We start from the raw sequence: 134,018 nt of genomic DNA on the forward strand, positions 1-134,018 counted from the left end.
TGATAGGTGGAAGGAGGTCAAGGTGAGGGTGATAGGCCAGAGTGGGGTGGGGGCGGAGAGGTCAGGAAGAGGATTGCAGGTTAGGAGGGCGGTGCTGATCTGTGCAGAGGAGATGACTCAGCACCGCCCTCCTAACCTGCAATCCTCTTCCTGACCTCCCCGCCCCCACCCCACTCCGGCCTATCACCCTCACCTTGACCTCCTTCCACCTATCACATCTCCATCGCCCCTCCCCCAAGTCCCTCCTCCCTACCTTTTATTTTAGCCTGCCTGGCACCCTCTCCTCATTCCTGATGAAGGGCGCTGGCCCGAAACGTCGAATTTCCTGTTCCTTGGATGCTGCCTGACCTGCTGTGCTTTAACCAGCAACACATTTTCAGCTCTTGTACTCAATTCCCCAGTCAATAAAGGCAAGCATGCCATACACCTTCTGTACCGCCCTAGCTACTCAAGCTGCCACTTCAGGGAGTAGGCCTATTGCTCCCTGGAGTGGAGAGGAATGAGAAATGCTCTCACCCACACAAATGGGACTTCTAATGGGGCTTTGACTGGATAAATGGTAAGAAACTGTTTCCCCCAGCTGGTAAACTCTTGATCACAGCAACAGCAACATTTAGTTGTACATCAGCTTGACAGTGTGAAAGGCCCAAAGGTGCTTGGGAACTTTGTGGAGATATTTGCCAGGGAGAGAGTGCAGCAGATGTGCCCAGACTGACTGCTGGGATTCTTAGACTGTCTAATGTGTCCTCTAGAATTTCAAAGCATGAAAGCTGATTGTGTATAAAATTACAAACCTTTTACAGGTTAGATATAGATCGGGAGTTTCAACTAGCTGGGAGTTTCGAACCAGGGGACACAGCCTCAGGGTTGAAAAGTGTGGCAGTGGAAAAGCACAGCAGGTCAGACAGCATCCGAGGAACAGGAGAGTCGACATTTCAGGAATATCATCATTATTATCATCATTACATAAGAAACCCCATCATTCCTGATGAAGGACCCATGCCCGAAACATTGATTCTTCTGCACCTCGGATGCTGCCTGACCTGTTGTGCTTTTCCAGCATCACACTCTCGACTCTGATCTCAAGCATCCCCACTTTCTCCTCGAACAGCCTCAGGTTAAAGGGTTGAATATTTAAGAGTGTGATGAGGAAGCATTTCTTTATGCAAAGTGTGGTGAATCTTTGGAACTCTCTGCCTGAGAGCTGTGGAAACTCAACCGTATGTTCAAGCCTGAGATTGATAAATTACTAAACATTACTTATATCAAGGCATTCTTTTTCATTTATTCTTTCAGGGATGTCAGTGTCACTGGTAAGGCCATCCTTTGCTGCCCATCTCTGATTACATTTGAACTGAGTGTCTCACTCGGCCACTTCAGATGACAATTAAGAATCAACCATATTGCTGTGGATCTGGAGTCACATGTAGGCCAGACCAAGTAAGGACGACAGATTTCCTTTCCTTGAGAATCAGATGGGTTTTTACAACAATTGGTGACAGTTTCATGGTCTCAATTACTAAGACTATTTTTCAATTCTAGATTTTATGAATTGAGTAGAAATATCTCTACTTGCTGTCGCAAGATTTGAACCCACATTACCAGAGGATTACAGAAATTGCTGGCAAAATCCCTCAGGTCTGGCAATATCTGCGAGGAGAAAGCAAAGTTAATGTCTTAAGTAAAAAATGAGGTCTGCAGATGCTGGAGATCACAGCTGCAAATGTGTTGCTGGTCAAAGCACAGCAGGCCAGGCAGCATCTCAGGAATAGGGAATTCGACGTTTCGAGCATAAGCCCTTCATCAGGAATAAGAGAGAGAGAGCCAAGCAGGCTAAGTTTTAAGTCCAGTGACTCTTCATTCTGATGATTTGAGTTTCATCAGCAATTTCTGGCTTTGTCTGAGATCTCCTGCATTGGCTATTCTTTGTTTGATACAGCAGACAATCTGCTGTGTGTCTGGATCACTGACCAAGTGAAGGTTCGCACTCGGTCATCACCTCCACTGGAATTAGGGGAGAAGAGGCAGTGGAGGGATTGAACAGAAAGATGCCAACGTAGATGTTCCTGATTAGGAGCCAGAGTGGGTTAGTGAGCGAGGGAGACAGGAATTTGCTGTGAGGGAAAATACAGGCGACAGAGTTTTTTGGATGACGTCAAGATTATGAAATGTGGGAGACCAGTCGGGAATGCATTGGAATTGTTGATTTCGGAGTTAATAATGGCACGGATGAAAGTTTCAGCAGCAAGTGAACAGCAACCGGTTTCAGGCTGGGGTAACGTTCCAGAGGTGGAAACAGGCAAACGTTGTGTCGTCATGAATATGAAATTCACCTCGGAGTCAAACACAAGACCAACCTTGCCAGCAGACTGGTTTAATCTCCGATTGGTGCAAAGGAGAGGGGCATGAAAATTTACACTGTTCTCGGGTGATGCGCTGAGGAGTTGCAATTAGCTCGGGAAAAGCAGGGATCCAAGGACCTACCGTTATGTTTCACAGAGGTAGCAGCGTGGGAGCAGGAAGAAAAGGTGACTCTCAGTTTAATGGACAAGAATGGAAATTGAGGACAGCAGTCACCCATTGCTGGACAACAGTGGAGATGATTCCAGAGGGCATGGAAAATTGGGGAGGTGCAGGAATGTCGAACTGAGGTTAAGATTAGATTAGCCATAATCTTATTGAATGACAGAGCACGCTTGAAGAGCCAAGCGGCCTACTCCTGTTCCTTGCTTTGTTTGTAGAGGTGCTGGAAGTGGAGGGGGAGTCAGCGTGTCATAGACTATAGGTGGGTCAAGGAGGACATGGAACGGAAAAGTGACATTTATTACAGTCAACTTGGATGTCATCAGTGACTTTGACAGAACCGTTTGAGGACATGGACAGAAATCTGCTTGAAAAGCCTGGAACAGAATTCGGTGGCAAGCTCCATTTAGCAAATTTGAAAAGGAAATGTAGGAATGTAATATAATGTAGAAATGTATGCAGGAAATGGGATGATAGTTCACTAGGACAATAAGGTTAAAGATTGTTTTTTGAGAAGAGGCATAATGATGACAGATTTAAAAGAAAAAAGCAGACATTTGAAAAAAAGAGAACAGTGAAGCACAGAAAATAGGTGCAGGAGTAGGCCATTCAGCCCTTCAAGCCTGCACCATCATTCAATATGATCATGGCTGACCATGCAATGTCAGTATGCTACTCCCGCCCCAGTACCCCTTGATCCCTTTAGCAGCAAGGACCACATCCAGCTCCCTCTTGAACAAGTCTCATGAACTGGCCCCAACAGCTTCCTGTGGGAGAGAATTCCACAGTTTCACAACTCTCCGAGTGAATAACGTTTTCCTCATCTCAGTCCTGAATGGCTTATCCCTTATTCTTAGACTGTGACTCCTGGTTCTGGACATCCCCCAATATCAAGAATATTCTTCCTCCATTTAGCCTGTCCAGTCCCACAAGGATTTTATATGTTTCTATGAGATTCCCCCTCATTCTTCAAAATTCCAGTGGGTACAAGCCCAGTCAATCCAGTCTTTCCTCATATGTCATCCCGGGAATCAATCTGGTGAACCTTCACTGGACTCCCTCAATAGCAACAATGTCCTTCCTCAGACTAGGAGATCAAAACTGCACATAGTACTCAAGGTGCGGCCTCACCAAGGCCCTGTATAACTGCAGAACCATTTACATTATCCCACGGAATAAAGGGGGAATACAATTTGGGTGGGAGGTTGAGGGAAAGTCTCTTCATTCTGAGGGTCATAATTCTCTGGAACTCTCTAACTCAGTGAAACTTTGATGCTCAGTTGCTGAGTGCATTGAATACAGAGATGGATCGATTCTAAAGGCTAATGCAAGGACAGGAACAGTGTGGGGATTGGTCAAGGCTCTGTCATGAGCTTGTTGAATGGTGGAACCACCTCGAGAGGATTAAAGGAATGCCACTTGGTCCAATTTCTTAGTTTCTTATGTTCCTTGCCAAACCATCAAGAAAGATATCAGCCAACAAGCCACTCACCAAGAGCTCTTTATTGCCTCTGCAAAATCACAACATTGTGAGTACAAGCAATTAATAGATATCAATAGATGTGCTCAGAATTAACCAGTATCATCAAATCACAAAATAAATGGACAGATTTACTGTACTCAACTATATAAGGTCATGCAGGCATTTCAATGCATTATTGTCAATTAACATTAATGAGCATTGAATAACAATTATACCACTGATCACAGTTTAATATTCTTATAACTGATGAGGTAGGGTGAAATCTCTAAATGGATGACAAGTTAATGACATTCCATAATCAGTACACCATACAAGTAAGGATCTACATACGGGAAGACAAATATTTCCATTGACTTCATACCCTTGCCCTAATGACTGGGAGTCAATGTTAGAGTCAACAGCGTTCCTGCTCTGGGATGCAATTGTTAGTGTCTGGAGCTTTAGCCGTGAGGTTATCTGCTCTACCCGGGTCTCTGACGATGGCCATAACCAGCTTGCACACTGACAGTTCTGTCTGAGTCAAGTGGAGAGCTCTCACCTTCTCTCATCTCAGCCATCTGCATAACAAAGTGACAGTTCACTCTGTCTGACAACTATTATCTGACAGAGAAGTTCAGTGGACTTGGCTGAGTGATTTATCTTAGAATCATAGAACAATTACAGCTCTTCACCCAATTGTAATCTTTATCCATCGGCACCTTATCTTCCCATCTACCTATAACCCTGCCACCCGCACCCCCCCCACCTCACTTAACGTGCAAGTTCTCTCAGCTGCCATGAAAAGTGGCGACGGGACCTTTAGATGGCAGAATACTGCAGCTAACACTGCAAACGGGGGTGTACGTTCAGCAGTAATCCTCTTTGCTGCTGACTGCAAGGTTCTTCCACACTGCGAATGCTCCCAGGCCAGAGGTTCACCTGAGGAACTTCACAAAAGATAAGCTGCACATTTTTAATCTGATTGGGGTCGAAGCGGGGATTGTGACCCAATACATTGGCCGACTCGGACCAGAAGATATGGACCAGGATGATGTGGGATTTGGAGGGGAATCCTCAGGGAGGTGATGGTCTTCCCATGCATTTACTGCTCTTGACCTTCTAGCTGGTAGAGGCTGTGGGTTTGGAAAGTTGGAGGAATCTGTGTGAATTGGTGTGATGCATCTTTCTGTTTCTGAGCATCAGTGGGAAAGGGAGTGAACATTGAATGTTGAAAAGAGGATGCCAATCAATCAGGCAAATTTGCACTGAGAGGTGCTGAAATTCTTGAATATTTTTGGAGCGGCACTTGTCTCCATAAGTGGGGAATATTCCATCTCACTCCTGACTTGTGCCTTGCCGATGGTGGACAGACTTTGGGGAGTCAGGAAGTGAGTTACTCGCCGCAGTATTCCCAGCTGCTGACCTGGTCTTATAGCCACTGTATTTATACAGCTGGTCCAACAGAGGACTAACAAGAGAGGTTTTATACCATCATCTCTCACTGAGTCATTAACTTAAAATGTTCAGAATGAGTTGAGATTAAAATCTTTAAGTATTAATGTTTCACTACCAGAGCTTCAGTTCAATACTTGATCAATCTTTGAGCTAAAAGCCCATTTCAAACATATACAAGGTAGCTCAGCACCATCTTCTCCAGGGCAGTGAGAGGTAGGCAATACCAATGGGTGCAGTTCCTCCTTGTTAAGATCCACATGTGGATGTTAAATGGGGCAAGTTCCTCTCCAGCCGCTCCCATTATAGAGAATCTGTACCTCTCGCTGTTTAGTATTGAGATTGGACAAATGAACTCTTTCCCCTTTCCCTTTAGATCAATGAGTTAGAATTTCCATAGATTAATTTTCTTCCCATTGTGCAGAATTCCAATGATCTAGCTCATTTCCACGTTCAGCCAAATTCTATGGGATAAATGGACAATTCCATTTGGTTTTGTGAAGTGGATTCAACACCATGTTTGAACAGCATCATCTGATTAGTTGTGAATCCTCATTTGACTCTACAGGATGTACTTTCTTCTCAACTTCACCTTGAAGTGAGTGGACTATTTGTGTGTTGAATCACACTGTGGTGAGTTGTATATGATGCTTGTTCACCATCTGTTCTTCCTGCCTCCACCGAATGCCTGAATGAATTCTTAAAGAATTGCAGGAAGAGGGTTTGTAAACTCGCCACAGTTTTCTGAAACAGAAATACAGGCCACAGGTGGAATGCTGTGTGCAGTTCTTCTCTCCACACTATTAAAATTGCATGATTGCACTGGAGAGGATACAGAGGAGTTTCACTGTGATTTTGCCTGGGATGAAGAGACTCAGTTACTGGACAGGCAGGGTTTGTTATCAGCAGAGGAGGCTGGAAGGCGGGCACTGATTGAGGGATAGAAAATGATGAGAAACATAAATTGGTTAGACCGCGAGAATCGTTTCCCCATGGCAGATGTGTTTGAGACGAGATGGCATAAGTTTAAGGTGAGGAGCAAATGGTTCAGAGGAGATACGAGAAAGGATTCTTTTACCCAGAGGATGGTAGAAATATGGAATGAGCTGCCTGAGATGGTGGTGGAGGCAGGTATTCTCATGACATTTGAAAAAAATTACCTCTGAGCACTTAAAATGCTAGGGCACAGCAGGCGCAGGCTTTATCAAATGCAGGTAAATGGGATTAATGTAGTTTGGGGTTTGTTCGTCAGTATAGACATGGTGGGCCAATAGGCCTACTTCTATGCTACATGACTCTATTTTCACCTAAATCAGAAGTAGGAAAGGCCATTTGGCCCTTTGAGCTTAGTCTGCCATTCAATATGATCATGGTTGACCCTCTACCTCAATGTCACATTCTGTCCAAACTCCTTGATGCCTTTAAATCTAGTAATGTATCTCCATTCTGTGACCTGGCCTCCACGGATTTTGATGCTTGAGAATTCCACAGGTTCATGACCCTTTAAGTGAAGAAATGTTTCCTCATTTCAGTCCTAAAGGATCCACCTTAATTCTGAGACTGTTACCCCCTGGTTCCAGACTCCCCCAAAACCAGGGGAAAACATAAAACAAAGCAGCAATTACTGGAGAAATTCAGCAGGTCTGAAAACATCTATAGAGAGGAAAAAAAACCCAGAGTTTACATTTCGAGCCCAGTGTCCTTTCATGATAGAACTCGAAATGTTAACTCTGCTTTTATCTCTCCACAGATGCTGCCAGACCAGCTGAGACTCTCCAGCAACTTGCTTCAGATTTCCAGCATCAGGAGTTCTTAGTTTTTATTTCAAAGGAAACATCCTCCCTGCATCTAGACTGCCAACCCTGTTAGAATTTTATGCAATTCAAGTCTTGGCAATGTAGGTCAAAGTTGGGTATTTATTTGAACACTGTTATAGAGTCCTAGAGTATGGAAACAGACCCGCTGGTCCAACTCGTCTATGCTGACCAGGTTTCCCAAGGGTTAATAGTGTTTTCACACATCAATATATGTGCTGATCTAAACTCTGACAGTCACAATCTCATTGCAATGAATGAATACCAGAATTACAACAGCCAATTGCTACCGAGAGCCTGTTAGAGCCAACCTCAATCAATCTGAACCCTTAGACCATCAACAATACTGGGGGATTTCTAGTCACTGTTGTTCCTCGCCTCACACATGGTGACTCTGAAATGAACATCATTATTACAGTGGTAAGTCTACAAAGATCGGGGACTTACTCATTACTGGTATATTAACTCGGAAGAAATGTAAATGTAATAGGAATAAACCTACTTAACCTTCAGGGATAGATTCACAATATCAATCTAGGAAAGAACGTACATTGCAGTAATAACTGGGGAGAGATTCATTACAAGATAGTAGTATGAAGAAACAATGATATTACACTCATAAATCTGTTCCAGCATCAGTAGGAAGTCGTGCTGGTTCTAGGAGTGTTTAATATTTCCTGGGGTGTGGGCGTCACTGGAAAGGCCAGCATTTGTTGCCCATCCCTTGGACTGGCCTTGATCTGTGGGTCTCGCTCAGCCATCTCAAGGGGCATTGCCGTGGGTTTGGAGTCACATGTAGGCCAGACCAAGTGAGGGCAGCAGATTTTCTTTTCTAAAGATGGGCTTTTACACCGATTGATAATTGTTGATGATTAGTCACCATGACTGAGAGTAGCTTTATAATTCAGTAATTAACTGAATCAAATTTTAACCAGCTGCTAGGCCTCAGAGAGGCACCTCTGGATTTCTAGGCCAGGGACATTACTGCTTCATTATCATCAAGCAAACTTATATTTGTCTCACACCCATACTGTACATTAATGAAGAGCAAACTATGGACCGAGCAGACATTTATTTTCTATTTAACCCTATACTTATCCCTGTCCTAGAAGCTTTTAATGTGGACAGTGTAGACGGACCTTCATATTTAACCCTATGCTGGATCTGTCCTGTGAGTGTTTGTTGAGGACAGTGTAGAGGGAGCTTTACTCTGTATGAAACCCCTTGCTGTCCTTGTCCTGGGTGTATTTGATGAGGACAGTGTAGAGAAAGCTTTACTCTGTATGAAACCCCATGCTGTTCCTGTCCTGGGAATACTTGATGGGGACAATAGAAAGAGAGCTTTACTCTGTAACTGACCCTGTGCTTTAACTAGGAGAAAGTGAGGACTGCAGATGCTGGAGATCAGAGCTGAAAAATGTGTTGCTGGAAAAGCGCAGCAGGTCAGGCAGCATCCAAGGAGCAGGAGAACTGACGTTTCGGGCATAAGCCCTTCTTCAGGAATTCAGGAAACGTCGATTCTCCTGCTCCTTGGATGCTGCCTGACCTGCTGCGCTTTTCCAGCAACACATTTTTCAGCCCTGTGCTTTAACTGTCCTGCGAGTGTTTGATGGGGATAGGGTACTGAGATTTCTACTCCGTATCTAACCCTGTGCTGTATCTGAACTGAGAATGAGTAATGGTCAATGGAGAGGAAGTCTGACTGCAATGTAACCTCTTTGTGATGAATGCTGGGGCTGATTTCTGACTTTAATCGCAATCCTTCATTTCCAAGCCTTGACATTTCTAGTTTTGAGAAGCTGCTAACTGTGAAAGGGAATGGAAGCGGCATTGACTGAATGGTCTAGCTTTCTCCTCAGTCCTAGTGATGAAATACACAGCATTATAGTGAAACACAAGTGGAATGCAGCTCATCAATTACCTACACTTCCTCCAGGATTTTTAATCAGTCTGTTAGCTTGTACAATAAGCCTGCTTTATGTGCTCCTCTTCCCATTAGTTTCACAGTAAGGCCTGAGGAGCTCCATGCTGCTTGATAATTGGTGGTTGTGACTTCCTACACTGTGCACCAATATCTCTAACATGTTGCCATTGCAGAGGCTGTAGGAATTGCCCCAGTTTTGGGTAACGGTTAGTGACGGTTCCCTGGCAACATTCCTCTCCTTGCCGCAATGTAGGCCATTCAGCCCTTCCAGCCTGTGCAATTGAGCTGTGGTCCTAACACCATCAAAGGAAAACTGATTCAACCCTTCCTGGTCGCTGAAGATGGGATAATGGACTCAAAACTCTGTTTCTCTCCCGACAGACCTGCTGGGTTTCTCCAACATTTTCTGTTTCTGTGCTATCCACTCCTGGTGCTGCCCTTTCCTCCTGATCCTCAGCCCCCACCCCACCCCAAGCTTCTCAGGTAGAGAAAGTTTTAGATTTCCATTTTATGGTCTGTTGTTTGTGATAAACTGGCTGTACTTCAGGATGATGACATCAGCTTGTACGGGGTGGGGGGGGGGGGGCATAGCTACAAATTGAGGGGTGATAGATTTAAGGCAGATATCAGAGGCAGGTTCTTTACCCAGAGAGTGGTTAAGGGTGTTGAATGCCCTGCCTGCCAATGTAGTTAACTCAGCCACATTGGGGAGATTTAAACAATCCTTGGACAAGCACATGGATGATGATGGGATAGTGTAGGGGGATGGGCTTAGATTAGTTCACAGGTCAGCCCAACATCAAGGGCCGAGGGTCTATGCTGTATTGTTCTATGTTCTATGTACCCCCCATTGTAAGCTCCAGCCAAGGGTTGGTATCCCTATCACTGCTCCAGAGTCGAGGGTAGAGTTGTCGTCCGGTGCTCATGATTTTGTGTTGAGCCTTTGGAAACAAAGACAGTGGGTCAGATCACGACTGGTAGAGCTCTAATGAAGAGTCATTGTAACTCGAAACATTAGCTTGCTCTCTTTCTCTCTCTCTCTCTCTCTGTGGACACTTCCTGACCTGCTAGGATCTCCAGCACTTTTTTTTTTGTTTTCAGCCCAGATTCCAGCATCTGCAGTCATTTGCTCCTCCAGGATTCTAAGGGGACTTGATAGGGTGGATGTGGAAAGGTTGTTCCTCCTGATGTGCAGGAGTCTATGAGCAGAGGGAATCATCTCAGAATACGGGGCTGCCCATTCGAGTAGAAATGAGGAGGAATTTCTACCCTTTACTATAGAGGGCTATCAATGCTGGATCATTAAGCAATTACAAACCTGAGATAGATTTTTAATCAGTAAGGGAATCAAGAATTATGGAGAAAATGCAGGAAGGTTAAGCTGAAGATTATCCAGTCAAATTATCAAGGATCTCATTGAATGGCAGGACAGTCTTGATGGGTTCAATGGCTTACTTCTGTTTCTACATGTTATAGTCTTGTTTCTTCGTTCGAGAAGTATTTTATATCTTTGCCCTTTTCACTTGATCATTTTACGAATGGGAACAGTTTCTCCCAATCCGCTCTGAGCTTTTGAAAGCTTTTATCAAACGTCCCAGTAATAAAAATAAAATCATCCATGGTGATTATGGTAATTTAACCCCTGACCCAACACAGGGGTCATGACTATCAGAATACAAACGCGCTTGACAATATTTATCTCGGGTTGGTGACAGAAAAGTAACTGAAGAGAGAACACTGCACCACAAACTCAGGTGGAGACTATAACAGCCTGTTGGAAATGTGAGCACTACCAAAATGTCAATTGTTGATTCAATTTGAGGAGATGGAAAGATTTATTATTTGTTGAGGAATGAGCAATTATAGGTTTAAATTCTATCGAATAAAAACTCATTTTGGACAGTGTACAAATCCAAAGGAGCAATTAAGCATTTTTCTCATTTGAGATTATGTTAGGTTCACGTCATCACTTGTGGGTCTAATTCCAGCCACACATCATAAAACTAGAATTCATTTCTGCTCTTTTGTTCTCCAGAATCAACAACAGCGCTACCACTCACAGCAACAGCAAGTGGCTCCCCAGAGAACAAAGCAGAGGCATTGTATTCATCTGGTCAAATATTAGTCATTGAGCAGCCGGACATAACTGTCAGTTATTGTGCACACAAGTGGCACTAATCAGTTACTGAAGCAGTCAAGGACAACTCCTTTGTGGTAACAGTTAATTAGGATTTTTCACAATGTGATGATCGCTCTATCATTTCACAATCGCTGGAATCCGAGGAGGAGATGGTTGAATTCAGCTGCATTTGAAAGATTGGTTGCTCTCTTCCTCAGGCCACCTCCAATCCAAATACAAACTCATTCAGACCATTAGACCTAGGATCCAAAGTAGGCCATTCAGCCCATTGAGTCTGCTCCACCATTCAATGGGATAATGTCTGATCTGATAATCCTCAATTCCACTTTCCTGCTTTTTCTCCATAATCCTTGATCACTGATTAAAAAGCCTTGAATATACTTAATGACCCAGCCTCAATAGCCCTCTGTGGTAAAGAATGTCACAGATTCACTCCCTTCTCAGAGAAGAAATCCCTCCTGATCTCTTTCTTAAATACGTGATCCCTTATTCTGGGATTATCCCCGCTGGTCCTAGACTCTCCCACAAGGGGAAAAGTGCACTTTTGAAGTGTAGATGCTGTTGCAATGTAGGATAAAGAGGTGCAATAACATTTAAAAAAAAAGCAATAACCAGATAAATATAAGAAAAGATGAAATATATTAGGCCATTCGGCCCTTCAGGTGTCTTTGTCATTCATCAGAGTGACAGCTGATCCAATTGTGGCCTCAATTCCACTTTCCAACAACCTTCCCCCTCCATCCCCCAACCTCCACATCACCCCAAAACATTTGGGTCCCTTGTTGTCCAAAATCCCATCTACCTCAGCCTTGGTAAGATTTTTAATGAGCCAGACATTGCTGTTCTGTCTGTCAGAGAACTCCAAAGACTAACAGCTCTTTGTGAAAAGAAATACCTCTTCATCTCTGTCTGGATGAGGAGCACTTTCCTTTGCAATTGTGTCACTGAGATAATCACCATATGACCAATTTTGGGAAGATAGTCCATTCTGGTAATGTTGATGGAGTGGGATTTACTGATGCTGGGGGGAATCTCCCAGCTGCACAGTGAAATAATAACCAATGCCATAAGACTATAAGCAAGAGGAACAGAAGTAGGCCCCTCAAGTCTGCTCTGCCATTCAATAGGATCCTGGCTAATTCAACATTCCTCACGTGCACTTTCCTGCCACTTTCCTTTAACCCTTGAATCTCTGATTACTCAAGTATCTATCTGTCTCAGCCTTAAATATACACAAGGACTTTGCCCCATAGCTCTCTGTGGCAAAGAGTTCCAAAAACTCTCAACCCTCTGAGAGAAAAAAATTCTTCCTCATCTCTGTCCTCAATTGGCGCCCGTTTAATCTGAAGTTATGCCCTCTGGTCTTAGACTCTCCTATGAGGGGAAACACACTCTCAGCATTTACCCTGTCCAGCCCCTTAAGAATCCAACACATCTTAATGAGATCGCCTCTCATTCTTCTAAACTCCAATGAATAGAGTCCCAACCTGTTTAGGCTTTCCTCATAAGACAACCCTTCAATACTGGGAATCATCAAGTAAACTATCTCTTCTCTGAACTGTCATTGTCTACAAGTTTAGTACCAGAGGACTGGAGGATTGTAAATGTTGTGCCCTTGTTCAAGAAGGGCTGTAGAAATGACCCAGGTAATTATAGACCAGTGAAAGATTTATAAGAGATAGGATTTATAATCATCTAGCAAGCAACAATTTGATTTCAGATAGTCAACATGGTTTCATCAAGGTAAAAACAATGACTGCAGATGCTGGAAACCAGATTCTGGATCAGTGGTGCTGGAAGAGCACAGCAGTTCAGGCAGCATCCAAGGAGCAGCGAAATCGACGTTTCGGGCAAAAGCCTTTCATCAGGAATAAAAGCAGAGAGCCTGAAGCGTGGAGAGATAAGCTTGGGGAGGGTGGGGGTGGGGACAGAGTAGCATAGAGTACATGGGTGAGTGGGGGAGAAGATGAAGGTGATAGGTCAGGAAGGAAAGGCTGGAGTGGATAGGTGGAAAAGGAGCTAGGCAGGTCGGACAAGTCCGGACAAGTCATGGGGACAGTGCTGAGCTGGAAGTTTGAAACTAGGATGAGGTCGGGGAAGGGGAAATAAGGAAACTGTTGAAGTCCACATTGATGCCTTGGTGTTGAAGTGTTGGGCGGAAGATGAGGCGTTCTTCCTCCAGGCATCTGGTGGTGAGGGAGCGGTGGTGAAGGAGGCCCAGGATCTCCATGTCCTCGGCAGAGTGGGAGGGGGAGTTGAAATGTTGGGCCCCGAGGCGGTGTGGTTGATTGGTGCGGGTGTTTCGGAGATGTTCCCTAAATCGCTCTGCTAGGAGGCGTCCAGTCTCCCCAATGTAGAGGAGACCGCACAGGGAGCAACGGATACAATAAATGATATTGGTGGATGTGCAGGTAAAACATTGATGGATGTGGAAGGCTCCTTTAGGGCCTTGGATAGAGGTGAGGGAGGAGGTGTGGGCACAGGTTTTACAGTTCCTGCAGTGGCAGGGGAAAGTGCCAGGATGGGAGGGTGGGTCGTAGGGAGGCGTGGACCTGACCAGGTAGTCACGGAGGGAACGGTCTTTGTGGAAGGCAGAAAGGGGTGGGGAGGGAAATATATCCCTGGTGATGGGGTCTTTTTGGAGGTGGATGAAATGTCGGCGGATGATTTGGTTTCATCAAGGACAGGTCGTGTCTCACAAACCTCATTGAGTTTTTTGAGAATGTGATCAAGCATTTGGATGAGGGTAAGGCAGTTGACGTGGTCTATATGGACTTTAGTAAAGCCTTTGATAAGATTCCACATGGTTGGCTGTTGGAGAAAATGTGGAGGCGTGGGATCGAGGGTGATTTAGCAGTTTGGATGAGGAACTGGCTTTCTAAAAGAAGGCAGCAAGTGGTAGTTGATGGAAAATATTCAGCCTGGAGTCCAGCTACCAGTGGTGTGCCACAAGGATCTGCTGTTCGTCATTTTTATAAATGACATAGACACGGGCACAGGTGGATGGGTTAGTAAGTTTGCAGATGACACTAAAGTCGGTGGAGTGGTGGACAGTGTGGAAGAATTGCAGGTTGCAGGGGGACTTGGATAACTGCAGAATTGGGCTGAGAGGTGGCAAATGGAGTTCAATGCAGATAAATGTGAGGTGATTCACTTTGGGAAGAATAACAGGAAAGTAGAATACTGGGTCAATGGAAAGATTCTAGGTAGTGTGGATGTGCAGAGGGATCTTGGTGTCCATGTACATAGATCGCTGAAAGTTGCCACCCAGGTTGATAGTGCCGTTTACAAAGCATACGGTGTGTAAGGTTTTATTGGTAGAGGGATTTTGGAGCTGTGATGTCATGCTGCAACTGTACAAAATGCTAGTGCGGCCACACTTGGAATATTGTGAACAGTTCTGGTCGCCCCATTACAGGAAGGATGTGGAAGCATTGGAAAAGGTACAGAGGAGATTTACCAGGATGTTGCCTGGTCTGGAGGGAAGGCCTTATGAGGAAAGGCTGAGGGACTTGGGTCTGTTCTCATTGGAGAGAAGAAGACTAAGAGGGGATTTAATAGAGACATACAAGATGATCAGAAGATTAAATAGGGTGGACAGTGAGAGTCTTTTTCTTAGGATGATGACGTCAACTTGTATGAGGGGGAATAGCTGTAAATGGAGGGATGATAGATTTAAGACAGATGTCAGAGGCAGCTTCTTTACTCAGAGAGTGGTAAGAGCTTGGCATGCACTACCTGCCAAAGTAGTTAACTCAGCCACATTAGGGAGATTTAAACAATCCTTGGATAAACACATGGATGATGATGCGATAGTGGGTGGGTGGGGGAGGGGCTGTGATTGGTTCACAGATCAGCACAACATCGAGGGCTGAAGGGCCTGTTCTCCACTGTATTGTTCTATGTTCTACATTCTAACTGCCTCCACAGAAATGATAGATTTCCTTAAATAAGGGGATCAAAGCTCCTGACAGTACTCTAGGTGTGGGCTCACCAGTGTCCTGTACAGTAAGATGTCCCTACTTTTATATTCCAACCCCCTTGAACTAACAGCTAACATTCCATTAGTCTTCCTGGTGACCTGTGTACTAGCTTTCTGTGTTTCATATACACGTAACTCCCGAGTCCCTTTATGCTGCAGTTTTCTGTAGTTTTTCTCTAAGCAGATGGGTCCTTGGCTTAATGACTGGGCTGAACACAATGACAGGATATCCTGTGAATTCTTTAGCCCCTCAAGTTGGATACTTGAATCAGAGAGATGAGTGCTCATTAAAAGAGCTGAATTCCAGAGGTGAGGGGAGAGCAATAGCCCTTGAGGTCAAGGCTGCGTTCGACACAGTGTGGCATCAAGAAGGTAGACTGGAGTTAATGAGCATCGGAGTTCTCTGCTGAAGAGGAACAGCAATGTCTGGGTCATTAAATTGTATCAAGGGTGAGGTAGATGGGATGTTGATCCATAAGGGAGTCAAAGGTTTTGGGGAGATGTGGGGTTTGGGGAGCGGAAGGGGGAGGGGTATGGGAAAGTTGAATTGAGGCCACAATCCACCCCCCCCTCCTGCCCAATATTTCATCTGTTCTTACAATTATCTGGAGTTGGAGTCAGACCTGATACGTAGGAAGGTGGTTATGACTGTTGGAGGTCAAACAACGTGCAAATCTTCAGGACTACCTCCGTCCTCTGAAGCAAAACTACCTCAATTTAATTTCACCAAGACAAAAGTCCTTTAAGAGAACTGGCAGCTTTCCTGAGCATCCAGTGCTGTTGATGCAATAATAGATTGTAATGGTTTGCATGATGTTTATCATTTGAGAGTTAAGAGCTCTAACAGGAGAAAATGATTACCTGCAACAGGCTGCAATTACAGCTGGGTTTGGGGATATGTTTCATATCCCATTGTTATGTAAGTTGTGAGAGTGAATCAATCAAATCAACGAAGTGGAAGAGCTTGTGTTCCAATTCTCACACACCCCCCTTAGAGGAAAGAGTCTCAAAGTAAAGGGTAATTTTCCAGGTCCTACTCAGAATTATTCTCCTCTCACAGTTTATTAAATGGCTCATCTCCGCCAGTTTCTGCATATAACCATCAGGGGTTTTCAAATCAAAGCTCAGCGGTGAGGACTCACTTCTTACTCATGAATAAGGTTCTAAGAGGATTAATTTCCTAATACCACCCTGAACGGACTCACTCTAATTTTCGGATTACTGTGGGCTGTCTTGCCCATTGTCCATATCCTGCTATTCTGAGGAAGGGTCACTCGACCCGAAATGTTAATTCTGATTTCTCCCCGCAGATGCTGGCAGAACTTCAGCAATTTCTGATCTTGTTCCTGCTATTCTTCTCCATTGAAAGCCAATCCCAATTCCCCAGCTCACATCCTCCAAATCCCAAGCTTTGGATTTTGAGGGCGGGTTACAGAAATTTGACCTGTGTCCCCAAATTCTTTTGTCTTTCATTGAATGTGGCTGGCAATTTGCTGCCCATCCTCAACTGGCCCCTGAATTGAGTGTCTCACTTGGCCATTTCAGAGGGCAGTTAAGATTTGGCCACATTGCTGGGGGCCTGGAGTCACATGTAGGCCAGAGTGACTGATTTCTCTTTCCTGAAGAAAGTTTGTGAAGAGGATGGGGCTTTTACAACATGGAAGCTGCTTTCCTGGGCCCCTTTACTGTGAATAGTTTTCAGTTTATGAATTGAATTTACATTCCACCAGCTCTTATGCTGGGATTCAAACCCGGGCCCTTCGGAAGCCTCAGGATTGCTGATCCAGTGACATTGCCAGCAGAAGGTTGAGGCGTGATTCTACAGAAGTCTTGAAGCTAAGGAAGCAGAGCTGAAAAAGTATATAGAGACAAAGTCTTTCCTGTGCTGGGACAGTCCACAATAACCAGAAAATTAGAGTGAGCCCATTTGGGGTGATATCAGGAGATAAAATCCTCTTAGAATCTTACATGATTCAATAAGGACAGCTCTCATTCTTCTAAACTCCAATGAGTACAGGCCCAACCTCCACAACCCCTCCTCATAAAACAGTCCTCCATACTGGGTACCAATTGAGTGAACTTTCTCTGGATGCCTCTAATGCAGTACATCTTTCCTTAGATAAAGGGTTTCAAACTGTTCACAGTTTCCCAGTCGTGGTTTGACTGGTGGCTTGTATAGATTTAGCTAACCTCGACTCATTGACTCCTTACCCTGCCTCTCCTACCCCTTCCCACCACTTGCTGTACGTGGCACAACTCGCTGCTGTCAGATACCCTGGAATATACCAGCATCCCGGCGCCATCTTTAGTTAGCCATTGTACTCCTGTGTGATTTGATTTATTATTGTCACATGTGACTGAGGTAAAGTGAAAAGTATTGTTTTGTGCTAACCAAACAAATCACATCTTACATAAGTACATCAGGTTAATTGAACAGAATGCAGAATACCGTGTTACGGCTACAGAGGAGGCTTCAGAGAAAAATCAGCTCTAATATATGAGAAATCTGATAAAACATGGGAAGAAGCTGTTCTTAATTCAGTTGGTATGTATTTTCAAGCATTTGTATCTCCTGCCTGACAGAAGAGGATGGAAGAGATTATAACTGTGGTCTTTCATTATGTTGGCTGCTTTCCTGAGGCAGTGAAAAATGTAGATATAGAATGGAAGGAAGTTTAGTTTTCCTGATGGGCTGGCTGCGTTCACAACTCTCTGTAATTTCTTGCGGCCTTGCCGTACCAAGCTGTGATGCAAGCAGATAGGATGCTTTCTAAGTGTATCTTGAAACATTGGTCAGAATTACTGTGGACAGGCCAGAGTTCTTTAGCCTTCTGAGGAAGTAGACACATTGCTGAGCCCATGGCCACACCTTGGACTTTAAGAAAGTGAAAGGAGTTAAAGGAGCAGTTATTCAAAGTGAGGACAAGCTAGGCTTGGCGGAGAAGGGTGGTGGTGGATCCTGATGGTTCAGGCATTTTTTTTGAGGAAGAAGTGGAGACCCCTGATAGAAGATGGGTGTCTAAAGGGATTGGTAAAGAGAAGGTGGCTGGAGTCCGCAAACTGGAAATTCTGAAACTGGCGTAAAGTGTCAGAGGAATCGCAGATTAAGTGTGGAGAGGAGCAAAATACCAAGTCAAGATTAAGAAGGGCTGAGTCCCTTGGGACAGGAACATACAGAATCCATGGATCAGCTCAGACAGTCCTGTTTGTGGATTTTGGGAAGGAGGTAGAAATGAGTTGTGTGGGCTTGGGAGTTCACCAGAAGTTGTCATTGTAATGCTGCAGCAAGGACACACACCCAGCTCATGAACTGCACCAGGCTGTATCTCCAGGCTCCTCTCGCTCACTGTAATAGCACTCACCTCATTCTGAGTCCGTCTGGAAGCCTGCACGGGCTTTTTACCCCTTGTCCCTCGACCAGAGATACCAGTCTCATATTACTGCGGCCTCGCTGTTGGACATAGTCACAAAATCAGGAAGCTTGTTCTGTTTGGCATCTGGTTTCACTCAAGACAAGGGGGAGAGTCTTTGCAAAGGGCATCCTGACACAATGTATCGGGAGCAGCCTCAGACACCAGATCAGGGGCTTGAACATAGGCAGGCAGCCACTCGCAGTGCTTAAGAGGCCGGATCCTCTCGACTTTACAGGTGAGGAGCGATTGTCGGTCAACATATCCCTGACCTTGATGCTTCCTGCCCCACTGGGAGCTGTTTCCTCCTGGAAGGAGAGAGAGGCAGGTTTTAAGGGAGGTGAAAATAGGGGCTGGGGTGGAGGGGCGCACAACTCATACTGTCAGTGTAGGAACCACTTCCCTCTGTTGCACAGATTTGGAAAATTGATCAATTTCTCTTCCAATTTCACCCCAGCTCACCTTCGCCTGGCCCATCGTTGCCCATCGTTGACTCCTCCCCTCCCTTCCACATCGTCTCTATTTCCATTTCTGGGGAAACACTGGCCACCAATATCCACTACAAACCCACAGTTACCTTGACTACCCATCCTCACATCCTGTTTCCTGTAAAGACGCCATTCCATTTTCCCAGTTCCTCCGTCTCTGTCATATCTGTGCCAATTATGCCAACGTCAACAAGGGGATCTCCAAACTGTCCGCCTTCTTCCTCAACCGAGGATTTCCCAGCACCGTTGTAGACAGGGCCCTCAGTCGGGTCTGATCCAGCTCCCACACTTCAACCCTTACCCCCTCTATTCCCTCCCAAAACAACAATAGGTCCCCCTGATCCTTACCTACGATCCTTCAGCCCCACAGCACCTTCCCCTGCAACCGCCGAAGGGGTGTAACACCTTTCCGTTTACTTCCTCCCTCCTCAGTGTCGAATGGCCCAAGCACACCTTTCAGGGTAAGCAGCATTACACATGCACTTCACTCAATCTAGTCCACTGCATTCGCTGTTCACAATGTAGTCTTTTTTACACAGGGGAAACGAAATGTAGATTGGGTATCCACTTCATCCATGGAGCAGGAGAATCAGCGTTTCAGGCATAAGCCCTTCAATGGGAATGGGCACATGACCCTCATTCCTAATGAAGGGCTTATGCCTGATGCTCCTGCTCCTCGGATGATGCCTGACCTGCTGGGCTTTTCCAGCACCACACTCTTGACTCTGAGCTCCAGCATCTGCAGTCCTCACTTTCTCCTGAGTGTTCACTTCACAGAACATCGACATTCTGCCACAAAAGATCCCAAGCTTCCTGTGGCCACTTTAACACACCACCCTGTTCCCTGGCCAACATCTCTGGGTTTGCTGCCATGCTCCAGTGAGGGTCAACACAAGCTGGAAGAACAGCATCTCATTTTCCACATGGGAAAGCTAAAACCTTCTTAACTCAATATTGAGTTCAACAATTTCAGGGCTTGAGTAGCTTTCCCACGCTTCCCTGACCCCCACACATCAAGTCTTGTTATCACATGGTCTGCTATTATACATAATCCATTGTTAGCCATTAATAGTCTTCATTGGATCGTAGACCAATGAAGACTATTGGTCTACAACACGGAATACCTGTTGTACAACACGGAAACAGACCATTTGGTCCAACTTGTCCATCTAATCTAATCCCATTTTTCAGCATTTGGTCCATATCCCTCAAACCTCTTCCTGTTCATATACCGACCCAGATGCCTTTTAAATGTTGTAATTATAGTAGCCTCCAGCATTTCCTTTGGCAGCTCATTTCATCCACCACCCTCTGTGTGAAACAGTTGCTGCTTGGGTCCTTTTTATATCTTTCCCCCCTTCACCTTGAACCCATGCTCTCCAGTTTTGGTCTTTGCTTTCCTGGGGAAAAGACCTTAGCTTCTCATCCTATCCATGTCAGTCATGATTTGGTAAACCCCTGTAAGGTCACCCTTCAGCCTCCAACGCTCCAGGGGAAATAATCCCAGGACACTTTACAAGGTATCGTTATTTGTTTCTCCAAGTTCTCTAGCATCCACTGATGCATAATACCTGTTCATTATCTCACCCGTGTCCTGCGGTTCCACACTTAGATGATCTTGTTGATCTTTAAAAGGCTCTGTTCTCTCTGTAATTACTCTTTTGCCCTTAATGTAATTGTGCAATCTCTTTGGATTCTCCTTAACCCTATTTGCCAAAGCTATCTCATGTCCCCTTTTTGCCTTCCTGATTTCACTCTTGAGTATTAGCAGCTCTTCATTCTCCATTATCTACTCCTTTTTCTGTCTGTTTAACTGTTTTTTTTTCTCCATGGGCTCTATCCCCACCTATTGTTTACTCCTTATCCTTCCCCCCATCCTTTCTTCTGCATTAATAAAAACAACCTTTTTCTAGCTACCATCAGTTCTGAAGGAGGGTCACTGGACCTGAAATGTTCATTCTCCGCAGATACTGTTGAGTTTTTTCCAGCAATTTCTGTTTTTGTTTCAGAATATCTTCCCTGGTTGAGGAGTCTAGAACTAAGGGTCACAGCCTCAGGATAAACCATTTAGGAGTGAGATGTTGAAACGCGTCTTCACTCAAAAGGTAGTGAACTTGTGGAACTCTCTATCCAGAAGGTAGTGGTGGTCATGACATTGAATATGTTCAAGAGATACATCAATTTTTAACTTTGAACTGGACTGGAAACAGCAAATCTGCTTTCTCCCTCCACAGATGCTGTTAGACGTGTTCAGTTTCTTCAGCATTTTCTATTTTGTTCCTGTCTCTCTATGTTTCTTTCCTAAAGTAAGAAGTGGGAATGTTTGCTGGTGATTGCACAATGTTCACCATTATTCGTGACCCCTCAGATTCTTTACAGCTGATGACCGAATGATGCCCCAAGAAGTGACGGAAGATATGTCAGAGGGAGAAATTGAAGCAAATCTGCATATTAGGAAAGGAATTGTGTGAGAGAAATTGGTAGGATTGAAAGCAGATAATTCCCAAGTGCCTCATTATCGACATGGCAGAGAACTTCAGCAGGTTGGCCTGAGAAATCGTGGGTGCATTGGTGATTCGTTTTCAAGATCTTTAAATTTTGAAACATTACCTACAGATTAGAGATTAGCTAATGTAATCCCATTAGTTAAAAAGGGAGGTAGACAAAAAAAAGGGAATTATAGACTTGTGAGTGTAAGTCAAATGTAGGGAAAATGTTTGAGTCCATTGCTTTCTGCATCAGAGAGCGGCGGGAGCTGGGCGGAAGTGAAGGTAGAGCACAAAGCCGGTCGGGAAGGTAAGTGATTGTTATTAGAGTGGGTGTGTTCTAGACCCCAGGTCCCACAAAGTAGGGCCTCCCTCCCTCCTCCTCTAACCTAAATTAAAAGTCCACAGACTTGCCCCAAAAAGAGGGTCCAAGGAAGTTCCTGTGGATTGAAGACTGAGGCTTTAGCTCAGGAGTCTTTGACAAGGAGGTTGAGTGAAGTGATTACGCCACAGTTGAAGAGGGTGAAGACATGACTGCCAAGCTGGTTCAGTGTGCTACGTGCTTGATGTGGGAGGTCAACGACTCTGATGTGTCTGGCTCGTATATGTGTGGAAAGTGTGTGCACATTCAACTATTGACAGAGCAGATTGCAGCGCTGATGAAAGAACTCGAAGACCTTAGGCTCATCCGAGAGAACGAGATCTTTCTGGACAAGACCTTCAGCGAGGTTATTACACCGACCATACCAGAAGAGAGCAGAAGCGAGCAGACGATGAGGAAGGCAGAGAGGAGACAGGTGCAAGAGACCCTGGGAGAAGTACCTGTCAGGAACAAGTTGGATCCTTTGGAAAGAGTAGAGACTGATGACACTGCCAGTCCATGAGGCGGCCAGGTCTGTCAATCAAAAGTTGGCGTGGAGGCAGATCGGAAGAGTTGGACATCGCACAGAGTCGTGGTAATAGGGGACTCCATAGTGAGAGGAACTGACTGGGGTATTTGTGGCAGCAGACGGGATTTAAGGATGGTGTGTTGCCTTCCTGGTGCCAGGGTGAAAGACATCACAGACAGAGTGAAGGAAATCCTCAAGGACGAAGGTGAAGAGCCAGAGGTGGTGGTACATGTTGGCACAAATGATGTCAGGAAGAAGAAGAGGAACATACTACAGCGGGACTTCAGAGAACAAGGAAGAAGGCTGAAATGCAGGACGTCCAAGGTGGTTATCTCCGGTTTGCTTCCAGTTCCTCAGGCTGGAGAGGCTAGGAACAGAGAGATAATGGACTTGAACGTGTGGCTGGGGAACTGGTGCAGGAAACAAGGATTTAAATTCTTGGATCACTGGGGTATGTTTTGTGGTAAGCATAAATTCTACAAGAGAGACGGTTTGCAACTTAATAGGTTAGGGACCAACATACTGGCAGGCAGGTTTGCTACTGCAACACAGCTGCGTTTAAATTAAGTAGTGGGGGGGAGGGGACAAACTGGAAGTTTAAGAAGGAAATTGGAGGGAAAGTTAGAACAAGGGAAGTCAAGAAAGACGACTGTATCAATGAGGCAGTAAACTCAGAAAGGGATCATGCTGAAAGGTTGAGTGAAATAGGAGTTGATGGGAAGGGTGAGGGCAGTAACAAATTAAAAACACTATACATGAATTCACGTTGCATTAGAAATAAGATGGACGAGCTTGAGGCTCTTTTGGAAATTGGCAGATACGATATTGTGGGGATAACTGAGACGGGGTTTCAAGTGGACAGGGCCTGGGAAATGAATATTCAAGGCTACACGTGCTATCGTAAGGACAGACTGACGGGAAGAGGGGGTGGGGTGGCTATGTTAGTAAAGGATAATATCCAGTCCCTTGCGCGGGGGGACCTAGAATCAGGGGATGTAGTGTCAGTGTGGATCGAGCTGAGAAATACTAAGGGTAAAAAGACCCTCTTGGGAGTTATCTACAGGCCCTCAAACAGTAGTCTGGATGTCGGATGTAAGTTAAATCAGGAGCTGAAATTGGCCTGTCGCAAAGGTGTTACTACAGTTGTTATGGGGAATTTCAACATGCAGGTAGACTGGGAGAATCAGGATGGTATTGGACCTCAAGAAAGAGATTTTGTGGAGTGCCTCAGAGATGGATTCTTAGAACAGCTGGTGCTGGAGCCGACCAGGGAGAAGGCAATTCTGGATCTGGTATTGTGCAACGAACCAGAATTGGTCAGGGACCTCGAAGTGAAGGAGCCATTGGGAAGTAGTGACCATAATACAATAAGCTTCAATCTGCAATGAGAGGGAGAGGGTACAATCAGAAGTGACAATATTTCTGTTGAATAAAGGGAACTATGGAACTATGAGGGAGGAGCTGGCCAAAGTTCAATGGTGCAATATCTTAGCAGGGATGACAATGGAGGAACAATGGCAGATATTTCTGTGTATAATGCAGAAGATGCAGGATCAGTTTATTCCAAGAAGGAAGAAAGATCCTAGGAGGAAGCATGGATGGCCGTGGCTGACGTGGAAAGTTAAAAGAGAAAAGTATAAAATAGCAAAGATAAGTGGGAAAACAGAAGACTGGAAAGCTTTTAAAGAACAACAGAGGATTACTTAGAAGGAAATACGCAGAGCAAAAAATGAGGTACAAAGGTAAACTTGCCAAAAATATAAAGGAGGATAGTAAAAGCTTTTTTAGGTATGTGAAAGGGAAAAAAACAGTTAAGACTAAAATTGGGCCCTTGAAGACAGAAACAGGGAAATATATTACGGGGAACAAAGAAATGGCAGAAGAATTGAATTGGTACTTCAGATCTGTGTTCACTGGGGAAGACACAAGCAATCTCCCTGAGGTAACAGTGGCTGAAGGACCTGAACTGAAGGGAATTTATATTTGCCAGAAATTGGTACTGGAGAGACTGTTAGGTCTGAAGGTTGATAAGTCCCCGGAGCCTGATGGTCTACATCCCAGGGTACTGAAGGAGATGGCTCGAGAAAGCATGGATACGTTGGTGATTATTTTCCAGAGTTCGATAGATTCGGGATCAGTTCCTGCGGATTGGAGGGTGGCTAATGTTATTCCACTTTATAAGAAAGGTGGGAGAGAAAAAGCAGGAAATTATAGACTAGTTAGTCTGATATCAGTGGTGGGAAAGATGCTGGAGTCTATTATAAAGGATGAAATTACGACACATCTGGATAGTAGTAACAGGATAGGTCAGAGTCAACATGGATTTATGAAGGGGAAATCATGCTTGACTAATCTTCTGGAATTTTTTGAGGATGTAACTCTGAAGATGGATGAGGGAGATCCAGTAGATGTAGTATACCTGGACTTTCAGAAAGCTTTTGATAAAGTCCCACATAAAAGGTTAGTGAGCAAAATTAGGGCACATGGTATTGGGGGAAAAGTACTAACTTGGATTAAAAGTTGGTTGGCTGATAGGGAACAAAGAGTAGTGATAAACAGCTCCATTTCGGAATGGCAGGCAGTGACCAGTGGGGTACCGCAGGGATCAATATTGGGACCGCAGCTTTTTACAATATATATTAATGATATAGAAGATGGTATTAGTAATAACATTAGCAAATCTGCTGATGATACTAAGCTGGGTGGCAGGGTGAAATGTGAAGAGGATGTTAGGAGATTACAGGGTGACCTGGACAAGTTAGGTGAGTGGTCAGATGCATGGCAGATGCAGTTTAATGTGGATAAATGTATGGTTATCCACTTTGGTGGCAAGAACAGGAAAGCAGATTACTATTTAACTGGAATCAATTTAGGTAAAGGGGCAGTACAGAGAGATCTGGGTGTTCTTGTACACCAGTCAATGAAGATAAGCATGCAGGTACAGCAGGTAGTGAAGAAGGCTAATAGCATGCTGGCCTTCATAACAAGAGGGATTGAGTATAGAAGCAAAGAGGTTCTTCTGCAGCTGTACAGGGCCCTGGTGAGACCACACCTGGAGTACTGTGTGCAGTTCTGGTCTCCAAATTTGAGGAAAGACATTCTGGCTATTGAGAGAATGCAGCGTAGGTTCACGAGATCAATTCCTGGAATGGTGGGATTGCCTTACGCTGAAAGACTGGAGCAACTGGGCTTGTATACCCTTGAGTTTAGAAGATTGAGAGGGGATAAGATTGAGACATATAAGATTATTAAAGGATTGGACACTCTGGAGGCAGGAAATATGTTTCCGCTGATGGGTGAGTGCCGGACCAGAGGACACAGCTTAAAAATATGGGGTAGACCATTTAGGACAGAGATGAGGAGAAACCTTTTCACCCAGAGAGTAGTGGCTGTGTGGAATGCTCTGCCCCAAAGGGCAGTGGATGTCCAGTCTCTGGATTCATTTAAGAAAGAGTTGGATAGAGCTCTCAAGGATTGTGGAATCAAGGGTTATGGAGATAAGGCAGGAACAGGATACTGATTAAGGATGATCAGCCATGATCATATTGAATGGTGGTGCAGGCTCGAAGGGCAGAATGGCCTACTCCTGCACCTATTGTCTATTGTCTATTATCAAGAATTTTATAGCAGAGCACTTAAAAAACAGTGGTAGAGTCAAACAGTCAGCACGGATTTACAAAAGGGAAAAAATTCTTGACAAATCCACTGGCATTCTTCAAGGATATAATAGCAGAGTTAATTGGGAAATATGTGGATATGGTTTATGTGGACTTTCAGAAGGCTTTCAACAAACACCCACATAAGAGATTGATGTTTAAAATTAACACATATGGGATTGGGGATAGAGCTTTGAGATGGATAGAGAATTGGTTAGCAGACGGGAAACTAAGAATAGGATTAAGTGGGTTTATTTCTCAAAGGCAGGCAGTGACTAATCAGGTACCACAGGGATCGTACTAGAATCCAACTCTTCACAATGTAGATTAATGATTCAGCTGAGAGACTGAAACACAATATCTCACAATTTGCGAATGTCACTGAAATAACTGCTCAGAGGCCTGTATCCATTCACCAAGTCACCCTTTATTTACATGTAGGCAATCCATGACACTGATCCAGCTCCCTCTGGGCATCTCTCAGAGTGAGCAGAACCTCCAACCCTCCTGTTTATATCCGTCAGCCAGGGCTCACTGATTGGTCCAGGTTAATGGCCTCAATCAGGGGGCTCATATTCTATGAGGTTCACCTGGCTGACCTTGTTAAAATCACTACAGTCACACAGCTGGATGGAAGGGCAAGGCTTGAGAAGGATGCAGAGATGTTGCAGTGTGATTTGGATAGGCTGAGTCAGTGAATAGTTGCAGAACAATGTGGATAAATGTGAGGATATCCACTTTGAAGCATCAATGGGAATGCAGATTATTATTTGAATGTCTGTAAACTGAGAAGGGGGGGGGGGGGGGGGGATGTTCAACAAGATCTGGGTGTCCTTGTGCACCAGTCACTGAAAGTAAATGTGAAGGTGCAGCAGACAGTAAAGGAGGCAAACTGCATGTTGACCTTCACAGTGAGAGTATTTGAGTACAGAAACAAGGATATCTTTCAGCAATTACACAGGGCATTGGTGAGGCTACACCTAGAATACTGTGTGCTGTTTGGTCTCCTTATCTGAGGACAGATGTTCTTGCTACAGAGGGAGTACAGTGAAGGTTTGCTATGCTGATGCCTGGGATGGCAGCACTGATATATGAGGAGAGATTGAGTCTTGTTAGCATTATATTCTGGACTGGTGTTTAGAAGAATGAGGGTGGGAATTTCATAGAGACCTGTAAAATTCTTACAGGACTAGACAGGTTAGATGTAAGCAGGCTACTCTTGATGGTGAGGGTCATAGTTTAAGGATACTGGAAACATTTTAGGACTGAGATGAGGAGTGGTGAGCTTGTGGAAGTCACTGGCATAGAAAGTAGTTGAGGCTAAAACATTACGTTTTCAAGAAAGAGGTAGACATAACTCTGCGGCTAAAGATGTCAAGGGACATCCCTCAAAATTGCCACCCAAGTGGACAGGGTTGTTAAGAAAGCATATGGTGTTTTGGCTTTCATTAACAAGGGTATTGAGTTTAGGAGCTGCGAGGTTTTGCTGCAACTCTATAAGTCCCTAGTGAGACCCACTTGGAATATTGCATCCAGTTCTGGTCACCCAACTATAGGGAAGATACAAAGCTTTGGAGAGGGTGCAAAGAAGGTTTACCAGGATGCTGCTTGGATTGGAGGGCTTGCTTTATGAAGAAAGGTTGAATAAGCTTGGATTTTTCTCTCTGGAGAGAAGGAGGAAGGGAGGAGACCTGATCGAGGTGTACAAAATAATGAGAGGAATGGATAGAGTCATTCGCCAGAGACTTTTCCCCAGGGCAGGTTTAACTGGTACGAGGAGTCATAGTTTGAAGATATTAGGAGGAAGGTATAAAGGAGATGTCAGAGATAGGTTCTTTACACAGAGAGTTGTGAATATATGGAATGCGTTGTCAGTGGTGGTGGTGGAAGCAGAGTCATTGGGGACATTTAAGCGACTGCTGGACATGCACATGGATAGCAATAAATTGAGGGTTGCATAGGTTAAATTACTATATTTTACATTAGGATTAAATCTCGGCACAACATCGTGGGCCAAAGGGCTGTTCTGTGCTGTACCTTTCTATGTTCTATGTTCTATGATACTGGGGGGAGGTTGAGTCATGTCCTTACTCTTCAAAGTCTGTCCACTATCTACAATGCATAAGTCAGGAGTGTGATGGAATACTTCACATGTGCCTGGATGGGGGCAGCCCCAACCACACTCAAGAAGCTTGACACCAGCCCCTTTGATTGGCACCACATCCACAAACATCCACTCCGTCCACCACCAATGCTTAGTAGCAGCAGTGTATATTATCTCCAAGATGCACTGCAGAAATTTGCCAAGCCCACAACCACTTCCAACTAGAAGGGCAAGGGCAGCAGATACATGGAAACACCACCTTCTGCAAGTTTCCCTCCAAGCCATTCACCATCCTGACATGGAAATGTATCACCATTCCTTCAGTATCGCTGAGTCACAGCCACAATAAAATTGGAATGGCAGATAAAGGAAATATGAATGCTGCTTGCTTGTCATGAATCCCATCAGGTTCACAAATATCTTTAGGGAAGAGAATGTACTGCACCTATTCAGTCTGAGTATACAAGTGACCCCAACCTTATACCACTTGGTGAAACCATGATGCTCTCTGTGTTTTTGGCGCAAGCAGAAATTGAAGTTTAAGTGTGTCACTGAGAGTCTGACAACTAATGGAACAAAAAGTTGATGTGGGAACAAATTAATTATCTCACTCACTGGGTTCTGGTGAGGGCTATGTTTGGAAAGTAATATTCTACAGCTGCTATAGTAAGGTGAGAGCTGAAATGCATTTTCATGCTGTTCTCAGAGTCATAGAGTCATAGAGTCATAGAGATGTACAGCACGGAAACAGGCCCTTCAGTCCAACTCATTCATGCTGACCAGATATCCTAACCTAATCTAATCCCATTTGTCAGCAGTTGGCCCATATCCCTCTAAACTCTTCCTTTTCATACACCCATATGCCTTTCAAATGCTGTACGTGTACCAGTCTGTCAATTCCTCTGGCAGTCCATTCCAAGCACCATCCACTGTGTGACAAAGTTGCCCCTTAGATCTCTTTTATATCTTTCCCCTCTCACCCTAAACCTATGCCCTCTAGTTCTGAACTCCCCCACCACAGGAAAAAGACTTTGTCTATTTATCCTATCCATTTTTCGTCATGATTTTATAAACCTCTGTAAGATCACCCCTCAGCCTCTGATATTCCAGGGAAAACAGCCCCAGCTTATTCAACCGCTCCCTGTTGCTCAAATCCTCCAACCTTGGCAACATCCTTGTAAATCCTTTCTGAACTCATTCAAATTTCACAACATCTTTCCAATAGGAAGGAGACCAGAATTTCATGCAATATTCCAAGAGTGGCCTAACCAATATCCTGTACAGCTGTAACATGATCTCCCAACTCCTACACTCAATGCACTGACCAATGAAGGAGAGCATAACAAATGCCTTCTTCATTATCCTATCAACCTGCCACTCTACTTTCAAGAAACTATGAACTTGCACTCCATGGTCTCTTTGTTCAGTAACACTCCCTAGGACCTTACCAATATGTGTAGAAGTCCTACTTCGATTTGATGTCCCAAAACACAGCAAGTCATATTAATCTAAATTAAACTCCATCTATCACTCCTCAGCCCATTGGCCCATCTGATCAAGATCCCGTTGTAATCTGAGGTAACCTTCTTCGTTGTCTACTCCACCTCCAATTTTGGTGTCATCCACAAGCTTTGTAATAATGTTTCCGACATTTTTGGAACCTGGCATTGGTGTGGAAGGGAGCAATGCTGACCTGTTAAAGATTGATTCCCCAACACTAACATCCTTCATCTTGATCAGCACAGAACTCGTGTCAATTTGTCAGAAGTTGGCCATACGACAAGAAAGGGAAAGACTTGAAATCTCCAAAAAGAAATCAACCAACTTACATCTTTAGTGAGAAATCTCACCAAACAGTTAAACCATTGATAAGTGTTGTGTCTGGTTTACGTTAGAAAGAGAAATCTGCCATCCTTACTCAGGCTGGCCTATATGTGACTACAGACCCCACTGTAATGTGGCTGATTCTCAATCACTTTTGGAAATGGCGCTGTTCAGTTCAAGCAAATAACTAAGAATAGGCAATAAATTCTGGCCCAGCCAGAGACACCAATATCTTGCTCTTTAATGAAAGTAAAAACTTGGTCAGACTCCGGTTTCCTCCCACAGTCCAAAGATGTGCAGGTTAGGTGAATTGGCAATGGGAAATTGCCTGTAGTGTTCATGGATGTGTAGTTAAATGCATTGTTCAGAGGAAATGTAGAGTAATAGGGTAAGGGAAAGGGGCTGGATGGGATACTCTTTGGAGGGTCAGTGTGGAAGTGTTGGGCCAAATGGCCCATTCCACACTGTAGGAAGTCTATGATTCTATGAAGTCACATGACACCAGGTTATAGTCCAAAAGGATCATAAGCTTTCACAGTACTGCCCCTTTGTCAGATGGAGTTCACTTCACCTGATGAAGGGGCAGTGCTCCAAAAGCTTGTGATTTCAAATAAACCTATTGGACTATAATCTGGTGTCGTGTGACTTCTGACCTTGTCCACTCCAATCCAACACCGGCACCTCCACATCAATAAAAACTTGCGCAGTGAATGTGGAACCTATCAGCTTTTTTTTTGTGTGTGTGTGTCAGTGTGTGTGTGTGGTTGGGGGGGGGGGGGGGGGGGGGGAGCAGTGGGGATACTGAGGTTAAATCAAAAGGCAAGGATGAGTCCAGACCCTGAAGGGATGAAGATCCAAGTGCGAACAGCGAACTCGAGAAGCCTGCAGCGCCAATCCTTTGGCTGGATTGCACTTTGTCAATCAAACATCTCCTCCCCCCATTTCAATGCTCCTTGCATTTCAATGACAGAAGTGGTGTGTTGTCAATGTCCCATTGATTCCATTATGCCCAGTGAATGCAGGAATAAGGACAGGCTGTTGAGCTCTGTCCAATTTATATTGAATTTGTTTTGTGCTCAGATTGTTCTCCTTCCTCCTAAAAAGCTGAAGTGCATGATTTACCTCAGGGTGTGTGCCAGCTGCTGTGACTGAGAGATTATAAATATCCGCAAAGCGTGAATAATGGCCACCTCAGGGTTTATACTGACAAATTACACACTTCAAAATGGAGGCAATACTTAAAGGGGCACTGTCAAGACAGGAGGACAAAATGCCTGTTAGCACATATGCAGTGCCTAATGTCCTGTCACATTTTGTACATACAATGTACAGAAATATATTAGTTCTGTGAATACAGAGGATGTCACAAATAATGTGGCTTAAAAAGTTAGGGAATGCAGGGTGAAGTGAGAGGGGCGATCTGAAGAAACCAGTTATCACAGAAATGGTGTTGGGAGTTTGATGGGATTAAAGGGTGGTAAATCCCCAGGGTCCAGTAATCTACTTCCCAGAGTGCTTAAGGAAATGGCCTAAGAAATAATGGATGCAATGGGAGTCATCTTTCAAGATTCGATAGACCCTGGAACACCTCTCACAGATCAGACAGTAGCTAATGTAACCCCATTATTTAAAAAAAAAGGAGGGAAAAAACAGGGAAATATAGATTGGGTAGCCTGACTTTGGGATTTGGGAAAATGTGAGAGTCTATTATGAAAGATTTAACAGCAAAGCACTTTGAAAACAGTGACAAGATTGGACAGAGTCAGCATAAATTTACAAAAGGAATTCATGCTTGACAAATCTACTGGAGGTCTTGGAGGATGTAACCCATAGAGTCAATGAAGGGCAGTCGGAGTATGTGGTTTACTTAGACTTTCAGAAGGTGTGATGACCCCTACAGGGTTCATGAGAAATCACTTATTAATATCCCCATTGAGCTTCGACGAGTTCCCTTGGTAATAGGCAATGGCCCACCCAACGTGGACTCACCACCCGAGCTCATTAATCCAGGAATTCAGCTAATATTCTGGAGATCCAGGTTCGAATCCCATAGTAGATGGAGGAATTCAAATGCAAGTTCTAAAAAAAACATACCCAGCTCAATGCAATTTTGATTTAGCCCCTTGCCAATCTGCTTACCTCTCCTTCACTGCTGACAGCTTGCTTTGCTTTGCAATAGACTTGCCTGTAAATATCTAATTAGCTACACCCTGTCCATGTTCTCATTTAACATCACTGATCTATTCACCAGTGTAACACTCAAGGAAGCTGTAAGGATCCGCACTGCAGCACTATATGATGGTAAGCTCAAACTCCATCACCATTGTGTAAAGCAGGACTCATTGCAGTAATAATCTTGGTATCTTGGGGGCCAGGTTTGTTTTAAAATCACCCGATTGGTTATCGTTGGTGGTGTTGCCATGGGATCCCTGTTAGGCTCAGCTCTTGCAAATGTCTTTGTTTGATTCCATGAAAAACGTGCCTTTGACAGTATAGAAACATAGAAACCAGGAGCTGGAGTAGGCCATTCAGCCCTTTGAATCTGCTTACCATTCAACACGATCATGAATGATCTTCTAATACAAAGCCATATTTCTGCATTTTTCCTATACCCTTCAATGCCTTTAATATGCAAAGGTATATCAATTGCTTACTTCAATATACAGTGAACCAGTCTCCAAAGATTTCTGTGATCAAGAATCCTACAAGTTGATGGAAATGTTTCCTTATCTCATTCCTAAATGGTTAGTTCTGTATCTGGCACTCTGTCCTCGGTTCTAGATCCAATCCGCCACTGTTTGGGGCATATGCTGACATGCCAGGCATTACACTGGCACTGAAAACCATATAACATAAAAATACAACACCTAACCTTGTGGCTTTTGCAGATTTCCAAAGTGATGATGATGCATTTGCTATGTTTGAATTTGTAGCTTCATGTAAGAATTGCCTGACCAGTCTTAATCAGTTTTAACTTTTGCTCAAGTTTATGTTTGAAATGGAACAATTGAATAAACAGTTAATGTCTTGCTTGAGAAATCTGCCAGGGTCTTCTCCACTATTGTCTACTGGAAGCCCAGCGTCACTAGTCAATACATATCTTGGAATTCCTCCAGGTCCATATGCTATAAGATAGGCCTTATCAGCAACACTAAATACGCCTTGAACCATTGTTCACTGAGTAAGTGTGATGCTGAAATAAGCCATCCTACAATCCAATACAGGGTTCTGGGCCCTGACAACATTTGAAGTGAAAGTGAGGACTGCTGATGCTGGAGGTCACAGTCAGGTGTGTGGTGCTGGAAAAACGCAGCAGGCCAGGCAGCTTCCAAGGAGCAGGAGAATCGATGTTTCGGGCATAAGACCTTTATCAGGATGAAGCCCTTCCTGATAATGGGCTTATGCCCAAAACGTCGATTCTCCTGCTCCTCGGAAGCTGCCTGACCTGTTGTGCTTTTCCAGCACCACACACTTGACTGTGACCTCCAGCATCAGCAGTCCTCACTTTCTACCAGTCTGGGTTCTGTGCCAGAGCCACCCAGCTCCTGACCTTATTTTAGCGTTGGTTCAAACCTGGACAAAAGAGCTGAATTCCAGAGGGGAGGTGGGAGTGACAGTCCTGGACATCAAGGCTGCATTCGACCGAGTGTGGCATCAAAGAGCCCAGCACACCCTGCAGGAGTTCTCAGGGTAGTGTCACTTACAGGATCTGTATCCCTCTATTCCCTTCCTATTTATGTAATCATCCTGGTGTTTCTTGAATGCTGCTACTGTGACTGCTTCCACCACCTCCTCTGGCAGTGCATTTCAGGCACTCACCTACCCTTTGTGTGAAAATCTCATTTCGCACATCTTGTTTAAACGTCCCCCTCTGCAAAAAGCCTCAAGCTTGCCATTCTATCCATGCCATTCACAAACTTATAAACTTCTATCGGGTCACCCCTAAACTACCTGAATTCCAGTGGAAACAAACCCAGTCTATCCAACCTTTCTTCAAAGCTAAAATTCCACAAACCAGGCAACATCCTGGTAAACCCTTTCTGTACCCTCTCCAAAGCATCCACATTCTTTCTTAGGAACCAGACCTGTACGTAATATTCAAAGTGTGGCTTAACTAAAGTTCTGTAAAGCTGCAGCATAACTTGTCTAGCCTTATACTCAATGCCCCTTCCAATGAAGACAAGCATGCCATAGGCCTTTTTTCTACCTTCTCTTCCTGTGCTGCCACCTTCAGTGATATGTGGACCTGCACACCCAGATCCCTCTGCATATCAATACTCCAAAGGGTACAAATCCCAGGCAATGATCATCTCCAATAAGGGATGATCTAACCACTTGCCCTTTGACTTTCAATGGTGTTTCCTTCACTGAATCTCCCACTATCGATTGACCAGAAATTCAACCAGACCCACCATATAAACACAATGGTGACAAGATCAGTTCAGAGGTAAAGTATATTGCAGTGAACAACTCACCACTAAATCACCTTTAGACTTCTCAAAGCCTGTCCATCCTCTATAAGTGATGGAATACTCCCCACTTGCCTGGATAAGTGCAGCTCCAACAACACTCAAAAAGATTGACATCATTCAGGACAAAGCAGTTCACTTGATGCAGAAATTCACCAAAGATCCTCAGACAGCACCAACTACTTTGGCAGAGGGGTGGGAACCAGAGCTCCATATCTGAGAGGGCGGTAGTTGCAGATGGGGCATTGACAGAATGTCGTGAATCTATCAGGGATGTTTCTCATATGATAAAACAAAGGGATCACTTAAAGTGTGTCTGCTTTAATGCAAGAAGTGTCAAAAATAAGAGTTATGAATTTAGAGCATGGATCAGTACTTTGGACTATGATGTTGTGGCCATAAGAGATGTGGGTTTCACAGGGGCAGGAGTGGTTGCTGGATGTTCCATGGTTTAGAACATTTAAAGAGTACAGGGAGGGGGGAAAATGACGAGGGGGTATAGCATTGCTAATTAGAGAGTGTATCACAGCTACAGAAACGAAGGTTGTCAAGGGTGGTTTGTCTACTGAGTCAGTATGGGTGGAAGTTAGGAACAGTAAGGGAGCAGCGACCTCAGTCGGGGTTTTCTAAAGACCCACTAATAGCAGTAGGGAGATTGAAGAACTCATAGGCTGGTAGATTTTGGAAAAATGCAGATGTAACAGAGTTGTTGTTATGGATGACTTCAACATTCCCAATATTGACTGGAACCTCCTTAGTGCAGATGGTTTGAATGGAGCCATTCTTGCCAGGTGTGTTCAGGAGGGTTTCCTTACTCAGTACGTAGACAGGCCGACGAGGGGAGCAATGAGCCAGCATAGGTGTCAGATCTTGCAGTGGGAAAAGACTTTGGTGACAGTAACCGCAATTGTCTCACATTTGCCATAGCCATGGAGAGGGAAAGGAGCAGTTACCAAGGGAAGATATTTAATTGGGGAAAAGAAAACTATGATGCTATCAGACAGGAGTTGGGAAGTACAGATTGGGAGCAATTGTTCCACAGAAGGGGCACAGCAGACATGTGGAGACTGTTTAAGGAGCCTTTGTTGTGAGTGATGCATAAATTTGTTCCTCTGAGACAGGTAAGAAGGGGTAAGGTTAAGGAGCCTTGGATGACGAGAACAGAGGAGCTTCTTGTCAAAAGGAAGAAGGCAGTTTGTGTAAGGTGGAGGAAGCAAGGATCTAGCACAGCTTTAGAGGATTACAGACTTACCAAAAAGGAGCTCAGAAATGGACTGAGGGGATCCAGGAGGGGGCACAAGAAGGCTTGGCAAGAAGGATTAGAGAGAACTAAAAAGCATTTTACTCATACGTGAGGAATAAGAGAATGATCAGAGAGAGGATAGGGCCGGTCAGGGATAGCGTAAGGGACTTGTGCATGGAGTCTGAGCAAATAGGGGAAGCCCTAAATGTGTTTTTTGCTTTGGTTTTCACTAAGGAAAGGAACCTTGTTGTGAATGAGAACTTTGAGGAGCAGGGAAGCAGGCTTGAACAGATCGAGATTGAGGAAGGTGATGTGCTGGAAATTTTAGCAAATATTAAGATTGATAAGTCCCCAGGGCCAGACCAGATTTATCCTAGGTTGCTCTGGGAAGTGAGGAAAGAGGTTGCTAAGCCGCCTGCGAAGATCTTTGCTTCCTCACTCTCCACAGGAGTCATACCAGAGGATTGGATGGAGGTGAATACTGATCTTATTTTCAAGAAAGGTAATAGGGGAATTACAGGCCAGTCAATTACATCTGTGGTCAGCAAGGTTTTGGAAAGAATTTTGAGAGATAGGATTTATGACTATTTGGAAAAGATTAGCATGATTAAAAGCAGTCAGCATGGCTTCGTGAGAGGCAGGTCATATCTCACAAATCTTAATTCGTTCTTTGAGGAGGTGATGAGACAGGTTGATGAAGATCATGCAGTGGATGTGGTGTATATGGTCTTCAGCAAGGAAGTGAATAAGGTTCCCCATGGTAGGCTCATTCACAAAGTCAGGAGGCATGGGATACAGGGAGATTTGGCTATCTGGATTCAGAATTGGTTAGCTGACAGAAGGCAGAGAGTGGTTGTAGATGGAAAGTATTCTACCTGGAGGTCAGTGGTGTCCTGCAGGGCTCTGCACTTGGGCCTCTGTTCTTTCCAGTTTGTATAAATGACTTGGATGAGGAGGTTGAAGGGTGGGTTAGTAAATTTGCCCATGACACAAAGTTTGGAGGTGCCTTTGATTATATTGAGGGCTGTTGCAGGCTGCAGTGCGACATAGACAGGATGCAGAGCTGGGCCGAGAAATGGCAGATGGAGTTCAACCTGGATAAATGCGAAGAGATGCATTTTGGAAGGTCGAACTCGAATGCTGAATATAGGATTGAAAACAGGATTCTTGGCAGCATGGAGGAAGAGTGGGATCTTAGATTAGATTACTTACAGAGTGGAAAAACGCCCTTCGGCCCAACAAGTCCACACCGACCCTCCGCAGAGCAACCCATTCCCCTACATTTACCCCTTCACCAAGCACTACAGGCAATTTAGCATGGCCAATTCACCTAACCTGCACATTTTTGGACTGTGGGAGGAAACCGGACGAAAACAACGCAGCCACGGGGAGAATGTCCAAACTCCACACAGACAGTTGCCTGAGGCGGGAATTGAATCTGGGTCTCTGGCGCTGTAAGGCAGCAGTGCTAACCACTGTGCCACCCCAAGGGATCTTGATGTTCAAGTGCATAGATCCCTCAACGTTGCCACCCATGTGGATAGGGTTGTTAAGAAAGCATATGCTGTTTTGGCTTTCATTAACAGAGGGATCAAGTTTAAGAGCTGCGAGGTTTTGTTGCAGCTCTACAAAACCCTGGTGTGACCACATTTGGAATATTGTGTCCAGTCGCCCGATTATACGGAAGATATGGAGGCTTTGGAGAGGGTGCAAAGAAGGTTTACCAGGATGCTGTCTGGACTGGAGGGCTTGCCTTATGAAGAAAGGTTGAATAAGCTTGGGCTTTTCTCTCTGGAGTGAAGGAGGAAGAGAGGTGACCTAATCGAGCTATACAAGATAATGAGAGGCATAGATTAAGTCAATAGCCAGAGACTTTTCCCCAGGGCAGGATTGACTGCCATGAGAGGTCATAGTTTTAAGGTGTCAGGAGGAAGGTATAGATGGGATGTCAGAGAAAGGTTCTTTACACAGAGAGTTGTAAACACATGGAATGCATTGCCAGCTGTGGTGGTGGAAGCAGAGTCATTGGGGACATTTAAGTGACTCCTGAACATGCACATGGACAGCGGTGAATTGAGGGGTGCATAGGTTAGGTTAATTTATTTTAGATTCCTCGGTATAACATTGTGAGCAAAGGGCCTGTTCTGTGCTGTACTTTTCTATGTTCTATGTTCTAGCACCTTCCAAACTCATGACCACTTCTATCTAAAAGGACAAAGGTAGCAGATACATGGGAACACCACCCCCTGCCAGTTCCTCTCCAAGCCACTCCCCATTCTGGCTTGGAAATATTTTGCTGTTCTTTCAGTGTTGTTGGGTCAAAATCCTGGGAATTCCCTCACTGACGGCATTGTGGGTCTACCTACAGCACATTGACTGTAGCGATTCAAGAGGGCAGCTCACCCCCACTTTCTCAGGGGAAGCTAGGGATGGGCAATAAATGCTAGACTCACCTGTGATGTCCACATCGCATGAGTGAATGGAAAAGAAACAATGACTACCTTGATCAGATCATTTCTGACTGCATCTCATGCAAACAAGCTTCAAGCTACCACTCTTGATTCTGCAAAGTGTCCAGCCTACATTAGAGGATCCTGGAGCATAAGGTGTTTCAAATGATTAAGCAATAGATGAAGTTAGTTGTTTCACACTGCTCCTACACAGTAACAACAGGAATGGTGCTCACCACTAACAGCATTCTGCCTATCACAGAAGTGAGTAATGTGGGAAATAAATTTCATAGATGCCATGCCAGGAATGTGGACTGGTGGGCCATATCAAACAGGCGGAAGTGGGTACTGCAGATGCTGGAGATTAGAATCAAGATTAGAGTGGTGCTGGAAAAGCACAGTAGGTCAGGCAGCATCCAAAAAGCAGGAAAATTGACGTTTCGGGCAAAAGCCTAATGAAGTGCTTTTGCCCGAAACATCGATTTTCCTGCTCCTTGGATGCTGCCTGTGCTTTTCCAGCATCACTCTAATCTTTGCCATATCAAACAGCATGACCCTTTAGCTGTTCAAAACAAGCAATGTACAGACTGTACCGAACCAGGCAGCCCTTATAAAACTCACAATATAGTGTCTAAAATTAGACCTGATTCTGCAATTGGATAGCATTTACTGGATTATCCTGAGTGTGCAAAGAATTACACTGACTACCAATTCAAGATTGTCAGTCAGGCTGTCACTGTGGCGTACGTGTATGTACCGGAAGCTAAATTTATGAGTTCCTAATAGCTCTGCTCTTTACAGACAGAAGTGTCAAATATGTCACTGTTTCAACTCAACAAAATAGGAGACAGCAATAACTTGGTTAACATCTTCGGGCAAAGCCCTAACCAATCAGAATCAACCAGCCTGGTTTAAAATCTAAACTGAGCCTGGCAATTAATTGTCAATCTTCATTAACTGTTATATTCTCAATAGCAATATCTCTACCCCTCAGAGTCCATTTGCCAACCAATCAGTACTCTCCGCATTCAGTGAAAATGTTGGTTTTCACTGAGAATTGTCATTGTTTTGAATTGTCCTGATGAGTGCAAAATGGACAGCTTCAGCAAAATGTGTCCTTTTTGAGTAACATGCCTTTATTTTCCATGAATGAGTCCATAGCATTGCTGGCTATTGGGAAATACTATTGTGTGTCTGCTGATGAGTATTATTAAATCAGCAAAACTTCAGAATTAAAGAGGGAGTCATTTGTTTGCTGTGATTGATCATTCAGTGCCTAATGATCGATTGCACTAGACAATGCAGGGTGTCAGATATTAATTTGGAAAATCAATCATTTCAGCTCACAATAGCAGTGCTGGAGAAACCAAAACATGTTGCAGTTGTATAAGACTCTGGTGCGGCCTCATCTGGAGTATTGTGTGCAGTTTTGGTCGCCATACTATAGGAAGGATGTGGAGGCATTGGAACGAGTGCAGAGGAGGTTTACCAGGATGTTGCCTGGAATGGTAGGAAGATCGTATGAGGAAAGGCTGAGGCACTTGGAGCTGTTCTCATTGGAGAAAAGAAGGTTTAGGGGAGATTTGATAGAGGTGTACAAGATGATTAGGGGTTTAGATAGGGTTGACAGTGAGAACCTTTTTCCACTAATGGAGTCAGCTGTTACTAGGGGACACAGCTTTAAATTAAGGGGAGGTTGGTATAGGACAGATGTTAGGGGTAGATTCTTTACTCAGCGGGTTGTGAGTTCATGGAATGCCCTGCCAGTAGCAGTGGTGGACTCTCCCTCTTTATGGTCATTTAAGCGGGCATTGGATAAGCATATGGAGGTTATTGGGCTAGTGTAGGTTAGGTAGGCTTCGGTCTGCGCAACATCGAGGGCCGAAGGGCCTGTACTGCGCTGTATTTTTCTATATTCTATATTCTATATTATCCTCTCCAGCTCTCCCTCTCCTACTGTCTCCTCCTGTCCTCCCCCCACCGCCCTGTTCTCCCCGCCCCTACTCTCCACTTCCTCACTCTCCCTTCCTCTCTTCGCTCCTCCTCCCTTTCCTGCTCATAATTCACCTCCTTACACCCCTACCCTCAACTGCCCTCCAGTCACCTCATTTCCATTCCACTCTCCTCCTCCATTGTCCCATCCTCAATTTGCTTCCCTCTTTTCTATCATCCATCTCTCTCCATTCTCTCTTCTTTTCCCTTGTCTATTTCACCTTCTTCCCTTCTCTCTTACTATCTATTCCCCTCCTGTCATTTCTCCTTCCCTCTCCTGTTTCCCTTCTGCTCCATAACCCTCCCTCCTGTCCTTCTCCTCCATTGGTGTGTACAGTTCCTTCATCTGCTTTCTCAGCTGGATATAAAACATCCCATCACTCTAGTTTGGAGAGGGGTAGTGAGGGTCTGATTCACTAATGCCTTTCAGGGAAGGAAATCTACCATCCTTACCTGGTCCGGTCTACATGTAACTCTTGACCCACAGCAATGTGTGACTGGCAATTAAATCCTGAGCCCGTGTCCCCCAAATTGCATGAACAAATGAAAAAAAAAAATTGCCTTGCTGTTCTTGGCAATATCTCTCCTTCAATCAATATCAAGTAGGAAGATTGTCTTCTGGGACCTTACTCTGCACAAATTGGTTGCTACATTTCCTGGTGTGAGAACTTAATATATTTATTTACATAGTATACTTTTTTTTTATTTATACAGCACTGTTGACACCCTCAGGGAGATCTCAAAGGGTTTTTCTGGCTGGAAAAGTATTTTTTCCTTGATGCACTGTCAACGTTGTAGCAAAAAGCCACATTCAGCAACTCCCCCATACATAAAACCTAGATAATCTGATTTGTCAATATTAACCACATTAAAACTAGACGTACAAATGCAGTGGCTAGAAGAGTAAATCAGAAACTCGGAATACTGTGGTGAGTAGATTAGATTCCCTACAGAGTGGACACAGGCCATCAAGTCCACACTGACCTCCAAAGAATAACCCACCCAGACCCATTTCCCTCTGAGGAGAAAGTGAGGTCTGCAGATGCTGGAGATCAGAGCTGGAAATGTGTTGCTGGAAAAGCGCAGCAGGTCAGGCAGCATCCAAGGAACAGGAAATTCGATGTTTTGGGATTCCTGATGAAGGGCTTATGCCCGAAACGTTGAATTTCCTGTTCCTTGGATGTTGCCTGACCTGCTGCGCTTTTCCAGCAACACATTTTCAGCCCATTTCCCTCTGACTAATGCACCTAATACTATTGGCAACTTAGCATAGCCAATTCACCTGACCTGCACATCTTTGGACTGCGGGAGGAAACCCACGCAGACCCAGGGAGAATGTGCAAACTCCACACAGACAGTGGAGCCAGACAGCCCTAGGCTGGAATTGAACCTGGATGCTGTGAGGCAGCAGTGCTGACCACTGAGCCACCGTGCCACCCATAACTCACCTCCTGCCTCCCCAAAACCTGTCTACCGTCTACAAGGCACAAGTCAGGAATGTGATGGAATACTGCCCACTTACCTGGATGCGTGCAGCCCCAACAACACTCGAGAAGGTTGGCACTGTTCAAGACAAAGCATCCACTCTTTCCACCACCAATGCTCAGTAGCAGTAGTGTGTACTATCTACAAAATGCACTGTAGAAAGTTACCAAAGATCCACAGACAGCACCTTCCAAACTCACAATCATTTCCATCTGGAAGGACAAGGGCAGCAGATTCATGGGAACACCACCCCTTGTAAGATTCCCTTCCTGACTTGGAAATATATCACTGTTCCTTCACTGTTGCTGGTTCAAAATCTTGGAATTCCCTCCCCAGGGGCATTGCGTGTCGACCTACAGCACATGGACTGCAGTGGTTCATTAGGCAACTCACCAGCATCTTCTCAAGGGGCAGGTAGGGACAGATAATAAACAAAGGGCCCAGCCAGCCACAACAACACCCCATGAGTGAAAGAAAAATAAATGGGGGGGGAATAAATATTGCGCTGGATACATTGGAGAACTCCACTCCTCTCATCCCTATGGTGTGTTCTCATGAGGCATCACTGGGCTGAAACATTAACTCTGGTTTGTCTCCACAGATGCTGCCAGACCTGCTGAGTTTATCCAGCATTGTCTGTGTTGGTTTTAATCTCCAGTATCCACAGTGTTTTGCTTTTTCTATACTGGGGAGAACTCCCCTGGTCTACCTTCAAACAGGGATCTTTTACAGTTGGAAAATGTGGCGCTGGAAAAGCACAGCAGGTCAGACAGCATCCGGAAAGTTGGTGAGTCAACATTCCGGGTATAAGTCCTGGTCCCAATGAAGGACTTATGCTGAAACGTTGACTCTTCTGCTCCTCGGATGCTACCTGACCTGCTGAGCTTTCCCAGCAACTTACTTTTCGATTCTGACTCTCCAGCATCTGCAGCTCTCACTTTCTCTTCGAGATCTTTTATACCTATCTAACATTGAATTGAAAGGGGTGATACCTCTGATAGGCAAAAGCGAGTACTGCAGATGCTGGAAACCAGAGTTTAGATTAGAGTGGTGCTGGAAAAGCACAGCAGGTCAAGCAGCATCCGAGGAGCAGGAAAATCGACGTTTCGGGCAAAAGCCCTTCGTCAGTCCACTGCACAGGGAACTGTCAGTTCGGGGTTTGGAGCTGCAGCCTCAGAAGTGGGTCTCCAACCCTGTTCTCTAACACAGCAGGACGTCTGCTACCCATCAAGTCACAGCTGAATGATGACATTCTCTGCTTCTGGCTCTTTTCAAAGCTGGTGACCTCCTCAACCTTCAACTGCATTTGTCAATGTGAATAGGGTTATTGATTGAAATTCCTGAAACAGCCATGATCGCTACAGAGAGAGAGAGAGAGAGAGAGAAAGAAACATTTGGCAAACTACCAAAAGTGGGAATGTTAGCATTAAGGAGCAGAAATTCAATTTATGTTAAAAATACATCACAGTGTCACAAAGATATCATTACATTTCCTGGATGTAAGTGTTTAAATGTTTCCTATCCCAGAGATAAAGTTAACTTCATACAATATTGAAGCTTGATGCAGAATTCTCACTGTACAGTAAGCTCACTGGCTGTACACTGGAGAGTGATGCACCTAACACCATGGACAATTTAATCATTGCCAGTCCACCTAACCTGCACATCTTTGGATTGTGGGAGGAAAACTTATGCAGGCATGTGGAGAATGTGCAAACTCCACACAGACTGTCACCCGGGACTGGGATCGAAGCCAGGCCCCTGGCACTGTGAGGCTGCAGTGCTAATCACTGAGCCACTGTGTCATTTCATATCCATCATGGGACTCTTTATCCTGCCATGGTGGGATTCGAACCCAAGCCCCCAGAATGTGACTTCTGAATTAATAGTCGGCCAATGCTTCCAATAAAGTCTTTGAAGTTAGGGGATTGGCACGGTGAGACAGTGATTAGCATCGCTGCCTCACAGTGTGAGGGACTAGGGTTCAGTTCCACCCTCATGCGTCTGTCTGTGTAGAGTTTGCACATTCTTCTTCTGTCTGCATGGGTTTCCTCCCAGAATCCAAAGATGTGCAGGTTTAGTGTATTGGCCATGCTAAATTACCCATGGTGTCTGAGGATATGCAGGCTAGGTAGATTAACCATGGGAAAAGTAGGGTTACAGGGATGGGGAGGGGTCTGGGTGGGGTGCAAATTCAGGGGTGGGTATGGGCTGAATAGCCTGCTTCTGCACTGTGGGGATTCTATGATTGACAACACTGGAGAGAGCTTTGGGACATCCCAAGATCATGTAAGATGTTATAGAATTGCAAATTATTTGTTTGTCTACCTTATTTTCCAATCAGTGCCTTGTGACTGTGATACAGATTAATTGTGCATCGCTTTCTGACCAAAGCTTTGTGATGTGATAGGCTGCTGCTTTGCTTTGGGAAGGATCAGGTGATATTTGAATGTTACAGTAACAGACATGGCCTACAACCTCGATTGATGAAGGTTAGTTCACCTTCACTGGCAGGGTGCCAAGTTATTCTATCTACCTTCCAGCGTTTCCTCCAGATTTCCTCATCCAAATCATCAACCCTCTCCTCACCAACCCTGACACTCAATGCAATGCACCGTCTCTACTGGGGATCGACTGAAACTTTCAAGACGAGGATTTTACTTTGGGCCGTACTCGTGGAAACATCTTCTCCCTGTCCTCTCTCTCCAGGCCTCTCAGTATTCTGTAAGTTTCAGTCAGATCCCTCCCTCATCCTTCTAAACTCCATCGAGTACAGACCCAGAGTCCTCAACTACTCCTAATATGAAAGCCCTTCACCTGCAGGATTATTCCTGTAAACCCCCTCTGGGCTCCCTTTAATGGCAGCACATCCTTACTTAGTTAGGGGGCCGAAAACTGCCCACAATATTCTAAATGCAATCTGACCAGAGCCTTATACAGCCTCAGGAGTCCATCTCTACTCTTGTCTTCTGGCTGTCTCAAATTAAATGCTAACATTACATTTGCCTTCCTTACTGTCAAATGACCTTGAATGTTAACTTTAAGATAACCCTTAACTAGGACTCCAAGTCCCTTTGTGCTTCAGATTTTTGAAGCCTTTCCCAATTTAGAAAATAGTCTACATTTCTAGTCTTCCTACCAAAGTACATAACCTTACACCTTCCTACTTGTATTCCATCTGCCTCTTTTTTGCCATCCTCCTAGACTGTCCAAGTCCTCACCACCAGACGCCTGGAGGAAGAACGTCTCATCTTCCGCCTCGGAACACTTCAACCCCAGGGCATCAATGTGGACTTCAACAGCTTCCTCATTTCCCCTTCCCCCACCTCATCCTAGTTTCAAACTTCCAGTTCAGCACTGTCCCCATGACTTGTCCGGACTTGTCCGACCTGCCTAGCTCTTTTTCTACCTATCCACTCCACCCTCTCCTCCCTGACCTATCACCTTCATCTCCTCCCCCACTCACCCATTGTACTCTATGCTATTCTCTCCCCACCCCCACCCACCTTCCTCTAGCTTATCTCTCCATGCTTCCAGCTCACTGCCTTTATTCCTGATGAAGGGCATTTGCCCGAAACGTCGATTTCGCTGCTCGTTGGATGGTGCCTGAACTGCTGCGCTCTTCCAGCACCACTGATCCAGAATCTGTTTTCCAGCATCTGCAGTCATTATTTTTACCAAGTCCGTCTGTAGCCTCCACACCCCCTAAACACTAACAGTCCTTGCACCTATCTTTGTGTCATCAGCAAACCTAGCAACAATGTCCTTAGTTCCTTTGTGCAAATCATGAATGCATAACGTGAATAGTTGTGGTCCCAAAACTGACCGTTATGGAACTCCACCAGCTGCCGGCTGCCATCCTGAAAAAGGCTCCTTTATCCCCACTCCCATACTTCTGCCAGTCAGTCAATCCTCTGACAATGCCAGTATCTTTTCCCCTAACACCATGGACTCTTTTCTCACTTAACAGCCTCCTATGCAGCACCTTGTCAAAGGCCTTTTGGAAATCCAAATAGATCACGTCTAACGTTCTGACTCGGAAAAAAGGGAAACAGAATTAATTCAAATAAATCTCTTAAAACCCGGTCAGAAATGCTGGAATTATTTTGCAGGATAGTCAGTGATGGAGGAGAAAAGATTGATTGATATCTTGGATGTGAATCACTCTTTTTTTCTGATAAGGAAAGTTACGATCTATTTTTCCAACAATTGTCCAATTTCCTTTTGAACATTTAGAATCATAGAGATGGACAGCACAGAAACAGACCCTTCGGTCCAGCTCATCTGTGCTGATCACACATTCCAATCTGCCCTAGTCCCATTTACCAGCATTTGACCCATATCCTGTCAAACCCTTTCTATTTGTATACCCGTCCAGATGCCTTTTCAATATTGTAACTGTACCACCTCCACCATTTCCTCTGGCGGCTCATTCCATGCATGCACCACCTTGCGTGCGAAAAAGTTGTCCCTTAGGTCCCTTTTAAAATCATTCACCTCTCACCTTAAATCTCGCCCTCCCCCCCATTTTTGGACTCCACTACTCTGGGAAAAGACTTTGCCTTAATGACATAATTTGATTGAGGGTAATATATTGCAGTGGATTCCTTTGTTCTTTGTTGGACATTGCTTTGCTGCTTTTTGCACCTCATTCCACAGAGGGTCACTGACAGTCCAGCGCATTGCTGCCCTGGAGACTCCCAGCCCCTAAAGAGAGGCCCATGAGAGATTAGTGCCCCTCCCACTAGGCTGCAGCTGATATCCACATAGTCGCTTTCAGTTCTGAGGTTGCTTTAAGCTTTGCACTAGAACAGTTTGAAATTACAGGATTCCCTGTTCTCCTGGGGATAATGATCAAAGGTCAGATCAAACAACTAGCAGACTGCATGGTGAATAATAACAAGGTGAGAGAGAGTGTGATAAGGTTGACTGCTGCAAAGGGTGAGAAAACATCACACAGACCAACAGAGAGCGTCCAGGACTGATACAGGCCATTCGGCCCAACAGATTGTGCTGCTGTTCACATTCTACCTGAGCCTCCATCCATTCCAGTCATTCCTCTTCATCTCATCCATCAGCATATCTTTCGATTTTGTTGCTGGCTTGAAGGTTTATTGAGATTCCCTTTATATTCATTCAATTCCATTTCAGTCGTTGAGCCTGGTTTTGACTTTTGTAGATTTTGGAATCCATCATAGGTCAATATAAATGATGGGGGAGAATGCAACCCTTTTTGTGAATGGGTTATCACTAAGCCATTTTTGCTGGAATCCCTGCAATACAAGGTGTATGATTTATTTATGTTCTAATATTATTTATTTTAGAGTGTGGATTTTGATCCATGGCATGTGGATTTGTTATTTCATGATTAATCTCTAATTATTTCTGCAGCTGTGGGGATTTCTATTAAAACACTGTATGACAAGGACATGTCCTGGAATGCAATGGGTTTTGTTTCCATTGAGTGAGTTTTATGAGTGAATAGAATAAACAATTGCACATTAGACTTCAGGGAAAAGGATCCAGACATTGCGTTTTAGCCCAGGGGTTACGTTTATAGCTTACGGAAAGCTGTTTTATTTACAAGTTTGCAATAGCCTTAGCAGAAGTTGAATTAATTTGGAACTGAAATCAAATCATCAATAGTGGAGATCCTGAAAAAGCCATTGATCAAAATAGAAACCCATCTGATTCACTGATGTTCTTCAGGGAAGGAAATCTGTCATCCTTACCTGGTCTGGCCTCCATGTGACTCCAGGCCCATACTCCTCTGGTATTGCTGAGGGAGATACACATTCAAGGGCAATAAATGTCAGCGACACCCAAATCTTCTGAAAGAATATGTTAGAAGAAGACAGAGACTGTGATTGTTTGCTTGAGGACAGAGAAGGTTCTGGAAGAGGTTTGGAAGCAAGGAGGGTCTCAATTGGGAAAACTGGGAAACACTCTGCCTTCTGGATAACAGGCAGACATTAACTGGAATCGCAGAATTGCTTCAGTGCAGAAGGAGGCCAGTTGACCCATTGTGTCGTGCTGGTTCTATTACCCAACCCCAATCTCCTGCCTTCGCTCCCCCCACCACTCCCAACAACCCCTGCACACCATTGGGCGGCACAGTGGTTAGCACTGCTGCCTTACAGCGCCAGAGACCCGGGTTCAATTCCTACCTCAGGCAACTGTCTGTGTGGAGTTTGCACATTCTCCCCGTGTCTGCATGGGTTTCCTCTGGGTGCTCTGGTTTCCTCCCACAGTCCAAAAACGGGTAGATTAGGTGAATTGGCCATGCTAAATTGCCCGTAGTGTTAGGTGAAGGGGTAAATGTAGGGGAATGGGTCTGGGTGGGTTGGTCTTTGGAGGGTCGGTGTGGACCTGTTGGGCCGAAGGGCCTGTTTCCACACTGTAAGTAATCTAATCTAATCATTTCTGTTCAAATAATTGGGGGAGAGGAAGAGAAAAGAACTGAGGATGGTGAAAGGATGGTTAGTTGTTCATATGAGGAATTTCTAACTCCCAGCATTAGGGGGAAAACCTGGGGGTGGCGTTGATTGAATAGTCCCAGGTGGTACGGTGGCTCCGTGGTTAGCATTGCTGCCTCACAGGGACATGGGTTCGATTCCAGCGTTGGGTGACTGTCTGTGTGGAGTTTGCACATTCTTCCTGTGTCTGCATGCATTCCCTTTGGGTATTCCAGTTTCCTCCCACAGTCCAAAGATGTGCACTTCAGGTCAATTGTTAAATTGGTCATTGTGTTAGTTGCATTAGTCAGGAGTAAATACAGGTTTGGGGGTTGGGTTTGGATGGGTTACTGTTTGGAGGGCCGGTGTGCCTGTTTCCATACTGCAGGGAGTCTAATTTAATCCTCCACAGAGCCAGCAAGGCACTGACGGGCTGAACGGTCTCATCCTGTTGCTGTAAGATTCTGCTTCGTGATCCTGGGGATGTGAGGGGGAAATATTGTCCCAGCGTCGCCCCCTGTGAATATTCATACATGCGCAGCCTGTTCAGTCAGGTAGGGGATGGAGGAGTGGATCTAGCTCTAGTGAAAATGGGATCTTCCCCGAGCCGCAGTCAACGCTTCTGTCGGTGAGCAGTGTCGGGAGTGGGAGTGCAGGGAGCTAACATTTCATCAGTGTGTTGCAGAGGGACAGAGGGAGGGAGGATACGTTTCTCCAATTAGAAAACGCCTCCCTCCTTTGGAATCGGTGCAGACTGACCCCCAACTTGGATATAAAACTGAAGCAGAAACAGACCAGTTCAGAACTGCCCACCTCCTGCATAACAACAGAATGGGATTTACCTTTTAATCGGGAGAAAAGAGGCAGCAGAATCACATTCGCTTGGCTCAACCCAGCAGGACAGGACAAGGAAGAGAGCTGTAAGTCCAGCTTGTGCTGTTAAATTTAACATGCATATAATATAAATGTTTAAGAAATGGCAATTTATGTGAACAATTTCTGATTTCCTTAAGGACCCCTCTTCAGGGTGAAAGTGACAAGGTTACTTTCAAGTTGGTGACTGGATCGAACTCTAAGTAAATGTCACAATCTCCAAGCCCACTCGTTAATTTAACACTGAAGTGATTATCCAGCAGAGAGTTGGTCGCGTGTGTGTCGATTACTTATCAAACGGGCTCCCAGGGAATGAATAATGAACAGAAATATGTAACTGCTTTGAAATGGATGCTGCCCTGAGGCTAGAGCTGTCAGGATGGGATTGGGGGCGGGGGCACTTCTGTAAGGCAGCCAGCAGAGGGAGATGGTCATAGTGTGGCTGGGCTAGGTGAGAGGGGGTAAGGAGGTGTGCAGGACACAGGGTGGGGAAGAGTAGAGACTGAGAAAGGGAGAGGGAGGTGGAGGAAGAGGAGAAGGGGAGGGGGGGGAAGAGAGTGAGCGAAAAAGACCGTTGTGGTTGGGGAAGAGATAGTGAGAGGGGGAAGACAAGAGAGAGGAAAAGATAGAGAACGTGAAAGGATGTTGAGAATGCTGTGGGAAGGAGGGAATGAGATATAGGAAAGTATGGAGTGGAGAGGAAATGGGGAATAAGGAAAGGAAGAGAAGAGGAGGAAGAAGATGGGGGAGAAAATGAGAAGTGGGCAAATGGGGATAGGAGAGGAAGGAGAGAGACAGAAATGAGGAAGGAATGATTGAATAAAACATATTGGCACAGTTTAAAGGGGAAATATTGGCAAGAATGGGTTGCCACTCACTGGGAGAAGCGCTGTTATAAATGAATCCCCGTTTTTGGAAAGAGCAGAAATGATTTTGAATTAAAGTGAAGCAAATCTGAGAGATATTTCTGCCAAGTTATGACTTCACATTGTGAACAATTCTCAGGAATAAATACCCCATCATTCACACCAAGTGTTTGGAAAATATATAAATCTGAGATTAGTCCACCCCAAAATATCGTAATTTTCTTTTATTCACTCATGCTGGGCCAGCATTTATTGCCTGTCCTTAGTTACCCAAGAGAAGATGGGGGTGAACTGCCTTCTTAAATCATTGGTATGCTGTGAATTGACCCAAAATATTGGTTGGGAGGGAGCAGCAGGATTTTCACCCAGTGACACTGAAGTTGCAGCGATATATTCCCAACTCAGGATGGTGAGCGGCTTGGGAGTGTGCAAGTGGTGATGTTTCCATGTACCTGCTGCCCGTGTCCTTCTAGATGGAAGAAGTTGTGGGTTTGAAAGGTGCTGTCTAAGGATCTTTGGTGAATTTTTGCAGTGCATCTTGTAGATAGTACACACTGCTGGTACTGAGTGCAGAGAGTGGATGCGTTGTGGACGTGGTGCCAATCAAGTGGCTGCTTTGTCCTGGATGGCGTCAAGCTTCTTGGGTGTTGTTGGAGCTGCCCCCATCCAGGGCAAGTGGGGAGTATTCCATCATACTCCTGACTTGTGCTTTGTAGATAGTGGACAGGCTTTGGGGAGTCAGGAGTGAGTTACCCATGGCATTATTCCTAGCATCTGACCTGCTCTTGTAGCCACTGTGTTTATATGGCAAGTCCAGTTCAGTTTCTGGTCAATAGCAGCTCCCAAGATTTGGTAGTCTGATTTCCATTAATTTGGATTGCTAGGGACCAGTCAGTTTTCCTACCCTTTGCTCACAGAAATGGTTTAGGACAGTGGAACAGCTGGTAGCCACTGGTATTGGTACAAGTTTTCACTATCCTGACTAAACAAGTGTTGTTACTGCATGAATCTGTGCTGATGAGATGTCAGACTTTTAGGGCAATTACTCGATCTCATCTCTTTGTGTCCTCTGCATTCCCCTCACCAGTCACGAACACAACAACTTGTATTTACATAATGCCATTCATTTAGTGAAGTGCCCAAAGGCACATCAAACAAAATTTGATTTTGAGCTACATAAGATGATGTTACAGATGTCTGTCCATCTTAGAGACGCTTAAAAAGATAAAAAAAACACAAAGTGCTGGAGAAACTCAGTGGGTCTGGCAGCCTCTGTGGGAAGAGAAACAGAATTAACATTTTTGAGTCTGGGACGACTTTGTTTCAGATTCCCAGCATCCACAGTAGTTTGCCTTGATTTAATAGTCTGTCAAAAACAAAGGGAAAGTGAATGTGTGAAAAAGGCGAAGTGTAGAGAGGGATTTCTTGATCTCCAGCCAATTGTAAATGTTCAAGGGAATGTTCGAGGGAGTGCAGAGATCTTGGAAGGTTGAGAGGCTGGGGAAGTATACAGCGATAAAAAGAGGGCAAGGGGATGGAGAGGTTTGCAAACCAAGACGAGAAGTTTAAAATTGCAGTGTTGCCAGACCCAGAACCAAGCTACGTCCATAACTGTAGCTGACAGGTGAAATCGTAACTGAAATATTGGCCTCTTTCTCGAATGCGTTGGACTACAAAGAGTTGGAGGCTGTGTAATGCTTAGATAAAGGTCTATTTAGAAGCCCATTGAGAGGCAACAGTCAGCTCTGCTACCCACCATTGATCAGGAAGGAGAGATTGGCTTTGGAGTTGGCCCCAGGTCAGTTCAGAAGAATGACACCTGGGTTTACTGAGTACAGGGTGCATCACCTTGTGTTCAGCTCACTGCAGGAAAGTATTGTGGATCAGCTGTTCAGGCAGGTTGCCACACACCTCTGGGACAGGTGGGACTTGAATGCAGGCTTAGAGGCAGGGACAGTACCACTGTGCCCCAAGGATCCTCTGCTCGATATAGAAAGTTAACACCTTCCGAGGTTAGTGGGCAGCACAGAATGGGGTCACTCATTGATGCAAATAACATTGTTTTGATTTGATAAGTTTCTGTTCTATTTTATAATTCCTGTTAATGGTTTGGTTTGTGTTGCTGTTAGTGTACCACCTGGGACTGTTTAAAATGTTAAAGTTTTATATTATAAAATTAGAAAGTTAAGTGTCACTATTAGTGACAGAGTAATGGGGCATAACATTGAAATTAAAACCTGTCTGTTCAGGCATGTCTTCATCCCTGGGATTCATAGAAACCCTACAGTGTGGAAGCAGGCCATTTGGCCCAACAAGTTCACACTGACCCTCCAAAGAGTAACTGTCCCAAACCCATTCCCCTACAACTCTACATTTACCCCTGACTAATGCACCTAACCAACAGATCCCTGAACACCATGGGCAATTTAGCACAGCCAACTCACCTAACCTGCACATCTTTGGATTGTGGGAGGAAACCCACCCAGACATGGGGAGAATGTGCAAACTCCATACAGACAGTTGCCTAAGACTGGAATTGAACCCGGGTCCCTGGCGCTGTGAGGCAGCAGTGCTAACCACTGAGCCACTCACACTTGGACATTGTCATCTGTCTCCTTGTAAAACAGCTGAAGGTTCTGAGTTCAAATTTCAAAACTTTGAGATGGGTAGAATTATAGCTCCAGAAGGCAACTTGAGCTTCATTGGTGGGTACATAAAGTGAGAATCTAACTAAATGGCAGACCAAACCTCAGGGCCCTCTTTCTGTTCATATCAACAGAGAACAGGAGCAAATACATAATCAGGAACAGGAGTAGGCCACTCAGCCCCTCTAACCTAAGCAGTTATTTAATCACATTGTACCTGACCCGACTGTCTATCCATCACCACCACTCACTGCCCATTTATCTTTCACCCCCTTGGCTATCGGGAATTTTGAGCTGTGTCTCAATTGCCCAGCAGAGAGTTTCTGAAGTGGACTCTATTTATTCACTGAAAGGATGAGGATGTCATTGGCTGGCCAGCATTTATTACCCATATGTGACTGCCCTTGAGAAAGTGCTGGGGAGCTGTCTTTTTGAACCATTGCAGTCCATGTTCTGTAGGTTGATCCACAATGCCATTAGGGAGGGAATTCCAGAATTTTACCTCCGTGACATTGAAGAAACAGCAATATATTTCCAAGTCAGGATGGTGAGGGACTTGCAGGGGATGCTGTTCCCATGTATCTGCTGCCTTTGTCCTTTCAGATGGAAGTGGTCGTGGGTTTGGAAGATGCTATCTAAGGATTTTTGGTGAACTTCTGCAGTGTAAATTGTAGATTATACACAGCTGCTGCTACCCAGTGCTGGTGGTGGAGGGAGTGGATGCTTTGTGGATGTGGTGGCAGCGGGCTGCTTTGTGTTAAGGATGGTGTGAAGCTTCTTGTGTTGTTGGAGCTGCACCCATCCAGGCAAGTGAGGAGTATTGCATCGCGTTCCTGACTTGTGCCTTGTGGATGATGGACAGGTTTTGGGGAGTCAGGAGTTGAGTTACTTGCTGCAGTATTCCTAAGCTGTGACCTAGTGTTGGAGCCACGGTATTAATGTGGTGAGTCCATTTGTGTTTCTGATCAATGATAGCCTCTAGTGCTGGGCTTGAGAACAACAGGCACCAAGATTGAGCTCTGGGCTTTCTAATTGGGCTAAGGTCCTGCTACAGAGTGGGGTGGACATGGCAGACCAATTCCCAGCTGGAGCTTCCATATGTCAACACCATTTGTAATTCCACCAGCGTCCTTCTTAATGCCCCTGGTGACAGCTGCAGTTTCTACTGTTTATGTCCACGCCCTGAGCAGATGGTTTGGGAGTTCCAGTCTCCCATGAACACTTAAGCTCATCCTCCCAGGCTGATACGGTGGTGCAGTGCTGAGGGAGTGCCACACGAGCAGAGGCAATGCTCTTCAAGTGAGACCGTAAGACCGCAAGGTATCGGAGCAGGAGTTGAGTTTGCTCTGCTATTCAATATGATCATGGCTGATCCTTTGTCTGAATGGCACATTCTCATTTCTTCCCCATATCCCTGTTCCCTTTAAAATATTTTTAAAAATGTATCCATCAATTATAGAGTCATATAACAAGAAACAGACCCTTCAGTCTAACCAGCCAATGCTGAACGTAATCCCAAGTTAAACTAGTCCCACCTGCCTAGTCCTGGCCCATACTCTCCCAACCTTTCCTTTTGATGTACTTAGCTAAATGTCTTTTTAAACATTGTAACTGTGCCCACATTCACCACTTCCCCAGAAAGTTCATTCCAGAAACAAACCATCCTCCATGCAAAAGTGTTGCCCTTCATCTTTTTTTTAAATTCTCCCCTCTTACCTTAAAAATATGCTCCCAATCTTGAAATCCCCCATCCTTGGGAAAGGACACCTACATTAACCCTATCTATTGTCATGATTTTATAAGCCTTTACAAGGTCACTTCTCAACCTCCTACACTCCAGTGAAAAAAGTCCCAGCATTTCCAACCTTTCTTCAACAGCAACATCCTGGTAATTCGCTTCTAAGCCCCCTCTTGAGTTTACCCTTCCTATAACAGAGTGACCAGAACTGTACTCCAGCAGAGCCTCACCAATGTCCTGTACAATCTCAAACTGACATGCCAACTCCTGTACCTAAAGGTCTGAGCAATGAAGGCAAGTATGCTAAATGTTTTTTTAACTACCCTGTCTACCTGTGACATAAACTTTAAAGAATTATGTACCTGAACCTCTAGGTCATTCTGTTCTACAACACTGCTCAAGACCCTAGCATTAATTGTATAAGTCCTGTCCCTGTTTGTTGTACCAAAATATAATACCCCACATTTAGCCAAACTGAACTCCATCTGCTGTTTTTTAGCCTGTTGACCTATTTGATCAAGATCCCTTTGTAGTCTTAGAAAACTTTTATTTGCTGCCTACAATGTTGGCAAACTTACTAAACCTGTTTTCTATATTCTCATCCGAATCAACCGGTCTTGAAGTAATGAGGGGACAAATGAGAGATTGACCATGAGCTGAGCTGAGATGGGAGTAGGGTGGGTGTGTTGGGTGATGCTGTAGATGTGGAAATAAGTGTCTTGCTGAGGGTGTGGACATATGTCATGTTTAATTCTACACAGCACACAGGACATTCATTTGCAAGTCATTTTTTTTGCTGTTCGTTTATAGGACGTGAGTGTCACTGGCTGAGTCAGCACTTATTGCCCATCCCCAATTGCCCAGAGGGCAGTTCAGTGTCAACCACATTACTGTGGGTCTGGAGTCACATGTAGATCGACCAGGTAAGGTCCCGAAAGGACATTACTGAATCAGATGAGTTGAAGAACTGAAGGAGAGTCACTCTAGATTTGAAATGTTAAGACTGTTTCTCTCTCCGCAGTTGTTGCCAGACCTACTGAGTTCCTCCAGCAATGTCTGATCTTAATCTCCAAGATGTTATTCTGACCTGGCTGATTTACAACAATCGACAGTAGTTACATGGTCTTTTTAAATTTCAGATTTATAAACAGATCCAATTCAGATTTCACCACCTGTCACAGGAAGGTTTTGAACTCATGCATCCAGACCATTAGCCTTCAGTTCCAAATTACCAATCCCATGCTTTACCACAATGCCACATCTCCCCAGAGTAAGAGCTAGGACCAGGTCTTACTTAATTGCTCTGTTGAAGAACTAGCAGAGGTACATTGGGCTGAAAAGTCTCTCTCATTGAATGAATGGAATAAATAATTACTCTCTTTCTGTTTTTTTTAAACAGGTGGCTATAATAATTTTATGATCAGTCCACAATATCGACGGGATGATGGTGTAACTGAGCAATTTGTCCAGTCTTTATAGACACATGGTGAAGTAGAGTAGGTCTTGCTGTGTGCTGCCCCTCAGACTGACTATGGGTGTTCTAATGTCCAAGAAGCAGACAGTGGAGCAGGTGCAGAAGGCCAGTGTGGTGGTGTCGGCTTTCAAAGACGGGCTGAAGGACAAGGGGTCAACCAGGAACCGGGCTGAGCCACCCCGGAGCAAGCCAGAGGTCGAGGAGACCAGTCAAGGACAGGAGGAGGAGCTGGCTGGAGGATCGGAGCCCAAGACACAGGAGGCAAAGAAGAACCAGGCAGCTTGGGAGAGGCTGAGGGATGGCAAGGGAGTGGAGCCTGAGGAGCTGGAGTGGAATGACCGGGCAACTCCACCTGCCTTCAATAGGCCCAAGAGACAACTTGGAGATGACGAGTCGATTGATATTAAGCTGCATGAGAAAGAGGAGGTAGGATTAGAGTTTCATTAGCCATCCCTTCCCCACTCTTGACCTCTCTGTCCTTGTTCTGCTGCATTATTTCGATGAAGGTCAATAGAAGCATGAGGAACAGCATCTCATCTTTCAGTTTACTGCCTTCTGGACTCAGCTATGATTTCAACGTTTTCAGACTGTAATTCTGTTTCCATTTCCTTTTTCCAATTTTTGCTTTTATTTTTGTGTATTTCATTTTGTTTCTGAGCTGCAGCTGACAGTGGTGATCCTGCTGTTGCCATTCGCACCTCCTCTGCACCCACCCTTTGCTCCTTGACTTGTTCTGTTCCCATCTCTTTAACATACAAGTAGTTATTAGTTCATACAGAACCTGAGTATTTCTGGAAAGGTACGTTCTTGTCAAAGCTTGCAGTCATCAGGCCAGTTTGTGAAAATATCAATAAAGTGAAAAACCAATAGTTATGCTGTATGTGAGAAGGGTGCTGATTGGTTGACAAGTGGACTGTGGGAGGGGTGTTGCCATGAGGAGTGCAGCACTTAATGATCATCGAGTCAAGTTTTGCCTGGTTTAACATTTAAACAAAACCTGACATTTAACTGTCATTATCATTTACTGCTGCATTCTCCATGGCAATGCATCAAGCAATCAGAGATGGCCATTATTTAATCTTTCCTGCCTTTCACCCTATCACAGACCTTCTGTTTTGTTTGGGTTTTCCTTACTTTTTTTGACGCTGCCTCTACACCGGCTTTAAATCTGTTCCACCTCAAGCTTTCTCATCTTCCAACAATAGCAATTGATCTAAGGGTGGCACGGTGGCTCAGTGGTTAACACTGGTGCTTCAGCACCAGGGACCCAGGTTCAATTCCTGCCTTGGGTGACTGTCTGTGTGGAGTTTGCACAATTTCCCAGTGTCTGTATGGGTTTTCTCTGGGTGCTCTGGTTTCTTCCCACAATCACAAAGATGTGCAGGTTAGGTGAATTGGCCATGCTAATTTGCCAATAGTGTTTGATGCATTAGTAATGGGTCTGGGCAAGTTTCTCTTCAGAGGGTCAGTGTGGACTTGTTGGGCTGAAGGGCCTGTTTCAATACTGTAGGGAATCTACTCTAATCTGAAATCCAACTGTTTCTTTCAGTACAGATCTTGCCAAACCTGCTGAGTATTTCCAGCAAATTTTATCATTATTTCAAACTTGCAGCATCCACTCTACTTTACTTTTTCTTTCTTTTTAGTGATTTGGTTATTCTAGATTTGTACAAGTCATTGCAAAATTTTAGAATCCCAATGAATGAATCCCTTCCCATTCATTGCCACCATTCCAATGGATTAACCTCCTCCCCCATTCACTCACCACTCTCTTAGTGAAGAAATTTCTCCTCATCTCAGTCCTGAAAGGGTTACCTCTTATCCTTGAACTATGACCCTGGTTCTGAACCCTGCTCCCCATCAGGAATATCCTTCCCACATCTAACTTGTCTACTCCTGTTAGAATTTTACAGGTTTACATGAGATTCACCCCCATTCTTCTAAACTCCAGTGAATATAATCCATGGAGAAAGTGAGGAGTGCAGATGCTGGAGATCAGAGCTGAAAATGCGTTGCAGGAAAAGCGCAGCAGGTCAGGCAGCATCCAAGAACCAGGAGAATTGACATTTCAGGCATGAACCCTTCTTCAGGAAGGGCTCATGCCTGAAACTTTGATTCTCCTGCCCCTTGGATGCTGCCTGACCTGCTGCGCTTTTCCAGCAACACATTTTCAACTCTGAATATAATCCTAACTGACTCAATCTCTCCTTGTACGTCAGTCCTGTCATCCCAGGGTTAAATTCTGGCAAGTCTTCATTGCACTCCCTTAGTAGCAATAACATCCTCCTTTAGATAAGGAGATGAAAACTACATATATTATTCTAAGTGTGGCCTCACCAATACCCTGTATAATTGCAGCAAGGCATCCTTGTTTCTGTGCTTGAATCTTCTCGCTATGAAAACCAACATATAGTTTGCCTCCTTTATTGTCTGCTGCACCTTTGCATTTAATTCCAGCAACTGGTGCACAAGGACACCCAGTTCTCCACCTCTCAATTTACAGCCATTCAAATAATAATCTGCATTTCCATTTTTTCTTCAAAGTGGATATTCTCCCATTAATCCACATTGTACTGCATCTGCTCTGCATCTGCTCACTTCCTCAGCCTGTCCAAATCACACTGCAACATCTCTGCATCCTTCTCACACCTTGCCCTTCCAACCAGCTGTGTGATATCTATAAATTTTGAGATACTATAGAAACATAGAAAATAGGTGCAGGAGTAGGCCATTTGGCCCTTCAAACCTGCACCACCATTTGATATGATCATGGCTGACCATGCAATCTCAGTATCCCATTTTCGCCCTCTCTCTCAATACCCCTTGATCTCTTTAGCTGCAAGGGCCATGTCCTCTTGAATCTAACTAATGAGCTGGCTCCAACACCTTCCTGTGGGAGAGAATTCCACAGGTTCACAACTCTCTGAGTAAAGAAATTCTTCCTCATCTCAGTCCTGAATGGCTTACCCCTTATTCTTAGACTGTGACCTCTGGACTTGCCTAACATTGGGAACAATTTCCTGGCATCTAGCCTGTCCAGTCCCATTAGGATTTTATGTTTCTGTGAGATCCCCCCGCGCCATTCTTGTAAATTCCAGTTGAGTACAAGCCCAGTCCATTCAATCTTTCCTCATATGTCAGTCCTGCCATCCCAGGGATCAGTCTGGTGAACCTTTGCTGGACTCCCTCAATAGTAACAATGTCCTTCCTCAGACTAGGAGACCAAAACTGCCCACAATAGTCAAGGTGTGGCCTCACCAAGGCTTTGTATAACTGCAGCGAGACATTCCTACTCCAATACTCAAATCCTCTTATTATGAAGGCCAGCATGTCATTAGCTTTCGTCACCACCTGCTGCACCAGCATGCCAAACTTCAGTGACTGTTCCACCGTGACACCCAGGTCTTGTTGCACCTCACCCTTTCCTAAATGGCCACTATTCAGATAATAATGTCTTCCTGTTTTTGTGACCAAAGTGTTAACCTCACATTTATCCACATTATATTGCATTTGCCAAGTTTTTGTCCACTCAGCCAGTCTGTCCAGGTCACCCTGCAGCGTCTTAGCATCCTCCTCACAGGAACACTGCCACCCAGCTGAGCGTTATCTGCAAATGTGGAGATATTTCATTCAATTTCTTTGTCCAAATCATGACTGTATATTGCAAACAGCTGAGATCCCAGCACTGAACCCTGCGGTACCCAATTCGTCATTGCCTGTCACTCTGAAAAGGACCTATTCATTTAATCTCTTTGCGTTCTGTCTTCCAACCCGTTCTCTATCCATGTGAGTACATTACCTCTGATACTATTATATAATGTACCCTCATCTAAATCACTAATATATATTGTGAATAGCTGGGCTCCAAGTATGATCCCTGTGACACCCCACTAGTGACTTCCTGGCTTTCACAACACATTTATTCCTGTTTTTTGTTTCCTGCTCACCAATTTTCTATCCATCTCAATACACAACCCTCAATCCAATGCTCTTTAACTTACACATTAATCTCTTATGTGGAATTTGTCACAGGTCTTCTCAAAGTCCAAATACACCACCCAATGGTTCCATCTGATTGACTTTACTCTTACATCCTCGAAGGAGTCCAGGAGATTTGAGGAGCATGGTTTCCCTTTTGCAAATCCATGCTGATTTGTGTATGAATCTATATCACTGTTTTCCAAATGCTCTGCTATAAAATCATTGATAGTGGTCTCTGGCAACTTCCCAACTACTGACTCACTACTGATTTAGACTCACTTATTTATAATTCCCTCTTTTCTCTCTCTACCTTTTTTTTTAAAAATAGAGGGATTGCGTGAGCTACTCTCCAATCTGTAGGAACTGTTTGAGTCTATAGAATTTTGAAAGATGATCACCTATGCATCCACTGTTCCTACGGCACTTCCCAAGTACTCTAGGTCCTGTGAATTTATCAGCCTTTAATTCCATCAATCTCTCCTACACCATTTCTCTCCTCATGCAGGTTTGCTTCAGTTCCTTCCTCTGACTAAATCTTGTGTTCCCCATAATTTCTGGTACATGACTGTTTCTTTCTTTGTGAAGAGAGGACTAAAATATGAATTTAGTCCATCAGCCATTTTTTTGTTCTCTGTTATAAATATTCCTGTTTCTGACTGGTAAGGGCCCACATTAGTGTTCATCAATCTTTTTCTCTTTACGTATCTATAGAAACGTTTACAGTGAGTTCTTATGTTCCCCACAAGTTTATACTCTCACACTCGATTTTCCTTTACTGAATCCATCTCTTGGTCTTCCTTTGCTAACTTCTAAACTATCAGGTCAATTTTTTTTCCGATTTGTATTTTTCCCTTTGAGTTCACTTTTACTGAGTGCTGTATTTCACTAAGTGGGATAAATGTCAAGAAATTCTGAATAAAATTGGGAATGGGGCAGACCGATGGTAAATTAAATTCAAAAAAGAGAAAATAAAAGGTTTACACAATGGCCTATGAAATCTCCTGAGGCGCTATTACTGAAATGAAAAGAAAATATGGCAGATTAAAAATAAGAGTTCTGGGACCTGAAGGACAATGAATTGAAACCAGAGCTTCAATGTTTTATGGCAGTGAATAAAACAATGCGAGCCAACATAGTGAGGTAATCATGCCACTTAATAAATTATTGGTGCATTCACAGTTTGAGTACTGTGTATAGATTCTGTCATCACTGTGTAGAGAGGCATCTCCAAATCATGTAGAGAGGATGCAGCACTGCCTGGAAGAATATAGATCAGGTCAAGCTGAATGGTTGTGAGATTACGCCAGATCAGAGCTCTCCAAATCATAGTGTAATCCTATTATAACACTTGAAAATTAACATGACCTCTAATGCAAATGAAAGGAATTGAGCAATAATGCAGCATGGTAACAATCAAAATACAGTTATTCAAGTTCACTTACAAGATTATCTTGTGAGGGAGTGATACTGGCCCTATCTCTGGACCAGAATGTCTGTGTTCAACTTCCAATTGCCCCAGTAGTATGTTATGGTATGTCTGAATTGGTTGATTAAGAACAAAAATGATGCACATATAAATAGTGTTTTCACATTATTTTATAAAAAGCTCATTACGTTATGTATTCATCAGTCCATTTCTTCATCTGAGCTGCTGTGGCTCTTGGACTTTGGTCAGGAAGCACAGACTGAGGGTTCCAAGTTGAGGCTGGGTCTTCTGTAGATTTAGGGGCTTTACTGACTCGATCAACATTTATTGCCCATCCCTATTTGATCTGGAGATGCTGGTGATGGGCTGCCATTTTAAACTACTTACAGGCCATTTCATGCAGCAATATGTCTCCAAGTCAGGATGGTGAGTGGATTGGAGGGGAACTTGCAGATAGCGGTGTTCCCACACATCAAGTAATATTATCCTTCTGGATGGTAGTGGTTGCTATTTTGTATAAGCAGCCTTGGTGAGTTTCGTGCAGTACAGTGGTAATGTAGAGCTGCTTGAGTGTTGCTGGAGCTGTACTCATCCAGGAAAAGCCATAAGAAGTAGGAACAGGAGTATGCCATTCAGCCCCCTGAGCCTGTTCTGTTATTCAGTAGGATTTGACATTCTTCATGTTCACTTTCCTCATTGTCATTAACTCCCCGACTGACCAAGATTTTTTTTTTCATTCATGGGATGAGGGCATCTTTGGCTAGGCCAGCATTCACTGCCCAGAGGGTAGTTCAGAGTCAACCATATTGCTGCGGGTCTGGAGTCTCATGTAGGCCAGACCAGGTAAGGATGGCAGTTTGCTTCCCTAAAGGACATTAGGGAACCAGATAGAAGTTGATTGTCAGGTAAATCCTCATTCCAATTTTTTTACTGCATTCAAATTTCATCAACGTGGGGAGGCTTGGTGGCACAGTGGTTAGCACGGTTGCCTCACAGTGCCAGAGACCCGGGTTCAATTCCCGCCTCGGCAACTGTCTGTGTGGAGTTTGCACATTCTCCCTGTGTCTGCGTGGGTTTCCTCTGGGTGCTCCGGTTTCCTTCCACAGTCCAAAGATGTGCAGGTGAGGTGAATTGGCCATGCTAAATTGCCCATAGTGTTAGGTGAAGGGGTAAACGTAGGGGAACTGTTCTGGGATGGTTGCTCTTCAGAGAGTCAGTGTGGACTTGTTGGGCTGAAGGGCCTGTTTCTACATTGTAAGTAATCTGATCTGCTGTGGAGAGATTTGAACTCGGGTCCACAGAACATTACCTGGGTCTCTGGATTAACAACACTGTGACACTGGAAAAGTACAGCAGGTCAGGCAGCATCTGAGGAGCAGGAGAGTTGATGTTTTGGGCATAAGCCCTTCAATCTGGAATGTGGGGTGGGGTGGATGGGGGGTAAGAGATAAATAGAAGAGTGGGGTTGGGGGGCTAAGTAGCTGGGAGGGTGATAGGTAGATCCAGGTGAGGAGTGATGATGATCGGTGAGAGCGGATGGTGGAGTGGATAGTTGGGAAGGAAGATGGACAGGTAGGCCAGTTCAAGAGGGCAGTGCTGAGTTGGAGGGTTGGATCTGGGATGTGGTGGGAAGATTTGGAAACTAGTGAAGTCGACACTAATGCCATGAGGTTGAAGGATCCCAATGTAGAAGCTGAGACGTTCTTCCTCCTGTGTCTAGATTAACCGTCCAGTGATAATACCACGAGACCATCTTCATCTTTTAAATACACAGGATTCTGGTCCCTACACACCTCTCTGTGGCAAGGAGTTCCAAAGTGTCTCAGCCCCCTGAGATGAAAAAATTCCTCCCCATCTCAGTCTTAAACTGGCACCCCTTTATTTTGTGACTATGCCCTTCTGTCTTGTAGATAGTGGTCAGGCTTAGGGAGACAAGAGTTGAGTTTGTTGCTACCGGTTTCATAGCCTCTGGCCTACTCATGAAATGTCCTCATATCCTAATTAATATATAGTCAATTGTAACCCATAGTTGAGGAATTCAGTCCAAAGTAATGCTATTGAAAATGGTGGTGATAGTTAAGATCACTCTCTTTGGAGATGGCCATTCCTTGGTATTTGTGTGGCGTGACTGTTACTGGCCACTCATCAACCCACTTATTCAGATCTTGTTGCATTTGAACACTGTCTGTATCAGTATCGAATGGTGCTGAACATTGTACAATCATCCGTGAATATTCCCGTTTCTGATCTTATGATGGAGGGATGGTTATTGATGAAGCAGCTGAAGATGGTTGGGCCTAGGACACTATCCCAAGGAATTCGTGCAAAGGTAGCCTTGAGCTGAGATTGCTGACCTCCAGCAACCACAACCACCTTATTGTGTGCCAGATATAACTCCCAACTTGTACCCAGTTTAGTCAGTTCCCATTAATTCCAGTTTTGCTAGGCCTCCTTCTTGCCACACATTGCAACCTTGATGTCACTCTCACCTCCCTCTGGAATTCAGCTCTTTTGTCCATGTTTGAATAAAGCTGGAATTAGGTCAGGAGCTGAACAGCCCTGGCAGAACCCAAACGGTATGTCTGGGGATAGATCCCTGTGATTAAACATTAAAACATGGAAAATAGTTGCAGGAGTAGGAGAATGCACCAGCATTCAACATGATCATGGCTAATCACGCAATCCCAGTATCCCACTCCCACTTTCTCTCCATACCCCTTGATCCCTTGAGCAGCAAGGGCCAAGTCCAGCTCCCTCTTGAATATACCTAACGAACCGCTCCCAACAACTTTCTGTGGGAGAGAATTCCACAGGTTCACAATGCTCCAAGTGAAGCAATTCTTTCTCATCTCAGTTCTGATCTCGGCTGTTCTTAAGCTGTGACCCCTAGTTCTGGATGTTCCCCCAACATTGGGACCATTCTTCCTGCATCTATCTTATCCAGTCCCATCAGCAATTTATATGCTTCTTTAAGATCCCCCCACCCTCACTCTACCAAATTCCGGTGAGTACAAGCCCAACAACAATAACAACTGAAAAAGGAGAATGAGGTGGGACTTGGTTTCATTTTCCATCAACTCTGATGCTTACATATGTTTTGATAATCTATCATTCCAGTGTCAGGGCTATCGCTTACTGGAAGTTTTGAGTGAAAAACCAAGATGAAAATTTTTAAAAATTCTTTTTCTGCCTTATCCTTACAGTGACTCCTGTTTGATGTCAAGAAAGCTTATATGGTTATAAAGTTATTATATATTAACTCTCTCCTCAGAAGTTGCAAGACCTAATGAATTTTTCCAATACTGATTTCAAATATCTGACATCTGCAATATTTTGCATTTATTTGAGAAAGTAGTAACTGATATAGTAAGGCAATGCTTTAAAATGATTAACAAAGCGCTAGAGCATGAAGTGTGAAACTGTTCCTGGACAGGAAGAACCCAGAGTTAGATACAGAGTAAAACTTCTCCCACTCTTTCAAAATAAAAAGTAAAGCTGACTCAACACTAACACCCACTAAACACTCCCAGGACAAGGACAGCACGGGGTTAGGTACAGAGTAAAGCTCCCTCTGCACTGTCCCTATTAAATACTCCCAGGACAGGGACAGCACGGGGTTAGGTACAGAGTAAATCTGCCTCTGCACTGTCCCCATTAAATACTCCCAGGACAAGGACAGCACGGAGCTAAGTACAGAATAAATCTGCCTCTGCACTGTCTCCATTAAATATTCCTAGGACAGGGACAGCATGAGGTTAGATATAGAGCAAAGCTCATCTTACTCTTTTTAAACTGAAAGCAATGATCCTTCTACTCTCTTAAACTGGAAGTAAAGCAGCCTTTGCATTGTCCTTCTCAAACACTCCAGGACAGGGACAGCAGGGGTTAGATACAGAGTAAAGCTCTCTCTGCACTGTCCCTATCACACTGACTAAGAAAATGTATTGCTGTCGGATTAAAAAATATAAATTGTTCTAGAATCTGCTGTTTCTTGGGGGGTGGTTGGAGAGTTTAAATTTGTATGACTTAAGCTCTGTTTGGTGTTGTGTTGATGTGTTTAACCCTAATACATTTTGTTAAACTCACACTGAGAGGCAATTGAAAAGCTCCTGTAATTTTGAGTCTAATTTGTTACTGTAGCTCCGCAGTAGGTCAGCTGCAGGGCACTGAATGACAAAAGGCAGGCTGATACTTCCCTGAATTGTGGCCCATTCTTATGTAAATGAAAATGACAGGAACAGGCGGGGGTGGCTCTGTGCAGTGGCAGCCTGTTGAGTAAAAGCTGATGAACAATTTGCACAGTGGGGGTTGCAGACCACACTATTTCCAACTTCCTGTTCTATATTACTCTAATTACCACTGTTCGGAGGTATGTCAATCTCTCTCCCTCAAACACTTGCTTGCTCGGGTTACTACATCGCCCTAGATTTGCCCCACATTCCTGCAAACTGGAAAAAAAGATTGTGGGATTTTTTGTTTTCATGCGATTGATCTGCAAGATTCCAAATGTGTTCAATGGGTCCTTGAGGCCGCTCAGCGCTGGGGACTGTGAATGCTAAACTGTCACTCAGAAATCCAGTAAAGAATCCAGGAGAAACTTCAGCACCAAGAGTGGTGAGAACAGAAATATGGTGACTGGAGTAGGCCATTCAGCCCATCAAACCTGCCTGCCCCACAATTCGTTTGATCATAGCAGGTCGTCTACCTCCTCTACCCATCTCCCCATCACCGTCTACCTCCTCCCCCATTGCAATTGCCTTATCCCTTCGTGCTACTAGTCTCCAGTAGACAAACTGTGGGCGCGGCTTACAAACCAAAGAAGAATATTTCAGGCAGAGTCACAACATTGTATACACACAGCTCTTTCAAAGTGAACTCTCTTAAAGCTAGGTAAACATATTCACCTCCAGAGATCTTTCTTGAACATGTTCAGTGTACAGGGGAAACTGGAACGTGCTGCCACAGGGAGTGGATGAGAGGAATAACTTTGATACATTGAACTCTGTTTGTGGGAGAAAAGAGTAGAAGGATATGTTGATGGATGCTAGAGGTGGAAGGAAGCATGCATACTAGCAGGTAGGCTGAATGGCCTAGGTAGCTGCTGTCAATAGCATGTTAGAAGACACCGGAATGGAGAGGCTGTTTTATCGATCGGAGTTTACAGTGTGGTGCTGGAAAAGCACAGCAGGTCAGGCAGCATCCGAGGAGCAGGAGAATCGACATTTTGGGAAACAGCACTTCGTCAGGACCTCCCTATTTTGTTAACCATTCAAAGTCACCCATTCGATTAAGAAAGAGAGCATTTGCCTTCTGATTTATTCAGACAGACTGCATGGGGAGGTGATTGCAAAATTGCGAGATAATTGCAGACTATTCAGCTCATCTCGTATAGACACAAGCTTCCTCCCACCTTATTTCATCTCAAAGTAGGATGGGCATGTCGGGCACCGATGAGGTGGAGCTTGAGAGGCAGGACAGATCCAATGGGAAGCTGTGGGTCATGTGACTCAATGGAGTTGGCACTGTGTTGACTGGCAGGAAACAGCCCTTGTTTCTGCTCTCGACTGGCCAAAGGCCCCTGCACAAGTCCCCTGTGCCCAGTGCGATGGGGAGAACTCAAAGCAGCAAGCTGACGAGACGACACTTTCTGTTGGAGCCAAACTGGCAAAATGTTGTGAAGTTCAATGAACGCTTTCATCTAATTTAATTAAGAATTTTTAAAGGCTGATGCAATGTGTCAGTCTTACAATCTGAAAGTTTGGGATGATGCATTGACTTTGACTTTGAGTTAATACATTTTGATATGGTTGTTTATGTATGTTTTTCAATTAATTTTCCAAGGTCTGTCTGTGCTGGGGAGTGATAGTGTTTGGATGGTTGTTGAGTGTTGCCATCAATCTCTCTCTGTTCAGTAGCAGGATTAGTTTGCCTGCTCCCCTTGCATCTGTTAACACTTTGAACAAAGTATCTCAGCATCTGCACTCAGACCAGCATTGTGGTGTGTGGGGCTGGGAGAAGACCATTTAGCCCCCCGGGCCTATTCTGCCATTGACTTACCTGTCTTAACTCTAGTCTCAAATACATTTAAACATCCTTGCCCCACACAAAGTCCAATCCACTTACAATTGACCCATCGCATCAACAGATTTTTGGAAACAGTCTTGGACATGATACGTGAAATGGCCTCCTTCAGTTGTTAATGATGGCCCATCTCCTGTACTCCATGTCCTGACCAAAGAAGACAAGCATACCAAGCACCTTCTTTACCGTCCTGTGACACCACTTGGTCTCTGTGTTCTCCAATGCTCCCCAGGGCCCTACCATTAACTGTGTGGGTCCTGTCCTTGTTTCTCTTACCAAAAATGCAACAGCTCTCATTTATCTGAATTAAATTCTATCTGCCATTTAAATCAGGTAACTTCAAAGCATTCTGATTAAACTAAGTAAACCCTTCCCATTTTGCATGTTACCTGTTACTCATCTGGCATCCTATCCACTGCAGTCCGATCCCATCCCTAGCTGGCACCCTAGTGCCTTATCTGCATGGCACCCCACTTACCTGGCATCCTATGCACTGGCCACACAAGTCCTACCTAGTTGCTGTCCCTATCCAGCTGGCACAACTTATTTGGCACTCTATCGCCCCCCTGCTCCCTCCAACCGCCTGCCTACCCATTAAGCACCACAGCCTCACTGCACTCTAACATCACTTGCCTTATGTACCTGTTGTTTGACAGAAGCTGTTAAAGTGATTGTCAGGTCCTTTAACTGTCAGTGTTCAGCCGCTGACTGCTGTGAAAGGTGGGGAGGGAGGGGTATGGTTTACCCTGGTAGTTTTGTGCTCTGAAAGAACTATCAGCATGGGAATACGGCTGTGCTGTTCTGTGGGAGACCCGGAAGGACCTTCCTGTCAGAAGTGTGGAGCTCTCTCTCCTTCCTTAGAAAGGAAGGGGTAGAGTAGCACTCTGGTGCCAAACTAGTGTAAGCCCTCACATTCTCTGCTTTAGTCTGTTAGCCTTTGCTATTTTCTCCTCTGGGAGAGCACTGGGGCTGAGCCATTGAATACAATCAAGGCTGAATTACATAGACTTTTGATTGACCAAGGAGTCGAGGGCTACGGGGATGGGGCAAGTGTGGCTAATAAGAAAGCGGAGGTAAGGCCCCAGCTGGACCAACTCTGATCTCATAGAATTGTGCAGCAGGGATGAGGGGCCGAATGGCCTACTCCTGTTCCTAATTCATAGTTTCCTAAGGATTTTTTTTATCCCAGAGGCTACTATGTCTTCAGTCTGCTACTGTCCCGCAACATTTTTTTTTAGATTAGATTACATACAGTGTGGGAACAGACCCTTCGGCCCAACAAGTCCACACCGACCCACCGAAGCGCAACCCACCCATACCCCTACATTTACCCCTTACCTAACACTACGGGCAATTTAGCATGGCCAATTCACCTGACCCGCACATCTTTGGAATGTGGGAGGAGACCGGAGCACCCGGAGGAAACCCACGCAGACACGGGGAGAACGTGCAAACTCCACACAGTCAGTCGCCTGAGGCAGGAATTGAACCCAGGTCTCTGGTGCTGTGAGGCAGCAGTGCTAACCACTGTGCCACCGTGCCGCCCACCATGTTGTTGATGAATTCATTATCCCTGTCACTGCCCTTATCCGCCATCAGTTAGATCTCTCCAGTGAGATCCTACAGCAGAGGCTGTGATCCAGTCAGATCCACTGGTACAACCAGGTATGAGGTCAGAAGCCACACAACACTAGATTATAGCCTGATAGGTTTGTTTGAAATCACAAGCTTTTGGAATGCTGCTCCTTTGTCAGGTGGACCCACAGATTTCTCCACAATGCTCCATATATAAACCTGTTGGACTATAACCTGGTGTTGTGTGACTTCTGAACCTGTCCACTCCAGTCCAACACCGCCACCTCCACATCATGACAGTCAGGTACGTACAATGGAGTATCAACTATCCCAACATTCATAGGTGAAGTGAAAGTGCTCTATTCAAATGATTAGCCTGAGCTTTCTCATTAAGTCCTTTCAGGAACAGAATGGACATGACTGCCCATTGTCCAGTCTGACAGACTGAACTATAGAAGAGAAGAAAGGAGAGCAGGATGATGATAAGCACACGTTTACTGAATGAAAAATGATGATGTTGAGATATTCCTGTGACAGAATGGCTTAAATGTTCCTTGCCTTTCGACAGGTAGTCAATGATGAGATGTGCGATGTCTGTGAGGTCTGGACAGCGGATGACCTTTACCCCTGCAGAATCTGCACCCGTGTCTTTCATGATGGTTGCCTGCGGCGCATGGCCTGCCTCAGCCCCAGCAGCATCCAGGAGCTGAAGGAGTCTGCCCACACTACGGTGGGCTGGAGCTGCCAATACTGTGTGAGTTCACGCTTTGTAAGGATTGAGGACTGGAGCCTGGGAGAGATGGTGGGTTCGCAAGCTGGCCATCCTTCAGTTTAACAGCATTTCTATTCTTGCTTTCCAGTCCCTCCCTGTTTTCACCATCTCTTCACTAACTTCACCATCCCCTCTTAAGGTCAACTCCACTAGCACTCTCCATGTCTCTCCACCCCTGGTCTCTAGTTTGCTCCCCATTTCTATCACGCCATCATTGGCAGCCATCCCTGCTGTTACCTGGTGCCAAGCTCTGGAATTCTCTCCCTTAATCTCTCCTCTTTAAAACACAGCTCTGACCTACCATCTTTTCACATGACTTGATTAAAGTTTTACTTGGTGACCCTCTTATGAAGCTTAACAGACAATCCATTTTTCAATGTATAATTTCAGTTACATCAGACTGCAAATTTTTGCTATAAATTCTGTGTTACAATTGAGCCCTCCACAATCACCTGATGAAGGAGCTCCGAAAGCTAGTGTTCCAAGTAAACCTGTCGGACTATAACCTGGTGTTGTGTGATTTTTAATTTTGTACACCCCAGTCCAACACCGGCATCTCCAAATCTTATGAAGCACTTGGGGATGTTTTACAATATTAAAAATCTTATGGAAATGGTGTCAGTTTAGAAGTGCTGATATTTTACAGCAATTATAGGAGTGGCGAGTGGGCTTTCCACCATTCTGTGAGTTCCTGGATCATTTATATCTTATTCGCATTTCTCCACATTTTCCCTGTTTCTCAGTCTGTAATCCAGTCCAGTCCACTATGTTTACGTTTACTACAGAGCGGCTCTTACCCATCACGCACTCATTGAACTCAGCTTTGAAAAGTCATATTTCTGGGCAGGACAGTGGCGCAGTGGTTAGTGCTGCTACGTCATAGCACCAGGGACCTGAGGGCGATTCCCGCGTCTGTGTGAATTTCCTCCGGTGCTCTGGTTTCCTCCCAAAATCCAAAGACATGCAGTCTATGTGGATTAGCCACGGTTAATCCAGAGGGTCTGGGTCTGGGTGGGATGCTGTCGGGAGGGTTGGTACAGATGTGATGGGCCAAATGGCCTCTTTCCACATTGTAGGAATTCTATGATAAGCGTACAAACTTTTTTTTCGTAGATTTCCTGAACTCTTCATGTGGAGAGTGTGTATTCAGTTCCTTCTCAATTATTGCTTTCAGAATATTTCACTTCATTGTTGACTTTCCAACCAGAGAAAAGGGTTTGTCACACTCTTCTTTTCAAGATGTTACTTTCATTTTAAATATTAATGGGATCCTCTTCAACCTTAGATTAATTACATTAGATTAGATTACTTACAGTGTGGAAACAGGCCCTTCGGCCCAACAAGTCCACACCGACCCGCCGAAGTGCAACCCACCCATACCCCTACATTTACCCCTTACCTAACACTGTGGACAATTTACCTGAGCCGCATATCTTTGGAATGTGGGAGGAAACCGGAGCACCCGGAGGAAACCCACGCAGACACGGAGAGAACATGCAAACTCCACACAGTCAGTCGCCTGAGGCGGGAATTGAACCCGGGTCTCTGGCGCTGTGAGGCAGCAGTGCTAACCACTGTGCCACCGTGCCGCCCACTTCTACACTAAAACACATGAAAGCAACATGGGAACTTTACTCTGTATCTAAATCTGTGCTGCCACTGTCATAGACTCATACAATACAGAAACAGACTGTGTCCTGGGAATGTTTGATGGGAACAGTGTAAAGGGAGCTTTACTCTGTAGCTAACCCCATGCTGTACTTGTCCTGGGAGTGTCCACTGGGAATGGTGTGGAGGGAGCTTTACTCTGTATCTAACCCCTTGCTGTCCTTGTCCTAGTAGTGTTTGATGGGGGACAGTGCAGCAGAAGCTTTATTCTGTATCTAACCCTGTCCTCTACCTGTCCTGGGAGTGTTCAATGGGAATGAGGTAGAGAGAGCTTTGCTCTGTATCCAACCCCGTGCCGAGCTGGTCCTAGTAATGTGTGGTGGGGACAATATAGAGACTGCTGTGTTTTAATTTAAAAGCGTAGAGGGATTTTTACTTTATTTAACCCTGTGCCATACCTGCTGTCTGAGTGTTTTATGGGGATAGTGTTTTTTTTTGTGTGATTTCCACTGGGTGGTTAACTCTCACATTAAGCATGGTGTAATGTGGTATGTGAGCCATACTCTGACAAGGCAGTCTTTGCTTCAGTTGCTGCACAGGGAGACATTGGGCTGAGAAGATGCAGGATGTTCTGGTCTCTGTTTGCTCCGGGCCCCTCTTCTCAGCAGCTGATGGTTTTCACTCACCACTTCCAATGACCTCCCACGCTGTCACCTTCCAGAGGTCCCAGCTATTAGTGACTGTCCTCCAGTTGTCAGGGTTAGTGTCCATCACCTTCATACCTCACTTACAGGGGTCCTTGTGGAAGGGGTATGGACACATTGCAGGAGGTCTCTTGGTAAAAGTTTGAAATCCATCCAGTGAAAGTGACTGAGCCAGTGCAGATGTTGTTCACTTTGCAATGTGTGAGCAGGAACTTGGAGTTGGTGATCTTGTCCTGCCAAGGGATGCCAAGGACAGTCTGAGAGCGCGGAGGGGGGAACTGTCCAGCCTTTTCTGTGGCTGAGCACATGTTGAACAGGTTGCATATAAAATCTTTAGGGGACTTGACAGGATAGATGCAGAAAGATTAATTCCCTTGTGGAAGAGTTTAGGACCAAAGGGTGTAGACTCAGAATGAAGGAGCACCAATTTAAGACTGAAATAATGGGGAATTTAATTTTGACTCACATACAAAGGTCTGCTCAGCCCTGGCTAATGGGAATAGGGACTCCAATATCCAACAGGACCTTGTTTTGTCAAGGTGAAAGATGTTAGCATTGCAGATTTCAGTCTATCGAACGCTATGGAGTAATACTCCCTGGGAGTGTTTATTGGTCTGTCTGATGATCAGTCATTGCAAGATATTGGAATGCAATTAGTAATTGTAGGATATGGAATATGGGAATGTGTGGAAAAATTCCAAGATTTGGAGTATGATGGGGAATTGTAGGAAATGGGAATACTGTCAGTTTTGCTGTCATGTGTGTTTCTTCAATATGAATTGGCTTTAATGTGGTTGAAGAATTTAGACCGTTATTTGTAGAATGTGAACTTTCTTAACCTGTATTGGCCATAACATGATTCCAACTCATTAATTAAATATGCTGCTATTGCGTGATTTTCTCATAGCGCAAGAACAGAACTATCGCATTATATTGGAACCCACTGTATGTGCAGTAATAGTAGCATATTGGATGGGATCAATAATTGTAGCATATCGGAATAGGATCAATAATTGTAGGATATAGAATCAGAATCATACAGCACCGAAACAGATCCTTTGGACCAACTTGTCCATGCTGACCCAGTTTCCTAAACCAAACTAATCCCACTTGCCTGAGTATGGCGCATATCCCTCTAAACCTTTCCTATTCGTGTAGTAGTCCAAGTGTTTTTTAAATGTTGTAAATGTACCCACCTCGACCGCTTCCTCTGACATATGCCCCACCCTCCGTGTGAACGTTGCCCCTCAGGTATCTTTTAAATCTTTCCCCTCTCACCTTAAGCCGATGTCCTTTAGTTTTGGACTTGCTTACCCTTGGAAAAGACCTTGGTTTTCCATCTTATCTAAGCCCCTCATGATTTTGTAAATTTACATAAGGTCACTCCTCAACCTCTGATGGTCCAGAGGAAAAAAACATCCCAGCCTATCCAACCTCTCCTTAGAACTCCAACCTTCCAGCCCCAGTAACACCTTGTGAATTTTTTTTGTATCCTTTCTGGTTTAACACCATCCTTGCTGTGTGTAATAATTGTAGGATATGGAATTGCAGTAAGTGTAGGATTTGGAAATGGTTGGAGACACCAGATATTGCAAAGGCTATGGACCCTGACAACATTCTGTCAACAGTACTGAAGACTTGTGCTCCAAAACTTGCTGCACCCCCGCCTCCCCCCCAGCCAAGCTGTTCCAGTACATTTACAGCACTGGCAACTACCCAACAGTATAGAAAATTTGCCCTATTATGTCCTGTACATAAAAAGCAGGATAAATCCAACCTGGCCAATCCCCGCCCCATCAGTCTACTCTCCATCCTCAGTAACGTGATGGGAGGGGTCAGTAACAGTGCTATCTAGCAGCAGCTGCTCAGCAATAACCTGCTCAGTGACGCCCAGTTTGGGTTCCCGCAGGGCCACTCAGCTCCTGACCTCATTACAGCCTTGGGTCAAACATGGACAAAAGAGCTGAATCCCAGAGGGGAGGGGACAGGGACAGCCCTTGATATCAAGGCTGTATTCAACCGAGTGTGGCATCAAGGAGCCCTGGCAAAACTGGAATCAATGGGTATGGGGGGCAAATACTCTGGTGGTTGCAGTCATGCCTGACACAGGAAAATGGTCGGGGCTGTTTAAGGTCAGTCATTTCAGCTGCAGGTCATCTCTTCAAGAGTTCCTCAGGGTAGTGTCCTAGGCCCAACCATCTCCAGCTGCTTCAGCAATAACCTTCCCTCCATCATAAGGTTAGAAGTGGGAATGTTCACCGATGATTGCACAATTTTCAGCACAATTCACACCTCCTCAGATACTGAATAAGCCTGTGTTCAAATGGAACAGGATTTGGACAACATCCAGGTTTGGACTGACAAGTGGCAAGTAACATTTGCGCCATACAAATGCAAGGCAATGACCACCACTAATAAGAGAGAATCTAATCACCACCCCTTGACATTGAATGGTGTTACCATCACTGAATCCCCCAGAATCAATGTCCTGGGTGTTGTCATTGATTAGAAACTCAACTGGCCTCCCCACATAAACAGAGTGGTGCTAACAGCAGGTTAGAGACTAGGAATACTGTGGCGAATTATTCATCTCCTGACTCTCCAAAGATTGTCCACCATCTACAAGGCACAATTCAGGAATGTGATGGAAAACTTCCCACTGGCCTGGATAAGTGCAGCTCCAGCAACACTCAAGATGCTTGACACTATCCAGGACAAAGCAGCCCATAAGACCACAAGACCATAAGACATAGGAATGGAAGTAAGGCCATTTGGCCCATCGAGTCCACTCCGCCATTCAATCATGGCTGATGGGCATTTCAACTCCACTTACCAGCGTTCTCCCCATAACCCTTAATTCCTCGAGACAAGAATCTATCAATCTCGGCCTTGAAGACATTTAGCGTTCCGGCCTCCACTGCATTCCGTGGCAATGAATTCCACAGGCCCACCACTCTCTGGCTGAAGAAATGTCTCCGCATTTCTGTTCTGAATTGACCCCCTCTAATTCTAAGGCTGTGTCCACGGGTCCTAGTCTCCTCGCCTAACGGAAATAATTTCCTAGCGTCCACCCTTTCCAATCCATGTATTATCTTGTACGTCTCTATTAAGTCTCCCCTTAATCTTCTAAACTCCAATGAATACAATCCCAGGATCCTCAGCCGTTCCTCATATGTTAGACCTGCCATTCCAGGGATCATCCGTGTGAATCTCCGCTGGACACATTCCAGTGCCAGTATGTCCTTCCTGAGGTGTGGGGACCAAAACTGGACACAGTACTCCAAATGGGGCCTAACCAGAGCTTTATAAAGTCCCAGTAGCACATCTCTGCTTTTATATTCCAACCCTCTTGAGATAAGAGACAACATTGCATTCGCTTTCTTAGTCACGGACTCAACCTGCATGTTTACCTTTAGAGAATTCTCGACTAGCCCTCCCAGATCCCTTTGTACTTTAGCTTTACTAATTTTCTCACCATTTAGAAAGTAGTCTATACTTTTATTCTTTTTGCCAAAGTGCAAGACCTCGCACTTGCTCACGTTAAATTCCATCAGCCATTTCCTGGACCACTCTCCCAACCTGTCCAGATCCTTCTGTAGCCTCCCCACTTCCTCAGTACTACCTGCCTGTCCACCTAACTTCGTATCATCGGCAAACTTCGCTAGAATGCCCCCAGTCCCCTCATCCAAATCATTAATATATAATGCGAATAGCTGTGGCCCCAACACTGAACCCTGTGGGACACCACTTGTCACCGGCTGCCATTCTGAAAAAGAACCTTTTATCCCAACTCTCTGCCTTCTGTTAGACAGCCAATCCTCAATCCATCCCAGCAGCTCACCTCGAACACCATGGGCCCTCACCTTGCTCAGCAGCCTCCCGTGTGGCACCTTATCAAAGGCCTTTTGAAAGTCTAAATAGACCACATCCACTGGCTTTCCCTGGTCTAACCTACTTGTTACTTCTTCAGAAAATTCCAACAGGTCTGTCAGGCATGAGCTCCCCTTACTAAATCAATGTTGACTTGTTCTAATCAGACTCTGCTCTTCCAAGAATTTAGAAACCTCATCCTTAATGATGGATTCTAGAATTTTGCCAACAACCGAGGTTAGGCTAATTGGCCTATAATTTTCCATTTTTTGTCTTGATCCTTTCTTGAACAAGGGGGTTACAACAGTGATCGTCCAATCATCCGGGACTTTCCCTGACTCCAGTGACTCTTGAAAGATCTCAACCAATGCCTCCGCTATTTCCTCAGCCACCTCTCTCAGAACTCTAGGGTGTATCCCATCGGGGCCAGGAGATTTATCAATTTTAAGACTTTTTAACTTTTCTAGCACTATCTCTTTCGTAACGGCAACCATACTCAACTCAGCCCCGTGACTCCCTTTAATTGTTGGGATATTACTCATGTCTTCCACTGTGAAAACTGACACAAAGTACTTGTTAAGTTCTCCTGCTATTTCCTTATCTCCCATCACTAGGCTTCCAGCATCAGTTTGAAGTGGCCCAATGTCTACTTTTGCCTGTCGTTTGTTTCTTATGTACTGAAAGAAACTTTTACTATCATTTCTAATATTACTGGCTAGCCTACCTTCATATTTGATCCTCTCATTTCTTATTACACTCTTTGTTATCCTCTGTTTGTTTTTGTATCCTTCCCAATCTTCTGATTTCCCACTGCTCTTGGCCACTTTATAGGATCTCTCTTTTTCTTTAATGCATTTCCTGACTTCCTTTGTCAGCCATGGTTGTCTAATCCCTCCCCGGATAATCTTTCTTTTCTTGGGGATGAACCTCTGTACAGTGTCCTCAATTATACCCACAAACTCCTGCCATTTTTGCTCTACTGTCTTCCCGGTTAGCCTCTGCTTCCAGTCTATGTTTGTCAGTTCCTCTCTCATGCCCTCGTAATTACCTTTATTTAACTGTAACACCATTACATTTGATTTTGCCTTCTCTCTTTCAAACTCCAGTCTGAACTCTATCATATTATGATCGCTACTTCCTAAGGGTTCCCTTACTTTAAGATCTTTTATAGAGTCTGGTTCATTGCAAAGCACTAGGTCCAGAATAGCCTGCTCCCTTGTGGGCTCCATGAAAAGCTGTTCCAAAAAGCCATCCTGTAAGCCCACTTGATTGGCACCACATCCACAAGCATCCACTCCCTCTACCACTAATGCTGAGTAGCAACAGTGTGTACTATCTATAAGATGCACTGCAGAAGTTCACTAAAGATCCTCAGTCAGCACCCTCCAAACCCATGACCACTTCTATGTAGCAGGACAAGGGCAACAGGTATATAGGAACACCACCACCTTCAAGTTCCCCTGTATCCTTTGCTATTGCTGGTTCAAAGTCCTGCAATTCCCTCCCAAATGGCATTGTGGGTCATGGACTGCAGCGGTTCAAGAAGGCAGCTCACCCCATTTCTCAAGGGGCAACTAGAGATGGGCAATAAATGCTGATCAGTCAGCGACATCCATACCCACAAATGAATTTTAAAAAAGGGCTGTTTGTAGTAATTGTAGGATATAGAAATGTGATCAGTAATTGTCTTACATGGAATATTTATTCCATGTTTGTGGAATCATCTGCATACCTACATTTGGTTTTTAAGATATGTCAAGAAAAGTAGTGAGTCTGTTACCAACACTGGGAAACATTATTGCTCACTTCCCTCCAGGTTGAGAACAACTAGTTCTGGTCGCCATATTATAGAGAGGATATTATTAAGTTGGAGAAGGTTCAGAAAAGATTTACCAGGATGCTGCCAGGAATGGAGGGTTTGAGTTACAAGAAGAAGCTGGCTAGGATGGGACTTTTCTCCTGGAGCATAGGAGGTTGAGGGGTGACCTTTGTCGGTTTATAAAATTATGAGGGGCATAGAAATGGTGAACGACATGTGCCTTTTCCTCAGGAAGGGAGATTGCAAGACCAGTGGGAATATTTTTAAGGTGAGGAGAAAGAACGATAAGAGGGGAAATCTCTTTACACAGACAGTGGTTTGTGTGTGGAATGAACTTCCAGAAGAGATGGTAGATGCAGGTACAATTACAAAGTTTAAAAGATATTTGGATAAGTACATGAAAGGGAAATGTTTGGAAGGATATGGGCCGCACGCAGGCAGGTGGAACTAGTTTAGTTTTGGATTATTGTCAGCATGGACTGTTGGACTGAAAGTTCTGTTTCCGTGATCTGTGACTCCATGTCCATTCACTACTTCTCCCCACCTCCCCTCCTAAACCATATCATCTGAGCTGACATCTGCACCTTTAGTTCCCTGGATTTTGAGATTATGAAGGTTATGAGAGGCTGATTGAAAGCAGTCAGTGAGGAGTGGACGCAAGGTTATAATGACTTTTGAAAACACAATGAAAGATAAGCCCTTGATCAAATCATTTGAAAGCTGTTTAAGGTCCAGCTGATCCAGTAGCCTGGAGATGGTGTCACCAGCAAGGACCCTGAGCTGCTGAGAATGTTCAGGAACAACAGTTGCTTCATCTTTGTCGGCTTTCTTGTTGCATGCTGTATGTGAGGATGGGAATGAGCTGCAAGATGAAAGTTGCATTGCAGATTAGATTTGCAGAGTGCCTGAGTATGTGTCCAAGAACCTCCATCACACAACCAAAAACCTATAGATTCTGCATCTCAGTGCAAGTGAAGGCAATGGTAACCTGAGGCACTAACTCCAAGTCTTAAGGTTCAGATAGTCAACATAATCAAGAAAGCTAATGGAATGCTGACTTTCATATCTAGATTGCTGGAGTATAAGAATGCAGAAGTTATTCTGCAGTTATATGAAAACCTGGTAGACTCCACTTGGAGTACTGTGAGCAAATCTTACCGCACCTTAGGAAGTTGACCTTTGAGGGAGTACAACATAGATTTGTAAGAATGAAATACGTACTTCAAGGGTTAAGTTGCGAGATGAGATTACACAAATCAAATTCTACCCTTCTAGAATTTGGAAGGGTAAGGGCTGATCTGATTGAAATCTACAAGATATTTACAGATGAAGACAGAGTAGGTAAAGTTGGAGAGTCTAGGAGACATAGTCTGAGAATTAGGACCAGACCATTTAGGAGAGATGTTAGCAAGCAATTTTATGTACAAAGTGTGGCAGATGTTTGGAACTCTTTTCCACAAATGGCAGTGGCTGCTGGATCATTCGATAGTTTTAAATATTGGAAAGATATATTTTTGTATGGCAAAAAGGTATGAAGAGATGTGAGCAAAAGGCAAGTATATGGAGTTAGGCCACAGATCAGGTGACACAGTGGCTTAGTGGCTAGCACTGCTGCTTCACAGTGCCAGGAACCTAGGTTCGATCCCAGCTTCAGGCAACTGATGGAGTTTGCTCATTCACCCTGTGACTGTGTGACAATCTAAAGATGTGCAGGTGATGTGAATTGGCCGTGCTAAATTCCCCATAGCGTTCAGGGATGTGAGGGTTAAGTGCGTTCGTCAGGGGTAAATGTAGGGGAATGGGTCTGGGTGGTATACCCTTCGGAGGGTCGGTGTGGACCTGTTTCCACACTGTAGAAATTCTAAGTATAAATCAGTCAGAGCAGGCCCAAAGGGCTGAATGGCCTACAGCTGTTTCTAGAACATAGAACATTATGTTGCAGTACAGGCCCTTTGTCCCTCGATGTTGCGCCAACTTGTGGAACCAAACTGAAGCCCATCTAACCTACACTGTTCCATTTTCATCCATATGTTTATCCATGACCATTTAAATGTCTTTAAAGTTGGCAAGTCTACTGCTGTTGCTGGCAGTGCGTTCCACACCCCGACCAATCTGAGTAAAGAAACTATCTCTGACATTTGTCCTATATCTATCGCCCCTCAATTTAAAGCTATGTCCCCTCCTGCTAGCCATCACAATCCAAGGAAAAAGACTCTCCCTGTCCACTCTATCTAATCCTCTGATTATTTTATATGTCTCAATTAAGTGACCTCTCATCCTTTTTCTCTCTAACAAAAACAGCCTCAAGTCCCTCAACCTTTCCTCATAAGACCTTCCCTCTATACCACGCAACATCCTAGTAAATCTCCTCTAAACCATTTACAAAACTTCCACATCCTTCCTATAATGCGGTGACCAGAACTATATGCAACACTTCAAGCGCAGCCGCACCAGAGTTTTGTATAGCTGCAGCATAACCTTGTGGCACCGAAACTCAATCCCTCTACCAATAAAAGCTAACACGCCGTATGCCTTCTTAACAACCCACCTCGGTGGCAACTTTCATGGGTCTATGCACATGGACATCGAGATCTCTCTGCTCTTCTACACTATCAAGAATCTTACCATTAGCCCAGTACTCTTTATTCCTGTTGCACCTTCCAAAGTAAATCACCAAGCAATTTTCCACATTAAACTCCATTTGCCACCTCTCAGTCCAGCTCTGTAGCTTAACTATGTCCCTCTGCGACCTGCAACATCTTTCAACACTATCCACAACTTTGCTGACCTTACTGTCATCTGCAAATTTACTAATCCATCCTTCTACGCCCTCATCTAGATCATTTATGAAAATGACAAACAGCAGTGGACCCAAAACAGATCCTTGTGGTACACCACTATTTACTGAACTCCAGCATGAATATTCACAATCAACCATCACCCTCGTTCTTCTTTCAGCTAGCTAACGTCTGATCCAACTGCTAAATCATCCTCAATCCCATGCCTACGTATTTTGTGCAATAGCCTATCATAGGGGACCTTCTCGAACGCTTTGCTGAAATCCATATATACCACATCAACCACTTTATCCTCATCTACCTGTTTGGTCACCATCTCAAAGAACTCAATAAGGTTTGTGAGGTATGCCCTACCCTTCACAAGACTGTGTTGACTATCCCTAATCAACTTATTCCTCTCTAGATGATTAAAAATCCTATCTCTTATAACCTTGTCTAACACTTCACCCACAACCGAAATAAGGCTCCCTGGACTATAATTTCTAGGGTTGTCTCTACTCCCCTTCTTGACCAAGGGGACAACATTTGCTATCCTCCAGTCTTCTGGCACTATTCCTGTAGACAATGACGACATAAAGATCAAAGCCAAAGGCTCTGCAATCTCCTCCCTGGCTTCCCATAGAATCCTAGGATAAATCCTCAGGGATTTATTTATTTTCACGCTTTCTAGAATTGCTGACACTTCTTTGCTAACACCAATTCCATCTAGTCTCATGGCCTGTAACTCAGTATTCTCCTTGACAACATTTTCTTTTTCCAGTGTGAATACTGGCAAAAAATATTCATTTAGTGCTTCCCCATCTCCTTGGACTCCATGCATGACTTCCCACTACTGTCCTTGATTGGCCCTTATCTTTCTGTAGTCAATCTTTTATTTCTGATATACCGATAGAAAGCCTTAGGGTTTTCCTTGATCCTATCTACCAATGACTTCTCATGTCCCCTCCTGGCTCTTCTTAGCTGTCTCTTTATGTCTTTCCTGGCTAAGTTGTAATCTCAAGCACCCTAACTGAGCTTTCATGTTTCATCCCAACATAAGCATTCTTCTTCCTCTTGACAAGAGATTCAACTTCTTTAGTAAACCCTCGATTGACAACTTCCTCCCTGCCTGACAAGTACATAGTTATCAAGGACACACAGTAGCTGTTCCTTGACTAAGCTCCACATTTCAATTGTGCCCATCCCCTGCATTTTCTTTCCCCATCCTATGCATCCTAAATCTTGCCTAATCACATCATAATTGCCTTCCCCCAGCAATAGCTCTTGCCCTGCGGTATTGAACTATCTCTTTCCATCGCTAAAGTAAACATAACCGAATTGTGGTCACTCTCACCAAAGTGCTCACCAACCTCCAAATCTAACACCTGGCTGACTTCATTACCCAGTACCAAATCAGTACCAAATCCAACATGGCCTTGCCCTTTGTTGGCCTGTAACCATACTGTGTCAGGTAATCCTTCTGCACACATTGGACAAATACTGACCCATCTAAAGTACTCAAAGTGTGGTATTTCCAGTCAATATTTGGAAAGTTAAAGTCTCCCATTAACAACTACCCTGTTACCCTCGCTCCTATCCAGAATTACTTTTGCTATCCTTCCCTCTACATCTCTGGAACTAATCGGAGACCTATAAAAAACTCCCAACAGTGGGACCTCTCCTTTCCTGTTTCTGTCCTCAGCCCATACTACCTCTGTAGATGAGTCATCAAACATCCTTCTGCCACAGAAACACTGTCCTTGACTAACAATGCCACCTCCCCCTCTTTTACCATCTTCTCTATTCTTACTGAAGCATCTAAATCCCAGAACCTGTAACAAACGCCTGGAATGAACTTTCCAGCTCAGCAAGCAAACTTACATCCATGGCTCTATATTCCATTACCTTTTGTGTGAAGAAGTGTTTCTGAGCAAGAAAACGGAGTTGAGAGCAAGATGGGATCAGCCATGATCGTATTGAAAGGCAGAACAGGCTTGAGGGGCTGAATGGCCTCCTCGTGCTCCTAGTTCTTGCATTTGAAATTTTGCCCAGTACACCAATGTTCCGATTGTGAATATTTATCAGAAAAGTAAGGGTTCAAACACTGACCCCTGAGGTATTCCAGTTCAAACCTTGCTCTGTTTCTTGTCAATCAGTCAATTTTGTGTCCATGTTGCGACTATGAGCTCTAACCTGGTTTCGATGTCCATCGTGTGGCAGTTCATCAAAACCTTTCTGGAAGTTCATCTACCCACTACATCAATCAGCCCTCTTTGTTACCTCTTCAGCAAACTCAAGCGAGTTAGTTAAATACAATTCACTCTGAACTAATCTGTGCTCACTTTCCTTAGTTAGTCTCCTTCTGTTATTCAAAATCCTGGAATTCTGCTGGAATTTCCACTGCAGTCCATGTCCTCCGTAACTACATCGTGGGTCATCTTGCTGCTGGCAGGCTGCAGCAGTGTAAGAAGGCAGCTCACCACCGCATCCTCAACTAGAGGTGGATAGGAAATGCTGGCCTCTCCAGCGATACTCACACTGACTGAATGAATGTTTTAAAAAAGGTTTCTATATTTTCTCTGCGAGTTTCATGCTTGTAAATGATTTCTTTACTGCTGGTAATATGTGACATAATCAATCTGTAGGATGATTTCAACCATGCATTGACTCTTTCTGTCAGTCTCTCTCTCTCTCTTACTTACACACACACACGTCTCTCTCTCTCTCACAAGTCTCTTACATCTCTCTCTCTCTCTCTCTGCTACATGTCACTCTCATGTCTCTCTCTCTCTCTCATGTCTCTCTCATTCTCTCGCACGTCTCTCTCTTTCTCTCTCTCTCACGTCTCTCTGTTCCTCTCTCCCACGTCTCTCTCTCTCGCATCTCTCTCTCTCTGTCTCTCTCTCTCTCTCATGTGTGTCTCTCATGTCTCTCTCTCTGTCACATCTCTCTCTCACATCTCTCTTTCTCTCTCTCACATCTCTCTCTTCCACGTCTCTCTTTCTCTCTCGCACCTCTCTCTCTCTCACACCTCTCTTTCTCTCTCTTCCACATCTCTCCCATTCATCTCTCTCTCTGTTTCTCTCACATCTCCCTCTCTCTCTCTCATGTTTTCCTCTCTCTCTCACATCTCTCTCTCTCTCTCACGTCTCTGTCTCACATCTCTCTCTCTCTTAAGTGTTTCTCTCTCACACGTCTCTCTCTCTCTCTCTCTCTCTCGTCTCCCTCTCTCTCTCACATCTCTCTCTCTCTCTTATGTCTCTCTCTCTCATGTCTCCCTCTCTCACACCTGTCTTTCTCTCACGTCTCCCTCTCTCTCACACGATTCTCTCTCACACGTCTCTCTCTCTCTCACACACAAGTCTTGCTCTCTTGCTCATGTCTCCCTTTCTCTCTCACGTCTCTCTCTCTCACTTATCTCTCTCTCTCCCCCTCTTTCTCTCACACATCTCCCTCTCACATCTCTCTCTCTTTCTGTCTCTTTCTGTCTGTCTGTCTGTCTGTCTCTCTCACTCACACACCTCTCTCTGTCTCTCTCTCTCCCTCTCTCTCACACACACACACCACACATCTCTCTCTGTCCGTCTCTCTCCGTCTCTCACACACATCGCGGCACGGTGGCACAGTGGTTAGCACTGCTGCCTCACAGCGCCAGGGACCTGGGTTCAATTCCCGCCTCAGGCGACTGACTGTGTGGAGTTTGCACGTTCTCCCCGTGTCTGCGTGGGTTTCCTCCGGGTGCTCCGGTTTCCTCCCACAGTCACAAAGATGTGCGGGTCAGGTGAATTGGCCATGCTAAATTGCCCGTAGTGTTAGGTAAGGGGTATATGTATGGGTGGGTTGCGCTTCGGCGGGTCGGTGTGGACTTGTTGGGCTGAAGGGCCTGTTTCCACACTGTAAGTAATCTAATCTCTCTCTGTCCGTCTCTCTCCGTCTCTCACACACATCTCTCTCTTCCAGGATAATGTGAACCTGCTGCTGACTGATGAGGAGATGTTTAGCTTGAAGGAAGTTTTCCGACAATGCAGGATCATCCCAGGTCAGTCCAAATATTGACTTCTCCCAACATCATTGAGTTGTACTGAATTCTCAAACTGACCTTTTATTTGAAATAATTTGGCAAATTGGTCACTCCAATGCTTTGCACTCAGATGAAAGCAAAATGTGTATTGACAGTAACACCAACATTTTAATGTTGTATCAAATGTGCTAATTATAGTTCAGGATAAAAGGGAGGAGTGTATCCTTTGATTAAGTATCTTGGGCAGATGTAAGAGGGGACTGCTGGAACACTGTAGGCAACCAGTCAATTTCACTTTGGTAGTTGGGAAGGTAGGTAGGAGGCAGAAATATCTACTACTGCATTCTGTAAATGAACTTGCAATGAAGGAAAGCAATTGCCCCAGGATTCAGACCTCACCATCTGCTTTGGGGTCGAAGTTTGAACCCAGATCCAGGCTGTTTAGTGATCTGACATTGGCCAGTCTTTACGTTCCTTACAAACCTCTCCTCATCTAATTTGAGCTCATCCTTTCGGCACATCCTTCTTTTCCTACCACTCTCATCCATCAGTCTTTGTCTTTGATGTACCTATATTCTCTGCATCAACCCCTCTCTGAAAGAGGTAGCTGGTACCACACCCTCACCACCCTTTGAGTAAAGACCGTTTCTCCTGCTTTCCCTCTTGGGTTAATCAATTTATAGGTGGTCCACATGGTATGAATAGGTCCCATTCTAGAGTCTGCTCACAAGTCAGTTTGTATACAAATCAGAAAACAATGCAGAATAATGTAAAGTAGCCGTTTGTAAGTACAGGAACAGTTCATATGCCAGGTCTTTAAAATGCCAACTCTGTATGGGATCATCCGTTTGGAAGGTGGATGTTTGTAAATCTGACTCACCCAACCACACCACACCCTGCCACACCCCACCACACCCCTCACACACACACCCCACCGCACACCCCCCCCCCACACACCCTGTCACACACACTCACACCACACACCCCACACCCAACCCCACACACCCCACACACACCCCTCACACACACACAGCCCCCCCACACACACCCCACCCCACAAACACACAGCCCCCCTCACACACACAGCCCCACACACACACTTCACCCCACAAACACACAGCCCCCACACAGACACCCCACACCATACACCCTACACCACACACCCCACCCCACACTAACACAGCCCCCACACATACCCCACCCCACACACCACACACACACACAGTCCCCACACACACACCCCACCCCACACACACAGTCCCCACACACACATCCACCCCACACACAACCCACCCTCCCAACACACACACGCAGCCATCCCCCACACACGCACACACACAGCCCCCACACACACCCCACCTCACACACACAGCCCCACACACACACCTCATCCCACAAACACACAGCCCCCACACAGACACCCCACACCATACACCCTACACCACACACCCCACACCACACACCCCACACCCCACCCCACACTAACACAGCCCCCACACATACTCCACCCCACACACCACACACACACAGTCCCCACACACACCCTCCACCCCACACACACAGTCCCCACACACACATCCACCCCACACACAACCCACCCTCCCAACACACACACGCAGCCATCCCCCACGCACGCACACACACAGCCCCCACACACACCTCACCTCACACACACAGCCCCACACACACACCACGATCCACACACAGCCCCCACACACACACCCCAACCCACACACAGCCCACCCCCTCACACACACACACACACAGCCCCCCCACACACACACACACCCACACATACACACACAGCCCCCACACACACCCCACCCTACACACATACCACACACCCCACCCACACCACCCCCCACACCCACCACACCCCACCCCATACACACCTACCTTCTGTCGTTGTGAAAATCAAATGAGATGCTCCAATAGTTCAGATTGTAGGTGGAAGTCTCCCTTCCCTGCTGTGCTGTGGATAATACTGACAAAGGTGGGGAGTTATGATGAGAATGAAAAACTCAGACCCTCAACCTTGAGTTTGAGTGATCCTCAAATATGGGGAAAATGTGGGAAGAGGGAACTGAGTTAGATGATCAGTCATTATCAAACTGAATGGCAGAACAGAGTTGAAGGGTTGAACGGCCTATTCCTGCTCCTATTTTCTGTTTCTGATTCTAGTGCTAACTTTATAAGGCACAAGTCTGGACTAAGTATCCCTGAGATGAGAGGATTAATCCTGTTATGGTAGCTTAGAAATTGAAAACAAAATTTACATTTTACACAAGTTTGGATTAAAAAGCTTAGTTCAGTAACGGTGACTGTGAAATTACAAGATTGATGTAAAATCCCTTCTGGTCACTAAAATCACTGGATAAATATTCCAGAGGACCAAGCTAATGTTTTGGGAATATTGGTTCAAATCTCACCACAGCTTCTGGGTGGAGCTTAAACTCAATAAATAAATTAGTCTGCAACTTAAAACTGCTCTCACTGATGGTGACCGTGGAGCTGTTGCAAAAAAAACAGATCTGGTTAATTAATCTCCTTTAGAAAGGAAATGCGGACCCACAGTAATGTGGTTAACTCTTAATTACCCTCTGAAAGGGTTGTATGAGCTGCTCGGTAGCATTTAAGAAGGTGGTTTACCAATATCTTCTCTGGAGACATTAGGGATTGGCAGCACTTGCAGTATAGGCCAGCAACACACGCAGCCTATCAATTAGTAAAGAGAAGTAAATTTGGGTGGCATGATGGCTCAGTGGTTAGCACGGCTGCCTCACAGCTCCAGGGACCTGGGTTCGATTCCACCCTTGGATGCCTGTCTGTGGAGTTTGCACATTCTCCCCAGGTCTGTGTAGGTTTCCTCCCACAGTCAAAAGATGTGCTGGTTAGGAGAATTGGTCATGTTAACTTGCCCATAGTATCCAGGGTTGAGCAGGCTAGGTAGATTATTCATGGAAAATGTGTAGTTGTCGGGACATGGTTGGGGTACTGGGTCTGGGTGGGATGCTCATCCGAGGGTCGGTGGGGACATGACAGGCCGAATGGCCTGCTTTCATGTTGTATGGATTCTGTGATTCTATTCTACAAACAGCTCTGTGTAAAGTGTATGCTAACTCTGTATTGGATCATGTCTGCGAGTACAGGCATTGTGGGTCTATCGACAGCATATTGACAGCAGCGGTTCAAGAAGGCAGCTCAGCCCCACCTTCTCAAAGGCAACTATGGATGACCAATAAATGCTGGCCCAGCCAGCAAGGTCCATATCCCTTGAACAAATAATAATAATATGTTGAAGGGAGAACGAGCAGCTGTGAAATGCATGTTTTGTGCGCAGTGAGTTGCTAAATTGCTGATTTCTGCTTTTCTAGAGTCCTGTCTGACACTGGATGATTTTCTGCATTACAAACACTACATTCACAAGCAGATCTTTGATGAACAGATGAATGAGGAGAAGGAGGAATTAGTTGTGTTGCAGTTTTCTGCTCTGGATGGTGATAAGAAGGGCCAGGTGGAGTGGACAGACTTCCTGTATCACGAGTCATTACTGGTATTGCAGAGGTTCCGGTCCGAGGTGGGTCTGTTTTGGAGTTTCATTGTGTGTGGGGGGAAGAATGTGGGTGAGGGTGTGGGGGAGGGGTTGAATGTAGATGATGAGGGTGATGGGGAGTTAGTGTGGAGGATGTGGGAGGCATATGGTGTGGAAGCTGTCAGGGATATATGGATTTGGAGGATGTGGGAGGGATATATTGGTATAGAGGATGTCAGGAATATGGGTGTAGAGGATGTGGTGGGGGGAGATACGGGCGTGGAGGATGTGTGGGAGGATATGTTAGCACTGCTGCCTCACAGAACCAGGGACCCGGGTTCGATTCCAGCCTCAGGCAACTGTCTTTGTGGAGTCTGCACATTCTCCCCGTGTCTGCGTGGATTTCCTCCCACAATCCAAAGGTGTGCAGGTTAGGTGAATTGGCCATGCTAAGTTGTCCATAGTGTTCAGGGATGTGTAGGTTAGGTCTAATAGCCAGGGGCAAATGTTATGTAGTAGGGTAGGGGAATGGGTCTAGGTGGTTCACTCTTCAGAGGGTCGGTGTGGACTTGTTGGGCCAAAGGACCTGTTTCCGCACTGTAGGGGTGTGTGTATGTGTGAGTATGTGCGTGCGCGCGCAGGGGGTAGGAGCGCATGGGTGTGGAGGATGGGAGGATGGGGGAATATAGAGGCTATGAGTGAGGGGGTGGAGATGAGTCTGAGGGATATGGGAGAACACGTGGGATGGGATTTGATGTAGGAGAATGTGTAGAATGTGCGAGAGGGAATTTAGGGGCAGGGTTTTGAGGCGGGTGTGGGGTTATGAGGGTGGAAGGGGTAGGTATCATTGAGGGAGATTCATCTACTAGTATCTCTCCCAAACATCTTGAGCCTTTTGATATCATCACCTTGACTTTTGCCCATTCACAGGGGGTTTGTGATTGAGATATTACAGTACATAAAGTGACTCTTCGGCCCATGGTGCCCAGGCCATTCACCAGGCACTATCTACTCTTGACCCACTTCCAGCATTTGGCCTGAAGCGTTGAGTGCTCCAGCATTTCAAATGTCCATCTAAATGTTTCTTAAATGTCTTTACAATTCCCACTTCTATCAACCTTTCAGGCAGTGAGCTCCAGATACCCACCAGCTTCTGGGTAAAAGGAATATTTCCTTAAACCTCTTGCTCCTCACCCTAAATCTGTCCCCCTGGTTCTGACCTCTCTACTGAAGGGGAAGGGTTCTCTATTATTCACTCACGGATGTGGGCATCGTTGGCTGGGCCAGCAATTAGTACCGATCCCTCGCTGCCCTTGAGAAGGTGGAGGTGAGCTGCCTTCTTGAACTCCTACAGTTTACATGCCATCTTTGTTGAGACTTTGTAGTGAATGATACAACAGAGTGTCTTGCTCAGGGAGGAGGTGACAGTCAACTGCATTGCTGTGGGTCTGGAGTCACATGTAGGCCAGACCAGGCAAGGATAGCAGATTTCCCTCCCTAAAGAATATCAGATAGGTTTTTCCAATAATCAGCAATGGTTGCATGGTCATCATTAGATTCTTAACTTCAGATTTCTTTTTATTGAATTCAAATTCCACCACTAAACCTAGGTCTGGATGAATAGTCTAGCGATAATACCTCAAGGCTATCGCTTATAGAGTCATGGAGATGTACAGCAAGGAAACAGACCCTTCGGTCCAATTCATCCATGCTGACCAGATATCCTAATCTAATCTAGTCCCATTTGCCAGCACTTGGTCCATATCCCTCAGAATTGTGTAGAAAATCAGACCCTCCACCCCCCTACCCCCTGTCGCCCTGCTTTCTTTACTCAAAGACAAATAACCCGAGTCTTATCCGATCTCTCTTCAGAACTGAATCGCTCCAGCCCAGTCAACGTCCTGATACGTCACCTATCCACCACCTCCACTGTAATCACAGCCTTCCGACAGACAGCATGAAATCAAAAGTCCTTTGTTCTGAGATTTTCTCCATCAGAATTGGCGACCCTCCGATACCTCACAGGCTTGATCTGGTTTTTTTCTGGTTTTCCTCCAGAACTCCTTGCTGAGACTGCTGACAGCCAAGGAGCACATGCGAGCTCGGAGCAGCTTCCTGAGCCTGGATCAAAACCAAACAGGCTCAATCACCGGGGCCGAGTGTAGGAGAGCACAGAACTCCTGGTTCTGCAAAAATTCCAAGGAGTCGCAATCCTGCAACGTCAGGTGAGAATAGATGTCGGAGGCTGAGTGGTGACATTACAGAGGTTTATAAGATCATGAGGGGCATTGATAAGGTGAATAGTCGTGAGGGGCATCGATAAGGTGTACAGCCGTGAGGGGCTTTGATAAGGTGTACAGCTGTGAGGGGCTTTGATAAGGTGTACAGCTGTGAGGGCATCGATAAGGTGTACAGCCGTGAGGGGCTTTGATAAGGTGTACAGCTGTGAGGGGCTTTGATAAAGTGTACAGCTGTGAGGGGCATTGATAAGGTGTACAGCCGTGAGGGGCTTTGATAAAGTGTACAGCTGTGAGGGGCTTTGATAAAGTGTACAGCTGTGAGGGGCATTGATAAGGTGTACAGCTGTGAGGGGCTTTGATAAAGTGTACAGCTGTGAGGGGCTTTGATAAAGTGTACAGCTGTGAGGGGCTTTGATAAGGTGTACAGCCGTGAGGGGCTTTGATAAGGTGTACAGCTGTGAGGGGCTTTGATAAGGTGTACAGCCGTGAGGGGCTTTGATAAGGTGTACAGCTGTGAGGGGCTTTGATAAGGTGTACAGCCGTGAGGGGCTTTGATAAGGTGTACAGCTGTGAGGGGCATTGATAAGGTGTACAGCTGTGAGGGGCTTTGATAAGGTGTACAGCCGTGAGGGGCTTTGATAAGGTGTACAGCTGTGAGGGGCTTTGATAAGGTGTACAGCCGTGAGGGGCTTTGATAAGGTGTACAGCTGTGAGGGGCTTTGATAAGGTGTACAGCTGTGAGGGGCATTGATAAGGTGTACAGCCGTGAGGGGCTTTGATAAGGTGTACAGCCGTGAGGGCCTTTGATAAGCTGTACAGCCGTGAGGGGCTTTGATAAAGTGTACAGCTGTGAGGGGCTTTGATAAGGTGTACAGCCGTGAGGGGCTTTGATAAAGTGTACAGCTGTGAGGGGCTTTGATAAGGTGTACAGCTGTGAGGGGCATTGATAAGGTGTACAGCTGTGAGGGGCTTTGATAAAGTGTACAGCTGTGAGGGGCTTTGATAAGGTGTACAGCTGTGAGGGGCTTTGATAAAGTGTACAGCTGTGAGGGGCTTTGATAAAGTGTACAGCTGTGAGGGGCATTGATAAGGTGTACAGCTGTGAGGGGCTTTGATAAAGTGTACAGCTGTGAGGGGCTTTGATAAGGTGTACAGCTGTGAGGGGCATTGATAAGGTGTACAGCTGTGAGGGGCATCGATAAGGTGTACAGCTGTGAGGGGCTTTGATAAAATGTACAGCTGTGAGGGGCTTTGATAAGGTGTACAGCTGTGAGGGGCATCGATAAAGTAAATAGCCAAGGTCTTTGCCCAAATGTGGGGAGTCCAGAACTGGAAAGCATTAAGTTTAAGGTGAGAGGGGAAAGATTTAAAAGGGACCTAAGGGGCAACGTTTTCATGCAGAGGGTGGTATGTGTCTGGAATGAGCTGCCAGAGGAAGCAGTGTAGGCTGTTACAGTGACAACATTTAAAAGACATCTGGAGGGTTAAATGAATAGGAAGGCCAAATGCTGGCAAATGGGACTAGATTGATTTAGGATATCTGGTTTGCATGGAGGAGTTGGACTGAAGAGTCAGTTTCCATGCTGTCCAGCTCTGTGACTGATTTTATGAAGGTGTACCTTTAATAGAGATAGAATCAAAAGGTCATATAGTCATACAGTACAGAAGCAGATCTTTTGGTCTAACTTGTCCATGCCAACCAAGTCTTCCAAACTAAATTTGTCCCATTTGGCCCATATCCCCCTGAACCTTTCCTATTCACATACCTGTCCAAATGTCTCTTAAATATTGTAACTGTACCTGCCTCTACCACTTTCTCTGGCAATTCATTCCACATACAAACCACCCTCTTGATGAAACATTGCCCCTTATATCCCTTTTTAAACCTTTCTCCTCTCAACTTAAACCTATTCCCTCTAGTTTTGAGCTCCTCAACTGCAGGGAAAAGACCGTTGCTGTTCACCTTATCTATGCTCCTCATGACTTTACAAACCTCTATAAGGTATGTGACAGAGTGACTAGAGAACTGTAATCATGATCCAGAGACCCTGGCTCCAGTCCTACCACTACATGTGGTGAATTTAAACTCAATTAATTAAACATATTCGGAATAAGAAGCCAATACACAACCATAACAGGAAGCACCCAAGCACTGAGGATGTCACCTAGACAGGGGACGAAACGTCTGCAACACAAATTCCCAGTTCGGCGAACAGAACCACAACAAAAAATATGACCATAAGATGTAGCAGCCGGAGTAGGTCATTCGGCCCATCAAGTCTGCTCTACCATTCAATGAAATCATGGTTGGTCTGATAATTCTCAACTCCACTTTCCTGCCTTTTCCTCAATGAGTCCCTTCCTGATTATTAATCTGTCTATGTCAGACGTTAATATTCTTAATGTTGTGTAAGAGAGATGTATTTACAGAGGAGGTAGTTTAGGCCTGTACTCTCTGGAGTTTAGAAAAATGAAAAGAGATCTAACTGAGGTGCAAAGGGATTGACAAATTAGACGTAGGGAGCATGTTTCCTCATGTGGTGCAATCTCGAACAAGGGTCATAATTTTAAGTTTCAGGGTGAGCAGATTTAAAACAGAGGTGGAGAAAATTACTTCTCTCAAAGGGCTGTGAATCTGTGGAATTCACTACCTCAACATGGTAAATGCTGGGACATTGAGTAAATTTAAGGACAAGATAGACAGAATTTTAATTAGTAATGGGTTGGAGGGTTATGGAGACCAGGCAGGAAAGACAGCTTGGGGGTGTTGGTGGTAGGCAGTGAATGCAAGATTACAGATGTTGAATTTAAACAAGGGAAATGAGATTGTGGTGCAGATTGTAAATGGCAGGTACGATGCTGTGGGTATGACACAGATGTGGCTGCAAGGGGATTGGATCAGGTTTGGGAACTAAATATCTAAGGATACACATCCTGTCAAAAAGGCAAGCAGATGGGCAAAGGAGTGGGGTTGCATAGTGTGTACAAAACTAAATTAAATCAAAAGCAAGAAGTGATGGAGTCAGAACGTGTAGAATCTGTGTGGGTGGAGTTGAGAAAACACAAAGAAAAATAAAACTCTGATGTGAGTTATGTGCAGGTCTCATGCTAGTAGCAGGATTTGGGAAGAAAATAAGTCTGGAGATCGAAAAGGCATATAAGAAAGGCAATATTACAATAAACATGGGGGAATTCAATATGCAAGTGGAAGTTCAGGTTGGTGGTAGATCTCAAGAAAAGGAATTTGTGAAAGGTTTATGAGCTGTTCTTTGGAGCAGCTTGTGGTAGAGCCCCGACTGGGAACAGGCAATTCCGGATTTGGTGATCAGTAATGAGGCAGCCTTGATCGGGGAGCTTAAGGTGATGGAAACCCTAAGGGGCAGTAACCATAATATGATAGAGTTCACCCTCTGGTTTGAGAGGGAGAAGCTGGGATCAGATGTAATGGTATTGCAACTGAGTAAAGGCATAAAGGAGAAGCTGGCCAGAGTTTATTGGAAGGGGAGCCTAACCAGGAATATGATGGAACAGCAATGGATGGAGTTTCTGGGAATAATTTGGGATACGCAGCAGAAATTCAAATCACGGAAGAAGAAACATACAAAGGAGGGGATGAGGCAACCATGGCTGACCAGGAGAGACAAGGACAGCATAAATACAAAGGGAGAAACATCCAATGTGGTGAAGATTAGTGGGAAGACAGAGGATTGGGAAGCCTTTACAAACCAGCAGAGAAATAACTAAAAAAGCAAAGGGGCAGAGGTGGTGGTGGGGAGAAGATGAAATATGAGAGAAAGCTAGCTAGTAATATAAAAGAAGATTGCAAGAGTGTTTTTTTAAATATCTAAAAGGTGCGAGAGAAGCAAGATTGCACATCAGACTGCTGAGGCTGGAGAAGTACAAAGAAATGGCAGAGTAACCGAATAGGTACTTTGCATCAGTTTTCACATCGAAGATACCAACAGCATACTGTTATGGACTAGGCCAGACTACTCAAAACATTCTTAAGCAGGCAGCCCTAGACCTAACTTTGCAATTTGTTTCAGTAAGTGTACAGTGAAAATTACCCGGATTAAGATTGCAAGGTTGATTACTAGATTTTAAAACAGACAAAACATTTATTCACAAAATTACACAATGAAACACAAAGAACAGAATAAAAGAACCCCTACAGAACTCAGTCTATCCAAACGAGACTTAATTATGCTGTTCTAAATATACACGACAGTCCCAATAAGCCAACTCCCTGTAAAACTCAGTATAAATGGAACACACGCTTACAGGTTGAAGTTGAAGGGCAGAGATAGAAAGTTTCCACACATCTCCCTGTTGAACTTTCCAATTCAAGACTGAACTAAAACTACTCAGCTCAGCTAGAGAGCTGACCACTCCCCTTTCATTATACAGGTCACTTCTAAAGCATGACCACTTTGGCCTGAAGTCTCATCTGTTTACACACAAACAAAAGGCCTCTCAAAATCTTTTTCATTTCTGTACCAAATCAAACTGATCGGAGCCTGGTCTGGTTTATTACCCCTCTGAAAAAAATCAAGGGCAGAGTCTTCCTGAGCCAAGGAACAGCTTTTAGAAAAGAAAGGATTAGCTTTGTGATACCTCCCCCCTTAAAAAAATGAACCATCAATACCAAAAGATGGCTTCATTTTTAACCCTTCACAAACCTGGTTAGTAGTCTAAACACACATATACACTATACTAACTACAAACAGGTAAACGTGCACAACCACATGCAAATTCAGGCCGCGACAAACCCACCACCGAATGCCTCCGTATCTCATTTGAGTCTCGATAACACATCGGCAATAGCGTTTTCGCGACCTGCCACCTGCACAATTGTCAACTAAACAGTTTGGCATTTTTGTCCTTAAAATTTTTCACAAATGTCAATGGGTGGTGATCAATGTATACGATTGTCTCAGGTGCATTGCTGGTAATATAAACACTGAAATGTTGTTTATGCCAACACCAAGCTTAAAGTTTCTTCCTCCACCCTTGAATATTTCTGCTGATGAACATTGAACTTCCTGGAAAAATACCCCATGGGTCTTTCTATCCTCCTTCAGGGGCACTGCACCGAAACCCACATCACTGGCATCGATAGCCACCTTGAAAGGCTTTGTGTAATTGGTGTGGCTAATACTGGGGCAGTGGTTAACAAAGTGTTTCGGCTGTCAAATGCCTTTGGACAGGCCGCTGTCCATTGAAACTTCTTGCCCTTTTTTGACAATTCGGTAAGTGGAGCAGCCACTCTGCTAAAGTTTGGCACAAACTTTCGATAAAATCCACTCAACCCCCCAGAACCATAGTACTGCTTTTTCCATCGCTGTGGGAAATTCCCCAATTACTTTCATTTTGGCATCTCTTGGGGGCCATTTGTCCATGTCCAATATCATGACCCAGGAAGGTGATTTGGGCTTTGGCAAATTCACTTTTATCTAGGTTTACCACTAAGCTTGCCTTCCAAAGTCGATCGAACAAGGCCGATAAATGCTGTAAATGTTCCTTCCATGAGTGACTAAAAATCACCAGGTCATCAATGTACAGCACACAGTTGGATAATTTGGCAATGACCTTATTAGTCAGTCTCTGAAATGTGGCTGGAGCGTTTTTTGTACCAAATGGCTTGACTTTGAACTGATATAGTCCATTTGGCGTTACGAAAGCCGAAATTGCCTTTGTTCTTTCTGACAGAGGTACTTGCCAATCGCCTCTGAGCAAGTCCAACTTAGAAATGTAAGTTGCTTGTCCTACTTTTTCGACACAGTCTTCCAACCGTGGAATTGGATATGCATCAGTCTTTGTAACGGCGTTGACTTTGCGATGGTCCACACATAACTGTTGGGTACCATCTGGTTTTGGCACCATGACTATTGGTAAGCTCCAGTCACTATAACTCACTTCGATTATGCCATCTTGGAGCATGTGCTCTATCTCCTTCTGAACCTGTGCCAACTTTAGAGGGTTATGCCTATAAGGATGTTGCTTAATTGGAACAGCATTTCCTATCTTTATATCATGCACAATTAGGTTAGTACTTCCCAGTTTATTTTCGCATAACTCTCCATGTGATAGTAAGAACTCTTTCAGGTCTTTTCAATTTTCTTGTGGAAGGTAACTCAATAATTTATCTCAATTTTTGACAACTTCCTCATTGTCCAATTTAATTTGAGGAACATCCAATTCAGAATCCTCTGAACTCGGTTCTTCCTTCTGTGCTGTAATCATGAGCACCTTCACCTCTTGCTTTCCTTCCCTATCAAAATACCTTTTGAGCATTTTCACATGACACTCTGTGAGATTTCTTCCTGTCTGTAGTCCTTATCAAGTAGTTCACCTCACTCAACTTCTTCTCCATTTGATATGGTCCACTAAACTTTGCTTTTAAAGGCTCACCTGTTCTAGAAGTAACACCAATACCTTATCCCTGATAGCAAAATTGCGAATTTGTGATTTGTTGTCCACTTCCTGTTACATTGTATGCTGGGATACTTTTAAATGCTGTCTAGCCAACTCTCCAGCTCTGTTTAATTGTTCTCTAAAATTTGACACATTGTCCAAACGAATGGTCTCTGAATTCTGACTTATTAATTTCTCCTTAATCAATTTTAATGGTCCTCTTACTTCATGCCCAAAAATTAATTCAAATTGACTGAATTTGGTTAATTCATTTGGATCATCTCTGATCGCAAAAAGTACAAATAGAACTCCCTTATCCCAATCATCTGGATACTACTGACCATAAGCCGTTAACATTGTCTTTAATGTTTGATGCCATTTCTCTAGTGTCCCTGCGATTCTTGATGGTATGCAGTAGTTTTGAATTGCGTTATTCCCAAATTATCCATAACCTCCTTGAATAGTTTGGATGTGAAATTTGATCCTGGATCTCTATTGGCAGTCCGTATCTAGTAAAAGAAGGTTAAGTAATTCTTCAACAACCCTTTTAGCTGTGATGTTGTTTCATGGGATTGCCTCTGGAAATCAAGTGGACACATCCATCATTGTTAATAAATAATTATTTCCACTTTTTGTTTGTGGTAGGGGACCTATGCAATCAATCAAGACTCTTGTGAAAAGGTTCCTCAAATGCTGGAATAGGTATTAAAGGTGTAGGTTTTATTACTGCCTGTGGTTTTCCAATTACCTAACATGTCTGGCAAAATTCAACTACATCTTTGTGTAGTCCAGACCAATAAAAATGTCTTTGTATTTTAGCCTGTGTTTTCCTCACTCCTAAATGTCCTCCAAGTGGTAGCTCATGTGCCACTTGCAGCACCTCCTTTCTATATCCTACTGACAGAACAATTTGATGAATTTCTGCCCATTTTTTATCTGCTTGAATGTGTGATGGTCTCCATTTCCTCATTAAAACATAATTTGTTAAATAATAACATACACGAATGCATTCACTTTCTTTCTCAGTACATGCCTTTTGATATAACTGTTTTAACCTCTCATCTTTCTGCTGTAACTCAATCAGTTTAGCAGTGCTAAAAAATACTCGCGTGTTTACCTATTTGCGCCTTCTCTGTGCCACTTACCTGATCAAAGAAAGTTTCGGATAACACCATGTCCTTTTGATCCCTCCTGCTTTAGCTTGTGCTTCTGTGATCACACAACCAGGAAAATTCCTGGATAAACATTCTCCAGTTGCCTGCGTCTCCACTGATTTTTCAACTAGAGTAGGCAGCATGCCTACCGGTGAATCAGCGATATCATTTGCAAGGACAAATTGTATACGTGGAGCTGAGAGTTTGTCCATTACTCCTACCACAATTTCTTCACTCTTCTCTGGACTCTCTCGCCTTACTTTACATAACTGAGCACTTTTTGTCTCAACATGAATTCCTGTTACAAGTACCTTTTCTGGCAAGTCTCTCAGGAGCGCATATATCCTCACCCTTCAGCATTACAGACTGAAAGGATCCTGTGTCCCTTACTATTGTAATCTCCTTACCTATTACTCCTGGACTATGTGAATAAACTCTATCCTGGTGTATATATTTTTTAAGCAGATCTGGCACTTCCTCCTTAGTGTAAAAAGTGAGGTCTGCAGATGCTGGAGATCAGAGCTGAAAATGTGTTGCTGGTTAAAGCGCAGCAGGTCAGGCAGCATCCAAGGAACAGGAGAATCGACGTTTCGGGCACAAGCCCTTCACCAGCCTTAACTAACCTCTGATCATCTTGTACACTCTGAGGCAGTTGTCTAACTTCCCTTGTGCTTTTTGTCTGGTTTTCCTATATCTGGATCTCTCCTAGCCCACCAACACTGTGATTTTGTGTGGCCCACCTTATTATGATGAAAACACCGGAGCTTTTTAATTTCTTTGTCCCCCTCAAGAGTTTCTTTTTCACCCTGTGCTAAATTATCCTTATGATCTTTGCTGAGTTCTACCTTTCCCTTTCCACACGAGGATTTCCCTTTGCCCCAATTTCTATCCCTATAGGACTGAAATTGATTCTGGAAGCCAAACTGTGTTTTATAGACCAGCTCAATCATCAGCCACTTCAGCTGCTAATCTTGCTGTTCTCAGCTCTTCCACATGAGTTTGCACTACTTCAGGCAGTGAATTTTTGATTTCCTCCAAAATAATTACGATTTAAGGACATCATAGGTTTGCTCAATTTTTAAAGTTCTTATCCATCTATCGAAATTACCCTGTTGGGTCCTTTCAAACTCAAGATAGTTTTGGCCTGGATCCCACCTTAGAATCCTGAAACGTTGTCTATAGGCTTATGGTAGAAGCTCATATGCACTTAAAATGGCTTTTTTCACCTCCTCATACTCCCCAGATACCTCCTCTGATAGGGATGTGAATACCTCACTAGCCCTACCTACAAGTTTCGTTTAGATCAATAAAACTCACGTTGCCACTGGCCACTGCATTTGTATTGACACCTTTTCAAAAGAGATGAAAAAGGTTTCCACATCCTTCTCATCAAATGTAGGCAATGTTTGAACATACTTAAACAGTTTCTCACTGGGCTTCTGACTACCAGGGCCTTACTCATCCTCACTCTCTTCCTCATTAGGTTTACCCTCAGCGTTTATCTTCAGCCTTTTAAGCTGACTTTCCTTTTTAAGTGTCAGTTTTTGAAGTTCAAAAGCTCTCTCTTTTTCTTTCTCTGCTCTCTCATCCTCCCTCTCTTCTGCTTTTAATCGTAACTCAAACTGTTTCATTTCTGCTGCCCTTTCCTTATCTCTCGCCTCCAACTCAAGCTGCTTCATTTGCAATTAAATTCTTGCCATCTCTATAGATTCTGATGGTTTCTTCAGCAAGTTTAAATGCCGAGCTACTGCTGTAATCATCTCTCCTTTCCTCACAGAGACAGGCAGTTCCAATTCCAGCTTCTCCACTAATTCTTGCAACTTGGTCTTATTCACCGTTTTGCAAAACTTCCAACACCGCATCCACATTCAGAAAACTTTTGGTGACTGAAAGAACCATTGCTATCCCAAGCTTTGTCTACCCAACCAAGCTAACACCCGAAATAAAAACATTAGCATCTACCGCTCGCTGTTTAAAATCCCGCAAAGACCCCCCAGTCTGTTATGGACTAGGCCAGACCACTCAAAATGTTCTTAAGCAGGCAGCTCTAGGTCCTAATTTTGCAATTTGTTTCGGTAAGTGTACAGTGAGAATTACCCGGAATAAGACAGCTAGGTTGACTCCTAGATTTTAAGCAGACAAAAACTTTATTCACAAAATTACACAATGAAACACAAAGAACGATATAAAAAATCCCTTCAGAACTCAACCTATCCAGCTAGACTTAGTTATGCTGTTCCGAATATACACAACAGTCCCAATAAGCAAATTCCCTTTAAAACCCAGAAAAAATGGAACACATGCTTACAGGGTGCAGTTGAAGGGCAGAAAGAGAGAATTTCCACACAGCTCCCTGTGAACTTTCCAGTTGAAGAATGAACTAAAACTGCTCAGCTCAGCTAGAGAGCTGACCACTCCACTTTCATTATACAGGTCACTTCTAAAGCATGACCACTTTGGACTGAAGCCTCACCTGTTGACATATATCCTTTCCAACTCTGTACCAAACCAGACTGATTAGAGTCTATCCCGGTTTATTGCCCCTCTGAAATAATCAAGGACAGAGTCTATTTGGGCCAAGGGACAGCTTTTAGAATATGAAGGGATGAGATTTGTGACAATACCAGAACTTCAAGTGATTCAGGGGCAGAATTGAGTGTAGTGGCCATCACTAGGAGATGGTCAATGTGGAAACAGGTCTGAAGGTGGATAAATCACCTGGATCAGAAGAGCTACACTCTCTTAAAGAGAGAGCTGAGGAGATTGTGAAGGCATTGATCTTTAGGGAATGACTGCGGTCAAGGAGAGGGCCAGAGGACTGGAAAATGGCTAATGTAATAACCTTGTTTAAGAAGGGAGAGAGGCAGAAGATAGGAAACTATAGGCCATTTAACCTGACCTTGGTCATTAATAAGATTTTGGAGTCCAAAACTAAGGATGAGATTGCCGAATGCTTGGAAATGCATGGTATAATAGGACCGAGTCAGCACAGCTTTGTCAAGGGAAGGTTATGCCTGACAAATCTGCAAGCGATCTTTGAAGAGGTAAGAACAAATTAGACACAGGAGAGTTAGTGGATGTGATCTATTTGGATTTCCAGCAGGTTTTGACAAGCTGCTGCACAGGAGGCTGCTGAGTAAAATAAGAGCCCATGGTGTTAGTGTAAGGTACTGGCAAGGATAGAGGATTGGTTGACTGACAGAAGGCAGAGAGTGGGGCTTAAGGGGTCTTTTTCAGGATGGCGGCTAGTGACTGCTGGAGTTCCACAAGGATCAGTGTTGCAACCACAACCATTTATGTTATACATTAACAATCTGGATGAAAGAACTGAGGGAATTGTTGCCAAGTTTGCAGATGACACAAAGATGGGTGGAGGGGCAGGTGGTGTTGAGGAAGTGAGAGACTGCAGAAGGACTTGGATGGGCTCAGAGTGGGAAAGGAAGTGGCAGATGGAATACAATGTGGTCAAGTCTGAGGTTATGTGTTTGGTAGGAAGAATAGAGGTCTGATTATTTTCGAAACATGAGAAGACTGGAAATCTGAGCACAGAGGGAAATGGGAATCCTGGTGCAGGATTCTCTTAAGGTTAACAGGCAGGTTCAGTCACCAGTTAGGAAGACAAATGCAATGTTAGCATTCATTTCAAGAGTCCTAGAATACATTAGCAGGGATATACTGCTGAGGCTGTATAAGGCCCTGGTCAGAGCACGTTTGGAATATTCTGTGCAGTTCTGCATGCCGTATCTAAGGAAGGATGTGCTGGCGTTGGAGAGGGTCCACTGGCAGTTTACAAGAATGATCCTGGAGATGAAGAGCTTGTTATGTGTGGAGCAGTTGAGGATTCTGGGTCTGTATTTGGTAGACTCTAGAAGGATTGAAACCTGCAGAATGCTGAGGCCTGGATAGAGTGGATGTGGAGATGATATTTCCACTGACAGGGAGACTATGACATGAGAACGTAAGAAATAGGAGCAGGAGTAGGCCATCTGGCCCATTGAGCCTACTCTGCCATTCAGTAAGATTATGGCCTCAGCTCCATTTACTCGACTGCTCACCATAACCCTTAATTCCTTTACTGTTCAAAAATCTGTTTATCTTCATTTTAAAAAGATTCAACAAATAGCCTCAACAGCTTCACAGGGCAGGGAATTCCACAAATTCACAATCCTTTGGGTGAAGGACTTACTCCTCAACTCAGTCCGAAATCCCTTATGTTGAGGCTATGCCCCCTAGTTCTAGCTTCGCCTGCCAGTGGAAACCTCCTTACTTCTATTTCATCCATTCCCTTCATCATTTTATATGTTTCTATAAGATTCTCCCCCTCCTCATTATTCCAAATTCGAATGAATATAATCCCAGTCTACTCAATCTCCCCTCATAAGCCAACCCTCTTAACTCCGGAATCAACCTGCTGAACCTCCTCTGCACTCCCTCTGGTGCCAGTACATCTTTTCTCAAGTAAGGAGACGAAAACTGGATGCAGGTGTGGCCTCACCAGCGGATTATAGTTTCAGCATCACCTCCCTGTTTTTAAAATTCATCCCTTTAACAATGAAGGACGATATTGCATTTGCCTTCTTAAGTATCTGCTGCACCTGCAGACCAACTTTTTATGGTTCATCCACAAGGTCCCTCTGCACAGCAGCACGCCGTGATTTTTCACCATTTAAATAATAAGCCATTTTGCTGTTATTCCTACCAAAATGGGTAACCTCACATTTACAGCATGGCATTCGAGGGGAGTTTAAATAAGGTTTCTAAAGTAAGATACAGGCACTGCTGTGATCTGAACCAACAGCCTACCTGTTTATCAGACAGATGCTTTAAATAACCAAGGACCCGAGGGCACAGCCTCAGAGTGAAGGGGCGAACTATTAGAATTGAGATGAGGAGGAATTTCTTCAGCCAGGTGTTGGTGAATCTGTGGTACTCCTTGCTGCAGAGAGCTGTGGAGACCAAGACAGAGATAGATAGGCTCTTGTTTAGTAAGGGAATCAAGGGTTATGGGGAGAAAGCAAGAGAATGGCGTTGAGAAACGTATCGGCCATGATCGAATGGTGGAGCAGACTGTACAGGCTGAATGACCCTAATTCTTCCCAGATATGTTACGGTCTTATGGGAGTTGAGGCTGAGATTACCAGGCATGGTCCAGCATGGCCTGGCACTGCGCAGCAGGGTCTGGCACAGTACAGCCTGGCCTGGTAAGGTAAGGCAAAGGAAGAATGGATACTGAGAGCATGTAGGTCGGTGCTAACTGAGCGAGTGCTAAGAAAACAAGTGAGCAGTCCATCTCACTCAGTTCATTGAAATATAGAAAATAGGAGCAGGAGTAGGCCATTTGGCCCTTTGAGCCTGTTCCGCCATTCAATGTGATCATGGCTGACCATCCAATTCGATACTCTGTTCCCGCTTTCTCTCCATATCCTTTGATCTCTTTAGCCCCAAGAACTATATCTAACTCATTCTCAAAAATATTCAATGTTTTGACCTCCACAACATTCTATGGCAGAGAATTCCATAGGCTCACCACTCTGGATGAGGAAATTTCTCCTCAACTCAGTCCTAAACAGCAACAAAATCGACGTTTCAGGCAAAAGCCCTTCATCAGGAATAAAGGCAGAGAGCCTGAAGCGTGGAGAGATAAGCTAAAGGAGGGTGGGGTTGGGAAAGAGTAGCATAGAGTCCAATAGGTGAGTGGGGGAGGGGATGAAGGCGATAGGTCAGGGAGGAGAGGGTAGAGTGGATAGGTGGAAAAGGAGATAGACAGGTAGGACAAGTCTGGACAAGTCATGGGGACAGTGCTGAGCTGGAGGTTTGGAACTAGGGTGAAGTGGGGGAAGGGGAAATGAGGAAGCTGTTGAAGTCCACATTGATGCCCTGGGGTTGAAGTGTTCCGAGGCGGAAGATGAGACGTTCTTCCTCCAGGCGTCTGGTGGTGAGGGAGCGGCGGTGAAGGAGGCCCAGGACCTCCATGTCCTTGGCAGAGTGGGAGGGGGAGTTGAAATGTTGGGCCACAGGGCGGTGTGGTTGATTGGTGCGGGTGTCCCGGAGATGTTCCCTAAAGCGCTCTCTTAGGAAGTGCCCAGTCTCCCCAATGCAGAGGAGACCACGTCGGGAGCAACGGATACAATAAATGATATTAGGGGATGTGCAGGTAAAACTTTGATGAATGTGGAAGGCTCCCTTAGGGCCTTGGATAGAGGTGAGGGAGGAGGTGTGGGCACAGGTTTTACAGTTCCTGCGGTGGCAGGGGAAGGTGCCAGGATGGGAGGGTGGGTTGGAGGGGGGCGTGGACCTGACCAGGTAGTCACAGAGGGAACGGTCTTTGTGGAAGGCGGAAAGGGGTGGGGAGGGAAATATATTCCTGGTGGTGGGGTCTTTTTGGAGATGACGGAAATGTCGGCGGATGATTTGGTTTATGCGAAGGTTTGTAGCGTGGAAGGTGAGCACCAGGGGCGTTCTGTCCTTGTTACGGTTGGAGGGTTGGGGTCTGAGGGCGGAGGTATGGGGTGTGGACAAGATGCGTTGGAGGGCATCTTTAACCATGTGGGAAGGGAAATTGCAGTCTCTAAAGAAGGAGGCTATCTGGTGTGTTCTGTGGTGGAACTGGTCCTCCTGGGAGCAGATACGACGGAGGCGGAGGAATTGAGAATAGAGGATGGCATTTTTGCAAGAGGTAGGGTGGGAAGAGGTATAATCCAGGTAGCTGTGGGAGTTGGTGGGTTTGTAAAAAATGTCAGTGTCAAGTCGGTCGTCATTAATGGAGATGGAGAGGTCCAGGAAGTGGAGGGAGGTGTCAGAGATGGTCCAGGTAAATTTGAGGTCAGGGTGGAATGTGTTGGTGAAGTTGATGAATTGCTCAACCTCCTCGCGGGAGCATGAGGTGGTGTCAATGCAGTCATCAATGTAGCGGAGGAAGAGGTGGGGAGTGACTGTTCTACGTAGCCAACAAAGAGACAGACATAGCTGGGGCCCATACGTGTGCCCATGGCTACCCCTTTGGTCTGGAGGAAGTGGGAGGATTCAAAGGAGAAATTGTTAAGGGTGAGGACCAGTTCGGCCAAACGAATGAGAGTGTCGGTGGAAGGGTACTGTTAGGGACGTCTCAGAGAGGAAAAAACGGAGGGCTTGAAGGCCCTGGTCATGGCAGATGGAGGTGTAGAGGGATTGAATATCCATGGTGAAGATGAGGCACTGGGGGCCGGGGAAACGAAAATCTTGGAGGAGGTGGAGGGCATGCGTGGTGTCTCGAACGTATATGGGGAAGGTCTGGAGGGATGGTGAAAACTCGGCAGGGCTGGGAGCTGGGATCTGATGTGGGTGTGGAGCTGGGAGTGGGGGCAGAACCTGTAACTGAAGTGGGTGTGATGGTGGGGGGAATGGGGGAGTCAGGAGCAGGGATAGTGTTCCCCTCGGGGTTCTGGGGGGTGGGGATAGTGACAGTGGGGTCTGTGGGGGGCGTGTCAGCAGAATGCTGGTGAATGGTGTTGGTGGAGGCGGAAGTGGTGGCAGACACAGCAGTAGGAGTGGCGGAAGTCACTATGCGTGTGGCATCAGCGATGACGTGAGGGGCGGAAGTGATGTCACGTGTGATGCATGAGGAATTCTGAGGGACGGAAGTGGTTGTGGGAATGGCCATGATAGGGGCGGAAGTGACATCATCAATCAGTGTGGGGGTGGCAGCTGCATCAGTCGCATGTCTAATGGAGTCCAAGTAGTTGCAGAGACGGGGGGAATTTTCTGGAATGCTTGAGGAGCATTGGTTATGGAGATGGGTAGATAAAAGTTTGTTGTACTTACAGTTTTTGATGTTTGAGATGCTCCGTGACTACCTGGTCAGGTCCACGCCCCCCTACAACCCACCCTCCCATCCTGGCACCTTCCCCTGCCACCGCAGGAACTGTAATACCTGCGCCCACACCTCCTCCCTCACCTCGATCCAAGGCCCTAAAGGAGCCTTCCACATCCATCAAATCTTTACCTGCACATCCACTAATATCATTTATTGTATCCGTTGCTCCCGACGCGGTCTCCTCTACCTTGGGGAGACTGGGCACTTCCTAAGAGAGCGCTTTAGGGAACATCTCCGGGACACCCGCACTAATCAACCACACCGCCCCGTGGCCCAACATTTCAACTCCCCCTCCCAGTCTGCCAAGGACATGGAGGTCCAGGGCCTCCTTCACCGCCGCTCCCTCACCACCAGATGCCTGGAGGAAGAACGCCTCATCTTCCGCCTCAGAACACTTCAACCCCAGGGCATCAATGTGGACTTCAACAGTTTCCTCATTTCCCCTTCCCCACCTCACCCCAGTTCCAAACTTCCAGCTCAGCACTGTCCCCAAGACTTGTCCTACCTGCTTATCTCCTTTTCCACCTATCCACTCCACCGTCTCCTCCCTGACCTATCATCTTCATCCCCTCCCCCACTCAACCATTGTACTCTATGCTACTTTCTCCCCACCCCCACCCTCCTCTAGCTTATCTCTCCACACTTCAGGCTCACTGCCTTTATTCCTGATGAAGGGTTTTTGCCCAAAACATCGATTTTGCTGCTCCTTGGATGCTGCCTGAACTGCCGTGGTCTTCCAGCACCACTGATCCAGAATCTGGTTTCCAGCATCTGCAGTCATTGTTTTTACCTCAGTCCTAAACAGCCTATTCTGTATCCTTAGACTGTGACCCTGGTTCTGGGCTTCCCAGTTATCCGGAACCAGTTTACTGCATTTTTTTTTCCCAAGTTTTTTTTTTCTTTTTTTTTCTTTTTTTCTTTTCCCCAGCACCCATGGTGTGTGTGTGCAGGTGTGAGACACAGTGAGAGACACAAGGTGTATGAATCTTTATTCAATTTCCACCACCAGGAAGATAGGAAAACACCTGAGTGGCCAGTGACAAGCAGTGCCCCTCACAAAGGGCAATGCTGTGTGATCAAACAGTGAAGGGGAGGGCAGGGACTAAATCAAAATAGAGTTGGAGGGGGAAATGATGCACTCCACTCCCTGCGGCGCCCACCTCTCCCTGAACAACTCCAGGGTGTTGGTGGACACCGCGTGCTCCCTCTCCAAGGACACCCGGGCCCTAACGTAACCACGGAAGATGGGCAGGCAGTCGGCCCTCACGACCCCCTCCACGGCCCGCTGCCTGGACCTGTTTATGGCCAATTTGGCCAAGTTTACTGCATTTACTCTGTATAATCCTATTACAGGGTTTGGGTTTTTAATGAGATCCCCACCTCATTCTTTTAAATGGCAGTGAATATAGATGCAGTCTCTCTTCATGTGTCAGCCCAGCTATCCCAGGAATCAACTTCAGGGCTGAAGTGTCTGTAATTGTTTAGCACAATTTACCTGCCTTTCTAATTTGCTTATTATCATGATAATCACAAGGAATAATTACATCTAATTACACTGCCACTTTACTGTGAATTTATCAATGACATGAGGGACTTACCAACACAGTCCTGCTCTAATTGTCTGCCATCTACACAATGCCCCACAGTGACTTCATTTGAAAAGCACAGCATTGATGTTTACACTGACCCTGATGATACTCAGCTCTACCTGCCCATCACCACTGTCAGCTCCTCCACTGTTGCTAAATTATCAGACTGTGCATCCAATGTCGAGTACTGGTAAAACTGAAGCCATTGTTTCATCCCCAGCTCTGAAATCTGTTCCCTAGCTGCCCACTCACTCTCCCTGGCATCAGTGTGCAAATAAATGACGAACACATTGGATCCTGAAATGACCTTCCGACCTTCGGGTTGTGCCATCACTGAGACTGACCACCTGCTCCAGCTCTTCTGTTGCAGAAGATCTCATCCGTGTCTTCATGACTTCTAGAGCTGACTATTCCAATGCATTCTAACTTCTGTAAATATACAGTCACCTAAAACCGTGTCTTAACCTTGGTGCAAGACTTATTTCCCGATCACCCCTTGGGCTTGCTGACCTACACTGTTTCTCAGGCGAAAGTGAGGATTGCCGATGCTGGAGATCAGAGTCAAGCTTAGAGTGATGCTGTCAGAATGTACAAGCTCATGAGTTAGGAGCATGAATAGGTCACTTGGTCGCTTGAGTCTGCTCTGCCTTTAATAAGATTACAGCTAGTGAAGGCATTCATCGATTTCAGACCAGGAACACTGTATTCTATTTTCATAGAATTCCTACTGTGCTGAAAGAGGCCATTTAGCACATACCAACCCTCCAAAAAAGCATCCTACTCAGATCCAGCCTTCTACATAACCCCACATCTAATTCTGCACATCTTTCGACAATGGGAGGAAATCCACACAGACACAGGAAGTATGTGTGAAACCCACACAGGCAATCACTTCAGGGTGGTGCTGTTAAGCAGCAGTGCTAACCACTGAGCCACCGTGTTACAATCACTTTGCCTCCACTCAAATAATATTGAATTCAAAATGTTAACTCTCTCTCTTGCTCTCGTTTTCTCTCTCGCTGTCGCTGTCTTGCTCTCTCTCTATCTCTCTTTTTTCACATACCTTGTCAGACCTGCTTAGTGTCTCCAGCACTGGCTGTTTATATTAGACCTAGCCTGTTCAGGGTGTTGTCATGCAGTAATTCTTCATTCAAAGGGTATTGCAAACCTGAGGTATGGCCTCCAGAAATCTGTTATGACTGGGCGAATTGCATATTGCAAGGCAAATTTTGCTGGATAAAAATATCGACTGATATTTCCCAAAGGCAGGAGAATAGTGTATGTGTGCAGGTTAGGGGGTCTTGTGCCACCAAGGTAGTGCATCCAACTCTGATTCAGGAGGCCCTGGTTCAAGTTGCACCTGCTCCAGAGATATGAGAATAATCTTTTTTTAAAAATCCACTAAGCTCACTGGATAATGGCACGAAGTTCAGGGATTGGATGTCCTCTATCTATTCCTGTCGTGATTTCCCTGTCATTGCCAGTGCCAATGTTAAAATGGTAAAAGCCCATCTCTCTCTCTCCTTGTTGACAGCATTAGTCATGTTGGACCCATCTCTGAGAGCAGCCCAGCCAGCAGAGGGCGTGGGAGGGCACAGGAGAAGACCCTGCTCAGCCGAGAGCAGGAGGAGAACAGGTGGGTGCTGAGGCACATGTCTCTGAAACCAAATAACTGCACAGAACAAACCAACCCCCGAGCGACAGAATCCTCCTTCAAGTCAGTGGGGAGCAAATAAAACTTCCAACGATAAAAAACACCCCTTTAGGAATCATCCAGTCTGGAATTCACTCCCAAGTATCTGTTATTCTCTATATACATCACCTGAAACCCTCGATTAGATTGCAGTCTGTAACTCACCCCTGGTATCTGTTGTTCTCTCCATAAACCATCCCTGAATCCCTTGATTAGATTCAGTCTGTAATTCACTGCTGGGTACCTCTTATAAAACAATATTAACCTTATGGAACCCACTCCTGGATAACTATTTTAAAAAAGGCTCTGCTGTCCTGATCATACAGTCAGGCCATGGAGTCTGCACCAGCCCTCCGAAGAGTATCCCAATCAGACCCAGCACTCCACCCTATCCCCATAACCCTGCATTTACCATGGCTAGTCCACCTAGCCTGTGGGAGAACATACAAACTCCATAAAGACAATCACCCAAGGCTGGAATTGAACCTAGGGCCTTTCCTTTGTGAGGCAGCAGGGCTAAGTACTGAGTCATTGTAGCTCCTACTTTCTACTTCACACTTTCTCATCTGTCCGCTCAGTCCTTTTCTTTTTGTTTCTCTTTTCAGTTCTATATTGTTCTGAAATTTCTTTTTCTTCCTTTACAGGTAGACCTCTCTATCTCCACTCATTATCTCTCTGTCTGTGGGTCAATTGATGTATCTCACTCTCTCTCTTGCTCTCTCTCTCTCTCGCGTGCTCTCTCTCTCGTGCTCTCTTTCACTCTCTCTCCAATTCTCCTGCCCTCCCCTCTGCCCCTCCCCCCTCTCTTTCCATTTTCTTTCTTAGTCTTCCTCTATATCCCTCTTCCTCTCTGTTTTCCTTAGTTCCTGCTCTTCCTTTCAGTCCTCTCTATCATGGCTTTCTGCTTCTTCACCTGTTCCTGACTGATCTTTTCTCGTCACCCGTTTGACATTTTTATACAGATCTCCTTCTGTGACAACAGGCTGTGGGTTCTGTCACCATGGATACTATTGTAAACGAGAGACTCCTTTGAATCTGGTCTAAACAAACCAATAATTCTTAGTGTGTGACTCTGAGCAGTTTCCCTGACAGTTTTCCTGCTTCCTTTCACAGGCGTGTAGACTGGAAGACATTCCTGAGGGAAAACGCGATCTACATCCTCGCTGCTCGGCCCAACAGCCCTGCCATACACCTCCGGCCCACCATCTAACACTGAGAAGACAGGGGCATCGGTGGACAGCCCATTTTCATCCTCCCCACCCTCTCCCAATATCAATTCCCCAACCCCACTCCCCATCCCCTTCCACACACCCTCCTAATCTCAATCCCCATCCCACTTCCCAACCCTCCCAAGTCCATTCCCACCTCCACTCCTCCCAACACCAATTTCCCACTCCCTCCCGACCCCCTTCCAACTCTCCTGTTCCCTCTCCCAACTCCCTCAATCCTCTGCCTACCCCAGTGCGCGCACCTTCTCAAACCTCTGCCTACCTGACTCCTTCCCCACTCGCCACTCCCTCGCAAACCCAGTCTCCACCTCAGCAAGTTCTCAGACTGGAGATCAGTAACTAATTGAGTGAGAGGTGTGCACTATCTTGTTGACACCTGTTCCTCACCCTCCTGAAGCATTGCTGAGTTGAATTCACCCAGATATTTGGTCCTCTATAATTCATGTACATAAAGACAGCCTGGGCAGTCTGATAGACCAACATGTGAGGTAAATGTCAGCAATTCATGATGGGCTGTTTGGAACTGAAAAGCTATGCCATTTGACTGAGCTTAAATATTCACTAATCCACTGCAGGATATCGCTCTCCCTTATAGTCAGCCATCATATTAGTGTATTTATTGATGAAAACCAACTAATAAACAAAGTCCCAATTTCTCTGTTCCTCCAGGTACACTCTCTTCCCCCTATCATTGACCTTACCCCCCTCCTCCCATTTAATCTCCCTCCCACAGCCCCATGTACACTCTCTCCCACCCCAACACTGACCTTACCCCACCCCATTTAAGCCCCCTCCCACAGCCCTGTGTACACTCTACCCCTATCACTGACTCGACCCACCCCCATTTGATTCCCCTCCTACAGCCCCATATACTTTCCTCCCCCCCCATTACTGACCCTATGGCCCCATTCAATCCCCCTCCCACAGCCCTGTGTACACTCTATCCCTATCACTGACTTGACCCACCCCCATTTAATCCCCCTCCCACAGCCCTGTGTACGCTCTACCCCTATCACTAACTCGACCCACCCCCACTTAATCCCCCACCTCCAGCCCCATGTACACTCTATCCCTATCACTGACTCGACCCATCCCCATTTAATCCCCCTCCCATAGTCCTGTGTATGCTCTACCCCATCACTGACTCGACCCATCCCCATTTAATCCCCCTCCCATAGCCCTGTGTACACTCTACCCCTATCACTGACTCGACCCACCCCATTTGATCCCCCTTCTACAGCCCCATATACTTTCCTCCCCTCCATTACTGACCGTATGCCCCCATTCAATCCCCCTCCCACAGCCATGTGTACACTTTATCCCTGTCACTGACTCCTAAGGAACATACTGTAATATTCTCTGTGATAATTATCTGTGACAAATCATGCAGTTTATGTGAGATCTGCCCCACCGAACTCGAGCTGAATAGTTTATGCTAGTGACACTTTGTGAGTCAAGCAGTGACTCTGTGAATCCATGAAGAGCAGTGAACAGTTACAGAGGACCCCGAAGTAATGCAGAACTCAGTTGTTAGGCTGTTGGACTCAATCCTATCTTAGCCATGTTCAGAAGATCAAAGGGATCTGTGCGTGATTGGGAATTGGGTTTGATAGTGACAGGTGGAATTTAGCATAAGAGGATCACCATGGTCATGTCCCTGTGACTACCTTGGAAGGCTGTGGAAGGACAGAGGGTAATGGCTGGGGTGGAGGAGGATATTGACGACAGAATACAGATCGTTGAATCTTAAAAATGAAACAGTTGAGATCGAGACTTAATCTCATGTGACATAGAATATAAAAACCAAGTGGTAATTCTGTTGATATCAAAGTTCATTCAGAATACTGGGGTGCTGTGATGAATTTCACAAGTGGGAAGCATCTCGAGTCATTGGATAGAAGACAGTGTCACTGACTGCAGCACATGTCTAAGACAGGGGAACACAAGCAGGAAGGACTCTGGAGCATCAGTGAGCTGGCAATATCCTGATGTTTGAGAGATATTCTGACAGGGTGGAGGTGGGGTTGGTGATATTGTTGGCAGTTCATTGGGACCGTGGTTTTGTAGAACTGAAATGGTGTTTCTGAGGAGGACAGTGACATACTGAAGGTTATAAGCACACTCTGAATTAATTTTCTATGCTGTGGAGTATAAAGTGGGGAAATGGAAGGTTCTTCACTTTGGCAGTAAGATTAGAGGAGATGAATATTATTCAAGTGGAGAAAGACTGCAGAAAGCAACAGCACAGAGGGATTTGAGGGATCCTTCTGCATAAATCACAAGAAGCTAGCATCTAAAAAGAGAAGGCCTATGGAAAAAGCAAATGTCCCGTTATCTAAGGAAAGGTATACTGGTATTGGAAGCAACCTAGAGAAGGTTCACTTGGCTGATAGCAGGGATGGAGGGACCCTCTTATGAGGAGAGATTGAGTAGATTGGCTTTGTATTCATGGGAATGTAGAAGAATGGCAGGTGATCTTATTTAAAATATAGCACTCTTGGTGGACTTGACAGGATAGATATCGACAGTTTGTCTCTCCTTATGGGAGACCCTACGACCAAGAGGGCATCATCTTAGAATAAGGGCTCACCCATTTAAGACAGAGATGAGGAGGAGTTTCTTCTCCTAGAAGGGAGTGAATCTGTGGAAGTCTTTCCCACAGAGGGCAGTTGGGGCTGGGTCATTTAGTATATTGAAGGCTTAGAGAGACCAGATTTTTAATGGGTAAGGGAATCAAGGGTGATAGGGAAAAGGTGGGAAAGTGCTGTTAAGGATTATCATAGCAGCCATAATTTCATTGAATAGTGAAACAGGTGCAATGGGCTGGATGGCCAGTTTATGCTCCAATATCTTATGGTTAATGGGTGTAGTTAAGAATGAGATGTGGCCAATGGGTTATCAAGTACACGGAAATGGGCTTAATTTATGTGGATATAGGGCATGAATAAATGGAGTAGGTTTTGGTTTTTTACAGTTATGTAGCAGAGAAAAGGATGTTTGAAAAGATTAATACTCAGGATTTAAATTACAGGAGTGAAGGAGTGCTTTTGCAATTCCACAGCGCAGCATATGCTTGATTGATTCCTGTTTAAATCACCTCTGTGGATGGTGAAGCTATTGATGTGATATGACTGTACATTACTGATGTATGAACCATGAAAGGATTCAGATGGAATAAAGTGATAGAAGAGCGTGTATCCCTTTACCTCATTGCCCCCTGCTGTGTCATCGTCATTATTATGTAGATCCTGTCGACCATCACTGTAAAGAAGGATTTCAACTGATAATCATGAATTGTGATGACGTCATGTACTGACAACTACAGAATTTTTGAGTTCAAGGACTTGCTTTGTGCAAATATACTCCTCTTGTAAGTATGGAATCTTTTCAATAGACCTTGTGCTGACGCTATCCTGGGAGTGTTTGATGGGGACAGTGTAGAGGAAGCTTTCCTCTGTATCTAACCCCATACTGTCCCTGTCCTGGGTGTGTTTGATGGGGACAGTGTAGATGAAGCTTTACTCTGTATTTAATCCTGTGCTGTCGCTGTCCTGGGAATGTTTGATGGGGGATGTGTAGAGAGAGCTTTACTGTGTATCTAGCCCCATGCTGCCACTGTCCTGGGAGTGTTTGATGGGGACAATATAGAGGGACCTTTACTCTGTATCTAAACCTGTGCTGTCCCTGTCCTGAGAGTGTTTGATGGGGACAGTGTAGAAGGAGCTTTACTCTGTATCTAACCCCATGCTGTCCCTGTCCTGGGAGTGTTTGATGGGGACAGTGTAGAGTGAGCTTTACTGTGTATCTAGCCCCATGCTGCCACTGTCCTGTGAATGTTTGAACATATGGTGGTATGGGGCATGGCTGAGGTGTTAAATGAATACTTCCCATCTCTTTTTATGACAAAGGATGCTGCTGCTGCTGCCTAGGCCATGGTGACAAATTGCAGGGAGTGTGGGGTGGGGTGGGGGGGGTGGGGGCTGCTGGTGGTAGAAGTGTTCAAAATTAATAAGAAAGAAGTCTTGTACAGATTGTTGCCACTTAAAGTTAATAACATATTGGGACCTGATAACATACGCGCAAAAATTTTGAAGGAACAGATGGTAAAAATTGTGGAGGCACTGACCATAATCTTTCATTTTGCTTGGACTCAGGACAGATACTGGAAGACTGGAGAATTCCAAACATTACAGCCTTGTTCCCAGTAAGGACAGAGCTATTAGTTTAACTATTCAAGAAATAATTGTTCAGTATTAGTATTCACATGGGAAAAGTTGTGTTGATCAAGATGACACAGCATGGATTTCTAAAGGGGAAATCGTGTTTAACTAACTTCCTGGAATTCTTTGAAGAGGTAACAGAAAGGGTCAATGAGGATAACGCAAATAATGTGGCATAGATGGATTTCAAGAAGGTGTTTGATATAATTGCATGACTTCCTTGTGAGGAAAGGAATAGGTCATGGTATAAAAGGAGACAGTAGCAGTGTGGATACAAATTTGTCCAAGTGACAGGAGACAGAGAGTAAAGGTCATTGGATATTGTTCAGGCTGGAGAAGGGTTAGGGTGCAGAATTCCCCAGGAGTTTGTATTGGGACCCTTGTTTTTCCTGATATACATTCATGATCTGGATCTTCATGTGCAGGGAACAATTTCAAACTTGCAGATGACACAGAATTAGGAGAATTGTTATCATGTGAGGAGACTAAAATTATAAAAGGACATTGACAAGTTGGTGGAGTGGATGGACAGGTGGCAGATAAGGTTCAATGTAGTGCAGTGCGAGGAGATGCACTTAGTTTGGAAGATCAATGAAAAACTATAAAACGGGGGTTATAATGCTAAAGGGAATGCAAGAGCAGAGGGAGCTGGTTATATATGTACTCAGGTCTTTGAAGGTGCTAAGACAGATGGAGAGAGCAGTTGATAAAACATATAGCATCCTCAGTTTTATTAATAGGGACAGCAAGGAGGTGCTGTTGAATTTGTGCAAGCCAGTTGTTAGATTGCAGCTGGAATATTGTGTACAGTTGTGGGCACCACAGTGTACCACAGAAGATGTGAATGCATCAGAGAGAGTGCAGAAGCGATTTACAAAAATGGTTCCAGGTTTGAAAAACATCACTGATGAGAATAGATTGAAGAAATTGGGATTGTTCTCTCTGAAAAGAAGGATGCCAAGAGGGGATTTGATAGAGGTTTTCAAAATCATGAGGGGGCTGAATAGAATAGATAGAGAGAAGCTATTCATACTTGTAAAAGTAAAAAAGAAAGGGCATGGATTTAAAGTGATGTACAAAAGAAGCAAGAGTAATTTGGGGGGAGAAAAGGCAAGGATGGTGTGAGAAAAAGCTTTTCCAGACTGTGAATGGTTAGGGTCTGGAGTGTGCTGCCTGGAAATGTGGTGGAGGCTGGTTCAGTTGAGGTAAACAAGAACGCATTGAATGATAATTTGGATAGAGATGGTGTGCAAGGTTATGGTGAAAGGACAGGAGATTGATACAAGGGAATAGAACTGGTGCAGATATGATGGTTGGAAATGCCTCCTTTTGTGCCATAACAATTCTGTGATTCAGAATACGACAGAGCAAAATTGGTGTTTACACTAACCCCAAGGCCGTACCTGCCTTGATGGTGTTTGATAGTAATGAAACTTAGAAAATAATAATTCAGTTAGGTACAGTCAACATGGTTTTGTGAAAGGGAAATGCTACTGCACAAATCTTTGAGGAATTAACAAGCATTGTGGATAATGAGGCACGGAGGTTTCCACAAAGTGTCACAGGAGAAGCTTGAAAAGAGAATTAAGAGCCTGTTGTGGAGGTGGTAACATGTCAGCTATTTGGAAGATTGACTAGAATAGGAAACAGAGAAGGCATGAATGGGTCCTTTTTTGGGTTATAGAGTCATACTGCATAGAAACATACCCTTTAGTCAACTGATTCATTCTGACATGTCCCACTTGCCTGTGTTTGACCTATATTGTTCCCATCCATTCCTATTCATATACTTATCCAAATGTCTTTTACATGCTGTAACTGTACCTGCATTCACCACTCCCTCTGGCAGATCATTCCCAGATGAATCACTCTTGGTGTAAAAAAAAAATTGCCCCTCGTGTCCTTTTTAAATCTTTTTACTTGCACCGTAAAATTATGCCCCTGTTTTTGAGCTCCTCCACCCTACAGAAAAGGTCCATGCCGCTCGTGATTTTGTAAACCCCCTATAAGGTCACCCCTCAGACTGCTGTGCTCCAGTGAAAAAAGTCCTAGCCTATCCAGCCTATGTTTATAACTCAAACCTTTCATTCAAGCCAACATCCTGATAAATATTTTCTGAACCCTCCCCAGTTTAGTAATATCCTTCCTATAACAGGCAACCAAAACTGTACACAGTATTCCAGAAGGGGTCTCACCAACGTCCTGAACAACCTCAACATGACATCCCACCTCCCATACTGAAAGATCTGAGCAATGAAGACAGGCATGCTAAATGATGCCTTAATCACCCTGTCTACATGTCTCACAAACTTCAAAGAATTATGTACCTGAATCTCTAGGTCTATCTGTTCTACAACACTTCCCAGGGCCCTGCCATTAATTGGATTAGTCTTGCCCTAGCTTGCTTGCTTGTTTGTTACCTCACATTTATCCAAATTAAATGCCATCTGCTGCTCTGTTAACCCAATTGATTAAGATGTCTTTGTCTTCTTAGATAACCTTCTTCACTGTCCACTATACCACCCAGTTTTGCAAGATGTAACCAGTGCTCAGTGCTGGATCATCCCAACCAAGCTCGTTACACTCTATTTTGATGATTCAGGTGAATGGCCCAAAATCACAATAGCTAAATTTGCTGGCAATGCAAAGAAAAATTGAAGAGTAAGTTGTGAAGAGGACAGAAGAAATCTGCAAAGAAGTAGAGTTGGATTCAGTGAGTGGGGAAAATTGGGCAAATGGAAAATTAAGTGGGAAAATGTGAAATTTTCCTCTTTAGCAGGAAGAAAAGAAAAACAGTTTACCTTTTTAAATGGAGGCAGGTTGTAAAACTACACATTACAGATGGATCTGGGTGTGCTGGATATGAATCACAAGGTGAACGTAGAACAGTACAGCACAGCACAGGCCCTTCAGCCTTCATTATTGTGCCAGTCTTTTCTAAGATCAGACTAACCTGCGTACCCTTCATTGTAATATCTTCCATGTGCTTATCTAAGAGTCGCTTAAAAGTCTCTAATGTATCTGACTGTACTACTACTGCTGGCAGTGCATTCCACTCACCCAGCACTCACTGCATATTAACCTATCTCTGACATCTCCCCAAACCTTCCTCTAATTACCTTAAAATTATGCCCCCTTGTGATAGATGTTTCCGCCCTGGGAAAAAGACTCTGGCTACCCACTCTATCTATGCCTCTCAACATCTTGTACACATTTATTCCTGATGAAGGACTTTTGCCTGAAACGTCGATTTTACTGCTCCTCAGATGCTGCCTGAACTGCTGTGCTCTTCCAGCACCACTAATCTAGAATCTTGTACACCTCTATCAAGTCATGTCTCATCCTTCTTCACTCCAGTGTGAAAAACCCTAACTGTGTCAACCTTTCTTCATAGACATGCCCTCCAGTCCAGGCAACATCCTGGTAAACTTCCTCTGCATCCTCTCTAAAGTGTCCACATCTTTCCTATAATGAGGTGATCAGAACTGAGCACAATATTCCAACTGTGGTCGAACCAGGGCTCTGTAGAGCTGCAGCATAACCTTACAGCTCTTAAACTCATTCCCCCTGTTAATGAAAGCCAACACACAATACGCCTTCTTAACAACCCTATCAACTTAGTGGCAACTTTGAGGGATCTAAGGACATGGACCCCAAGATCCCTTTGTTGCTCCACACTGCCAAGAATCCTGCCTTTTACCCTGTATTCTGCATTCAAATTCACCTTCCAAAATTAATCACTTCACACTTTTCCAGGTTGAACTCTATCTGCCACTTCTCAGCCCAGCCTTGCATCCTGTCAGTGTCCCATTGCAAGTAAAAGTACCCCCCACCAACCCAACCTCCACCACACCCCCCACCAACCCAACCTCCACCACACCCCCTACCAACCCAACCTCCACCCCCGGCACCTTCCCCTACAACCGCAGGAAATGTAAAACTTGCGCCCACACCTCCACACTCACTTCCCTCCAAGGCCCCAAGGGATCCTTCCATATCCGCCACAAGTTCACCTGTACCTCCACACACATCATCTATTGCATCCGCTGCACCTCAGAGAACACCTCCGGGCCGCCCGGACCTACCAACCCAATCACCCCGTGGCTCAACACTTTAACTCTCCCTCCCACTCCACCGAGGACATGCAGGTCCTTGGACTCCTCCACCGGCAGAACATAACAACACGACAGCTGGAGGAGGAGCGCCTCATCTTCCGCCTGGGAACCCTCCAACCACAAGGTATGAATTCAGATTTCTCCAGTTTCCTCATTTCCCCTCCCCCCATCTTGTCTCAGTCGGTTCCCTCAACACAGCACCGCCCTCCTAACCTGCAGTCCTCTTCCTGACCTCTCCGCCCCCACCCCACTCTGACCTATCACCCTCACCTTGACCTCCGTCCACCTATCCCACCTCCACCGCCCCTCCCCCAAGTCCCTCCTCCCTACCTTTTATCTTAGCCTGCCTGGCTACTCTCTCTCATTCCTGATGAAGGGCTTATGCTCGAAACGTCGAATTCCCTATTCCTGAGATGCTGCCTGGCCTGCTGTGCTTTGACCAGCAACACATTTGCAGCAGTGTCCTGTTGCAACCTACAAAAGCCCTCCACACTATCCACAACTCCACCAACCTTCGTGTCATCAGCAAACTTACAAACCCACCCTTCCACTTCCGCATCCAAGTCATTTATAAAAATCACAAAGAGCAGAGGTCCCAGAACTGATCCCTATGGAACACGACGGTCACTGAGCTCCAGGCGGAATACTTGCCGTCTACCACGACCCACTGTCTTCTATGGGCAAGCTAATTCTGTGTCTAGACAGACAGGTTTCCCTGTATCGCATGTCTCCTTAGTTTTTGAATGAGCCTACCATGGGAAACCTTATCAAACACCTTGATAAAATCCATATACACCATACCCTCTTCTTGATCTTCATCAATGTGTTTTGTCACATCCTCAAATAATTCAGTAAGGTTTGTGAGGCATGACTTGCCCCTCACAAAGCCATGCTGACTATCTGTAATCAATCTATGGTTTTCCAAGTAATTTTAAATCCTGTCTCTCAGAATCCTCTCCAATACTTTGCCCACCACAGACGTAAGACTGACTGGTCTGTAATTCCAAGGATTATCCCTATTCCCTTTCTTGAACAAGGGAATAACATTTGCCACCCTCCATTCATCTGGCACTACTCCAGTGGACTGTGAGCATAAAAAAGATCATCGCCAAAGGCGCAGCAATCTCTTCCTTTATTTCCTGTCGTACCCTAGGGTATATCCCATCTGGCCCAGGGGATTTGTCTACCCTTTTGTTTTTCAATATTTTCAGCACATCCTCCTTCCTAACATCAAACCGTTCTAGCATATTAGTCTGTTTCATGCTGTCCTCACTAATGTCAAGGTCCCTCTCCTTAATGAATACTGAAGTAAAGTATTCATTAAAGACCTCCCCTCCTTCGACTGACTCCAGGCGCAATTTCCCTCCACCATCCTTCAATGACCGTACCCTCACTCTGGCCGTACCCTCACTCTGGCCATCCTCTTGTTCCTCACATAAGTGTAGAACACTTTGGGGTTTTCCTTAATCCTATCAGCTAAAGCTTTTTCATTCCCCCTTTTTGCTCTCCTAATCCATTCCTCAGTTCCTTCCCGATTACCTTGTAAGATACCCAGACACAGAATTAGGAAGGCAACTGAATGTTGTAATTTGCAGTTTGAGATGTTTGCAGCTGAGACCACAGCTGGAATATTGTGGGCGGCGTTATTTTCCATGTAATTAATTTATTTTTTCATGGTGTTTGGGCATCATTGACTTGGTCAGCATTTATTGACCATCCCTCATTGCCCTAGAAAAGGTGCCTTCTTGAAATGAGCTGTCTTCTTAGCCTTCTCTGAAATACTGCAGTCCATTTAGTGTTGGGACACCCACAGTGGTGTTAGGGAGGAAATTCCAGGATTTTGACCCAGTGACAGTGAAGGGACAGTGATTAGATTAGACTTACAGTGTGGAAACAGGCCCTTCGGCCCAACAAGTCCACACCGACCCGCCGAAGCGCAACCCACCCATACCCCTACATTTACCCCTTACCTAACACTACGGGCAATTTAGCTTGGCCAATTCACCTGACCCGCACGTCTTTGGACTGTGGGAGGAAACCGGAGCACCCGGAGGAAACCCACGCAGACACGGGGAGAACGTGCAAACTCCACACAGTCAGTCGCCTGAGTCGGGAATTGAACCCGGGTCTACAGGCGCTGTGAGGCAGCAGTGCTAACCACTGTGCCACCGTGCCGCCCACGGTATTTCAAGCTCCGGAAAGTAAGTGGCTTGGAGCCTTGCCCTTCTAGATGGCTTGATTTAATTTGATTTATTGTAGTCACGTGTACCTAAGTACAGTGAAAAGCTTTGTTTGTGAACAGTACAGGCAGATCATAGTATGCAAGGACATACAGATTATAGAGTGCTTCGACAGAGTGAGACAGGAGGTGCACAAACCAGGCAGCTTCAGGAGGTGGAGAAGTCGACATTTCGGGTGTAACTGTGAAGCAGGATCCACATTAACAAGATTAACATTATTTAAAGTTAGGGAGTTCATTCATCATGATAAATCTTGAATTCATCTTCAGGATGACACAGTGGCTCAGTGGTTAGCACTGCTGCTTCACAGTGCCAGGGACCTGCGTTCAATTCTAGCATCGGTGACTGACTGTGCAGAGTTTGCACATTCTCCCCATGTCTGTGTGGGTTTCTATCAAGTTCTCTGGTTTTCACCCACAGTCCAAAGATGTGTGGGTTAGTTGGATTGGCCATGTTAAATTTCCCTAGTGTCCAGGGATAAGCAGGTTAGGTGAATTAACCATAGGAAATGCAGGGAGAGGGTAGTGGGATGCGATGCTCTTTGGAAAGGCAGTGTGGACTTGATGTGCTGAATGGTAGAGGTTGTCGATTTGATTGGTGCTCGAAAGAGGCTAGGCTGTGCAGGATTCTCTCCAGCTTTAAATTTCTAATTTCACTTGTGTAGCTGTTGATTGTCTCAAGTAGCTCTGGTGTGTCTTAACTATCATTAATGTGTTAATTAAACCAGGAACATTTTCTCATGGTGTGAACAGTACCCATCTGTGGTTTACTGAACATGTAAGTGAGATCATCAGGGTGAACATCAGCTTCAATATGTAATTCCAACAGTTCAAAACCTGTGAAAGAGAGAAAGAGACTGCGAGTGAGAGAAAATGGCATGAGATAGAAAACAGAGAGAAAGAGTTACAGAAGAGGGGGAGGTTGAAATCGAGGAAAGGAAATGTTACAGAAATTGATAGAGAGAGAGAAAGCTGGAGAAGGAGTGTGAAATAAGATTTGGGGAGAGGGAGTGAAAGGATGGATGCCAAGAGGATGCTTTCTCATGTGGGGGAATCTAGAATGAGGAGGTGAATTGAATTGAATTGAATTTATTGTCATGTGTACCGAGGCACAGTGAAAAGCTTTGTTCTGTGAGCAATACGGGCAGATCACAGAGTTTAATACCATAGATAGGTTAATAATAGGTAAACAGAGGCAAAAACAAAAACACAGGTTCAAGTGAATGCTCAGAGTTTGAGAGTCCATTCAGTATTCTACCAACAGTCGGGTAGAAACTGTTTCGAAACCGGCTGGTGCGTGTTCAGGCTTCTGTACCTTCTTCCTGATGGTAGAGGTTGTAAAAAAACATTGCCAGGGTGGGATGGATCTTTGAGATTGCTGGTGGCCTTTCCTCAATGGTGGGCCTGGTAGATGGATTCTACAGACGGGAGGTTGGCCTTTGTGATTGTCTGCACCAAGTTCACCACTCTCTGTAACCGTCTCTGATCTACCAGTTGCCATACCAGGTAGTGATACATCCAAACAGAATGCTCTCGATAGCGCACCTATAAAAGTTGACAAGGGTATTTGGCATCATGCCAACTTTTCTCAGTTGTCCGAGGAAGAAGAGACATTGTTGGGCCTTTGTAGCCAGTGCGTCCACATAGAGTCCAAAAAAGCTTACGGATGACCACTCCCAGGAGCTTGACACTCTCCACTTGTTCTGCCTCTGTGCTGTCAATGTGTAGGGGAGGCATGAGTAACGTTCAGGGATCTCGTTTTCCTGATAGAGAGGAGGAGGAATTTCTTTTGTCAAAGGGTCATGACTCACTGAGTCATACAGTACAGAGAAGGCTTTTTGGCCCATTGAATCTGTACTGACAAAAGGAAATCTTTAAAGTTCTGAGCCCCAAAGGCTGAGGCATTGAATATATTCATAGTTAAGTTTGGATATCTTGTATATCAAAAATCAAACATTATGGGGACAGATAGGAAAAAAAGAGTCAAGACCACAATCAGATCAGCCATGATTTTATTGATTGGCAGAACAGACTCGAGGGGCTGAAGAGGCTCCACCTGCTTCTATTTCTTTTTGAGGTACAGGAAACAAATTGAGTGAGAGATGGGGAGAGAGGGAGACAAACTACTGTGGGCACAGGTCAATCGAATTATCATGTCCCAGTGGGCATGAACCAAGTGCACGTGCAGTAATCTCCTGGGCTAATCAATAGCTTGGGTATTTCCAGGAAGAACCGACATATTCAGACTAAACACTCCAAAATGCTCAAAACCAGATGCTTTTATCCAAGAATTGCAATGTGAAACCAAAGACAATCATGGCATGTGATTGCTCTGTTTTGTAGAATCCTTACAGTGCAGAAGCAGGCTATTCGGCCCATTGACTCCATACCAACCTTCTGAAGAGCATCTCACACAGACCCATGTCCCTACCCTATCCCTGCATTTTCCTATGGCTAATCCACCTGGCCTGCACATTCCTAGACACCATGGACAATTTCCCATGGGCAATCCACCTAACCTGCACTTTGGACTGTGGGAGGAAACTGGAACACTCAGAGGAAACCCATGCAGACACGGGGAGAATGTGCAAACTCCTCACAGACCATCACCCAAGGGTGGAATTGAACCCAGGTCCCTAGTGCTGTGAGACAGCAGTACTAATCACTGTGCCATCCCATTGGTGCTGTCTGCTTATGCACACAAGTGCCAGGCAATTACCATTTCCAACTAGTAGGAATTTAACTATCACTGAATCCTGCAGTATCAACATCCTGGGGGTTACCATTGACAAGAAAGTGAATGGGCCATGTGGGTTTAGAACCAGGGGTCATAGTCTCAGCAGACAAGGGTAGGCCATTTAGAACTGAGATGAGTGAACAAATCTTCACTCAAAGAGTCATGACCCAGTGGAATTCTGTATGACAGAAGGGTGTGGAGGCCAAATCACTCAATATATATAGGCAATGTTGGCAGAAGGTTGGCAAATGGAGCATGATATGGGAAAATGTGAAGTTCATTTTGGAAGAGAGAGCGGGTATTAGTTAAATGAAGAAAAACTACAGAAAGCTACAACACAAGGGAATTGGGTGGAGGGACCTGTGCATGAAACACACAAAGCTAGTTAGGGGTAGCAGGTAAACAGGAAGGCTAATGGAATGCTGTCCCTTAATGGAAAGTGTTTGGAGGTAAGAGTGGAGAAGTCTTACTGCAACTGTACAAGATGCTGGTGAGACCACATCTGGAGCAATGTGAGCAGTTTTGGTTTCCTTATTTAAGAAAAGATATCATTTCATTGGACACAGTTTGGAGAAGGTTTGCTCGGGAGATCACTGGTATGGAGGGATTGTCTTATGAACAAAGGTCAAGCAGGATAGGACTCTACTCACTGCAGTTTAGGAGAACGAGAGGCGATCTCATTGAAACATATTGGATTCTTAAGGTGCTCTACAGGGTAAATGCTGAGAGGGTGTGTCCCTTCATGGGAGAGTCTAGAACCGGGGGCATAGTCTCAGAATAAAGGGGTGCCAATTTAAGACTGAGATAAGGGTGAACTTCTTCTCTCCAAGGGTTGAGAGTGTTTGGAACTCCTTGTCTCACAGAGTTGGGGGGGGGGGGGGGGGGGGCAGAGTTCTTGTGTATATTTATGATTGAGACAGATTTTTAATCAGTCGGGGAATCAGGTGTTATGGGGAAAGGGCAAGAAAGTGAATGTGAGGAATGCCAGATCAGCCACGATCCTATTGAATGGTGGAGGAATCTTCAGGGGCATTCTCCGGTTCCTATTTCTTATGGTCTTATGTTCAAGAAAGAGGTTCTTAAATATTCAAGCTATCTAGGACTATGGTGTGAACATGGGAATATAGCATTGAGTAAGAAGATCTGCCACTGAGTATTGGAGCAGGCACAAAGGTCTGAGTGACCTCCTCCTGCTCCGTGTTTCTATATAAATACAGTGGAGAAGAACAGGTCTGAGGCTGGGAATACTGCTGAGAGCAACTCACCTGTCTCCCCAAAGGCTATCCACCATCTGCAATGCACAAGTCAGGAGTGTGATGGAGTTTTCCCCACTTGCCTGGATGGGTGCAGGCTCCAACAACACACCAGAAGTTCGACACCATCCAGGACAAAGCAGCCCACTTGATTGTTTCCCTGTCCAACAGCTTCAACGCTATGGACAAATCCATTTTGAGCTGGACAGCATCAGACTTTTTTAAAAAAGTAATTTAAAGTGTTAACATAATTAAAGACTAACTAACTGTCCATAATTGAGAATTAATATATTGCTGTTCCTTCAGTGGCACTGGGTCAAACTCCTGGAACACTTCCTGAAGTCATCGTAGTCAAACCAGAACTTAGAGCTGCTCTCTCATTAGCAAGGGTGGTTTATCCAGATGGTCACCATGCCTTAGGTGAAGGGAGAGGTTGAGAAGGAGAGTCCTTCATGGTGAGCTCAGCCAGTGTGGAGATTGAACCCACATTGTTGGGCTCATTCAGTATTACAAACCAGCCATCCAGCCATCTGAGCAACATGACTTGCCAATTTTTATACGCTATGCTGAAGAGTGTGGAAAAGGATTCCCGATGAAGAGCTTATGCTCAAAATGTCAATTCTCCAGCTCCTCGGATGCTGCCTGACAGACTGTGCTTTTCCAGCACCACACTCTTCGGCTCTGATCTCCAGCGTCTGCAGTCCTCACTTTCTCCTTGCGTTATACTCAATGCCCCAACCAATGAAGGCAAGCATGCCACCTGCCTTCCCGACTACCTTAGCCATTTGTGTTGCCACTGCCAGAGAGCTGTGGACCTGTATGCCTATATCCCCTTGTATGTTGAAGCTATTGAGGGCTCTGCCATTTACAATATACTCGCCTACTCCTTTAGACTTTCCAAAATGCATCATCTTGTAATTGTCAAGGCTTTCTCAAATGCCTCTTAAACCTGCTGCTCCCTACCTTAGAACCATGCCCTCTGAATATTGACCCCTCTAGTAAGGGGGAACATTTTTCCCTATCTACCCTATCTATATGGCCCTCAGAACTTACTATACCTCAGTTAGGCCCCACACCACTCAACCTTCTCTGCTCAAGGGAAAACTACCTCTGCCTATAATAGCAATGTACTGTGGATGCTGGAAATCTGAAACCCACAGAGAATTTTGGAGACATTCAGCAGATCTGGCAGTATCTGTGGGGAGAGAAACAGAGTGAACATTTCAAGTCTGGTATGACTCCTTCAGAACTTCTGAGTCCAGGTTAGTAGACCAGTGTCCATTTCTAAAGGACAATGGTCATCATTAGACTTATTTCCAGATATTTACTGGATTTAACTTCCAACATCTACCATGGTGAGATTCAAATCCTGTTTCCCAAAACATTACCTGGGTTTCCTGATTAATTGTCTAGTGATAATACCACTAACTCATTGATTGGTGTGGTGACCAGAGATGCACACCATTTCAGTGAAATGGCCTGACTTAGGTTATCTACAGCTGCATCATAGCCTCCTTGGCCTTGCATTCAGTGCCTTGACTAATAAAGCCAAGTATCCTCCAGTCCTTCTGAACAACCTATCTATATAGAACATAGAAAAAAAAACGCAGAACAGGCCCTTCAGCCCTCGATGTAGTGCTGACCTGTGAACTAATCTAAGCCCATGGCCCTACACTATCCCATCATCATCTATGTGTTTATCCAAGGATTGTTTAAATCTCCCCAATGTGGCTGAGTTAACTATATTGGCAGGTAGGGCATTCCACACCCTTACCACTCTCTGGGTAAAGAACCTGCCTCTGACATCTGTCTTAAATCCTACACCCCTCAATTTGTAGTTATGCCCCCTCATACAAGCTGACATCACCATGCTAGGAAAAAGACTTTCACTGTCTACCCTATCTAATCCTCTGATCATCTTGTATGTCTCTATCAAATCCCCCCTTAGCCTTCTTCTTTCCAATGAGAACAGACCAAAGTCTCTCAGCCTTTCCTCATAAGACCTTCCCTCCAGACCAGGCAACATCCTGGTAAATCTCCTCTGCACCTTTTCCAATGCTTCCACATCCTTCCTGATACATGTCCTGGTGCCTTCAAGGATCTATAGGCAAGCACACCAAAGTTCCTGGACATTGAAACTGAGCTGGATGGCAGACGATAAAGCTGAAATCTTGTTGGCTGCATCTTATTTTCAGATGAATAGCAATCAGAGGGAAGCTACTTGGTAAATGCTCAGATTAGCGTCAAAATTCTCGATTCAGTGAGCTGTTCAATTTCACACAGCAGCCCAGAGCTGCTATCTAACAGGGCAAAGAATCAGAACACAGACATGATGTTATAATTCGCAGCAATTAACAGCAGCTCAGGATCTGACAGGTTCAGACTCTTTGGTTGCGTTGAGGTTGCATTTGAAACACCCACATCAGGATTGCTCCAGAAATTGAGAGCAATACTGAAATACAGCTTTGAAATAAGAATTCAATTGGCAAAAGCTGTATTAAGAGAGTGGGTGGACCAATATTAGATGAGGATTCTTGCACTTAATGACCATAACTTGCGATGTTAGTGGATTGATTGCGGATGAGTGACAATCTGTGGTTGCTAAGGGTGATTGCGTGGTTTTAACCATTTGTTGTGTCTGGAATATGTGTTATGCAGACCAGTGCTTACAAAAGCAACTCTCTGCAATGTGCTGCTTTCACCAGGTCAGAATCATAGAGCCGTACAGCACGGTGACACACCCTTCTATCCAATATGTCCATGCCAACCAGATATTCTAAATTAATCTTGTCCCATTTGCCAGCATTTGGCCCATATCCCTCTAAACCCTTCATAATCATGTATCCATTCAAATGCCTTTTAAATGTCATAATTGTACCAGCCTCCACCACTTCCTCTGGCAGCTCACTCCATGCTCTGCGTGAAAAAGTTGCCCCTTTAGTTTTTTAAATCTTTCCCTTCTCACCTTAAACCTATGTCCCCTAGTTCTGGACTTCCACTCCACCCCCCCCCCCCCCCCCCCCCCCCCCCCCCCCACCAAAGGAAAAGACCTTGACTACTTACCTTATCCCTGCCCCACATGATTCTATGAGGTCATCTCTCAGCCTTCAAAGCTCCAGGGAAAGCAGCCCCAGCCTATCCAGCCTCTCCCTAAAACTCAAATCCTCCAACCCTGGCAATATCCTTGTAAATCTTTTCTGAACCCTTTCAAGTTTCGCAACATCTTTCCAATAAGAAGGAGACTTGAATTGCACGCAATATTCAAACAGTGACCTCCCAACTCCTATACTCAGTACTCTAACCAGTAAAGGCAAGCATACTAAACACCTTCTTTACTATCCTATCTACCTGTGAGTTCTCTTTCAAGGAACTATGAACCCATGCCCCAAGCTCTATTTATTCAGCAACTCTCCCTGGAACCTGACCATTAAGCATGTCAGTCCTGTTGTGATTTGCCTTTTCAAAATGCAGCACCTCACATTTGTCTATATTAAACTCCATCTGCCGCTTCTTGGCCCATTGGCCCATCTGATCAAGATCCTGTTGTACTCTGAGGTAACCTTCTTCACTTTCCACTACACCTCCAATTTTGGTGTAATCTATAAATTTACTAACTATACCTCCTATGCTCACAGCCAAATCATTTATATAAATGAAGAAACGCAGTGGACCCAGCACCGATCCTTGTGGCACTCCACTGAAAACAAGCCTCCAGTCTGAAAAACAAGCCTCCACCACCACCCTTTGTCTTCTACTTTCAAGCCAGTTCTGATTCCAAATGGCTAGTTCTTCCTGTATTCCATGAGATCTAACGTTGCTAATCAGTCTCCCAAGAGGAACCTTGTCGAACGCCTTACTGAAATCCACATAGATCCTATCCACCTCTCTGTGCTCATCAGTCCTCTTTGTTACTTCTTCAAAAAACTCAATCAAGTTTGTGAGACATGATTTCCCACACACAAAGTAATATTGACTGTCCCAATCAGTCCTTGCCTTTCTAAATACATGTAACCCTGTCCCTCAAGATTCCCTCTAAAAACTTGCCCACCACCAATGACTATCAATGATACAAATATCTCAGCAAGGGATCCAGCAATCACTTCCCTAGCTTTCCACAGAGTTCAAGGATACATCTGATCAGGTCCTGGGGATTTATCCTCCTTTACACATTTTAAGCCATCCAAAGCCTCCTCCTCTGCAATATGGACATTTTTCAAGATATTGCTATTTATTTCCCTTCTTTTTATATCTTCCACATTCTCCTCCACAGTAAACACTGATGCTCATTTCAATTGTTTTCTTTGGAAGGGAAATTACTTCAACAGAATCCTGCAGCACAGAGACTGGACATTCAGCCCATCATGTCTGTACGACCTCTTTGGAAGAGTTTTCCAGTTGACCTGGCTGCTACCCCATCTCCAAATGTTTATCTGATTCCTTCTTAAAACTTAATTGTTGACTCCTTTCCCAATTCCCTCTGGTTAAATATTTCTTAATCAACCTGATCAGAGATGTTATTATAATTGTTACATTTAATAAAATTTATAGTAACATCTCTGATCAGGTTGAACCGCACTGTTAATTAAACCAAACACTCAGCAAAGTTCGCTTTGCCTTGTAATCTGTTAAAATATGAGTGACTCCCAAATTCTGCTATTTAAAGAAAATAACATCAATTTATTTTTAACTCTAAAGTGAGTATTAAACAGTAACTATTCACAACTCTAAGCGCCCCTTTCTCTTAACTGCTTATGATTTGCCTCCAACTCCATAATAATATGCTGTTCCAATAAGACACTTATTAAAATTACATCAACTAATTTTCAACGCCACATAGCTGCTGTCATCTTCTGTGACTTCACTCTTTTGGCTGTTGAATTCCCTGGGTCATCTTATCTCTTTTTACTGTGAGTATGTTTCATATTGTTATGAAGTTGAAGGTGTCTACTGTATCTTTAAGAGAGAGAGAATGCTGTTCTGAACTGAGAACTTACAAGCACCTGTGTGATATGACTAGAAGGCAGTCCCAGAGTGCACTGGAAAATTTAAAATATGTAACATTTGGCTGTGAAATGGATACTTGAGATTTGGTTGCTGTTTTGACAACTATTAGAATTTAACCAATTCAGTTTAAATAATGCCCCAGGATACTAAAATCCTTTCGAGTTTGAATTTATTGTTTTCCCAACTTTGAACCAATGAGATGATCCAATGTTGGGGACATAAAAATGCAGGCATTTTGAAAACTGGACAGAGCAACTGCCATCAACACAGATCCAAGAAAATAGGGAACACTCTCTGTCAAAGGTATCTTTTCATATGAAGCATGCTCACAGTAAAAAGAAAGAAGATGACCCAGGCAGATCTTCAGTTGGAAGAAGAAAGGCACAGAAGATGACAGCTGCTGTGTTTTGAAATTAAGTTGATGTAATTTTAATAAGTATTTTCATGGAACAGTATATTGTTATAGAGTTGGAGGCAGGGTAATAAGCAGTTAAGTGAAAGGAATGGCTCAGAATTGAGAATAGTTGTTTAATGTTCACTTTTAGAATAAATTGAAGTTCGTTTCCTTTAATAGTGGGATTTAGGAGTTCTCTGTCACTCATATTTTAACAGCTTTTGAGACGAGGTTAGGTTTTCTGGGTGTTTGTTTTAAGTAACAGAAGGTTCACTGCCGTGAACAATATGAAAAGGCACCTTTGATAGAGAGTGTTTCCTAATTTCTTGGAGAGCAAGATGTTAGATCTCCAGGCTGGATTGCAGTTGCTCTCTGACCAATTTGCAAAAGGTTTAATTTTTTTACCCCCCCACCCCCAACCTCAACATCGAATCGTCTCATTAATTCGATGTTGGCAAAACAATAAGTTCAGACTCGATTGGGATTTAATATCCTGAGGCATAATTTAAACTGATCGGTTAAGTTCGAATTGTTGTCAAAACTGCAACCAACTCAGGTATCCATTTCACAACCAAATGCTACATATTTTCAATTTTCTGCTACACTCTGGGATTGCCATGTAGTCATATACACAGTTGTTTGTAATCTCTCTGTTCAGAACAGCATTCTCTCTCTCTCTGTCAAAGATGCAGTATACACCTTCAACTTGATAACATACACCTTTGGAGCAGGTGGAAGTTGAACCCTGATTTCCTGGCTCAGAGGGAGGGACATTACTACTGCACTATAAGAGTCCATTGTCTTTCTGGTTACTGATCCTCTTCTCAGTAGAAACAACGTTTCCTTATCTACGTTACCAACTTCCTTCGGAATTTTGCATCTTGTTTAAGTCACCTTATCCCTTCTCAGCATCAGGGATAACAGGCCCAGCTTCCCCCAGGCTTCGGAAGAAATTGGACCCTCTCAGTCTTTTCTAGAAATAAAGAATTTCATTTATATATCACCTCTCGCAGCCAATTCAATTCAACCAATCACGGAGATGTCTCTAGAGGACAATGTTCAGCACATGCTCAGTCACGCCCAGTTTGGGTTCTGCCAGGGCCACTCAGCTTCTGACCCCATTACAGTCATGGACCAAAGAGTTGAATTCCAGAGTGGAGGGGAGAGTGAGAGCCCTTGGCATCAAGGCCACATTTGACTGAATATGGCATCAAGGAGCCCTGCAAAACTGGAATCAATGGGTATTGGGGGAAAATTCTCCATTGGTTCGAGTCACACCTGGCACATAAGAAGATGGTTGTGGTTGTTGGAAGTCAGTCATCTCAGCTCCAGGACAACTCTGCAGGAGTTCCTCAGGGTAGTGTCCTAGGCCTGTCCATCTTCAGCTGCTTCATCATACGGTCAAAAGTGGGGAGGTTCACTGATGATTGAACAATGTTCAGCACCAGTCATGATTCCTCACATATTGAAGCAGTCCACGTTCAAATGCAACAAGATCTGGACAATATTCAGGCTTGGGCTGGCAAGTGGCAAGGTACATTCATATTACACAAGTGCCAGGCAATGCCCATCTTTGACAAGCAACAATCTAACCATTGCCTGTTCAATGGTGTCACTGTTTGGATTGAATTGCAAGCATGTACAAATGTCCTTCCTCGTCTTCTGTAAATATGTAACTTCCAACATGAGCCACGCAATCTGTAGGGCAGACATCTCACTTCAGTAAACACCTTGTATTGAACACACACTGCGTGTACACTTGGAACAATTGCCATCACTGAATCCCCCCACTATCAACATCCAGGGGTTGACCAGAAACTGAACTGGACTTGTCACATGAACACAATGGCTACAAGAGGAAGTCAGAGGCTAGACGTAAATCACCCCCGACACCCCAAAGCCTGTCCATCGTCTATAAGGCAGAAGTCAGGAGTGTGATGGAATACTCCCCACTTGCTCTAACAACACTCAAGAAACATGACACAACCCAGGACAGACCAACCTACTCGATTGGCATCACATCCACAAACATCCATTCCCTCCATCACCAATGCTCAGTAGCAGCAGTGTGTACTATGCAGAAATTCACCAAAGATCCTCAGACAGCACCTTCCAAACCCATAGCCAAACTCTGCCGTGGCATTTTTCAGTTAAAATACACTAAAAAGTTAACACTTGAAGATTTTTCTTAATCTCAGGCTCCTGAGACAACACTTTCTGAATCCACAACCATTATTATTTAGAAGGACAAGGGCTGGGACAAGGGCAGGTACATGGAACACCACCTCCTTAAATATCCCCTACAAGACACTCACCTTCCTGTCTTGGAAATATATTGCTGTTCCTTCACTGTCGCTGGGTGAGAATCCTGGAATTCCCACCCTAAGGCCATTGTGGGTCTACCTACAGCACATGGGCTGCAGTGATTCAAGTAGGCAGCACCCCATCACCCTCTCAAGGGCAGCTATGCACAGGCCCAGCCAGGGATACCTATGTTCCATAAACTAAAACATAGGAATTCTGGTCTCAACTTCTGGGAGCAGGGAATTCCTCTGAATTCCCAAAGTCAGCTGACAAGAATTTCCCATCAGTGGTGAAAGGGTAGGAAAGTGGATGTGAGGAGGGTTGGATCAGCTGTGATCCAATTGAAAGATGGAGCAGGTGGGAGGGGCTGAATGGCCTATTCCTTTTGCTGTTTCTTTTGGCCTTACTCTGGACTCACTTTATCCGGGTGCAGGAGGTCACAGAGTTATTCCATCAGTAGCTGGAACGATTCAGGATTTGCTGCACCAGGATGACTAAATTACTGAATCACAGAATTGTGATGGCACAGATGGGGGCCATTTGGCCCATCATGATCGCACTGGTTTATGGGGCAACTGCTCATTCACTTGCTGTTGCTGAGCTGTTTCACTGAGACAGTGACGATTCTATTCTGTAACATTCAATTTCTCTGTGCTCACCATAACGAAGAGAAGATTTAGTGCACTTGGCAGGTCATTGCTTCTGGATTAAGGAGCAGTGGCCATGCGTGAAGATGTTTTGAAGGAGAATTGCTTGGTTGACTCAGTCCCTGCCACTCTTGTTCCTGGAGGGTTGTGAAAGCAGTAGTTTGCATTATTCTCTGTCAGGGGTCACCTGTCACGTCCCATCCTGACGGACAGACAGAAGCTCTTGGTGTCAGTGGGAATCAGTGGGAAGCTCAGTCAGCTCCACTGCATAGACACAGCTATCTGTGCTGACCCTTTCTGCCCACGACTGGGGGAGCACTGATCTGTCTCTTTCACTCAAGACACTGGCTTGCTGTGAGCGACAGGCCAGACACGAAGAGTTGGAAGGTGGGAACAACCCTCTTAATTAGCTGTCAAATGGCTGGCATGGACATGACAGGCTGAATAGCCTCTGCTGTGGCCATTTGATGTTTCTGGGCTAGCTCAGTTGGCTGGACAGCTGCTTTGTGGTGCACAGTGACACCAACAGTGTGGGCTCAATTCCCAGTACCATAGAGTCATAGAGATATACAGCACTGAAACAGACACTTTGGTCCAACTTGTCCATGCCAACCAGATATCCCAACCCAATCTAGTCCCATTTGCCAGCACTTGGCCCATATCCCTCCAAGCCCTTCCTATTCAGATACCTTTTAAATGTTGTAATTGTACCAGCCTCCGCCACTTCTCTGGCAGCTCATTCCAAACATGCACCACCCTCTGTGTGAAAAAGTTGTCCCTTAAGTCCCTTTTATACCTTTCCCCTCTCACCTTAAACCTATGCCCTCTAGTTCTGGACTCCCCGACCCCAGGGAAAAGGCCTTGCCTATTTATCCTATCCATGCCCCTCATAATTTTATAATCCTCTATGAGGTGACCCTTCA

General features: G+C 44.9%; 1 protein-coding gene across 1 annotated transcript; it reads left to right on the forward strand.

The window, feature by feature from the left end:
* The first annotated feature begins 55,902 nt into the window (after nt 1-55,902).
* Nucleotides 55,903-110,163, forward strand: phf24 (PHD finger protein 24). Its single transcript, XM_060842445.1, has 7 exons — nt 55,903-56,271; nt 69,477-69,662; nt 84,419-84,497; nt 87,854-88,056; nt 90,070-90,236; nt 108,795-108,896; nt 110,067-110,163. The coding sequence occupies exons 1-7, from the start codon at nt 55,903-55,905 to the stop codon at nt 110,161-110,163; spliced, it is 1,203 nt and encodes a 400-aa protein (XP_060698428.1).
* Nucleotides 110,164-134,018: the final 23,855 nt, after the last annotated feature.

The sequence above is a fragment of the Hemiscyllium ocellatum genome, chromosome 2, assembly GCF_020745735.1.
Source record: "Hemiscyllium ocellatum isolate sHemOce1 chromosome 2, sHemOce1.pat.X.cur, whole genome shotgun sequence".
NCBI lineage: Eukaryota > Metazoa > Chordata > Chondrichthyes > Orectolobiformes > Hemiscylliidae > Hemiscyllium > Hemiscyllium ocellatum.

Coding starts and splice junctions, on each gene's coding strand:
- phf24 (XM_060842445.1), top strand. CDS start 55,903: ATGGGTGTTCTAATGTCCAAGAAGCAGACAGTGGAGCAGGTGCAGAAG. Junction 56,272..69,476: donor AGCTGCATGAGAAAGAGGAG/GTAGGATTAGAG, acceptor GCCTTTCGACAG/GTAGTCAATGATGAGATGTG. Junction 90,237..108,794: donor TCGCAATCCTGCAACGTCAG/GTGAGAATAGAT, acceptor CCTTGTTGACAG/CATTAGTCATGTTGGACCCA.